The sequence below is a fragment of the Micromys minutus genome (assembly GCF_963924665.1).
Source record: "Micromys minutus genome assembly, chromosome: 17".
Classification (NCBI taxonomy): domain Eukaryota; kingdom Metazoa; phylum Chordata; class Mammalia; order Rodentia; family Muridae; genus Micromys; species Micromys minutus.
This window is the reverse complement of record NC_137952.1, coordinates 3,432,783-3,575,918: the sequence shown is the minus strand read 5'-3', so window position 1 is coordinate 3,575,918 and position 143,136 is coordinate 3,432,783. Positions and strand designations below refer to the sequence as shown.

At 50.4% G+C, this 143,136-nt stretch overlaps 1 protein-coding gene across 1 annotated transcript; it reads left to right on the top strand.

The window, feature by feature from the left end:
* Positions 1–80,310: 80,310 nt before the first annotated feature.
* On the top strand, positions 80,311–122,484 carry CD82 (CD82 molecule). Its single transcript, XM_080931717.1, has 10 exons — positions 80,311–80,415; positions 99,411–99,486; positions 105,069–105,151; positions 108,628–108,700; positions 112,368–112,492; positions 112,589–112,663; positions 119,961–120,062; positions 121,063–121,263; positions 121,448–121,531; positions 121,822–122,484. Exons 3-10 carry the CDS (start codon positions 105,086–105,088, stop codon positions 121,897–121,899), a joined length of 804 nt encoding a protein of 267 aa, XP_080787843.1. The 5' UTR covers positions 80,311–80,415; positions 99,411–99,486; positions 105,069–105,085; the 3' UTR covers positions 121,900–122,484.
* Positions 122,485–143,136: the final 20,652 nt, after the last annotated feature.

The following is a 143,136-nucleotide window of genomic DNA, read 5'->3' as shown; positions in this document are numbered from 1 at the left end:
ATGCACCTTTAATCTGAGCACTTGAGAGGCAGAGGCAGGCAGGTGTCTTTGAGTTCAAGGCCAGCCTGTTGGTCTACATGGTGAGTTCCAGGACGGCCAAGATTACATAGTTAGACCTTGTCTTAGAAAACAAACAAACAAATGGATTACATGAATCATTGCTTTACTGAATCAGAACAGGACTGTAAAAAGAGTGCTTACTAATCCCACTTTATAGATGAAGAAACTGAAGCTAGAGCCGAAGATGCACAGATTGCAGGTCAGGGATGCTGACCTCCATGGCACATGTGCTTTGAGATATAAGAAATCTGTGGACTTACATTACGTATGAGATGACTCATGCTTGTTTTATGCAGCTAATCAGAAGTGCCAAGAGTCACAGAGGGTTCTCACGGGCCTGTCACCGGAAGTGCAAGGCATGTTCTCATGTGGGGGACACTGAGCCTGTGGACCAATACAGGGAGACCAGCGAGCGTGATTCATCCTGGGGCTGTTCCCAAGCCAAAGACTTGTAGAATGCCACCGGAGCCTGAGTGGGTTCACAGGAGGCTCTTCCCAGGGTTGCCTAACAGGTGCCCATGGCTGGAGAAGGAACACTTCCTGAGAGATGGTTTCCTTAGTTACTCTCCTGTTGGGTCTGTAGGGTCCTCCTGGCCAGTATCTGGACTTAAGGGTTGTGCCTGTTCACTGTCCACTCAGAATGGTGTTTGACAGAGTCCAGGCCCATATATGAGGATGCCAAGGCAGCTCAGACCAAGCCATAGATTGGCTGGCACTACACCACCCACCCTAGCATCACCAGGGCTCTCTATTCATCAGAACAGGGCTGGAGAAGTCATGGCCCAGGGTTTCCTAGCAGTCCAGAACAGTGGCCTGAGGTTACAGGATGCCATGAGCTGCTGGGAAGATGGACGGAACTGGCCTTGGATTCAAGCTCTGCTATTTGTCCACAGTTCACCTTTGGTGAGGTCATTTACCTTCAGTGATCAAAAAAGGGGGACTTGGGTTGGCAAAGTGGCTCAGTGGGTAAAGGTGCTTGCCTCCAAGCCCCATGAGTTGAGTTTGATCCCCAGGCCCACACAATGACTTCAACACAAGACTGGTGTTGGAAGGGATCCAAATGTGACGTGCTCCTAGAGACAAGGCTCAGCACGTGGGAGGCATTCAACACTTGGCCTTTGAAGTTCTTCATGCTGTTACCATTCCAAGTTCTAGAACCTTCTGTCTGCTCAGATCCATGCAGTAGGATGGGGTGCCCTAGCATGTGACTCCATATTGGGCTAGCTTACAACCAGTGTCACCTTAAGCTCTGATGGGAGACCTGAGGTCTTTGGTCTTTCCGGTGAAGATGTTTAAGCTTGGCCAAGATTAGTTCTCCAGGTCTACTTGTGACATTTCTTTGGGGTGGTCAAGGATTTCCATTAGATGCAGCAGGGATGACTGTGCTGGCCAGTGAGACCCATGTCATCTTTGCCTTGTCAGAGCCTTGCAGAATCTGGGGTGTCTGGAGTCTTCTGAGCCAAAATCCATGGGTGATACCTTGGGGCCTGTGTTTCAAGTTTTCCAAATCTGTGGCCCTCTCCTAGTAAAAGCTACTCAGAGGTCATGGTCATCACTGATGGGATGGAGTGGTGACCCTCCCAGAACTGACTTCCAATGAGCCTGGGCTCCAGGAGGTACTGCAGGCCTCAGGCTTCCTCTTCAGAGACATGGGTAGATCTCCAGAGAAGCCATGGGGAATCCTGACTCTTAGGGCGGATTGAGAGTCACATGAAGCCCAGGACTCCCCACACTGCTTGCCTTATCCAGGGAACAGCAATTCCTACGTGGAGGCCTCATTGCCTTGGCCCAGCTGTCACAAGCCCCTACACCCCGGGAACAGAGAGACACTTAATTAGAGTTGTCAGGCCTAAGCAAAAATCACCAGTGCCAATTTCCTCTCTCTGGCTCTTGTTGTCAGAAGAAATTGGCCGGTCATTGACTAATACTCAGCCCATTTTCCTAATATTTTATAGATTCTGAAGGGTGAATTGAAAATATGGGGTCCTTCGGAGCCAGGGAGAGAGGGGCTATTTATGGCTGTGGTTGTCTGGGCAGGACAGCTGTGTTCCTGACCCCTGCTTGGTGCTGCATCTTAGGGAGGGGGACCCAGAGAATAGCCTCCAGGGACAGGGTCATTCAGGTTACCATCCTTGACCAGAGGAAATAGCTAGAGCTTGCTGAGCCAGGTGGGAAAAGCCAGCTGCTATTTCTGGGGACCTGCTGGAGCCACAGCAGCTGGTACCCTCAGGCCCTTAGTGTCTCTAACTGAGGAGTGGCAGTGGATGAACTTACTACTCAAAACTGAATCTGTATTCAAATTTTTCTGGCAATGATCGATAAGAAGGGAGAAGAGAACATTCTGGGGTACACTAACCGTGGGGTTTCCTCATCAGAAATGCGCCTCTATCAACAAAAACACCCTGAGAGGTGCCACACATAGGACATTCCTCCATATCTGTGTTATCTCAGCAGCGGAGTGATGTGGCCACCCATTCTTTACTCCTCTGAGCCTCAGTATACTGGCCGGTAAGTTGGATGCTGTGGTTTTGGTGCCTGTCTCCACAAAGTAAGCTCCACCACAGAGAAGTCTTCAAGGGCTTCGGGTAACTAACTCCCATCTATCCTCTAGGGCTAGAACACAAGGGACGAGCAAGGGTTTTGATTTTTGTTTTTAAGATTTATTTTATGTGTATGAATGTCTCCTTTGCATGTGTGTAAGTGCACTGCATGCCTGCCTTGTGCCCTCTGAGGTCAGAAGAGGGCACTGGATCCCCTGGAACTGGAGCTACTAACTTTGGAAAGCTATGAACCCTTAGGCCAGTGCTGGGAACCAAACCAGGTTCCTCTGCAAGAGCAACAAATGTTCTTAACCACAGAGTCATCTCTCCACCCTCCTCCCTCCCCCCAAGCTTTCAACTTACTTGTAGGATCCAATGAGTCCTGGAACCATTAGACATTGCTAGTGCTGGTCTTCTAGAACCTGAGCTACACCTTAAAATGTGATATTTGGAGCTCCTTCAACATGGACATGGGGGACATCTGCATGCTGTATACAACCTGTCCAAGGCAGGAGGAACAGCACAGCCAAAAGTTAATGGTAAGGAAGGAAAACCTACTAGGACAATATATATATATATATATATATATATATATATATATATTATATATATATTTATATGTGTGTGTGTGTGTGTTTTATATATAATATATTATAAATAAAACATGTATATATTACATTGCTTTACTTACATGTTATATATTCATTTTTATTTTAAATAACAATATATTTAAAATAAATATTCATATATTTTAAATACTGTGGTTTTGAGCAGTCCTGCTGTCACCTGGTCCTCAGAGTTGCATGACACCATCCAGGGAGCCTTGCCTTAGTGTGGATGCAGACACACCCCATGGCTACATCTGGGAGGCCCACTTGGCCATTCTCACTGAAGGTTCCAGTGTTCCCAGGCCTTCACAATATTGCTTAATCCCCCCCTGAATACAAGCAGCCTTTAATTTATGGGGACAGAGTGGTGGCCCCAGGGTCTGAACTAGGAATCAAAGCAAGTAGGCATCATTTACCATAAGCAAGCTGCTCCCCAGTGGATTTTGAGACTTGGGCATGAGGAAGCCCCAAGATCCCTGGGCACTCACAATAGAAGCCACTGGCAGGCACATGGGCGGCCCTTCAAGGCTCTGACCTCAATGTCCCTCCCAGCAGCTCTGTCTTGGAGGAGCCTCTGAGGAACTGAGGGGGTGGGTGGACAATGGAGGGAGGAGCTTGCCCCAGGCTGTAAGGGGAACATTGGGTCACCCTCCTTTCAGGAGTCTTCTTCTTCCCTATTCTAGAACAGGTCCTAAGTATCTGGGAGTCACATAAATCACAGGAGGGTGGAACAACCTAGAACCCCTCTGGCAGGGTGGGCTCTGGCACTATCCCCTCTCCCCACTGAGTGTCAAGCAGTTTCAGCATTGGCTGCCTCCCATGATCCAGAGCCAAATGTCAAGGTCTGGGGATGAGAACTCAGACTCAGGGGTTGAGAGACATGGGCTTGCTCAGAGCGAGGCTGTCATGTCCAGCCTTAGTAGCAAAGAAACTGGCCTAGAGGGAAAAACAACGAAGGAAATTATAAACTCCGACGGCTGTCTTCATTTTCAATATATTTTACTTAATTGTATGTGCATATAATTTACATTTCAGTGGTGGCTGTGCTTGACATTGGGCTTTTGAACCTTAGACACAGCAGCTAGGTATTAGGAGGACGGATGACCTGTCTTCCAGGGCTGAGGATAGTGCCTGGTCCAGTAACATCACAATTTCTTCCTTTTGCAGCACTGGGCTTTCTGGGAACCCCATCAGTTGGTGGTATCCGGAGTCAATAGACCTCCTGAGTTGTCTCTGAATGACTTCTGGAAATGGGAGGTGGGGTTCAGAAGCAAGAGAGGCTCCAGTTATGAAGTTCCTTCAACTAGATACCTGCTAGCTAGCTTAATTCCAAGCCTGACCTTCCCTGAATCCAGGCCCTTCCTCAAGGCCTGGCTTTTCCTCCCCTGCCAGGTTTCTCCTCTGCCCCCCACTTTTCTCTCTTCTCTCCCACCTCCCTATTCTCCCCTCTTTTATTTTCTTCTTTCTTACTTTGCTCTACTGGGGATAGAACCGGTGGCCTCATGGCTGCTAAACAAATTCACTATCACTAAACTATGCCCCAGCCTCTCCCATCCATTCCTTTTTGAGGACAGGTCTCACTAAGTCACCTAGACTGGCCTTGAACTTGTCATGTATTCCAGGTTGGACTCAAAAGTGTGATCCTTCTGCCTCAGCTTTGGAGTAGACAGAATCCCATGCTGGCCTCACAATGCTGGGCCAAAGATACTCTTGAAGGTGATTATTTTTTTGTATGGTGCCAAAAACTAATGTATTTTCCCCCTTTTATTTGCATATAATTGATCTTGCCCAGTGCTGTTCAAAGATGACATCCCGGATTTCAACACCAATGTTAAGAAAAGGATGAAGAGAGTGAGGGAGATATGGCCCATGGAGGTGTGGCAAGGCCTTGGGGGCAAGGGAGATGCCTCTGGGGGGCCCATGTTGGGAATCTCTTTCTTCTGAGGGACCAGCCACACAATGGTATAGTACAGAATAGAGTTTATTCAGGTCATGGGAGAGTTAAGAGGGTAGTAGAGGCAGAGAGAGAGAGAGAGAGAAAGAGAGAGAGAGAGAGAGAGAGAGAGAGAGAGAGAGAGAGAGAGAAGAGAGGAATAGAGGAGTAGAAGCTGGCCATGAGCACGTGGAGAGAGAGGGGGAAGGGAAGGGGAAGAGGAGGGATGGGGGAGAGCAAGGATGCAAGAGAGCAAGAGAGAGAGAGGAGGAGAAAGCAGCCCCTTTTATAGTGTTAGGTCACTGGGGTGGAGCTTACCTGGCTACTGCCAGGTAATTGAGGGGTGGGGTTTACAGAATCCCAACACCCAGGTAGGATCCATGAGAATCTGGGGTAAAGAGTGACACAGAGAAGCTGTGGATAGATGAGGGTCACACATTCTGACCTATGGGGGGGGTGGGAAACAAACAAATGAAAAACACAAAAGAGGGGTTGGCCTCTCACTGTCTTCCTGGTCTCAAATGGGGAAATGGGGGGGAGGGTCTCCTAAAAATTCTCCACACTACCATTGGGTCTTGTCCTAGTCCTTTTTCTCTAGCTATTCAATTTTGAGCTGGTCAGCTTGCTTAAGCCCCAGCTTCTTCCTCCATAAAAAGGGGTGCATGAAAACTCCCATGGTTTGGAACTGGGAATTAGAGTCAAGAATTCAGCACAGTGTAGGTTATTAGGATTGTGGACGACTGGATAGTTCTTGTTCATTCTGGGAGCACCTCCATCCAGAGACTCAATCCCTGTTGCCACTGTCTCTTGGGTACCACAAGGCAGACTGTTTTTCTGATCTTTTGTCAGCTCAATTCACCAACTTACTTACCAAGTGCCTGGGGAAGTGGTCCATCCTCCCCCTCCCCCAGTGCAGGATTTACGGATGGTAAGAACGCCCAGGCAAGCTTCACATTTTCCAGACTCTCCAGGGCTCCAGGGCTGTGTTTGATCACTTCACAAGGACCTGACACAGACAATCCAGGTTTGGAGGCCGACAGGGCAAAGAGCCCTGAAGATCAAGTATCACACGGGACATTCTTGGAGCCCCCAGTCTGGTGCAAGGAGCAAAGCCAGCTGCCTGTGCAGGCCAGGACCCTCTCGGCAGACACAAACCAGAACTGGAGTGGGTGAGGGTATCCATGAGCCCATCCTGGCTAGGTGCCAGATAGGCCTCAGAATCTTGGGACACATCAGGATCTCTGTCTTTCCTTGCTGCCTGGAGGCCACATTCTTGAGCCTAGAGCCCAGCCAGGGGTGGGGATAGTGGGCAGAGAGGCACCTCCTTTCCCAGACTATCAGAAGAGTTTTTTTCTCTTTGTGAGCAGAGACCCCTATCTTTGAGAGATCCTGCTCATTGGCAGTTTTGCAATGTAGGTCAAGCTTGGGTTACCCACCCAACCTCATACAGGAGGCAAGGGGACAGCCCAGGCCAGAACACGGCAGCTCCAGGAGATGCTATGCGGCTCCAGGAGATGCTATGCTCCAGCCCATTGGTCTGCTCACTTGATCCAGGCCTTCAGATTGACAGCCTATTGTTCTTCCAACCACACTGTGATGGCTCCCACGGAACCGATGGCTGTGTGCTGTGGGGCGGAAGGAAAATTCTTTTTTGTCCTTTTTCCAGAGGGTCTGTGGCCACCCCAAGTCTGGCAGCTTTACAAGAATGAGCTTGTAAACTCAGCAACACCCCATAAGCCTTTTTATGGAGCCTGCTGTGGTAATGGACACTAATCCATCCTCCGAGGCTAAGCCTGGTGGGTGCTGGGGATAGGCTGTGTGTGGACCCGGGCACCCCATCGACCCCACCCCAGGTGAATGGTCCCAAGGAAGTCAAGCTGGTCTGAGCAATGCCAAAACTCTCGGCCAGGAGGCACTGTGCAGCCAGCATGGGAGAGAATGCTACAGCTGGAAGCCATGGGCTAAAGTCCCCTCCATGGACAGATGCAAAGACATCAGTTCGGGGGCACCAAGACTATGCCTGGTACCGGTAAGAGGGGAGGAGTTTGTTTAAAATCAGAGTCCCAAGCCCTCAAAGCAGCCCATGGAATGGGTATCTATGTGCCCTATGGCCCATATTTCATAGTCGCCACTTTAGGAAAAGGCATCCACTGTGACAGGAGACTGAGAGTCACACAGCACACAAGGACCACCCATTTACTTGCCAATCATGTGTGAACCTGCCCTGGGGGACACAGGTGGCACAACCCTCTGCCCCCAACTGGCTAGGAGCTGCCTCTGTACTCATTTGAACAGTGAGTGACATTGAACCCTTCCCGTTCCTCTGGCCACAGACTGTCCCTCTGTCCCTAGCAGCCTAACACTTCAGAATTCAATCTGTTAAGGTAATTAACAGGAAGTTCACTAATTAATTAACATCAGAGTGCTATCAGAACAGAGGCAATCCTGAGCAGGTACAGAGCCTGGAGTCCCGGCCACCATCCTTTGCCTGCCCACTGGTCTAAGCAGGCATGGCTGCCCCACGTCTGTCTAAACAGACTAAGAGGTGAATCAGTGAACGTTTGTACACCCTGACTTCCCCTGACACAGCTGTGAAGACCCAAAATGGCAGTGTGGCCTTGAGGACTCCAGTTTAGAGGCTTTGGCTTTAGTCAGATATAGATGTTTTTGCATGTGTGTGTGTGTGTGGCCTGAGTCATATGTGTACACATTTTTTTTAAATTAAAACTTTTGATATTTATTTACTCTGTGTCTACACAGTGCTTGCCTTCAAGGGCACTCATTCGAGCACTGACCTTGGAGACCAGAATAGGGCATTTAATGTTCAACTTCACCGCTAACTGAACTTTCAGATGGTTGTCGGCCCAGGTGGGTGCTGGGAATCAAACCCGGCACCTTTGGAAGAACAGCCAGAACCCTTAAGCACTGAGCCATCTTTTCAACCTTAAACTCTCTCTCTCTCTCTCTCTCTCTCTCTCTCTCTCTCTCTCTCTCTCTCTCTCACACACACACACACACACACACACACACACACACACACACATTTGCATGTGTCTGGGTTCACATGTACATGCCAGTACATGTGGAGACCTGAGGCCATGTTGCGTGTGTTCCTTCAACAACTCCCACCTTGTATATCAAGGTGGAGTTTCTACTGTCATAGAGCTCCATGCTTTGGTTAGTCTGTATCACTAGCTTGCTCCAAGGTTCCCTGACTCAGCCTCCCTAGCTCACAGGAGAGCTGCCACACCCCTTGACTTTTACGTGGGATCTGGGGCTCTAACTCTATATTCTGCTTCTTTCCTAAAGAGCCATCTCCTCGGCCACGTATGGATTCCTCACAGCTAATTCAATGATATGCTCAGTATAGTCAGCCCTTGTGTTTACAAACTAGGGACAGGGGTGTGCGCAGGGAAAAGGTCCATGGATGCTCCCAAACTCTACCTACGTCCCACATCCCTAGAAGCGCAGTGAAGATAACAGCAGGGTCGCCTCAGAGGCTTGATGGGAGGATTAAGTCGGTTTCTGCTGCCCAGCGCTATGTGTGTGGGACTGACAAAGGCTCTGCTGACTCTGAGGGTCGAGGGTCATCTGCATTGTCACGCACAGCACAGTTGCCCAGACCCACTCACTGTGCTTCCTTTTTGTCAGGACCTAAAAGGGAGCTGTCACTTTGTCGCAGGTAGAAAGGTAGATTTAACCAGTGTGAGTAGACAGCAGTGAGAGTTAACATGAGGGAAATAAAAAGGTGTCGCTAAAATCTGACTTAAAAAGATGTGACTAAAACCTAGAGCAGGTTGTGATCATTGTGGTGGTGATAGGGCTCTGTGTCTGAAAACATGAGATACAATCACACACACACACACACACACACACACACACACACACACACACATACACACACACACACACATTGCACCTGTATCAGCTTCCTGACTTTGACACAATTCTCTAGTCACATAAGAAGTCCTAGGTGAAGGACACATGCAGGTTTATTCCAGCTGTCTTTGAAACTTCTGGTGAAGCTGCAATCTTTCCTTTTTTTTTTTTTTTTTTTTTTCTTTTAAAGAAAAAAGCAAATTTAAAGTGTCTTAGTCAGGGTTTCTATTCCTGCACAAACCAAGAAGCAAGTTGGGGAGGAAAGGCTTTATTCAGCTTACACTTCCATATCGATGTTCATCACCAAAGGAAGTCAGGACTGGAACTCAAGCAGGTCAGGAAGCAGGAGCTGATGCAGAGGCCGTGGAGGGATGTCACTTATTGGCTTGCTTCCTCTGGTTTGCTCAGCCTGCTTTCTTATAGAACCCAGGTCTACCAGCCCAGGGATGGCACCACCCACAGTGGAATGGGTCCTCCTGCCTTGATCACTAGTTGAGAAAATGCCTTACAGCTGGATCTCATGGAAGCATTTCCTCAACTGAGGCTCCTTTCTCTGTGATAACTCCAGCTTGTGTCAAGTTGACACAAAACCAGCCAGTACACAAGGATTGATTTTTTTTTCCTGAGTCTAAGATAGATTGTCCTCTGTTAAAATGAGACTCCTGTGAGCACGGCTGTCAACCATGCTAACTCCACACCAAGACTTCCTGACTAATAGGAGAGTCTGAAGAGAGTTGCTGAAAGATCATGTTTTCCCCATGGGAATGAGAGGCGCACAGCTTGGAACCACTGCGTGTCCATGAGGGGTCTGTGACTCTCTGTGGCATTACTGTTTTCTCTGCTGCTTCAGTGGGGCAGCTCATGGTCCTGTGTACCAAGGAGAACACCTACTTATCTCAACCCTTCCAGGTCTTACTTGAGAACCCAGGTGTGCACCTCTTTGGGTGCCCCCAGGAACTGGAACTGAGCGTCCTGAAGCAGGCTGCCTGAGTTCTGCCCACAGCCCTCATTGTTCAGTTCCCATTTGGTCTTGGAAAGTCTTTGCCAAGTCAGCCTTTCCCCCTTTGTCAAAGAGAAGCCTTTGAGAGTGGATTAAGGGTTCCTGAGCTAGGAGCCCAAAAGGCACCAAATCCTCCCCTAAGCCCACAGCTGTAGGCACTTTCCTGGGGAGACAACTAGATTTGTCCCCAACCCTCTCCCTGATGTTTCCTGGGACTGGGGAAAGATAGGTTCCTAGGCCAGTTTGGGATAAATCAAGGAAGATAGTCACTTTAACCATAGCAGCCAGCAAACATTTGTGTCTGAAGAGGACTTGAAATGTTGCTAGTCCAGCTGAGCTCAGCTGAAACCATGAAACCTACAACAGATGCCAAGAAAGCTAAATATGAAAAAGCGAAAGTAGAAGGTAATAATCTCCATAGTGTGTTTGTAAGTGTGTGTGTGGTTGTGTGTGAACTTTTGTGAGTATGTGTGTGTGAGTGTGTGAGTTTTTGTGAGTGTGTGAGTGTGTGAGGCTTTGTGAAGTGTGTGTGTGAGTTTTTGGGAGAGTGTTTGTGTGAGTTTGTGTGTGTGAGTTTTTGTGAGTGTGTGTGTGTGCACGCATGCAAATGTATATGCAGTCCAGATGTTTTCCTCAATTGCTCTCCACCTTACTTTTTGAGACAGGGTCTCTAACTTATTTTTTTGAGATAGAGTCTCTCTGTATTTTTTCATGAGACAGGGTCTCTCTCAGATCCTAAAGTTCCTTGATGTGCTCAGCGGCCTGGCCTTACACTGGACGGATCTGCTTGTTTCTGCCCCGCTCTTCCAGTGACAGCCATTGCATCTGGCTTTTTATGTGCTCTCTTGGGATTTGAACTCAGACCTTCATGCTTGTGAAGGAGCTATTGACTAAGCCATCTTCTTGGCTCTAATCATTTCTGTATTGATTGTATGCTAACTGACACTCAACATACCTTGGATAAAGAAAATGTTATTAGAATTAAAGCAATTATTTAAAAACTCATTTTAAAAGATTTTAATGGTCTCTATGTCAAAAAAACTTTAAGTAATATTTTATTTGAGGCTTGGGGGTCTGGTGAGGACCCCCAAAGACTGCAATCTTTCCTGAGAGCTGATCTTCAAATCCCTTCCAAGCTAATGATGACATCTGGGCGCATGCCTGTGGTGCTCCGAGTCGGGCGAAGGCCTGAGGATTTAAAAGAAATACATGACTCGATTATTCGTGGTAGCAGAAATGCTTTACTCTAAACTCCAACTGGCTCTCTCTGAAATCCAGTTCTTAAGATATTCAGCTACAAAGGCAGGATGCAAATTCCCTAGCTGTTGGGTGGAAGCTCCTTCCCCTGGTGAGCCTGTAAACCCCCCCAACAGTAAAAACAATAGGAACACAGGTGTGGATCAGCTTGTGACTGGGCCCATCTAAACTTGAAAGGATGGCCTGTCCTATTCCCAGTGTCTAGGAATACAAGCGGGCAGTTCAGCTAACCCTTAGCTGATGGGGGTTGGGCGTAGCTCCCAACACATGCCAGGTGGGAACCTAGCCATTTCTTCATGGAAGGGGCTGGCATATACCCACCTCCATGTGTGGGGACATCCAAATTGCCCCCATGAATTCTCTTTTTAAAGACATTTTAGTTTTTGGCAACAGAATCCCATCCAGCCAAGACTGGCATCAAACTTGCTGTGCTGCTGAGAATGATTTTGAAATTCTGGTCATCCTGCTTGGACTTAGTGCTGGGAATGCCCACAGGCACTGCCAAGGCTGCTGTAGGGCTAGAGATCCAACCCAAGGCTTAGCACATGCTAGACAAGCGCTCTACCAACTGAGCCACACATCCCATCCCTACCAGCCACCCCGTCCCATCCCATTCTCTTGTGGAAAGGTGCTCCCAAAAGCCTAGGGCTGCCTTCCTTTAGGGCCTTGTGATTTTCAGCTGTCAGATGAATTCGAATCTGATAAAGGCAGGAACTGCTGAGATGCTAAAGAATGCAGGTCATGCCCTGATGCTAAGAAGAGTCTTTGTCTCCCACCCCCAGTTTGTGGCCAGCTGGAGACCAGGTCATCAAGGGGAGTGGTCAAGTGGAGCCAACATCAAGGAGGAGGCTTTTCTGGGACACCACTGCTCAAAAGAAACCAAACTGAGATGTGAGAAAGCTCTGTAAGCCATGGGAACAAACAGCCCTAAGAGCTGGGAGAGATGACAGCTTGGTGGCTAAGTGTGTAAGGATGGGGACCCACGTAAAAAGCCAGGTGAGACCTCAGGGCTGCTGGGGCTTAATCTACTCTGTCCCAAAGGAACGAGGCAGAGAGGGAGAGACCAGGAGACTCCATGTCCTCAAACAGGTGTATGCACCCACACTGACCTGCACATACGACACGAACACAAGTTTGCTCTATGCAGAAACAACAGATTAAAGTCCCTCTCCACTGCTCCACTGCCTTGTGCCTTCCTCCACTAGCCAGTGGAAAAGGGCAGGGCAGTGTTTATTTATCCACAATGAAGACTGAGTTCCACCAGACAAGGAAAGGAGGGGACAATATGGCTGACACCTGGATTTCCCAGGACTTTAGGAGCCATCCCAAATCTTCAGGAGACACAGCTCCTTTGACTACATAGGGTACCGTGACTCTCACTTACCCAGCATGCTTAGGGACCTGAGGGGAGCTGGACACGTTTGTTGGTTCAAACGTCTTCACTGACCATGATGCTCTAGGATATGAAGGCCCAGAGAAAAATGAGTGGGGGTTGTGAATGGGAAGAGACGTGAGAAAACTCCAGAAAGGACTAAGGGAGCTTCCCATGGAGAGCTATGGCTAGCATTGTTGGGAGTGACTCCTCCAAACCAGGAAAAGTAACTTAGTTCCTTTGCATATTCTGGTCTGTTCTAGGACAAGGAAGGCCATTGGCTTCACTGGGGTCTCAAACAAGTGGATGTATTGTGTGTGCCCTGTGTGGGGGTGGCGTAGGCCACAGGCTGGAGTCCTGAGAACCATCCCTCTGAGGGCAGAAGCCAGATCAGGGCCCAGATGGCTCCTGGCCCGGCACCACTGTTCTTTGACACTTCCTGGCTTTGTCCAGCATCTTCCCAAGTAAAGCAGAACCCCAGTTCCAATGTGGCTGCTCAAGGCCCATGAGTGAGTGTGGATTCAAGTTGCCTTTCATAGTCTTGTTGTCACTCCTGGCAGACATCTTGTGGACTCCACCTCTGGGGGCCTTTCAGACATTTATTCTAGGAAACAACTGAGGGGTTTATTTCTTGACTTATTCTTTCAGCAGACCCATCTGTAAGTGACTGTGGAGGTTCTTGTGGTGTCCCCATTGTGTATGTGGATCTGAGGATCACTTCCAGATGGGTGATCTCCCATCATGACCTCCTCCCTGCCTCCAGACTCAGTGCCACCTAAAACAAGGATTTAAAAAAAAGAGATTTCCTTTATGTCATTATGTATGTGTCTGTATCTTGTGTCAAATGCGTACTTGTACACAGTACCTACGCAGGCTAGAGAGGGTGTCAGATTCCCGGGAGCCAGAGCTACAGGCAGCTATAGCCTCCCAATGTGAGTAAAAGGAACCAAAATCCAGTCCCGTGCAAAGAAGAATTCTCAATAGCTGAGCCACCTCTCCAGTTCCATGTGTTTATTATTTATCATCTATCACCTCTACCCTACACTAGCACCCGCCCCTTCATGCTTATACTACTCAAGGCCTTCTGATACCATGTTTCACTGTTGGCCACTGTATGGTTAACTGCTAGAACAGGAAGACTCCCAGCAAGTGGCAAATCATATGTTTGAATGTATGGCTTCCAACAGTCTGAAACAATGAACTGTAGACTCAGCCCACCCATGGGAAACAGAATACACTCACATGCGCACTTGCATGTGTGCACACATGAATACACACATCTACATGGAGGTGATTGATAGTGACCAGAGGAGAGTTAAGAAGGGTCATTGTCAAGGGATATGGAAAAGGAACGAAGAAGCCTAGGTGTAGGCAGAGGGTGGCTCCTGCCTGGGCCTGCTGGGACCTGCTGCCCTTGGTTGAGGAGCTCTCCTGAGAAAAAGTGGCTGGCAAAGAAGACACTGGGGGAAGGAGGGGAAGGGGATCTGTCTCACTCTCCCTATCCTTTGCCCCTGCTTTCCACATAGTGTCTCCTAGTGGGTCAGCGCAGCCAGAATGGAGAGTGAAGAGAAGCCTGGGGTTGATACAGTCACAAGAAGCATCAGAACCTGAGGGGTCAGCCTAGCAAACTTCAGAGCACAGTCCTGAGCACGGTACAGACAAATCCCCTCACAGAACTGTCACCCACACTGCCGTGGTATCACCATGTAGGAAAGTTTCCCAACACCAGCACTGGCTTTGTATGTTTTGGTTCTCCTGGCTCAGAAATCAAGGAAGGGCTTTGTCGGTCACTTTGGTGCAGGAACTCCATGAAGGTAGCTGATGGCCAACTCAACAGTCCTGATGGTGGGCAGGAGCTAGTCAGAGATCTCTGCTCCTTCTTGAACAAGCCTAGCATCTTCACAAGGCCTCCATATGGCTTTCTTACAACATGGCAGCCTTGCTGTGGTAGAACACCACAGAGGGCTTGGGGCTTTAGTACAAATGCGGAGGGACCTGAAGGAAATCGCTTTGTCTCCTATCACACAAAGCCACCATTTCCATGATCTAACGCTCAGCCAACCACCAAGGCTGGCTCAGATTTAAGCAGCAGGGCCACAGCTTTGAAGACAAATTTTCAAAGGCTGGAGGGTTTCTTATCCTTGGGTGTATGGGGAAGTAGTCACAAATGTCTGAGACAGGGGGTATGAGGAGACAGGACCAGAGAGAAGTTTCCACCAGTGTGGGAAGGGGTTGCTTGTCAGTGTCCCCATCACAGCAGCAAGAGGACAGAGGACTGGAAGGCGAAAGTGCCCAGTCACTCACACAGCCAGAGCCAGAGAGCAGAGCCCGTCACTTTGTGTCCAGTGGTGAAGGACACAGGATAGTGGGGACAGAGTTGAGCTCTCCCACGCCAGAGCCAAGAGTTCACAGCTGGCTTTCCTCCCACACTTGCTTCTTAACTTCATCCTAGAAGGAAACAAGGAGGAAGCATGATTCGAGAGCATCCGCATGTCCAGCTTTCACTTTCAGGAAACTGGCTGGGAGATTGCTTCCAGGTGGCCTCTCCCAAGTGCCTCCCAGCCTGGTCGGCAAGGGTAGGGCCAAGGCTGGGCAGCAGGGAAGGCAGCAGACAGGCTAACTCCTCCAGAGTCTAGGGTGCCATCTTTTCAGAGACCCCCCTGGGCCTTCCCCTGGGGCCCTCTTAAGCCTGAACCAAAGTACACTGACCTGTCACCCCTTTGTTCCCAGAAAACCATGGACCAAAGTGATTTGCTGGCTAGAGGAGACATCCTGTGTCCGCAGGCCGAGGGCTCCAGAGTCCCCACCCAAGGCCTCTGGACCTACCTTGAGAAATCTGAGGGTTTTAGCATGGCACAGGGGTGGCTACGGGTTATCGGTGGGAGATGCAGTAGGACCAATTGACAGAGCTTTGGTGAGGCTCCTGGAGTCAGGGCATGCATGGAGACTACCCTTGTCCTTTTCTCCTGACTCTCGGCCCATTTTCCTTCATGCCTTCTTCTGACTGCTTTTCACAAAGTGAGCCCCCCACTTCTAGTCACACCTCTGCCTTCCCTCATTGTCCAGTAGAAATACGCACTGAGGGGGTGCTGGGACCTCGGGTTACATATTTGTTTCTAGACTAGGGTCCCCTTTATTCCCCTGGTACAAAGTAAGGGAGGCAGGGTGTAAGAGCCAGCTTGAAGAGTCTGAAGTTTAAATCACCCACGTTACAGATATGCAAACTGAGGTTCAGACCTTTTCCTAGGGGACTTTAAGGGGGTATTGGGAGTCAGGGCATGTCCAGGGTAAGCAGTTGTGTTCATTCTCTTTCCCTTTGCAGTGATCAAATTCTGGAGAAGCAACTTAGTGGGGAAGGGCTTTCTTTGGGTCACTGTTTAAAGGGATAAAGTCCATTATGACAAAGGAACATGGTGGCAGGAGCAGGAAGTGGCTGGTCATGTTACGTCTGTAGTCAGGAAGCACAAGAATGATAAGGACATATAGGGTCTGGTCATCCAATGTCAAGGGTCGTCCCCAATGCTTCTTTCCACAAGGCTCCACCTCCTAAAGATTCCACAACCTTCCCAAATAGCACTGCCAGTGGTCAAACACAGGAGCCTGCGTGGGACATTTCAGATGCAAACCACAACAAGGGCACATCCTGCAGCTGTGATTCTTCTGCATGGGGCCTTTGGCTGACTGGTCCTGCTTTGGCCCTCACAGGTGGTGAGCAGTTCCCAAATTAGGTTAGTTTTCAGAGTCGTGGAAATTATGTTAAAAAACCAGAGGCCAAGGGCCAGGCCAACTTTCTGGGCACTGCTGTTTGAAGTGGCCCTGAGGTGTCATCATTCCTAGCGTTCCCAGATTTCCCAGCATGCCCAGCATTCTCAGCATGCCCTGAGTTCCCAGAACACCCTGTGTTCCCAGTATTCTCAGCATGTTCAGTGTTTCCAGCATGCCCAGCATGCCCAGAATTCCCAGCATGCTCAGAGTTCCCAGCATGCCCAGAGTTCCCAGAATGCCCAGAGTTCCCAGCATGCCCAGAGTTCCCAGCATGCCCAGAGTTCCCAGCATGCTCAGAGTTCCCAGCATGCCCAGAGTTCCCAGCATGCCCAGAGTTCCCAGCATGCCCAGAGTTCCCAGAATGCCCAGAGTTCCCAGCATGTCCAGTGTTCCCAGCATTCTCAGCATGTGCCATTGCAAGGCTGCGATGCTAAGGTCTGAGAGGAAGGAATGCCATGGCAACCTGGGTTCCACACTAGACTTTATTATTATCAGATTTCATCCCTGAGCCCAACCTAAATGTCTTCCACTATAATGCCCTTAGCTGAAGACAACTGTTCCCCCTCACCTACCAGTGAAGCCAGTAAGCTGTGTGCCTTTGTTCAGCCTGTGGCTCAAAGCCACCCTGAAGCTCTCACGAGGGCAGTGACCAGACAGATAATGAGACATGACTCTCCTGCCATCTGGGCACCTTTCACTCCATGAAGCCCCATGCCTGTCCCCTTTGCCCTGGGTACTACTCCCATGCTAAGAGGACAGAGGTGAGAGACAAGGGAGAAGCCCACCCTATCCTCTTCTATTGAAATACTTCAGGGAGCCCTGCATGAGGACAGGAAGGGGAGATGACTGGGGGACAAGAGACCTTGGCTCTAGCCCTAGCTCTGCAAGAAACAAGTCACTTAGGTTTCTGTTGTGTGAGACTAGAAATGACATATGTCCTTCCTCTCCAGGGACAAAAAGACATCATAAGAAAACAGCTGTGCTCAGGAGCTCACAAAAGTAACAAACGCGTGCGCGCGCGCGCGTGTGTATGTGTGTGTGTGTGTGTGTGTGTGTGTGTGTGTGTGTGTGTTGTACACACATGCTAACAGCTGACCAAGCCAAAATGTTTACCCCAGAAAAGCCAGGGAGGAGGCAGGCCCCTTCAAGTTCCTGCCAGTAAACTGGAGAACCCATTCATCACCAAAAGTTGGTTCCATTTAAGCCCTAGTACCCCACACGGCAAGGCAGAAACAATCGTGTCTGTGAATGAGAGGCCTGCACTGACTTTGGGACCCTCAGCACTGTGTGGCTATGGCCACATCTTTCTGTGTCCAAGGCTATAACCGGTCTGTGTCTGACTCTGCTGCAACCCTGTTAATGCTCTTCTTGACTCAGTAAAGCCAAGCGTACATCCCACACTCTGTTCCTTGGCATAGGCTAGCCCCCCCCCATAAAAAAGCAGAAAATAAAACCCTGGTTTTCTGGGGTGGGGCCAGCCAGGGGCTTACCAAGATCAGCAGTGTTTCCAGGAGATGGTACTAATTCAGGCCTGGATTCCTGCCGCTGCTGAAGCTGCTGTTGCTTAGCATAATATATCTAAGGTTCCTTCATATATGTGAAGAATCTTAGAATTTATTTCCTCTTCAGGGCCAAATAATATTCCATCTGCTGAAATACCCTTGTAATGTGTGTTCTTGGTGACTCTGAGTCTAGTCAAGCTGATGTTGAAGACCATCCGAGGATGAGCATTTGGCTTGTTTGTGCCTTTGGACTAATGTAAGTAACAGTATGCTAGGCAACACAGCAAGCCATGTGTGCGTCCTGAGCCACACGCTGGACACACCTTTGTAAAAAGCATTCTGTCCATCTCTATAATGGTGGAAACGGGATCCAAAAGGTTCAGTCACAACCCAAGCTTACATCCAATGGGACACAGAGCCTGGCTTTGAATTTGTATCCGCACCCACCCCTCTTCTCTGATATTTTTTTCCTTTTGTATTCTGCTGAAACACCCACTGTACAAGCTGCTCGTACCTCTGAGACAGGGCTGGAGTCGGTGTGGGGTAGAGCTGCCTAGGTGTCTATGACCAAGGACTCTGACTCTAGACTGTCCAAGTTCAAAAGTTGGTGCCTCTCACTGACTAGCTGTATGACCTTTGCCAAGTAACTTAACTTCTTGGTTCTGCGATTGATTGGTGATGTCTGCTATGGGCTTAGGACAAGGTACACGTGTCTCTAGACAAGGTGAAACATTTTCTTGAAGCCATACCCTACCTCCAGGCTCCTTCCAGATTCTTGATCTTGGAATGTTGGAAGCAATGTTTCTTCCAGAGCCTCGGGAGGAGAGAGGCCCAGTAGAGGACGGTCCATAGCATGGGTCACCAGGGCTGTGGTTTCCATCAGAGTGGGAGTGCCCATTGTGGCTTACAGTCTGTTTTCCCAGTGCTGTCAGTGTGGGCCCTGAGGAGGAGATAAAGTAGCAGGGCCCCTCCCACCCTGAACTCTGCAGGAGCTGTGCTGTGAACTCACTAACCCTTAAGTACCGCTTCATGCTTGGGGCCTGTCCACAGTCCCCAGAGGCTCTTCCCCAGAGTGTTTTGGCTGTAGGCTCTTTCTCTGCCTGACTTCTTGTCCTCTAGATGGGTCTGTTACAGCAAATCTTTATCTGAGATCCCGAGAGAGGTTCCCTTAGATTCTACCTAGCAGGATGTCTATGAACCCCAAGTGCAGAAGAACTGTGCATGCTGGACACAGAGTAGGATCGGACACGGAGCACCCGTCCGTCGGTGTGGTTCAGGGATACCAGAGGAGCAGTTCAATGGCATCTGTGCCTGAGTGTCACCTGTGGCTATGGTGCCCAGCAGGGACCCATGAGTGGATAATGACATAGAGACAAACCTGGAGTGGTAATGGAGAGTTGGGGGAACAACTCTATAAGGTCACCTTGAGTCACTGACAGAGTAGGCTCTGGGAATCCAGAGGTGGCAGTACCAGCAGCTGAAGACAGACACTGGCTCATAGGGTCAGAAGACGGAGACCTGTGCAGAGGCTCAGAATGACCAGATCCACGGGGCCTGCTGGCCTTGTGCCCAGAGACACTGCACATGCCGGAATCGGTCCAGGGTGAGTGGGTTTTCTCCACCAGTGGACAGTGATTTGGAGCGAAGGCCTGTCCCTCTGCCAGCACGCCCGGCTCCTCTGTGTCCCAGGGTGATCTTTCACAGATGCCGAAAAGCTAGGAAGTGTAATTATGGGGAAATTGCACTCCGGCAAACGAGTACAAGCCCAGGGCTGCCAGGCCCCATTCCTCACCTGAGTCCTGATTGCGGCCGACAGTCTCACATCTGCATGTGCTTTGCAGAGGGGAGGGGGGTGCGGAGACCCCAGCCACTCTGCCCGAGGCTCCCCTCAGTCAGGAGAGGCTGAGGCCTGGGGCGCATTCCTGGATTCTGGGGCCAAGGGAGGAAAGGAGGTGGACTCTGGGAAGAGATGGAACCTGAGTTCCCTCAGCTCTCACCTCCCTCTTTATTGGCAGAGAAACTGAGGCAAGTGACAGCCCAGGGACACCTGTGAGCTCACACACAGGCAGGGTCACTCCTTCAGCAGTCAGCCCTGCACCACTGGGCACGCACAACTGGGACCTCTGGCCCCCACCCTTCCATGCCATGCCTCTAAACTAGAGGAGAGCAAATGGCCACCTTGGTGCTCATGTTCCTCAGACCAGGCCTTCCGACCTCTCCAGTGCTGCCCTTCACACCACCTCCTGGAGAAGCTCAAAAGCTCTCAGGAGAGGAGCCTCCTGCCCTTCCCAAGGGCCCTCCTCCTGGCTCTCCTTCCTCTTCCAGGTTAGCTCCAGAGCAAAGCCAGCTCCTTCTCATCTAAACCCTCACGGACTTACTGAGGGGGGACATTATTACATTGTCTCCTGCTGCATGCCCTGTATAGACACATTTCTTCCTATTGAACACAGGGCTGCTCCCTGCTCTTCTGGCTAGGAGCCGCCCATGTCAGGGTTTCTCAGGTAATTCAGGCAACCTGTACTGGTGTCCAAAGAAGACAATCATCCTGTCTCTGACCAGTCAAGAGTCCCTCTCTGCTGGGAGGTGCTGGGAGCAGGAATCTGGCCTTCATTCCCTCTGAGGTGACAGAAAAGAAGCCGTAAGCCTGGGAATGCTAGACAAGCCTGAGACAGAAGGGGCAGATAGGATTAAGGCTTCAGGTAGAAGCTAGAATAAATTACCATTAGCATTTTGGAACGTTTCATGTCACTCTGCCATTATTTCTGAATCTCTACTGTGTCATCCAGTGGCTTTCTTCTGTTCTAATCCAGCCTGCCCCCATTCCGTTCCACTCTCTCACCTGCAGCTAGAGTTCTCCCTCCTGAGATCAGGAGACCGGTGAATGGTGCTGCCACAATGCCAAAGCCCGTTCTTGGAACAGGTGGATGTGGAGGGAGTCAGCAACAGCACCGAGGTAGGACTGGACTGATACAGAGGCTACCCTCCCGCCAAGGACCCTGCGGCATGGCTAAGAGCATGTAGGCATCAAACAGATAGATGGGGTTTGCAAATCTAACAAGCAAACTGGACACAGCCAGGACGGCCTGAGTCTGCAAAGAGAAGCCGAGTCCTCCTGTAGGCCATCCTAGGATAGTACAGAAACTTCCAGGGGATCCTCAGCGTAAGGCCTGGAGAGATGGGAAAGAGGTGGGGAAGCAGAAGCTCCTCGGTGCCAGTCACCATTGGGAAGCAGCAGTGTGCAGCCGGCTGAAGGAGCGTGGGTAGATGCAGGTCACTTTACTCTGGGTGCAAAGCCTGGCTTTACAAACATGAGATCTGTCTCTGGTGCTGGTTGTGGATGGGAGGGGCTCCACTGCTCTCTCAATACCAAGGAGGGATGAGATGGGGATGGGTCTCTCCTCAGTGGTTCTGATAACTCAAGCACTCTGATCCGGCAAGAGCTGAGGAGGAGGAAGAGGAGGAGGAAGAGAAAGGAGAAAAAAGAGGAGGAAGAGGAGGAGGAGGAGGAGGAAGGGGAAAAGTAGGAGGAAGGGGAAGAGGAGGAGGAAGGGGAAGATAAGGAGGAAGGGGAAGATAAGGAGGAAGGGGAAGAGGAGAAAGAGGATATCCTAGATGCTCATGGTGTCAGAACACATGGTAACTTCCATAACACCTGTGATCTACTTTTCTCTGACAGCCACCACCCAGGTGACATACTGTTATTCCCACTGCTCAGATCAGAACACTGAGGCAAACACTGTTCCTCGGAGTTCAGTCTATGGAACATTGTCCCTGGTCACATCCCCTGTTAGTACTGTGTCCGTCCTTCATCAGTTTTTTTTTTTTTTTTTTTAGGGCAGGAAGCCATGGGGCTAAGTTGTGTCTTCCCCAGACCTCTTTGGAGGGTTCTTGCTGATTCCCTTTCTTGTACAGAATCATGAGGCTCTGTCCAACAGAGGTGGGTCTTATCCCTCCCGGCTCACCTATGCAAATCTCACACTTCTCCAAGGCTTAGGGTAGACCCCATATCCACCGAGCTTTTCTTTGGCTCTTAACATATTGGCTCTTTTTATTGTCTGCTCCCAGAGTCCCTGGAAGGCTGGTTTTCACACCAGCACCCCTGAGAAACATCATTCCCAAGGACTTGCCCCTCCACCTGCAGGCCCGCTTCTAGTATGCCACTAGGAAGAGGCTAAAGTCTGATTCCCTATACAGCTCAGTACCAAGAATCCCAGGCCTGGGCACTTCTGTGCACTCTGTATTTATCTGAGAGATCACCCCTAGCATCTCTCCATGGGAGCCTTGCCTAAGACAGGATAAAGCTCGAGACTCCTCACAGTTCCTCTGCACCAGGTCCTAGGGCCATCCATGTCCCCTCAAGCCTGTCACCACTAAAAGCCTTATACCAACAAGCAGGCTCACCTCGGGTGAGGCGTCTCTCCTCCCTGTGTCTTGGTCTTCTCAACAGTCAGCCTGAAGCTTGACCAATCCTTTGTAAGACCTCTTAGGAGAACCTCTCTCTGCAGAGGCTCTCCAGGTGGATCCAGAGATGTATCCGAGAAAGGTGGGCCCAGGGGGGACACTTTCTCATGACAGGCAGCCATCAGCCAAGCTGGTGGTGATAATATTTATCATCATCATCTGTTACCACATTATCACATTACACCCATTTCCTGAATTTTTCATTTCTCCCCATCAATCTTGGCCATTAAAATTCATTTAAGTTTAGTTTTTATGAAATAGGCTCTTACTATACATCCCCAACTGGTCTGGTGTTCACTATGTAGCCTAGGCTGACCTCAAACATGTAGCAAACGTTTTACTTCAGGGCACTGGGTACTAAGATTATAGACATGCGCCCCCATACCTAGTTAAAACCCATTTGCTAGCTGAGAATGCTGAGGCACAAGGAGGTTATGTGAGTCTCACTGTCCCACCAGCAACTGGTCAAGACTGATCTTGAGGTAGAGGAGCCCTGGGGCTCCTGCTGCTTCTGCTTGGCCACTTCTCAGGCAAGCCCAAGTGGCCGAAGCAGGCCGTTCTGGCTCCTTTGGCCTTCTGTGACTGCTGGATTCCCGAGGTGTCAAACCTCATTAAAGAGAGTGAGGCGGGCTAGTGTGGAGAGGCAGATGACAGGTATACAGTCTGACCGCGGCTCCCTTCAAATCATCAGCCTGTCTGGGGCGGGAACATGCCTGGAAGCCGGGCAGAGGCCCCTGGCTTGGCTGCACAGTCTCATGCATATTAAAACCATCTTTGGCACGCCTCTCCTTACTGCTCCGACTGCCTGAAATTTTGTCCTCTACCCTACAAAGGCAGACAGAGTTAGACGGCTGTGCAGCTCCCCAGCTTCAGAAAGGCCCCCAAGAAATTCTCCCACCATGGAGAACTGTGTTTGGCTGGGATCTGTGGAGACTACTGAGGCAGAGAACTTCTCTGGTGGGCTGACTAGGCAGATGTTCCTGCACTTGCCTGGGAGGTGCGTCCAATAGTCATCATCCAAGGGTAATAACTCAGAAAAGCTGAGTGATCGGACAAATTAAGTCAGTGGTGAGGATTCAACCAGGATTTGAACTGCTCCAGCCATCTGTACTCAGACTTTCTGTTTAAACGCTGCCCTGGGAAGCCATGTGACTTGGAGACTGAGCTGACTTCTGGCATTCTGCTACTGTCCTAGCTGTGTGACTGTGGGCAAGTTACTCAGCCTCTCTGAACTCAATGCTCTCTTCTACAAAACAAAGAGGAAAAATGGCAACCACTTCACGAGGAAAGATGTCTTTTAAATGACCAAGAATGTGATAGTCATGGCAACCAGAGGGCTAAATGTGCTTGCTGACTGATAGAACTGTGCTCGGGAAAAGAGATCTATCAGTTTCATCAACAATAAAACAGATGTAGACAGAAAATCTGGTGTCGCTGGTCAGAGACCAGCAGTCTGGAAGCCCAGGCTGAGAGAAAGAATGGGGCAGAAAAGCTGGCCCTATTCTAAGCCCAACAAGCCCTACCTCTCTGAGCAGATAGAAATGTCCATGGGGGGCTCTCTTGTGCTGCCACAGGCCTATGAGGGAGGCAGCCAGCCAGGCCTTGGCACCCATTCATCCTTCGGCGGCTAGAGCCTGCTGCTCAATCAAAAGCATGCTCTGGTCCCCACCCCAACAGGAAGCTTTTGTTTAGCAGGGGAGGGGGAGCCAGAGAGGAGCACCCAGTGCCACATGCTCCTGTTCCCCACAACATGCCTGCCACAACCCAGGTGGGTGGGAGGCTGCAGAAGACCTAGCCACCCACCAAGCCAGGCTCCAGAGGCCTGGCACGAGAGCCTGGTACCACCAGGAGAGGTGGCGGCTGTCAGCACCAGAGGAGCAACATTCCAAGACTCAAGAATAGCCCAACCACAAGACAAGGAGGCCCTCCCTGTCGGGAGCTTCAGGGACACATGTTGGGAGGCCTGCTGTTTCCTGGAACTGCTAGGAGCAGGGCCAGTTCCAGGTAGACACCATTTCCCCCATGACTATTGGTCCTCAAAGCCTTGGCATAGCTGGGTGGGGAAGAGCTGATTCCTTGTTTTGGGGACAGCCAACCAACTGATGTCAGTAACAAGAAAGGACTGGCCATGTTACCACCCATCAGAAGAGAATCCAAGCTTTTATTATTTGTATGAGACCCTGGGCCTTATAAAAGTGTTTACTGAGCCTGAATCCCGTTATGAACACCAAGAAACGCACAAAGACTTACCCTGGTCACACAGTGTAGGGTTGTTCGACTATTAAATAACAGAGGTTGGGCTGTGCCATGACAAAGCGAGACCACTGTTCTCACTTCTCACCTTCCTAAATGAGGGCAAGCCAAGGGAAGAGCAATAATGGATATCAGAGGACAGCAGGCATCTGTAGACAGAAGACAGTATGGGCAGCAGCTGACTTCGTCAGCCATCGAGGAAGGATACGGACACCGGAGAGAACATTGGGAGGCAGTGCTGAGTCATGAAGACACAGTCTAAGTGGACAGAGGCCACCAGAGCATGGTAAGTAAAGGCAGAATGTCTTGGTGTCTCCTTCTGACCGCTATGGGTAGTGAAGCATGGAGGGTAGGGCCGGCCCTGCCAGAGAAGATGCTAGATCCCAGGGTTCCTGGGGAATGGTGGGCAGGATTCTGGGAGGTGAGGTCACAGAGACGCTAAGGGGATAGATAGATAAAGAGGAGCTCTAAGAATTAGATGTAAGCCAGAATGACAAACAGGAATACCGTCACTCATGTGGCTGTCCAAAGAGTGGGTGCAGGACTGGCTCCCAGAGCCTGAGGACAGCCTCAGGGGAGGGAGAGCCGGGAGAATGGGCAGCTAGACGGGAAGACCACAGTCTGGTGCCTCAGCACGGTTGGGTACATTCTGTGACATGAAGATCTAGAGGAGAGGCAGTTAAAAATTTCAGAACAACAAAATGAGAGAGCGGAAGGAGACTGAGATGTAGGCAGCCCTGTGACATCACCATGTACTCTCAGCACTCCATGCGTGCAAACAAGAGCTGTGGGCACGGAGCGGGGGAGACAGCTCAGCAGGGAAGAGCGCCTGCCAGTGACCCTGGGATCAACCCCAGGACACAAATGGTGGAAAGGAAAAACCATCTTCCAGAAGGGTTTCATTGTTGCTGTTCTTTTGTTTTGTTTTGTTTTTCCTGACCTCCACATGCACACCATGGCACACACTAAATAAATATATTTAATTTTTTTAAAGTTTCCATAATGGGCTGTGAGGATGCTGGGTCAAAACACTTGTGTGAGTTTGAAGACCTCAGTTCATTCTCCAGAGTTCACATAGAAAGCCAGATGAAGCAGGGGATATCTGTAATCCTGTTTCTTCTACAGGGAGGTGCCAGGCAGCAACAGGAGAATCTGCTAGACTCTCAGAAGCCAGCTAGCCAGGGAAACACCGCATGGCAGAAATCAGTCCTGCCTCAATAAGAGGAGATAATTGGCTCCCAAAGATTGTCCTCTGATGTTTGCATAAGGACTATGTCTTCTGCATATCACTCACACACACACACACACACACACACACACACACACACGCATACATGCACACATGCACGCATGCACACACACACATCTACCTCATGTGAGTACAACTTAAAACATAAGATATTTTAGGTCTATGATTTTTATCCTCTCCACCCATCCTTGTGTTCTGTTCTTCTCCCTCCCTCCTTTTCTTCCCGTTCCTCCTCTCCTCTTTCTTTGGAACTGGGAATGAGCCCTGGACCTCGTGCTTGTTAGGCAAGCGCCCTACCATGGATCTATATTTACTTTTTATTTTGAGATAACGTCTCACCAAATTGCCCACAATGACTTTAAACTTAGTTTGTAGCCCAGGAAGACATAGAACCTGTGACCTGTCTGCATCAGCATCACTGGTGTCTGGGATTTTAGGCCAGGCTACATGCACTTATTCCTTGGTGATTATGAGTACCATTGTTGAGTAATGTTGAAAAAGTGTGAGCATCGGCCCTTACAATACACAATCTCTGCTCCTTCATGCACTTTATACCTACAACAATTAATCTCCACAGTTGACCCGATGAGACAAAAAAAAAAAAAAAAAAAAAAAAAAAACTACCTGGATTACAGGCCTCCGAGTAGCGTGTAGGAGATCATCTGATTAGGTTAATTAAAGTGGGAAGACTTGCCCACTGTGGGGGAAAACATTCCTTATGCTGGGATAATGAGCTATATAAAAAAGGAAGAGAGCTGCACCTCGCCTCTCTCTGCTTTCTGACTGTGGATACAATGTGACCAATTGCCCTAAGGTTCTGCTGCCTCAGTTTCCCTGCAATGCAGGTTCTAACCTGAGTGGTAAGTCAAAATAAATTGTAAGTTGGTTTCACCAGGGTATCTCATTACAGTGACAGAAGAGTAACCAAGAAGACAACACTCAAATCAAATGATGGGTTTGGTGGGTCCGACTTGGAAACTATACACTGCTTCTTGTCACCCGAAGAATTCTCTCTGCCTTAGTGTCATATTTGAGTTGCTTTCATGGACAGATGCAATGGAAGAATGCTAGAGGCAGACAGTCGTGATTTGGGAGGCACTGATTTTCTAGCATCACATGGAAAACCTCACAATTCTTAACTTTCTAGAGAGGGAGCCCAAGAATGAAGCGTGAGTGTCCTGGGACTCACCACAGCCTTTGCAGAAGTTCCCAACCTGGTACCTCAGCATGAGGGAGGCCCTACACCCTCATTTCCTCAAAGCTCTTCCTCTTTTGTCTGTCTTGGGGTTTGAGATTCTGGGTTAGGTTCCCGTGTAATGATAGATCCTGTCAGTCAAAAACAGTTTCAGACTCCCAGTGGCGCCATGGCTCCTCCATTGTCTCTGAAGATGCTGGACTGTGGCAATCAGTTGCCTAAGATTCTTTCAGTTCTGTGGGGTTCCCATCCCCGCCCGCAACCCTACCTCCCTGGACTTGTTGAAAAATGTTGTTTTCATGAACTCCAGGCAATATACAAGAAACTCCAGACATGAAAGTTTGAGTCTGATGTGCCTGGTGTCTTAAGTAAACGAAACATGGAACTCCAATACATTTTACATGGAACTGAACAGCAACCCGGTGGGTACAGTTCAGGACTCACTGATGCGGTTTGTGATAATGTCACCAGGTTGATGTGCGTTATTTCATGAACTCCAGAGAGTAAAATTACATTAAAATCATAGCAGTTGAAAGAAATTGAACGGAGTTTGAGCAGGCGGAAAGTTGCTGACCTCTACTACAAGATAGAGCTGTCTGTGGAATGAGGTGGGGGTGGGGTGAACATAGAGCCAGCCCCGTTCATCAGAAAGCTGTGTGTGTGTGTGTGTGTGTGTGTGTGCCAGCCCCCTTCATCAGAAAGCTGTGTGTGTGTGCATGTGTGTGTGTGTGTGTGTGTGTGTGTGTGTGCCAGCCCCCTTCATCAGAAAGCTGTGTGTGTGTCTGTGTGTGTGTGTGTCTGTGTGTATGCATGTGTGTGGTGTAGTGAGCTGCTGAATGTGGGATATAGTATGGGGAATTTGAACCCACAAATATGCAACAGCTATGCATTTTGAATGTCCCCAAAAGGCATGTATTGAAGGCTGGTCACAAACCTGGTCTGCATACATAGTAAACTCCAGACCATACAGGACTTTATAGTGAGACCATGTCTCAAAATGATAATAATACTAGATAATAATAATGTATAATAATAATAATAATAATAAGTCCTTTAATGCTCATTTGTTTAAACTGAATCCACTTGGCTACTATGTCTCTCAAGTCTTTAATCCTTAAGCTATTCTCACCTAACTTTAAAAAATTATTTGTGTGTGTGCACATGTGTGTGAGTGTGTGTGTGTGTATGTGTGTGTGTGTGTGTGTGTGTGTCTGTATCTGTGTATGCACATGTCATAGCATTCATGTTAAGGTCAGAGTGCAAGTTATGGGAGTCAGTTTTTTTTCCTGCACCATGTGGGACCCAGGGATAAAACTTGGGTGGTCAGACTTGGCTGCAAGGCCTTTAGGCAATTAGACATCTTGCCAGCCCTGTTTCACTCCCTCATTTGCGCTGTAGTCTGAACATTTGTGTCCACCCCACCAGGTGATGGTATCAGACATGGTTACTCGGAAGATCTGGTCACAGAGTCTAAGCCCTCAGAGAGACATCACACTCCTACCCGAGTCCTGGAACAGTGAGGGACATCTGGGAACCTGGATGTGGCCCTTACCCCAAGCCAAGTCCTCCTGGGCCTGTGTCTTGATTGTTAGACTTCAGAAATCTGAGCAGCGAGTTCCTGTCAGTCCTAAGCCATGCAGGCTGCCTCAGTTCAGTCAGCAGAACAGATGGCCACAGGCCGGTCCAAGGCAGCACCTAACTTCTGCAAAAAGCTGCATCTGCCTGGAGTCACCTAGTGTTTCCCCCCAAACTTGTATTTTCAGTGAACTTGAAGTTAACTTTAAAGACCTGATTTGACATTAACTGTTTTTTGGGGGTTTTTTTTGTTTTGGTTTTTTTTTTTTTTTTTTTTTTTTTTTTTTGGTGATTTGGTGAGAACTATAGTTGCCCTGGGTTCTTTCTATCCGTCATATCAGGAGGGATTTGATTTTAAGAAGTCAGGGTAATAGAATGAGTAAAGGAAGAAAAACTCGTTCCACTCAGGGAAGAAGAATCTGGACATCTTCCAGCCAGGCTGGAAATTATTATTTCATTGTTAAGCCTCCAGGAATCCCACGGTCATGGTCCCATTTGGGTAAATAAGTCCTCGCTTTTAAAAGGCCAGCATTTCTTAGACTGCTATGACTCCAGCAACATGTTACACCTCAGCGCGAATGCCTGTCACCCTGGAATGAGTATGTTTAAAGAAGGTGCCTTCGGCAAGCCAGCAGCTCAATACAGGAAATAAAAGCCTGTGACCGGCAAGGTGTCAGTAGGACAGACCAGATCATTTTGGGGTCAGGAAGCAAGAGTGACTACAAAAACACAGGTGTGATGGCAGGAGCCTGGCAGCCACAAGTGGAAATTTGGCCTCAGGGATAGACTGTAAGAACTCTGCCTCAGGACCAGACCAGAATGGCCTGGAGCCACTCCCTCCTTTCTCACACAGATACTACACTTCCCACCATCTTGGTCACCTGTGGGCTTTCCATCTTCAAAAGTGACCATCCAGTTTATCATTCTCCATGACCCTCTCTGATGTTGCAGAGAAAGGACCTCTTCCCCCATAATGCTTTCCTTTACTGGAGCTGCTCAGTGGCCTCTGGAACAAATGCCAGGAAGCCAGCTTATAGAGCAGGGTGCAGAAACTCAAGCCTAAAATGCTACGTTTGGGATGCACCTCCCTGTCTCCTTAGAGACGTCTCTCCTTCAAGAGTCCTGTGGCTGCATGGAACTCACTAGCAATTTTTTTACTGCTGGCATGTGTTATCCAGCCCTAGTGGCAGCAGATAGCCTGGCACTTAGGAGACTGAGGAAGAAGGATGAGAATTTGAGCAGCTTTGATGGTATAGTAAGATCCTCTCTAGACATAGCACGCGCACGCACATTCACTTATGCACATCTGCACATATTAAGTGTACTTGGATGTCCTCAGCAGAGACCACCTTGGATAGCATTCAGTGATGCCTCAGATGATTGTAACATAAAGCCTTTAGTGAGTTAAGTGCCGATTAGCCTACTAAAGACGCAGCGGTCCCTTGAACCCTTGCTATGTCTTCCTATGATTGAGTAGGGGTTTAAAGGCTGAGGCTTGGAGGCTAGGGAAAGGGCGGAGGCTGTGGTCTCCAGGTCTGTAGAAGGCTGTCATCACAAAAGGCAGTTGCTTTGTACAATGGGCCCTAAGGTAAGGCCTGCTGTCAACACATGAGGTGGACTAAGGCTTTCCTTCATGTCTCATAGCAACAAGAGCTTAAAATCCTACAAGGGCCTTCACCTCATCTTCTTTGCCGTGGAATTACAGTTTCTGAAACTTCATCTAAGGAAATAAAGAACACTGAGGCACAGAGCAAACATCAAGGACATGGGGGAACCCTGCATGCCCAAAGCCATCTTTAGTAGGTGTCACGATTAAATACCCCACACTGTGTTGAGCAGCTACAGAATACCATCCGAGGTAGCCGGGGAGACATGAGACGCAGACTGGACTGGACACAGGTTCAGGGACAGAGCACAGAAGTCAGAAAACAGACACGTCCACACTTGTCCAAGAAGTCAGACTGAAGAACTCCTCTGCAACTTCCAATCTACTCAAGTCGGTATTTTGCAACACATAATAAAACATTCATGATCGGCTGGCTGGTACTGGCCAGATGGCCTAGATGGTGAAGGTACCTGCCACCATACCTGACAACCAGAGCTCCGTCCTCAGGATGGAGAAGAAAGAACTCCTGAAAATTGTCCTCTGGCCTCCATTTGTGCACCACGGTAACCCCCCCACCCCCGCCCACATTACTAGTGATGCTGAGGATGAGGATGACTGTGATGATGTTTAAAAGCATGTGGCTGCAATGTCAAGTTGAGGCACTAATTTCTAGCTGCCTTACTTCAATGCCCCCCCCCATTCTCTCTTCCTGCAGGAGAATAGCCCCAGCTTGTATCACTTTGGTTTATTTCTTATTCTAATGTCTAGGATGAAAGCAAAGTGACATCTCTCTCTCGGCTTTGAGAAAGATGGCCAGTGTTTTCTACTTTTACCTGTATTTGTCACTCTAGACTTCTTTTTCTGGAGTCCCAGGGAGAGTGGCGAGGTCGAGGGATGGGATTGGAACTCCCCTCCTAAAGAGCTGGTTCAGGGGTTCCGATGCTCGGTGAGAAGCTGGGCAGATAGCCAAGACACTGTCCAATTCCCTGACCAGACTCTTGACCATCTTTGTCAGACCAGGCATGGACCAGATGCTTCCTGAAGGAAGAGCTGGGATAGATGGAGGCTTTGAGGCGTTTCTAAGTCTGACACACTATTCTCTGTTCCAGCCTATGTTCCCTCATTTCCTCTTCACCTCTGGGTACTCAACCCTCTAACACCCTTCCCTGGACCAGGCCAGCCTTGAGCTGGAGACATATGCACCTCACTTGGAAAGAGCAGCTCACCAGGCTAGTGCCAAACCACCAGACGTCGCTACAGCACATCCCACCCTAAGCAGAGGCCCCAGAGGAACATCCTGTAACTCAGTCCCCGCCAAGGCCTGGGGCACTGTCTGCTGGCTCCAGGCTGGGCTCCAGGGAATGTTCCCTGGGCCCTCCACCCTACGTGACCACCAGCTGGAGGGGGAGAATAAAAGGGGGAGCTTGTGGTTGGTACAGAAAGGAGATGGAGCTTCCTTGTCTTTCCTGTGACTGTCCCCCTCCCCCGCTTTCCACAGAGGGGCTCAGCTTTGGCCTTGCTTCCTTGCTTCCTAAGAAGAAGAAAGGGCAGCAGGGATGAGTTTCCAGGCGCCAAGGATAGAGAAGAATGCATACTCCTGCTGGGATGGAGATGCCTCTGAGTCTGCGGTGGTGCCTGGATGCCTCTGTCCAACTGCTGCTAGCTCTGGTCCTAAGAGGGGGAAACTTCAGGTGACTCTGTTCTCTCTGGGCCTCTCTAGCATCCAGCAGATCAAAGGCTGAAATTTAGTTGAGCCGATTTTGCATCAGGGCAGTGAACAGGTGTGTTATTCCTGGTTAACAAATGGGGAAAGTTAGGGTGAGATCATAAAGGGACCAGTGAGACCCATCACTGAGCTGGGAGTGGTAGAGCCTGAGACTCCAGCCAGGCAGACTGCCCAGGAAGTCAAGTGACACCTCCTAAGTAATGAAATGAAGGGAGCAGATTCTGACACGCAAATACTTCTCAGAGAGCCTTGCCCTCTCCAGGATCCTGACATCATGCAGGTGCCCTGGGCTCCATCTTGCCTTCCTCTACCACAAGAAGGTGCAAGAAGCCAGAAGTTGTCAAAGTGTTTATTGAAATTATGCAGGACTCTTTCATCCCAGAATGCTTAGCATCTTATAAGGGGATTCTGGGAAACCAAAAATTCTCAAAAGTGGGTTGACAAGATAGCTCAAAAGGCAAAGGCACCTGCGGCCAAGCCTGGCAGTCTGAGTTTGATCCCTCAGACCTACACAGTGGAAGGAGAGAACCAACTACTACATCTTGTCCTTTGAGCTCTACTCAGGCACTGTGGCAAGTGTGTGTGTACTAAATCCACACCCAGATGAATAAATATATAAAAGAACAAAGCCTTCTAAGCTCCAAAGAATAAATGACTACTGGAGCTCCCTGCAAAGTACTTGAAGTTGTCCTCTGTCCTGTGTCATGGCTGTGTCATGGGTGACTGTCTTGAGCTAGACTGTCACTGAGTCATTATTCCCCATTAACTGTGTGACCATGGAAAGTGACCTGCTCCTCTCTGAACCCCAGGAACCAAGGAAGTGAACTAGAAGGAGTCTGGGGCCTGGCCAATGGAGTCATCTATCAGACCACGTGACAGCCCTGATGAAGAGACCAGTGAGTCTGAATAGATTGTGTGACTCTAATAGGTGCCAGGGTGAGGAGCCCTGGGCATCTCTGAGTGTGACAGCGCCATCTGTCTCTGCTTCCCATTCGCTCCCTGCCCATGTTGGCTCTGCCAGAGGAGAGCAGTGATGGAGAGCTGGCCTGTGTGGAGTGAGGGCCATAGACACTGCAACAAGACTGCAGTGGTGAAGAACCCAGCAGAGTTGCTATCACAGGCTGGTACTTTTATTCCAGGCAGCATCAGACCCGAAAGCCTTGTGGACCAGAGCTTATGGCTATAGGCTGCATGCTGACCTGTTCTCTTTCAGACCCCCGCAGTAAGCCATGGCTCTGGCCAAGGACCCGAGGCACAGGTTCAGGAACATTTGCCCCAGGCCTGAGTCTCCCTTACATAGACTGGTAAACTACCTATTTTTCAGTGGTGCTTCTGAGTGTTGTCAGAGACTGGGGACTAGGTGAGGGAGGTACTTAGGTGAGCCCAGCAGACTGTCTAGGAGTACAAGCAGTAGAGCCTAAGCCTGTGGCTGTGTTATTGGTATCACTGAGAGTGTAGGTCAGGCTCTTGGAAAGATATGAACACTGATAATCAAGTAGGAAGAAATTTGCTCTTGTGATTTATGTTGTGTCTTGTTACCTTTCTATTGCTGTGAAGAGACATCATGACCAAGGCAATTTTTAAAATGAAGCATTTAATTGGGGCCCCCTTCCAGAGGATGAGCCCATGACTCACATGGAAAATGTGGCAGTCGTAGCAGAAGCTGGGAGCTTTTATCTGATTCATAAGTTGGGGTGGGGGAGGGAGGGAGGAAGGGAGGAAAAGAAGGGGAGAGAGAGAGAGACAGAGACAGAGACAGAGAGACTGGGGTTTAATGTGCACTTTTGAAATCTCAAAGCCCACACAAAATGATAAGCCTCCTCCAAACATGGCCATTCCTCCTAATCCTTCCAAAGCAGTTCCACAAACTAGAGACAAAGCATTCATATTTATGAGCCTATGAGGGCCATTTTCACTCAAACCACCATATTTTGTATTACTAGGGATTTAATCCAGGGACTAGGAAGTACTCTACTATTGAGCCATATTTCCACGCCCCCCCCCCTTTTATGAAACAGGGTCTCTCTAAGTTGCCCAAACAGTCCATAAACTCACCCTATAGTTCTGGCATGCCATGCAGATTTGGGAGAAGGGACTGGGCACACAGGAAGATAGCTAACTCTGTGGTGGAAGTGCTTGAAGCCTTTTGACCAGACTGTAGATCCTTAGGACCCATGTAAAAACTGGATGAGTCCCAGTGCTGTAACCCAGGGTTCTGAGCAACCCTGTCTCAGAAAACAAGGTGGAGCATGATAAAGGAAGAAACCCAACATCAGCGTCTGGCCTCCACATGTGCCCCTCTGAACAAAAATAATTTTAAAAAAATTAAAAATCTGGCTTGTGGTTCAATCCCGCTGTCATAAATCCACACATTTAATGTTTTTCCCATATGTACTAAGTTGGGCCAACTTTTACAGGTCAAGGGTATATAGTCTCCACCCAAGACTATCCTCATTCCAGACCCCAGATACAAGCACGGGCACCCAGACCCACCTTCGTTTACAAAAACTGGCTGCAAAATCCAGCTCTTTGGAGATCCTCGTCAACTTCAATAATCATTGGAAAGACTCACAGAGCTTTGAGCGCAGTTTTATTACAAGCAAGGGCCTTGGGGCATCTCTCTAGTGACATCTCCTTCCTTCTTAGAATGAGACTCTTCCTGCTGCAAGCTTATGACGACACTGTTTCACACTGGGGCCCTCAGCAAATGTTTCTTCTATGTGAGCTACCTGCCAGCATAGGCCATGGAGCATGGTCTGGGAGCTGAATAACAGGGAAGCCCCTATCCGAGAGCTAGAAATTACTTCCTGGCCACAGATCAGATCCTTAAACAGAAAGGCCTCTCTTCCCAGTAATGGTGGTGAATGCAGACGCTCGTGGCTGCACAAGGTCCTGAGAACAGGTGACCGTGAAGTGTGTGACCTGCCACAAGCCATCTGTGCCATCATCTCTAGGCTGAGGGGACATTGTAGAAGAGGACTCGGAAAGTGAGACCCAGGAAAAATTAAAGAAAAGATACAAAATAGTATGGTGCCTCCCAACCACACCTCCTGACTCAGTTTCCCTTACTGTGCTCTGTATTCCTAGCATCCTTAGTGACTTCACTTACCTCTTCATTCACATGTTGGTTGCCTGGGGCATAAGCCCCGGGCAAAGGCTCAGCTGTCGTTTGTTTGGAGACAGGGTGACTGTTCAGCTCAGGCTGGTTTGGAACCTATGTGCTCCAATATCTACCGTGGTAGACTTCGTACTTGCCATCAGGGTGAGTCTGGGTTTCATACCTTGCTTCTCACTGCTCTCCACCACATACAAAGGACCAGACTGTCAAATACACGAGCCAACACAATTCTGATCACAACAAATCAACTTGGAAATGTCCCCCAACAGCACTCTGATTACCCAGGGTATCACTGGGCTATCATCTTGAGCAAGCCATCCCGAGGCCACGAGAAAGAGCCTATGGGCAGAGTGTCTGGGAAGCTCCACTCTGAAATGGGCTAGCACACTCTATACCACACGCCATGCAGTGGACAAGTCTGAGAACACAAGTCTGGGCTCAAACTGAGAGACAGTTTCAGAAGAAGGAGGAAGTTCTAGCTCGGACCACAGGATAGTGTGTGATGCGTGCTGCCTGACCAAGATCCACAGTTCCACGCCCAAGATCCTCCATCCCACGTCCGTGTGCCCACTGGACATTTGGATGCCTTGTATCTCACCTCTGTGTCTCTACCTGGCAGCTATACGATGACTCTACTTCACAAAGCCGATGTCCTGGAACCTCCTGGGAAGCTAGCTGTCCCTGACTAATGGGTGACCAAGTCAAAGGAAGTGTTACGGGAAAAGCACCCCCTGGTGTTAACTTGGACTCAGAATCAACACTATTCCAGAGCTTTAAGCAAGAAGTAGATTGTGACAACCCATATTACTATAGATTGTGATCACAAACTCCAGAGCCAAGAGGTCCCTGAGCAAAGTACTTGTCACATCAGTATAAAGACCTGAGTTCAATCAATACCTCAGGCACAAAGATCAATAATTAATAGGTGGAAACTCATGAAACTGAAAAGCTTTTGCAAGGCTAGGGACACCATCAATGGGACAAAAGAGCAGCCTACAGAATGGGAAAAGGCCTTTACCAACAACCCTACATCTGACAGAAAGCTAATGTCCAAAATATATAAAGAATTCAAGGAATCAGACATCAATAAACCAAATAATCCAATTTAAAATGGGGTACGGAGCTAAGAAGAGAATTCTCAACAAAGGAATCTCAAATGGCAGGGAAGCACTTAACTCTTCAACATCCTTGGTCTTCAGGGAAATACAAATCAAAATGACTCTGAGACTCCATCTTATACCTGTCAGAATAACCAAGACCTAAAACTCAAGTGCTGGCGAGGATGTGGAGCAAGGGGAACACTCCTCCATTACTGGTGGGAGTGAAAACTTGTACAACCACTTCAGAAATCAATTTGTCAGTTTCTCAGATAACTGGGAATAGTTCTACTCCAGGGTCCAGCTATATCACTTCTGGGCATTTGTCCAAAAGATGCCCCACTATACCACAGGGACATTTGCTCCACTGTACTCACCGCTACTTTATTCAGAAACTGGGAACAAACTAGGTGCACCTTAAGTAAAGAACGGATAAAGAAAATCTGGCATATCTACAAAATGGAACACTATTTAGCTATTAAAAACAAAGACATGGTGGAACTTAGAAACAAATGTATGGGACTAGAGAACATCATCCTGGGTGAGTTAACCTGGACCCAGAAAGACGTGCATGGTAGGTATTCACTCTTAAGTGGATGTTAACCATAAAGTGCAAGACAGCAGTCCACAGACACAAAGAAACTGGGCAATAAGGAGGGCCCAAGGGAGGATGCTTGAATCTCACTCAGAAGGGAAAATAAAATAGTCACCAGAGGTAGATGAAGCAAGAGAACCGGGTGGGAGAGGAGATGAGGAAGAGGCCAGGGTTGGGGGTCTCATGTGGGGAGAGGGGAAGCAGGAGAGGGCTGGAAATGAGAACAAACAGTAAAGGGGGGGTACATCTCTGAAACTGGCTGGAAAGTTGGGATGGGGGGAGGCTGCAGGGAGCCTATGGGGTGACCCTATTTGGGGATATAGAAACTGAAGTGGCCACCTCCCTTAGCCAGGCCAGACTTCCAGTGAAGAGAGGGAGGGCCACATCAGCCCACCCACAGAGTGCTCTGTTCAGAATTTGTCCTTCCTTCAAGGTGAGCAGGCATAAAGATGCAGCAGAGACCGAGGGGATAGCCATCCAATGAGTGCCCAACTTGAGACCCAGTCCCTATAAGAGAGCCGCCCACTGACACTGTTAACAACACTCAGCTAGGCCCGCAGACAGGAAGCTAGCATAACTATCCTGAGAGCCTTCATCCAGCAGCGAATGGAAACAGATGCAGAGACCACAGCCACACAGTGGGTGGCGCTTGGGGAGTCCTGAGGAAGAGTGGAGGATAGGAGTGAGCTGGAGGGGTCAGGGCCACTGCAGGAGGATACCATGGGAGGTCAGGGTCTGGACCTAGGCTCTCTTCGCATTTGTAGCAGATGCCTTCCTGTGGGTCCCCTACAATTGGAGCAGGGCCTGCCTCTGTTACCTGCCACTGTTTTCTTCATTCTACCTGGTTGGACCTCGGTGGGAAAGGATGTTCTTGCTCCTGCTGGGACTAGATGCCCCAGGGTGGGGTGGTACCAAGAGGAGCTTCCTCTTCTCTGAGGAGGGGAGGAAGGAGCAATGAGGGAGAGGTTTGTAAGGGTGGGGCTGGGAGAGGAGAAGGGGCATTAGAAGCTGTAAAGTGAATAAATAAATTATTGAAGAAGAAAAGACCCGTGTTTAATTTTAAGAACCCACACGTGAAGCTGGGTCTGGTAGCACATACTTTCAGCATCCACGCTGAGGATGTGGAGACAAACTAGCCTTTGGGGCTTACTGACCATGCAGTAGTAGACAAATAGGTGTGCTTCAGGGTAGGAAAAGGCCTGCTGTCAAACAAACAACAAAAACCAAACTAAAACTAAACAAACAAATAAAAACAAAATTGAGGAGGTAGGCCCCTGAAGTTGACCTTTGGGATCCATTGAGAGATCGGTCTCCTGGTGGGTCTGTAAGGATATTTGCTGGAAGGACTAACGGAGGTGGAGAGATTCACTGTAAAGGTGAGTAACCACGTAGGCTGGGGTGCTAGAGAGCATGGAAGGAGAAAGCAAAGTGAGGGCTAGCATCCAGTGCTGTCCTCTTCCTGATCATGGATGTGATGTCATCTCATTCTTCCTCATCATGATGGGATGGACCCTGAATCTCTCAGCCAAATCAAACCCCTTCTTCGTGCTGCTGTGGCCGGGCGGGTCTTTTCCATAAAAGACAAGTGATTGATGCAGACAATTACTGTTGAGAACTGGGGCTGTTGCTAAGATAAATCAGGCCATGTGACTCCTAGGCCTTTGGATCTGGTTGATGGGAGGGATGTGGAAAGTTTTAGAAAGTCAGAATAGAGAAGTCCTTGCAAACAGAACTCAACTGGCTCTTCTGGTGGAAGTCTGGAAGACCCAAAGTTCAAGAGAAAGCTGAGACTTCGGAGGGGAGTGAAGGCCACACTGCTCACGCTGTGCGGTTGGCTCTACTCTGTCCTGAGAACCCCAGTGAGGCCGAACTCGAAAGCAATGGACCGATGTGTTTGGTGGAGAGACTGTCAAGGCAGCAAAGCAGTGAGTCTGGGGCATGGTTACTGCTCATCACTCCTAGAGAAGGTCTACAGCAAAGAGAGCAGGAGACGAAGAACATCGTTTAATGTACTGTCTAGTGAGAAAAAGAGTGCAGCCAAGGCAGGAGCTGATAAAGAGAACGTAATTGATAAGGAGAAGTAGCCTGCCCTGCATGCCAAAATGTGTAACTATTGTAAATGGCAATGTGCAAATTTACTAAAAAGAAGAGAGCTTAACCTTAAACTGTGGCCAAAGGGGCTCTCTGTTCAAACGAAACTGCTGAGGGAGGGTTTCCCCATGGTCAGCACAAAAAAGCAGACACCACTCTGATTGGAGGGGCCAGACACTATACTGAGTAGGTAGCTGAACTCGGGAGTATCACATAGGACATACTAGTTTTTCAGATTTGAAAGATGCAGGGCTGAGGGAGTCATGCAGTCTTGAATCGGGTTCCAGAAAGCTTCTGAGCCCAGGTAGTCTGGGCCAGGGCTGGAGCTCCTGCAAGCAGACTCCAACAAGCCTCTGGGTGAAGCTGTGTCTGAGTTGCAGTGGAAATCCAGGGAAGCAGAGAGGCAAGAAACAGGATGTCTGCCAGAGGAAGGTATGTAGAATGAAGTCCGCTTAGATTGCACGGTCCACTGCAGGCAGAGGAGCTGCCCTAGGAAGCCCAGACACATCCATCACAAGCCTCAGATGCTACATGAAGTTGCAGGGTTTGGTGTTTTGCTGGATTTTAGCCTTGTTTTTTTTTTTTTGTTTTTTTTTTTTTTTTTTTTTTTTTTTCCCTAGCCATTCCTCGTGGAATGGCAATGTTCACCCTGCATCACTGTGTGCTGAAGGATGTAACAGGAGCTTGTGCTGAGGCACCATCTTAAGCCCCAGATGAGATTTGGTCTCTGAAGGCAGAATGAAAGCATCTGACCTTATGAGAAGGCTATGAGCTATGGGAACAAGTGATTGAAGAGTGTGGCTTGAAAGTTATGTCTGGGGAGGACTAGAGGGATGATGTTGAGAGCAATGCTTGCTTCTGCAGAGGGTGAGGGTTTGGCTCCCAGCACCTGCATGGTGTCTTACAACCATCTCTAACTCCACTTCCAGGACATCTGATGCCCTGTTCTGGCCTCTAGTAGCACTGCATACACACAGTCCACACACACACACACACACACACACACACACACACACACACACACACTCACACTTTTTATTTTTTAATTTCAAGTGATATATTTGGGTGTAAAGCTGAAAATGGTTAGATCTGTGTTAGCTGACTCAGAATCAACTAAGAGACATGCCTCTGAGTGCTTCTGTTTTGTTTGTGACTTTAGTCAAATACCTGATGAAAGCAACTTGAGGATGGAAGGAAGGGAGGAAGAAAAGAAGGGAGAGAAAGATGGAGGGAAGAAGGAAGGAGGTTTTTGTCCCCCCAGTGGTGTATGAAATACAGACCACTGTGGTGAGGAGGGGGCAGATGTTCACATCACATATTACCCACAGTCAGAAAGTCACAGGATGAATGCTGTTGCTCCTCTTGCTTCCTTATTTTTGTTCCATCTAGGGAATGGTGATGCCCACACTCAGGCGAGGTCTTCCCAGTGCAGTTAAAGCTCTATGGAAACACTCACAGGCATGCTTAGAGTCCTGTGTCCTCCGTGAGTCTAATCAAATGGCAATGGACTGCACAACAGGCAGGAAGTCCTGATGCAGAGGATTGCTCGCTGTGCACATTGCAGTGGTCACACTCGTGTGTGGTAAGAACTGAGAGACAGAGACTGGGGACATACACTTGACTCGGGGTCTGTGAGTCCTGCTGACCTGGTTGGGCTGCTTTAGACTGGGAGTGCCCTTGAGGGTTTCTCTCAGACATCTGCACTCTGCCAACCTCAGCTGGGCCGTACTGTGGGGGCAGGCTGAGTGTCACAGCGAGAGAAAGTGGAAACAGGCTTGGGATGTTCTCAAAGGTGTACCCAAGTCCCAGCTCGGGACAGCTGGTCAAAGCAAGTCTCCTGTGTGTGCCACAGTTAGCAGGAAAGGTCACTACACAGCTTCCTAGCAGAGGGCAAGGAAATGCTAGAGTGTGGGGGCGGGGCGGGGCGGGGCAGGGCAGGGCGGGGCGGGGCGGGGCGGGGCAGGGCAGGGCGGGGCGGGGCGGGGCGGGGCAGGGCTGGCGCCTCTGTACTACACCTAACATTTACTGTGTCTGCTGTGAGCCAGAAACCAGGCTGGGTCTTTAGTCACAGCATAGCTCTCTTATCTGTGAGAGATGAAGCTCTAAGCCTCCCTCTCGGATACCTTACACTGTAAACACTACCAGACCCTACTACATTTGGTGTCTGGTCCTAAATGTGCCATTAGATTAGGCTGTAAAACATTTGCCGTAGGCCTGTATTTGGGAATACTTGGTCTCAAGCTGCTGCTGCTGCTGCTGCTATCCTGGGAGTTTGTGGAACTTTTGTGACCGTGGCCAAACTAGCAGACATCACTTCTCTGAAAATGTCATCAACCTCCGATTCCAAAATGAGCTCTCTGCCTTCTGCTCCTCCAAGATGTAGCTATGCCACAGGCTCCCACCACCATGGACAGAGCCCGGATAACTAACTACCAAGCCTTCTTTGCCAGGATGGGCTGTACCTTCTAACCTGTGAATCTATAAATAAACCTCTCTTCCATTAAAAAAAAAAAAAAAAAAAGTACTTCTATCCGGTGCTCTGTCGCTGTGACAAGGAGAGGAAGTGTTACACACGCTGATGCCAATGTTTCACTTATGACTGAAGGGATGTGACACAGGCCCTTCGCTGCTCTTCCATTCGGGGTCATTGTTAGTTACGACCCGCACATTCTGACAGCCAGGAGGGTGACCACGGCAGTAGGGAGTGATCGCATCTGTGGCGAGGAATGGTGGGCAAAGGGGCAGCCCGATTGCTATCGAGAGCAAATCCAGGAACGCCATGTGATAAGTGTTTGATAAGCACTACTATCATTGTTGATATTGGGATGATCAGTTATATCAGAATTTATATTTAAAACATTCCTGCTTACAAACCAGCGAAGGCTCAGAGCTTGCCCACTGCTATTCCGCCTCCGTCAGATATGTAATCTATTTTCAGAGGGTGTCTGGTCACAGCTAACAGAGACCACAGACAATGAAACCGTGAGTTAGGGGGAACAAAGATACTGTCTTCATTACTTATGGGCATTTTCTACCTTGTCTTTAATTTAGCGCCTCAGAAAGGCTAAGAGGCACACACCAAGAAGATAGTGAGATTCGAATTATATGTCTGCTGACTGCAGGAACGACCTTCCTTCCCTCGCCTGAGGATATCTCAGAGGAATAATCTTATCACCTGTATCTTAGGGCAACAATAACACAGCTGCTTACATTTTTTTTTTTTTTTGAGACAGGGTCTTACGTAGCCCAGGCTGGCCTCCTGTTTGCTTCAACTCCCGATTCTCTTGCTGCTACCACACCAACGTGCTAGGATTACGGGCACCAATTACGTCCAGCTCATAGAGTACCAGGAGTCAAAACAAGGGCTGTGTACATGCTAGGAAACCCTGTGCCAACCGAGTCAACTTCCCCGGATTTCTGCCTACACCTCTAACTCACACAGAAGATCAGTGGTGACAATCTGCCTGGGCTTCTGTTGGTTTTTGTGTGTGACTGTTTCAAATATAAAATTTTACTATAGTTAATTTTTAAAAATGAATATCAAGTTCCAGTAATAGTAACAGCACCTTAACAAGAATGTATACCAGAATACACACAGTATTGTTGAGAACAGGGTCACAGTCACCATCTCAGAGAGGAGCCGTGTCCCCTTGGGTTATATATGAGCAGGTAAGAGGCTGTCATAGGTCCCAGCATCTTGCCATCTCGCTGTAATAAATGGCTGCCCTCCGTTGCTGTTAAATAGAATGGGGTATGTTCAGGGGCTCACAGGGATTGCTGGATATGGCCTCGGGAGCCTCTCTCTTCCCTTTTCATCTCCTCAGCTCAGGTGTCTGACCTCCTTTCTGGGGACCAGAGCAGGCCTGGGGCAGGTGGGGACCCAAAAGAAGGGAAGTTTCCAGAGCTGAAGCCAGGAAGTCATACTCAGAAGGGGGTGAGGGGCTCCTCACTGAGTTTGTAGACCCTGGCCACAGGGACTCGGCTCCTTGGCAGTATAGCTCCAAGATGGATGGCCACGGCCTTCGGGGCTGGACAGGCCCTTCGCAGGCCTTTGATGCTGAAAAGCAGAACAAATGGAGCGGGCCGCCCGGCCGCAGCTGCCTTCCATTAGGGCCTGCTTCCTCCGCCCAGGACAAGGTGGGCCTTGGAGGTAAGCAGGGGCAAACACCATATGTGTCAGCCACAGCTGGCTGCAAGACCTCGCTCTTGACTTCTCCCCTTGAGCCCAGCCCCCACCCAGAATCCCCTTGTTTCTTCAGGCTGAATCTGCAAAGAGTGGGCCTCTCTCTACCCTCCTCCCCCATATCCAATCCATCAGCAAGTCCCTTCGGCTCTACTTTCAAGACATGTCTTTAGTCTGTCTGCTCTCTGCACCCTCACCGAGAACCCCACCTGAGTTCAAGCCATTTGCTGTCTCCCTGGGACTATAGAGAAGCTCTTTGTTAAGGGCGAGCTGTGTCTCTCCCCTGAATTCTTATACTGGTGTCCTAGCCCTAAACAACACAGAATGGAATCTTCCTTAGCACTAGGACCCTTGTAGACACACTTAAATGCCCCTAACCCCGAGGCAGGTCTTAGGCAGCCTAGGTTGTTCAGCCAAGGATGACCTTGGATTTCTAATCTTCCTTTCTCCACCTCCTGAGTACTGAGGAAATAGGTGTACCCCACTCTGGCCAGTCTATTCTCTGTTGTGCACACACTGGGCAGGTGCTCTGCAGCTGAGCTGCATCCCCAGTGATGATATGCTTAGCTAGGATGAGGTCACAGTGGAGTAGAGGGACTCCAAAGTCAGGATGACTGGTGTCCCTGTGAAAAGGGGACATTTGCACACATCTCTGCACCCAAGGAGAAGTCATGCAAAGATGGAGGCAGAGAGTCACCTACAGGGTGATTCTTCTAGGAGCCAGTGACACCAAAGATCATCAGCAAACCACTAGAGGCTGGGAAGGGGTTTGAATGGAAGTCATCCAAAGTCTGTGAAGAAGCCATCCAGCCCCCAAGACTGTGACTTGGATTCCTGGCCTCCAGAGTTGAGAGAGTTCTAAAGTCACCCTCCAGGAGCACTCTGCCATGCGTACCAGCTGCACCCTCTTTGGCTGGGCCTCTGTCACCACCAACCATGCTCCATAAAAAACCATATTCTAGGGCCTTCAAGATTTCTCAGCAGGTAAAGACATTTGCTGCCAAGCCTGATGTTTGAAGTTTGATCTCTGAACCCTACATGATAAAAAACACAAACTCAGACTATGTCTTAAGGATTTGCAAAAGCCCGCTCGCTTGCTTTAACTTGCTTTAATTTAGTCGCCAGGGTGCTAACATGCTGACTGAAGCAAACTAGGGAAAGAGCCTTTTCTAGCCCACTGTTCCAGGGCCCCATCCATCATGGTAGAGGGGCCATCAGAAGGTCACGTTGTGTCCACACTCAAGAGCAAGTGAACATTGAGCACTCCCTATGCGTTTTCTGTGTCATGCAGCCCAGGATCCCCTCTCAAGGGTACGGTCCCAGCCACTGTCCACATGGGTCGTCCCACATCAGTTTAAACAATTAAGACAGTCTTCCTGGGCATGCCTCAAAGCTCTCCTCCCAGTGGGTCTGGACTCTGACAAGTTAATGAGCATCAGTAACCATCACACTAGCCTGCCTGGGAGACACAGTCCTCCTGGTCATCTTTGAGCCCAGCCCTCTACCTGCCCTGAGTATGTCAGGGGCCCTAGCACATGTGGCAGGTCCTTCCAAGTCTTTGCTCAGGTGCTCTGTTGCATGAGATGGGAAGACATGGGCTTCATGTGGGCTCCCACAAGGTGCAGACAAGGACAAAGACCGCTGCAGGAGGGCCGTGCAGTCTGGTTCAGCTCCCAGCATCTGTAAGTAGAAAGGAAGGGCCAGACACAGACCTCTGTCCTCCTCCAGGGTCTCATGTGACTTGCATGAGTGAGTCTGGTACAATGACCTGGGATCTGTTTGCATATCTATAAAGTGGGTCAGTGGGTTTGAGTGTGGAATGTTCCCCCACAGGTTAATGTATTTTTACATTTGTTCCTATTGGCTGGCACTGTTTTGGAAGATGTAGGCCCTCCTGACTGTAGAAATTATCTGGGTAGCTGCCTTATTCTCCTAAGACTATGCCATCCCTACCATAGGGAATGTGTCCTGTCAAACTGTGAGCCACGATAAGCCCTCCTTCCCTTAAGTTACTTCCTGTCAGATGTTTGGTCACAGCAGTGAGAATGCTGGGAATGCAATGGCTATCAAACTTTGAGGAGATTCTGTGAGTGTCTTCTTTTGCTACAAGAGAAAATCAACTGGATAAGTAGGGCCAAGCACCCCAGGCACTGGAAATGGCTGAGCTGAGAAAGCCCCAGTCCCTCAGCCCCGAGGGTCACATCTGTAGCCACTACGCTAAAGTGAAGTTGGGGAGTTTCCCCGGTTCCTGTCCTAACCTGGAAAATGAACTAGTCTAGGGAGGCAAAGTCTCATGGGACATGGAGTCTTTCTAAAGGGGACACACATCAATAGGCACACTGCATGTCCTGGACACGCCGTGGTTCCACAGTTGTGGCTGTTCCTGAAGATGTGGTCACCGCTCTTGGAGAAGAGAACTGCAGCTGAGGAAACCCCAAGGACGCCACAGTCCGTGTGGAGGTGATCCTGTTGGAACACGGCCTGAGTGTGCAACTTTAGCTCAACTATGAGGTTCAAATAAAATTAAATATTCATGACTATCAACAATCCACTTTTAAAACTTTCCTTACACAGGTTGTATATGATTAATGAGAAATCCCAAAGCCGATTTCCCTGCCGCCTTGGAATGGCTACTTAGCACAACCTGACTCTGAGGCCGACCTTCCCGCATCTGCTTCTGTTTAGCCTGCAGTCCAGCCGTGCGGGAAGGTGGAGAGGGGAACTCTCCCTTCTCTGACTTACAGAGGAGGAAACTGAGCCTCGGCCGGGGTGTGGCTAAGCTGAAGGACTGGCTTGGGCTCCGATGGTGGCCATATTGTCTGCTGCTTTAGTCTACCATGTCCTACCTGCTGGACCCTAGTCTGAGGTCTGGTGACGAACAGCCCTCATGTTCTAGTTCCCAGAGCCAGTTAACAAAAAAAAAAAAAAAAAAAAAAAAAAAAAAAAAAGTCAGAGAGGGCTATAAAGCCATGTTGGGCCAGGAGCCTCAGCCTCATGGCTCAGTTAGATGCAGGCTTCATGGGTCGGGGTGGAGGAGGGTCCAGTGGGGCAGCCTTGCAAACCCCTCAAGCTGGGACCGTGAGAACGGCGAGTTACTGTCCCGAGATCTTTCTCTCCACCCAATAAAACAGTGGAAGCTGGAGTTCCTTTCTTGGCTCTAGAGGTGCCCTCTCATCCCTGGGAGCCTCCCTTGTCCTGACCTCTCTCTCCAAAAATGCCACTTTGACGATGTGAAGCCACACAAAAGAGGTGGTATCAAGGATGTCTCTATGGCCTTTCAGGGCCGATTGCAGGGCTGCAGAAGCCTGGTGGCTGCTCAGAGGCACTGTGTAGTGTAGGAAGAAGCTTTTGCCCCGAGGGTAGTGACAGCTCACTTGGCTCTGCCAGGATGCAGTTACCACGGTGGGAGCTATGGGGAGAGGACCCCGAACTGGTGCTGGGATCCTAAACGTGCGCAGGGCTGCCTGTGGCCCTGACGGTGACCGTGAGTCCGTTGATTTCTCAGGCCTCGGTATGGTAGTCTTTGGAAACATGGCAGTCTTGCGGTAGGCTCCCTGACCAAGCTGTCCGTCCTGGGGATTCCGGATAGACACAGCCAGGGGCTCTAAGAGGCTGACGAATTCAGACCCTCCCTAACTGTGGTCTGTACCTCAGCCGTGCGGGGGCTGGGGGAAGGTTGGGTTGAAGGCCCTGGGAGTGCTGTGTTAGGAGGGCGAGCCGTTCTCTGAAGTTGGCATTTCCACTGAATCAAACAGGAAGACTTCCACGCTGGAGGAACGTCGAGCGGATGCTCTGTGCTGAGATAGGAGTGGCTTACCCTTCTCCTTGTCTCTGGCCTTCACAGTGACAGACAGCCCTGATGTCTACATGGATTTGATCTGTGACTGGCTTCCCTTATTGTTGGGGAGTATTAGAGAAGGGGATTTCTACTGAACAGTCTCTATGTGCCTCTCTCCCTTCTCCACATTCTCCATCTCCACAATCTCCACCATCTCCACCATCTCCATCTCTAATATCTCCACCATCTCCATCATCTCTATCTCTACCATCTCCATCTCCACCATCTCCACCATCTCCATCTCCCTTCCTCTTGCTGACTCTCTCGCTCGCCTTCTCATCAAGTTCCCCCAGCCCTTTCCTAGCACACACCTTTGAACATGTTCCTCTCATCCTCTCCCGTCATCTGATGGCTTCCCACTCCCTAAGGATTCCCTGTGTTGCCATCTCTCCCTTCAAGTACAAGGAGGGTACTTGTTCCCGTACTGCATTGTTTAGCGGCAACCCTGACATCCCACCAGCCCCAGAGCAGGGCATCTCCTGACTTCAGTTGTGGGCCCTGGCCTTCTAAGGGAGGACTAGCTCTTGAACACATAACCTGCCTGTTCTCAACAGCCAGTTCATTTTGTCAAGGGAGCCCACACATCTGGGGGTGAGAATTGGTGTGAATTACCGGAGTGCGTGTTCACCCCTAGGGGACAGAGCCTCACTGGAGCTTTGGAGATGAGGTGGAGCCGCGCTGGAGACTTTTGCTGTGTGTGATCCCATAAAGAAAGGAATCCCATAAAGGGTCAGGGACTGTGGGCTGGGAGGGAGGGAAGGAGGGGTCATGCGTGGTTCCAAATAAACTGGGAAATTGCTGTAAGTCATTCAGAAGCAGGTGGTCATCAGGAGGCCATACATGGCCCTAGACAAGATGTCCTTTAGGTCCTATTAGAAGACATGCTTTAGGATACGTATCGTGAAGACGAATATCTAGTGTCCGGAGAGTGTGACGGGCCGTGACTCGGGGCGACCGTCTCATGGAAGCGCCCCTGTTCCTGTTGCTCTGTGCAGCTTCAGGCAATGTGCTTCACTCCCTGGGCCTGCCTCAGTTTCCCTCTTTGTGTAAGGCTGGCAGTTGAGCTAGATGATGGATCGCTGAGGCTCATGGTGCTACAGCAATCTCTGTGTAAGAGGAGACCGGTTTAGAGGGGAACCCAGTTACCAGGCAGGGGGGTTGACAATTCTGACATGGCTTAACCCAGCCATGGTGGAAGTCCCTTGTATAGGAAGCCTGGACAGGTGGAGACAGACAACGGGAGCTCAGTGACCACATCTTCTGCTGCGTGGAAGAGACAGCAGGCCATGACAGAGGACTGCAGAGCTGGGGGAGGGGCCTTGAAATATTTGGTGGCTTCCAATGATCTCTAACCGTCTGATTTTATATTGATTGTCAAGTACGATCTAGAATCACGTAAGAAAGGAGCCTCCAAGCATACCCGTGGATCATCTACATCAGCTTCATCAAGACAGGACGACCCTCCCTAAACAGGTGGCGCCATCACATGGGTTTGAGTCCCGGACTTAATAAAATGGGACGTCAGCTGAGCCCAGGCACTCATCACCCTCCGTGTCCTTGGTTTTCAGTGTGACCAGCTTCCTCAGGCTCCTGGCACCTCAAAAGACAGTGACCTGTGAGCTAAAATAATTCCTTTCTTCTTTCCTTAGGTTGCATTTGCCAGAGTATTTTGTCTCAGCAACAGAAATACCTAAGACCCCGATGTTGTGAGCTCCACACACACTCTTCAGAACCCAGCCTCAGGGACAAGCCTGCAGCCGGTCTCCGTCCCTGACCCTCCCAGCTCATGACTCTCCCCCATACCCTGCCCTTCCACTGAGCACCCAGCTCTCCAGAAACATCTGAACTTCCTGTCCTAGTGGGACGCGGACCTGACCAGACAATGCTGGGGAGCCCTCCAATGACTGAAGGGACATCTGTTCTCCTTCTGTCGTGAGGACAGCCAAGTGAGTAAAGCGGTTGGTGACACTTCAACCAACGGAAAAACACTGGGAATACCTAACTCGACACGTCTGTCACCCATTCTCAGTGGCAATCCAGTCCCTTCTCAGGCAGGTACTCAGCACGCACCTCATGCCAGACACAGATGAGACCCAGGAGTGGACATTTTCTTAGATGTGGAGAAAACAGTTTGGGACACACAAAGAGTGATGTAAGGATCTTGTCCTCGGGCAGTTCCAACTCAGTGCTGAAACTGTTAAGAAAGTCACTATAACAACACTAAGGATGCTAAGGACCACAGTGACAGCTGCCATTATGCGAGTGTGTCCATGTGCCGGCACAGGGATGTGGGCCAGGAACCTTGTAGATGGCGTCAACCCTTGAGTCTTAGGGGAGTCTCACTGAAGTCAGATGTCCTGCCCCCAGGACTGGCAGTCCTCTGTGTCCCAGCCCATAGGGGTTGTCAGGGGCTGCCGGGGGCTATACCCAGTGGGGTCTACTCAGGGTAGCTGATCCACATCCTCTGAGAAGCTCTGCAGGCTGGCCACTCTTCCTACACGGCCTCCAAGCTTCCTGCCCTGGCCTTTGTCTGCTGAAAGCAGCTTTCTGTTCCAAGTCACAAGGAGCTCTGGGCCACTGCTAATGGCACAGAAGAGTTGGGAAATATGGAAGATACCCGTGATCTCTTACAGGTGACTTCTCTTCTGCCCCCGCTGCCTCTGCCTGGGTTTTTCACACCAACTGCTGGTTCTATGGAAGCCCCGCTGTAGGGTGTCCCTGTGGCCACAGCTGCACCTATAACCATGGTCTCCACTGCTGCTGGATGGCATGGGGATCTAAACCTACCCAAGCCATCTACAGCTCTTGGTGGTCCCCCAGATGAAGGTCCTCTTCTGGTCCAGGCCTGCCAGGCCCTTCACACCTCCCCCTGTCTCAGTCCAGCCCACAGGCCTGGCTGCCATCTTGTCTCTACCCTAAGATGCACTGACCCTCTGATCTCTGAGCCTCTAATCACAGGGTTCTGTCTCAGTGACTCTTACTGGGTGTCCTACCTGTATCCCTGGGGCCTAGCACAGTGTCCTCCACTGACGATTGCAGTATAGGCAGTTGAACACTCTGAGTAAAAATAATCTGAGGTCCCAAATGGGCTGGGCTTAGCCAGCCTCATTTAAATACTTTTATTTGCTGGAGCTGCCAGTATATTTCAAATGGAAGAGTCTATTCTATGAACCTATGTTGGAGTCTCAGCTTAGCAGAACACTGCCAGTCCCTGACCCCTGTCTCCTGACCCCTGACCCCCACCCTTTCCCCAGGCCCAGGTTATTTTGTTTTCAGAAAGCATCTCCTGTAGCCCAGGCCAGCCTCTTACTAACTATATAACTTGAATGTGTCAATCTTCCGCCTCCACCTTTTCAGTAATGGGATGACAGCCATGTGCCGTCACTCCATGTTTGTGTGTTTGTGGGAATGGAACCCAGGGCTTGAGCAAGCTTGGTCAACACTCTACCCACTGAGTCACATGCCCTCCCCAACACTGATGTGCACACACATATACATACGCACCCACACATACACACCTACAAACACACACAAGCACATGTACACACATGCACACACAGGTACACAAGCATACATACACATACACATCTACAAACACATATACACATGCACACACACAAACATACATATAAGCACATATACACACATGTACACACACAAACATACATATAAGCACATACACACACACACACACACACACATACACACACACACACACACACACACACACACACACACAGGCCTGCATTCTGCCCTGATGACAGTCATTTTACAGTTTGGAGCTTGTTAGCGACTGGGATAATGGTCAGCTTTTTTTCTTCCTCTCCTCTCTTTTCTTATTTTAACAATTTTCATCATATTTTTGGTCCCTGACCAATTCACACCTTATTTTACAAGCAGACATGGATGTTCTCAGGCAGAGTTTGCCCAAGGTCACATTTGGTAGCCATGATGGGGCTTAGGATGTTTCTCCCCCATCTGCCTCTGGTTCCCTGTACCCTTCCCTTGCCTCTGGAAACTGTGCTCCCCCCACACCCCCCACATGCTTGGAATCACCACTGTAGATTCATCTTCAGCTCCTTTTGCTCCAAGGTCAGGATGCTTAGAGGCTCCCACATCTCTGTCCGCTCATCCCATCAGCACCTCAGGATCACTGCAGTACCCCCTGGCTCAGCATCCAGGGCCACATCTGTCACAGACACCAGGCTGTCAGCGCAGCCATGTGCCCTTCTCAAAGGCAGCATCCAGAACAGATCTACCCCAGGGGGGAGCCTTGTTATGCTTTCATGTCTTCGATTCATTAGGTTCTCTGTCAGCAGCATAAATCAGTGCTGGGCCTCGGCTTGCACACCCGGGAGTGGAAGAACATGCAGGGAACAGATACGAAATTTGGGGCCGGTCCGTAGTGGCAGGCACAGCTTACTGCCCCATTTTACCCACCCCTTTTGTGACCTGTCTCAGCTGAAGAGATGTGAGGATGTGTGAAGAGATGCAAGGAGAACGGAGAGGATCCAGAAAGCAAGACTGGAGCTTTGGTTTTCCCATAATCCTATGTGATCGCTCCATTTGCCCACAGTTCTACAGGTAGAAAACCCTTCCCAGTCTTGGCTCTTGTACACTAAGGGCTGAAACCAAAGATGAATGCTGATCAGCACTCTGCTGGCTCCCCGTGGCAGTAAGTGCCAAACCCAGGCTCCCGTCAGGGTCTCCCAGAGCCCCAGGCTCTGCCTTCCCAATTACTTCACTTCCTACAGGCGACTGTCTCATCACTACATGTGTTGCCAGATCAATTTTCAGTCATTCAATACAGATTTCAGGAGAACCCACAGCTTCCAGGTCTTTTACAGCCCCCTGGGCACATCGAGAAGACAGAGCAGCAGGTACAAAGGGGTAAGAGATACCCATTGCACAAAAGCTCGTGTGAAGAGCAAAGGGTGAGGTAGGAACAGAGTCAGAAGAGGTGCCCAAAGGGCCACGAAAGAAACTTGGGTGTGTTCTGAAGGCATATCCATGACAGTATAACTTTGGTCCCCACAAAAGCAAAAACACACCTAAAAGATTTTAAGCTTACTTTTGGTGATTTCTTCCCATTTTCTGCAAGGCTCTCAAAACATGAACTTGGCACATGACGGCATATGTGGTCATCCCACAAAGGTTGGCACGCCTGAAACTGCAGTTCAGTTTTCTGCTCTTCCATCAGGTGCCCCAACACTGCAGTCAGGGAAGGACGAAGTGAAGTTTGGGACCAAGGGGTCAGCAGGACCCCCGATCCAGCAGTGAATGTCAGGGGTAGCAGGCCTTCCCCAAGACTTTTAGTGTTACAGTTCTCTTAGATGTTATTCAATGAAGCAGCTCTTTTTGACAAGGACACACACACACACACACACACACACACAGAGAGAGAGAGACACACAAACCTTGGAGAGTGGGAAAAGACTCTTCTTAGGGTGAAGTTTCACTGGCCGAGGCTTAAGTTTTTGGGGACACAGAATTTGCATGGTCAGGTATTCCAGGACCTTGAGCCTGTAATTTTACTAAGAATTATATGACATTTCTCAGGTAGAATATTTGGGGTCGGGCTCTCCAGATTAGGTAGAGAAGAGGAAGCCCTGCTAAGAACAGGGAGGGGGTCCTCCATGTTGTGCTGAGCTCAGGAAAGCTGTTCAGACATGGTAGACTGCAACCTTAGTAGCAAGATGCAACATGGAACTAACACCAGAAAAGATCCAAGAAGATGTTGGGGACAATCCAGGGACTCAGGGTGGGGCAAGAGGAAGCCAGAAGGTCAGCAGAAGTCTCAGTAGGTTAGAGTGCTTATTGCCAAGCCTCTGTTTTCATATACAAGCATCAATTTTATCCAGGGGCATCTCCCACTAGGCCCTGTTGCTGCCTTCAGGAGTGTTTTACATGTCTGAAAGTGCCTCAGGTTCAAGCCAGCATAAACTTAAACTAGAAGGAAAAAAAATTCTAACCTTCCAAGTCCAGCACATCCCTCGTCCCTTAGAAGCAGCTGAAGATTCCCACTGGCTTCCTGTGTGTGGCTCTCCTAACCTAGCCCATCTATCACGAGAATGTGGCTGTCTCCTGTAAAACAGGACGGGCAGGTGCAACTCCCAAACTGCTCTACTGAAACCCACTCCACATGACTGTATTAGTAGACAGGACGTGTAGAGTCGTAAGGTAAATGAGGCTGCCAGCAAAGGCAAGAGCCTATCATGTCTGTCCCCTTGAAATATGGGTGACCCCCATCTTTGTTTCTCTCTCATACTGGAAAGTTCTGTGCGGACAGTGAGGAGGTGGCCTTCTGCAAACCAGGAAATGTGCTGGGAACCTAGCCAGGCAGAACTTTGAATTTGGTCTCCCAGCTCCCAGGTTCCAAGTAATAAAACATGTTGAGGCACCAGATCCTGTGGCATCTCAAACACCAAGATGTCGGACATGCCAAGGGTCCCCCAAGCTTTCTGATTACACTCTCCTAGCAGTAAAATACAGTGTGACCTGACCCCATACATGGCCCGAGTTCCTGCCTCTCAGCCTACTGTGTTAGCACTCTGTATGGGAGGCAGTAGAAGGCGCCCACACCTTGCATGGGGAAATAGAAACGAACAGAAGTGTGTTGTTTTGTCTGTGTGCCTCCAGGGTTCTCTACACCATTTGAGGGCTGTTATTCTGAAACAGCCTTTATTCTTCAGGAAAGCCCTTTCTGGGCTGCAGACCACAGCACGCCCATCCACTGAGCCAGCCAATCACTGGGCTTCATGGCTGACCTTCTGAAGGCTCAGTCTCTGCTGATGGGTCTTATAAACTCAACCCTGCTCTGGCTGGGCCTTCCTGCCTTGCATTTTCTCTGGAATGGGCTGTAATGATCAAATGATCTTTTTGTGGGGCACCTGTGTGCCCACCACGTCTGTGAGGATGGAGGCAGAGACTCGTCCCTGTCCCACCAGGCTTGTCAGAATAAACATGGAGACTCTGCCCCGTCCCACCAGCTCTGTCAGGATGGATGTGGAGAGTCAATGGGCTCCACATTCCTGCCTCTCCGGTGCGTGGGGCATAGGTACCTCACGTAGAGTAAATGCGTGAGTGAATTAATGAATGAGTGAATGAATGAATGAGTAAGTGAGCGCAAAGTGAATGGCTGACACCACTCCTGTCCCTCCGGTCAGTGGTAGTATGAGAAAGCATTGAAGTAGCCTGGGACCAGGAGACAGGCCCGGAATGAGGTGGTCAGAGCCAGTGAGCAGGAGCCAGGTTAGCAGTGGCTTTATTAGAGGCCATTAAGCATATGGTCGTGATTATAATAAGCACATGAATTATGGCCAGTGACATGTGGGGGAGGGGAAGGAGGAGGAAGAAAGGAATACAGGGAGCCCCCAGAAGCTGCACTGAGCTGGGATGTTTGTGCTTGTTAACTCCTTCACGTCCTGGGTGTGGCAGTTAGGGAGAGGTGGCTGAGGAGCTGCCTCAGAAGGAACAGCTAAGTCTGTGGGCTTCCACTGCGGCCTTTGCCACACTTACCCTGCGTGACTGTGAGTGAAGAACTTTTCCTCTCTGTGGTCCATTTGTGGACGGTGGTTGCTCAGATCTCAGCTGTGGGTGAGAAGAGATGTAGGCAAGTCTGTCTCCTGACCAGGAAGGGGCATGGACACCTGGGAGTATCCTTGGTCAGGAAGGTCCTAAAACTCTGCGACTGTTCTCCCTCCCATCCACATTAGAGAAAGCTTCAGCCCATACTCAAAGTGTGTTTAGTGTTCTTGGGTCCCTGGAGCAGGGAGCACTGATAGTTAAGGCAGTAAGACTGCCGACCTTGGCCAGCAGACCAAGGAGGGTTAGCAAGCCCAGATGCCACCACTGAAGGGAACAGAAGAGCCTAGAGCCTAGCTCTTAACCTAAGCCTGGTGGCCTCCACCCTGGTGACTGGATTCATTAAGAACATCCCAGAGGGACCAGACAACAGGCGGCAGAGCCAGGTAGGGACCCACGTGGAAACCCAGGTGGACATAACTCAGCAGTTAGTGCCCACGGTCTCTCAACCCTCTGATGAGTGCCTTTGAGGGAAATGAGTCCTGCTCTGGGGATGACATAGGGTCCTGGATAGGTCCTTGGGCCTTGGGTAGAGAGGCTGGGGTGGGCTCAGATTCACCACCACTGCTGGTCTCCTCCTCCTCCTCCTCCTCCTCCTCCTTTTATAATCCAGTGTTTATGGAGTTCTAAGCTTTGTTCAAAAGCAATTATTCATTCCCCATCTGGCCCCTGGGGAACTCTGCTATCTCCACACTAGACCATAGAAACTTTAGCCACCCCCATGATAGAATTCTTCCCTATCCAGAGTTCCCTCAACATGGCAGTATGTGTCTAGTCTGAAGGGACTCCTGAAAGCTCTTGCTTGGCCTTCCAAAGACCCAACACTTGAGAGAGCCACACCAATTGTGAATGCCCTCCTCAAAGCCCTGCTTACACCGCGTGTCTCCAGGATTGAGCGTGTTCCTTCCTGGTCTCTCCATGACCTCAGCACCATGACCTGGAGACCTGAGGAAGTTTTTCCTTTTCTGTGCCTCAGTTCCTCTCCTCCTGTTTGGAAGAGCTGCCTCCAGGCTGCAGGGCCACAGCTCCAGATGAGGAGTGGCCAGAGATTCTGCTGACTAAGATAGATCTAAAGCTGCAGGCGTTGGCTGGGTCCTGCCAGGTGGGGGCAGAAAGGAAAGTGGAGGAGGTTTGCATTCTGGGGGCCGGAGCTGAGAACCAGGCCGCCCTGCAGAGTGATGGCCGCAAAGGGACACAGTAAAAGATAAATAAGGCCAGTCCGCGTGAGCGAGGCTCATCTTAACACTAAGCAGAGAGGCCTCAGCTGGACTTGAAAGTCTTCTGCCAAGATGGATGGGCTGCTGCCCAGGAGGGGGCGGCGGGGTGCAAGAAATGAGTGATGGGGTGTCCGGACGCCGTCCCCACAAGCCAGCCAGCCTGGGATGCAGTCCTCCATCCAGCCACTGGGACATGTGCAGGGCCTGGGATTTATGGTTTCGTTAAAGGACTGGTGTGGGGCAGGGGAGGTTGTCAGGCAACAGGAGAGGGTCTCACAGCAACCTGGATGCCCCTGTCCCATTTCTGCCCTGAGTTTCTGCAGTGATTGCCACAGAGGGACTGACCCTTTAGAAGGTGACTTAGAGCAGGTTACGGGGCGGTGATGACTAGAGTCATCCCACTGAGGAGCAAAGCCAACTCTCCTAACCTAGGGCTGGGCTCGGAGAACATCTGTGCTGAAGATACAGGCCTCTGCTGGCCATGCCTGTATTGTGTCTTCCCCTTGCCTGAGCCCACATCGAACCCTGAGTCGGAAGTACAGGGCATCCTGGGGAAGTTTCACCCATGATGTGGCCTAGGCACTGCTGAAGTTTCCTGTGTAGAACAAGGGCTCTCTTCTCCCTCCTTGTCCTTACCAACCTCTTCCTAAGTGACCTAAGAGGTCTTCTCAGGGAGTAGATACCATTTTCTGTTTGACACCCAGACTTTGTGGTGTTAATGGAGTCCTTCAGAATCATTCCAGAGTCTGCGCTGCGTGGCCCCGTGTCTTATTTTTTATACAGCAGAGAATCATTAGCCAGGATTTGAGCATACATCTGTCTAAATCCAAAACACAAAGTGAATGGATGGATATTGCTAATCACAAGCCTTGGGGGAGAAAGTCAGGAAGCCTGGGAGGTCTGCTCTCCCTGGCGGATGTTTTCCTGGGGTTTACCACCCACTGCCCATCCTTTGTGTGGACTGGACTGTGGTCCTATAAGGGTTTCCTTCATGGTCCCCACAGCCATTCTGTGATGCTCTGCGGATGTCTGTCACCCTAATTTTATAGACAGAAGCCACCGGGGTCATGCCCTTCCGGAGTCCACAAGGAGCAGGTGGCTGTGCTCAGGTGGCCTGTCCTCTTTCCTCGGCTCTTCGGCTGTGCCCTTTTATTCGCCTTTGCAGGGTAGACTCAGCTGAAGAGGGCGGTTGTGGGTGAATGCTAGAGCATTGCATTTGGATGCCTGGCCTTTGCCATCAGAACTGGAAGGACTCTCAGACAGAGCCCCCAAGGGCTTCACCTCAACCTTTCACCAGTTGCCCCTTTACCTAATGTGTAAGGGGGACGCTTGTCAAGTACCTACAGCAGACACTGTTCTAAGTACAGGAATAGTCCTCTTAGTCTGTGAGCAAGGGCAGGTGACATAGCTCAGCTGTAGAGTGCTTGCTTGTCTATCATGGACAAGGCCCTGGGTTCAAACCCATCGGTGGGGTTATAAGCAGCTCACACATGTAACATGGAGGTGGAGGCAGGAGAAGCAGAGGTTCAAAACTGCCCCTATTTAGCTAAGAGGTTTGAAGCCAGCCTTGGATACTGGAGACCTGGTGTTCCAAACTAAAACAAAACAAAGAAAAGCAAATCAAACAAACGAACAGGAAAAGAAGCCAGCCAGATAGCTCAGGGCTTGCTGCCTAAGCCTGATGACCTGAGTTCAATCCCCAGAACCCTTAGCAGAGGAACTGAGTCCTCCACCCCCAAGAAATGATGATGGTGATGATGGTGGTGGTGGTGGTGATGACAGTGATGGGAAGGTCATGCTGGTGATGATGATGCTTATGGTGACAATGAGCGCAGTGGGATTGCTTTGAGGACACAGGAAGACCAGCAAGACCTGAGGGAAAGGTAAATATGGCTGTTGGGGTGGGGGCTGCCTGTGCTCCTTCACGATAAGGCTTGGGGATGCTGATCTGGTTTGGGTGGGTACAAAATCAAAAGGCACTCGCTCAAACGAATCATGCTCCTGTCTCAGCCCTTGGTGTCCCCATGTGCTTAGGAAGACACCAACAGGTCTGCCTCCCACCACCCATTCCCAAGCTGGGTCCCAGATCACTGAGCTCTGTTATACCCCTCCCCCTTTCCCAGAAGCCTCTGGGCTGTCCCCATGCAGGCCTTCTCTTTCTGCATGGGTATTTTGCACCTTCCTCCAGCCCAGATGTGCTGGAGTCATGCCTCCCTTCTCTCTGGACCTGGTTTCTGTCCCTGCCTGGGTGGCACTGTGCCAGAAGCCCACTGGCTTTTTCCCAGGGTTCCAGATTCTTACTGAAGGGATGGCTCTACCCTGGAAAGATTCCTGAATTCCAAGAACTCCCAAATTCCCACCTACCTGTGCCCTCTGAAGCAGAAGGTTGCACCCACACCGTGGTGATAGTTTTAGGGATAGGCTTTTGGGGGGGTGGAGGTTAGAGCTATGATTTGTCCTTAGCCTTATACCATCAAGAGGCCCACCCCAAATGATTACAGACACATGCATGACACCACACCCAGCCCAGAAGGGTTGAGAAAGCCTCCCCCGAGGAACAGCAATTTCAGGAACCAGGGCCAGGGAAGGGGTCGCTGAGGGGCTGGTTCTGGCAATGGGCCCAGCTCTGTGGTTTCTGAAGCTGCCTCAGCCCTAAATTGGAGGGAGGCTGGGAGGGGACGAATGTGCAGCTGAGCTGTAATGGGGAAGATTCCTCAGGGCAGAGGCTGCCCTGGGATCCAGGACGAGGTGACCTTGTGTTCCCTGGTCCAGTGGCCCTAGGACATTCTGTCCTTGTCTAGGCTGATTGCCTCTTCTGAAAAATGTCGAGCTTCAGAAAGTAGGTGTTAGAAGGACAGACGTCAGGTTGGCTGTGAAGTGGGGCTGGAAGATGGCTCAGAGGTTAAGCGCTTGCTGCTCTTGCACAGGACTGGGGTTTTGTTCCCAGCACCCACACCAGATGGCTCATCTCAACCTCTTGTACTCCGGTTTCAGGAGACCTGACCCTACTTCTGGCCTTGTGTGCTCCATGAAAGCACATGATACACACAGTAGGCTCCATGAAAGCACATGATGCACATAGTAGGCTCCATGCACGCACACTGATGTATGTAGCAGGCCAATATTTAAGCACATAAGTAAAAATACGTCACAAATCTTCACAATTTCACCAACAGTGAGATAAGCCAGTCGCAGAGAAAGACTTGATACCCTCCCACTAGGGTGACAAGCAGCAGGCAGGTAGCACTTGAGAAAACCCCGCATCGCCCCTAGGAAGGGGACTGGGGCACTATGTGAGTGGCCCGTAAAGGACCAGGACTCCAGCCTTGGACTTGGCTGGCTCTCTTGTCCGCATACATTTACAGAAGTGCCTTTCTTAACTAACATCTACGAGTCTGGCATTTTCCTTTGTCGCTCCTGCCCTTCTTTGTTCCAGGACTCTAGAACCTGGCAATCACAAAGGGCACACTATGTGACTTTAAGAGAACTCGGAGAAAGGGGGCAGACAGGGGTGACAAAGGGATCCAACTTGGCTCTTAGGAATCTTGTGGCCTGAGGTGACAGGTGCCCCTTGCCAAACTTTCCTTCCATACAACATTAGAAAGGTAACTCTAAGCCCATAAAAACTACTCACAGGTATGCTCATAGATGTGCTCATAGGTGTGCTCACAGGTGTGCTCACAGGTGTCCTTTCATACAGGTCTCCCACAGGTGTCCTCACAGTTGTCCTTTTATACAGGTGTCCTTCCATACAGGTGTGCTCACAGAGGTCCTCACACAGGTGTGCTCACAGGTGTCCTTTCATACAGGTCTCCCACAGGTGTGCTCACAGTTGTCCTTTTATACAGGTGTCCTTCCATACAGGTGTGCTCACAGAGGTCCTCACACAGGTGTGCTCACAGTTGTCCTTCTACACAGATGTCCTTCCACACAGGTGTGCTCACAGATGTCCTCACACAGGTGTGCTCACAGTTGTTCTTCTACACAGGTGTCCTTCCACACAGGTATGCTCACAGAGGTCCTCACACTGGTGTGCTCACAGGTATCCTCCCAGACAGGTGTGCTCACAGGTGTCCTTCTACACAGGTGTGCTCACAGAGTTCCTCACAGGAATTCGAACAGGACCCACTGCCATCAGTGCTCCTCTGGGTGTACATGCTATGACTTGATGACTTAGAACCCAGAGCTATGAGTTCAGGAAAGGAGGTGACAAGGAATAGGCCTTTAGAAAGGAAGAGGGTGACACCTGTAGGGGTCATGGTCAAGCCTTAAGAGAGAAGAGCAGTTAGTAGAGATGGCACATCCTGTCAGAGGCAGCAAGAGCAAGCCCTAAGAGCAGGAAGTTTTCCCTTTAAAACTCAGAGAGATGCAGAAGAGCTTGAAACAAGAGAGCAAGGGAGAGGGCACCATGGGAAGCATGTGGGGGAGAGAGGGGGAGAAAACAAGGCAGTTAGGGGTCTCTGGTCTGACTACTGTCCTTCTTGGAGGCAGGGGTCAGAGCCTGGCCCAGAGTTGCGGTCTTAGATGTTGGGACACAATGAAGAAAGCAGCGACCACATCAGGGGTCTCCACGGAGTCTGACGAGGGACCTCATGTAAGATAGCAGAGGCGGTCTGTTTGGGATGGTGGGACAGCTGGAGACCAGCTGCAGCGTTGACCAGTAACTTCCTGGCACTGGAGGGGCAAAGAAACCCAGGAGTCAGACAGATGGGAAGGTGGAGTTCCTGTCAGGCACGGGCTGCTATGGGGAGCTGGACAGTGAAGGGATCCCCTCCATGCTACAGGGATAGGTAAGGACCCTGGGTCTTCCTTTCTTCCTGCCTATTAATTTCAAACCAGTTCTTCCCATTGGCCAAGACTGATGGGAAGCTGGTGGGCAGGGAGCCTGGGAAGTGTAGTATAGTAGGGTGCAGGGCCAGAGAAAAGCTGAACTTGTCAAAAGGCAGGTCCTGGGCTCACCTAGGCACTGATTCAAGAAGAGCATGGGGTAGTTAACGGGGAAGCGCCTCTGCTGTGTGCTTCTTGCGAAGATTAGCTCATTTCTCAGACATATTTGTAGAACAGACGGGAGAACAATACAAACTGCCTGCTCTTTGCGGGGATGGTGCTGAGGGCTTGGCCTTCAGAAGGGCCCCAAGGGACCGAGACCCACTGTGACTCCAAGATCTTCTGCTTCTGATTCTAAGAGCCTCACCCCACTTTGCCCTCCCTCAGCAGGGTAAGTTAAAACCCAGGCCCCCTCCATGAGCCAGAGCTGGAGACCAGGAAGGCAGGGATGCAGCCACAAGCACAGCCCCGACAGAGCCCCTCCATCTCTGCCCCGCGGCTCCTTTCCTGCCTGTCAGTCAAACCCAGCAGCTTAGAAGTTCAAGCGTGGCCAAGAGGAAACAGATTTCAAAACACACCTCTGCAGTACCCGATCCCCCCCACCCCGCCCCTTCCTCAAGCTGACCCAGGCTCCCTGGGGGCTCCCTTACCCTGGCCTGTCCCTGCTGAGCTGGCACCAGGAGGATGGAGGCCAGGAGCCAAGGCTGGGGGCAGGAGCAGCAGGGAAAGAAGATGGGAGAGGCCCACAGGTCTCACCTGCAGGCCCCAGCCCTGTGCATGGTGGGTGAAAATAAATTTGAGGCTGAACAGGGCTAAAGCTGGCCTTTCTCTAGTGGGGCAGAACCCTGGGGTGACAGAGAAAGTGGTGGACCCCCAAAAGTCACTGGTGTGGGGACATGCATGTCACCTCCATCACCCCATTTTACTAGTGCAAGCCTTAGAGAAGTGTCTAACTTACATTGTTGGGGGAAGGGGAACATGTGTGTGCTGGCCTGCATGCCTGTGCACATACATGCTCATGTTCATCACTGTGTGTATGGGGAGGAGACAGCTTGCAGGTCTTCTACCATGAAGATCTCAGGGACTGAACTTGGTATCAGGTTTGGTGGCCATGGGGCCATCTCACCAACCCTAGAGAATGTTCTAGAAGATTCTTCATAAGCATCTGCTGGAAACAGAGAGGAACGAGAAAGTGAATTATGGGTGATGGGGGGTGGGTTTGGTGGAGGCCTCTGGAGTCTGGTCCCTTCCATTGGCTTCCACTTCCTTCTTCTCTGCAAAGAGGTTTGGATCAGAGCCCTCAGGACCTCACCCTTCTAGCTGAGTGACATTGTCCAAGACGGCCACCTCTCTAGACTAACCTGTACCTATAATGTGGGGTCCTTTCTCCAATGGTGTTATGAAGCCTGAACTGGGTGGAGATTTCTCGGCCCTACCTGGAAGCCCTAGCCTGGCCTCCTCTTGTAGATTAAAGTCTTTCCTGCACCTCTGGGACTTGTAGAGCATCCTGGTCTGTCCTTCCATGGGATTGGTGTCAGTTAAAAGTCAACGTTCCCAGTTCTGTGACCCTTTAATACAGTCCCTCATGTTTTGGTGACCCCCAACCATAAAATTACTTTTGTTACTAATTCACAACTGATATTTTGCCACTGTTTTGAATCATGATATAAATATCTGAGATTCAGGGTGCCTGATATGCGAGCCCTGTGAATGGGTTGTTTGACCCCCACCCCCAAAGGGTCCCAAAGCTAAGAACTGCTGCTCAGTGAAGCATGCTGCCTCCGCTGGAGAGAGAGCACCACCCAGTAGCCGAAGCTGACCACCGGTATGGGAGCTTCTCGAGTGTCTCCCCATTCTTTGTAATAACACCTGGAGCCAAAGCCCTCCCAGAAGGCACTTAAAATCCCAAAGAGGTGATGTGCAGATGATGTAAAAAATCCGGAAGACGTGATAGGCAGATGATGGCTTTATTGTACTTCCCGAATCAGAAACAGAAGGCTCAGGTGCACTGGAGAACTGGCCAGGCTGAGAGGATGGACAACCAGGAGGAATCCTCAGGCAGAGGCCTCAAGATGTCCTCCTGTAGACTGCCACCAGGAAACTGCACCCAGCCTTAGTAAGCATGACCAGTAACCATTCTCCATGTGTCCAGGACATGCCCTGGTACATGATTTTGCCTACATGAGTTCTGCCTCTGGATTCCAATTCCATCTCTTTTCACCTGGTAGGTCTTTAAAACACCCAACACCTATGTATCTGGCCCCTTCACCCCTGAATTCTGTGCCCACTTGGCCCCTTCCAGACATGTGTGAGGGGTTTCTCACAGGCACCCCGTCTGCACTGTGCTCTGGGTACAAGAGGTGGGGCTCCTGGAGAAGAGTAGGGCTGGACATGTCAGGGGCAGTTAAGACGGTAAGGCTGGGGTGGGGAGGGGACAGCCCAGGACTGCATGCTAGCCAGGGTAGGGGAACTTAGAGTTCACTACCACCTTCTCTCTGACGTCTGAAACAGTCGGATGCAGGGCTTGATGTCTGCAAGCCCAGACCAGCAGCTCCCACAAACGGTTGCCCCTTCCTGGGTATGGAACAGACCCTAATGTCACCCCAGCTCCATCCAGATCTTCTTTCTCTAAAAGAGCAGTAAGTCTCTCTGGTGGGCTCAGGCTTGCTATGCAGAGATTCCCGTTGACCTAAGAACCATCACACCCGTGTGCTCAAAGGTCCACTCCTCCTGAGAGAGGCCTCCCCATTTTGCAGAAGCTGAGAGACCAGAGGTGCTGGCCAGCCCTAAGGATGAGCCATGGTGCTACCCACTTTGACCTTTCTGTACCTAGCTCTGTTGATGACAGAGACAGGGCTGTCCCTGTGTTCAGGAGGCTTGCAGTGTGACTTGTGCACCCAGCGCATGGTCCCAGGCCACCACGCTTTTAAAAATATTTATATGTGAGTGTTTTGTCTGCATAGATATATACGTGTCACATGTGTGCCTGGTGCCTACAGAGGCCAGAACAGGCCAATGGCCCCTTGAAGTGGAGTTGCAGACCTTCATGTGGGTGCAGAGAATAAACTTGGGTCCTCTACAAAAGCAACACGTGCTCTTAACTGTTGGGCCCTCTCTCCGGCTGCTGTTGACCACAGTGCTATGCTTGATCGTCCATGTAAACAAAGGCAGTGTCTTTCCCCTGATGGCCACCTCCCCTGTCATCCCACAGGTGCTGGTGGCCATTTCCTGAGAAGAAGCATTCAGCTGTCCCAGAGCTCTGAGACCCTGTGGAGGGCAGATGAAGTGGAAAGACCCCAAAACACAGCTTCTCCCCAGCACCCACCATCGCAGGTCTGCAGCCTCATACGTGCAGCCCCACCCACGCAAGCCTCCAGTGGTCCCTTCCACTACCAAGCTGTGTTCCTGATACCTCCAGATTTTTAAGCAAAAGCTGCACATTTGGCAATTGGCCATTCTGGGACCAGAATAAATCCTCCTGCAGCAAGCCCTGAAAAAGAGTGGCCCATGTTTCCACAGAAAGTCGAGGTTATAGCCCCATCTCCCAAGTGTCCAGGTGGACAAGAACAGCATCCTTGTTCTTGGGTGTACCCAGGAAGAGGTTGTATGTGACAGCTGAGAGATCAGTGACCTAAAACGGACCTTTGCTTTGCAGAGCCCAGTCCCCTCTGCAAAGAGGAAAACAGAGGCCCGGCTCCAGCCCACAGCCCTTCACTGTCAACCCAGCCACAAACCAGGGTGAGGCTGAAGGCCCAGCCCCCACACATGAATCTCTAGTTCTCAAAGTCAGGGAGCAGAGGAGCTCCAGGTCCAGTGTGGGATGCAAGACTTGCATATACAACTCTGTTCTCCTACAGGGTGTGGTCATGGCAACAGGGTGTAGTCATGGCAACAGGGTGTGGTCATGGCAACAGGGTCAGTCTCTCTTAGTCTGAGCTCTTCCACCAACCCAAAAGAGCAAGACCTTTATAACGACACCAAATATTTTACTAGTCACCCTCCTTTCCACTCCCTCCCTCCTTTTCCCTCCCTTCCATCCCCCTCCCTCATTCCCTTCCATCACCCTCTCCCCATCCTTCCTTCCCTTTGCTACAACTTTATTCCTTTCCTTCATCTCTTTCTTCTTTCCACCATATTTCTCTATCCATCTAATCAATTAACGGATGTTGCTGGGTGGTTACTGAGGGTGGGGCCATGCCAGTTTCCACACCAGCAGAAGGAGGCAATGACGGCCACGCACTGTGGGGTTGCCATTGTGGCGGGGAGTGAGGGCAGTAGGTAGGTCAGTACGGAGAGTCACTGGGGTGCCTGTGAAACGGCAGAGCCTAATGACCCCAGCTCCATCCACAGATCCACATGGTGGAGGAGAGAACTGTGGTCCTCTGACCGCTGTCCGTGAACTGTTGCCTGCGCAGGTGAACACACTCACACACACACACACACACACACACACACACACACTCACACACACACGCACACACTCACACACACACATACACAATACACATACACACAAAAACACACACACAAAATACACACACAATACATGTGCAAAATACACACAAATAATACACACACACAAAATACACACACAAAAACACACACAATACACATTCAAAATACACACACACAATGCACACACACAAAGTACAGACACACACAAAACACACACACAAAAAATACACACAACACACACACACAAAACACACACACAAAATACACACAAAGTACAGACACACACACAAAACACACACAATACACACATACAAAACACACACACAATAAACACACACAAAATACACACACACACAAAACGCACACACACACACGAAGGAATATTGGAAAATACACCTGATGTATGTCCTTTTGGAGGAGAGACTACAGGTAGTGCAAGGACCCTGGGGTTGGTACCAACCTGGTTCATGTGAGCCACAGGGATAAGTTCAGAGCTGCTGGGCTGTGGTCTGTGAGAATAAAGGAGGAATTGTCAACAGGGCGAAAGGAGCAGTCCCAGTCCAGGGCACCAGGTCAACCTATAGGTAGCACAGAACTGTGTCCACCCTCAGCAGATGGTTCCAGACACTGGCTGAGAAGGGTTTACTCAAGGCTGGGAGGCAGCCACAGGTATCCAAGGGAACTGGGCAGGTGTCCGGGATGGAGGGGTGCAGAGGGTGGGGTGATGGGATGGGAGTTTGAGCACCTGCTTTCTGTGAATGGTCTATCAGGGAGTCTCAGTGGTGGGACTAAATCATAATTTCCTGAGATCAGGACCAGGCTGAAGTGGTGCAGTTCCCAATGTGACCACGAGGTGGCAAACCCCAGCAGCTGTCTAGCACCAGGCGGCCTTGGCAGAAAGTAACACAGACAACCAGGAAGTGATCTGTGCTTAAAATCTGGAGCTTTTGTTATCTCTGGACTTTAAAATTTTATCATCTGCTTCTCTGTCGGTGTGTTGCTCAGGATCTTGCTGTGTAGAGCAGACAGGCCTCAAATCTAAGTTTCCCAAGTGTGGCTTACAAGAGTGTATACCACCCAATACCTTCAGTTTCTGAGACAGTCTCACACTACAGCAGAAGATGGCCTGGAATGACTTATGTAGCCAGGCTGGACTCAAACTAATAGCAATCCTCTTGCCTCTTGGCTCCCACATTCTGGGATTATGGTCTTTTGAAATATCTCCCTCAAAACTCAGAATCTGAAGCTAGTTTACCTGCACTGAAGCTTTGGCTTCACCACATGACCTTAAACCTACTTAAGTTTCCGTATGCCTCAGTTTCCCCATCCACATGCAACCTTACAGGGTTGGTGGACAGACTTTTAAAAGCTGACCCCTGAATGTGTAGATTAGGATCTCGGTTACCAGAAGGTCTCTTGCCTCTTGACAGAAAAGGGAACCGAGTCAGGGAAACACAGTTGGGAAGGAGCAGGGGCACAGCTGGAGCAGGCAGAGGACTGGGAGGTCACTCCGTGCCTGGCCCTGATCTGGACACAGCAGCACAGACAGGAGAGATCCTGGCTGAAGACCAGTCACCTCCTGGAGTTGGAAAGATGGCTGAAGAGGGAGGGACAAACAGAGGTCGGGACTGCGGTGTCACATCCAGAAAAGCAGACGGGACCTGATCTGGGGGAGTTGGAATCAGATTGAGAAGCCTTGGGTTCCAGAAGAAGAAATGTCCATTTCTTCCTTTGGGAACACTTGAAAGAATAACAGAATCTATCAATGCCACGTAATGCACGGGGTGCTCATGAATGCTACCTCACTAAAGAGTCAGGGGGTCTCAGGGAAAAGGGGTCTGAAGGTCAGGGAGGAAGCAGTTTTCTCTAGACTTTACAAGCCGACAATAGCAGATTTAGACCTTCTGAAGCCTCCAGCTCCTTCTCCGAGGGATGAAGACCTGGGAAGAGAGTGTGTGGGAACAGCGTTGACCAGCACAGGCAGCGATGACCTCAGGAGCTTGGCTTCCCTCCTCTTCTGGAATCTGGAATCAGGGGGTGATGGGTGAGGGCTCAGCTTGCATGTCCTGGGAGCTACAGAGGCCTGGCCAGAGCTAATTACCCATGGGGGATAGTATGAGGTGACTGTGGGGTTCAGGCAAGTGCCCCCGGCAGCCATTTGACCCACTGGTGGAGGTGAGTTATAGATGGGTAGACAGCCTAAGGACCTGGGACCAGCTCACTGTCTCCTGTCAATCATGTTGCCCATCTGTGATGGGGTGGTCAGAGGGATGAGACTGTGTGTGTGTGTGTGTGTGTGTGTGTGTGTGTGTGTGTGTGTGTGTGAGTGTGAGTGAGTGAGTGTAGTGTAAGGAGGACAGGGGTGTATAAGGACAGTAGGGATTTGGGGAGGAGGACTTGAGTCACCAAGACTTGCATCTGATCAGGACCCAGAGCAGCAGCTCAGTTTACCAGCTGTTGGACATGCTGCGGGTCACAGCCAGGAGGGCCTCGCTGAGACTGAGGTCATAGTCTCCCTCCCCAGGCCAGGCTTATCTGCTTCCATTTCCAGCTTCTATGTCAAATGTGGGTGGGAGTAGAGGATATGGCCAAAGGTCATCCTGGAGAGGCCTGGTCTTGGCCGTTTCTCACTCCACACCATGGGGGACTTACTTTGGACGTAGCAGTCTCATAGAGGGAGGGGGCGGGGGCGGCCTTCCCTGCGTTGTACAGCAGAGAAGGGGGAATAGAGGTGTGAGAGGATCAGGGGCTACATGCCCTTTATCCCTTTAGGTCTGGGTGCCTCTTCAGGGAATGGTAAGTCTTGGAGCCATCCCAGCACCACAGAAACCTGGGAGTAATCTTATCACTTGGGAGATGGAAGCAGAAAGGTCAACAGGTCAAGGTGCAGGGCTAGGGCTCCGAGGGAGGGGACGGAGGGGATGTGGGGGCAGGAGAAGCAGAGACATCCTTCAGGCATCTTACCCAAGAATAGGCACTGCCCAGCAGTCCTGGTCTCCACTTCCTAGATGAAGTTTGAAGAGTTCTTTCATCTCCTTTCCTTTCCACTCAGAGAGACAGAATTTGTGGCAGGGATCTTTGTCAAAGCCCCAGGCTTTCCCTAGCAATTGGTGTCAACTCAAAACAGACTAGGAACTGAGAAGCCAAACCAAACTCTGTGGACTCTCAGGCCAAGCCAGGTCCCTCACCTACTTCCGGTCCCAGTGATGGAGGCTGAGACACTGGAGTTCGCCTCTGAGTGGAGCCACACCTCTCTAACAAAGTTCTGGTACAGAGCAGCCCTCTGCCAACAACCTTCTGCAGCCTGGATCCCGTGTGTGCATAGCTTTGTAAGGGCTTGGGTGTCACCTGGTGGTGGCTTATGAACATTACATATTTCTGTGGGCTGCCAGGAAGTTGCTAGGCCCTCTGTGTCCGTCCCTCCCTCTGTTCCTAAGGAATAATTAGACTATTATAGTAAAGGCTCAAGGGCTGAAAAAAAATTGGTTCAAGGACAAAATGGAGTTTATATTTGGCCTTGAAGACTGGAAATCACCACATTGTGCAAAATCCAGATTCAGAAAAACAAGCACTCCTGATTTTCTCTCATATGAAAATATAAGCTCTTAAAACCACGGAAGCCGGCTTGTGTGGGGACACATGCACCCGGGAGGCAGAGGCAGGCTGATCTCTGTGAGTTTGAGGCCAGCCTGGTCTATACAGCCAGTTCCAGGACAGGCTGGGCTACCCAGTGAGATTCCCACCTTAATAAAAACAACAAACATTTTGAAAGAGAAAAGGAAGAGGGTGGGGGGTGGGGAGAGAAGGTATAGGGTGAGGGCGGCAAATGGCCCAAGTATGTCATAGGCACCTTCTGCTTGACTGGAACCGTGAATCTGGACCGGTCTGTGAGGATGTTTCCAGAACAACCGAGGAAGGAAGTCCCTCCATGGCCGTGGGCGTCACCAATGCCACAGACTATACCTGTGATGCCGAGGTTGTCCTTCCTACTTGTGATGGTTTGTATATGCTTGGCCCAGAGAATGGCACCATTAGGAGGTGTGGCCCTGTTGGAGTGGGTGTGGCCCTGTTGGAGTGGGTGTGGCCCTGTTGGAGTGGGTGTGGCCCTGTTGGAGTGGGTGTGTCTCTGTGGGCTTGGGCTTTGAGACTCTAATCCTAGCTGCCCAGAAGCCAGTCTTCTCCTGGCTGCCTTTAAATCAAGTTGTAGAATTCTCAGCTTCTCCAGAACATGCCTCCGGCCATAATGATAATGAACTGAACCTCTGAATTTGATTGAGCAAACTCAATAAAATGTTTTCCTTCATAAGAGTTGCCTTGGTCATGGTGTCTCTTCACAGCAGTAAAAGCCAAAATGTGACACTGCTTTACAAGAAGACTGGAGCTCAAAGAGGGAGGCACCTTGGGGGGAAATAGATCATTGCATGTGGCGGGCGCGACACAGGTTTTGATTCCGACCTTTTGAGGGCTGGAGTCAGGCTGCTGCTAGTCTGCCTTTTGTCTCTCTAACAAAACATCTGAGATGAATTTCTTCCTAAGGAGAAAAATATTAATTGGTTCGGCCGTTTTGGGATTTCATGGCTAACTGGCCCTGCACACATCTCCTCCCTGGGGACTCAGAAGCTGTCAGACACCAGTCACGGCGGGTGCTGACCCGTTGACCAGCCATAGCTGACAGCTCCTGGAGTTGAGACAACTGTGCTTGAATACCACCTCCGTCAGAGCCAAGTGTCAGGGGCATGGACCACTTTCTCCTTCTGTTTTCTCCTCTGCAAAGCAAGGTCCTTAGATACGGATCTAGCTAGCCATGGAGGCTTAACTCTGTCATCTTAGCATGTGAAAGACTGAGGCAGAAAAGTAACACATTCGAGGCTCCCCAGAGCAGTAGCCTCGGCTTCTGTCAGCCCCACGGCCCCGCTGCCCAGGCTGGGATCCAGAAGGGACTGTCGGGAAGTAACTGGCTCTTCCAGGGGCTTCCCAGGCCCTGCTGGCTGGGCCAGGCCATGGTCTCTGCAGTTCATGCTTCCCTCCAGGGGCTTCAGACAGAGGGCGGGAACAGCAACAGTTGTCACATCTGCTCTGCACTGTCGTCTTGTGGTTGAGAAGTTCTTCCTGGACCCTGAACTTGAACCTAGCTTTCCGACCCAGGCCACTCCTCCCCTCAATGACTCAAATGTGTCTGCAATTATTCTGTAACTGCATTTTCCTTGCCACGGATTCCTCCAAGCACAGGTCACTGTCCTGTGCACAGAGCAGCACTGACCTGTGTGAGCGAGGTTTGAGACGGGGAGGATGTCTGCAGTTGGAGCCTTAGCTAGGTCCCAGCCACAGAGAGTTAACACGAGACCCTGACTGGTTAAAGGAGATGACAACGCACATAGAAAAGCGAGCTCATGCTTTCTATCTTTGTGTCTCTCTGTCTCTCTCCCTCTTCCTCTCCCTCTTTCTCTGATTTCTCTCCAGGCCATAAGATTGGCTGCACTGACAACTGTTGACACTAGGGGACGATAGATGACCTCGTTTTGGAGCAAGGAGTAAGAGTTTTTTTTTTTCTTTCTCCTCCCTCACACTTCCTGTAAAATGCAAGAGTTCAAAGGTGAGGAAACCAGTGCAGAGAGGTTCTCAGAGCGGCCAATGCCAAGGTAACATGGTAAGAAAACAGCCTGAGTTAGAGGCATCTCACACCAGAACACTGTACGACACAGTATGAAGGGTAACCAGTATCTATGCATTCCTATAGGAACTCTTGTCCCATAGGAACCGGTAAGTGACAGAAATGAGAGACACGGGTGGAGTGTCCAAGCATCAGAAGCTATGGCCATCTGGACGCTGGATGCTGCAACTGCAGCCCTTCTGTCTGTCTAGCAGTAGCCAAGGTCTGTCCGTCAACTTGCAGCCTGGGTTTGCCAAGCCACGGCAGCTGTTACCCACTTCCAACTCACACCAAGTCTTTTCTTTTTTCCCACAACAGAAAACATACAGTTGAACGACAATTTGAAATGTCCCAGATTTTAAATGCTTGTAATAGACTCAAAACTTTCCCAACTCAAGCGTCAGGGAGAAAATGTCTATGTGGCCCCACCTTAGACGTTTACAGTTTGTTTTGATTGGCCGGAAAGTCCCAATGTAGACCAGGCTGGCCTGTCTCCTCTGGAGGTGCCAGCTGGAGGCTGAGGGTGTTTTGTTTCACCCTAGGTTTGATTGGGGGGGAGTTTCTCCTGTTGCATGCACTCCACCCCCAGCTCAGGTGCGGGGGGAGGGGGCTGTCCTTCCTGCTTCTCCCTCTTCAGTACCTTCTCATCCACCTTCCGGGAGGTGGGAACTGGACATGAATTGTTTAGGGGAGTTTTCGCAGCTGTTTCCTCTGAACTGTAACATTCCCTCCCGAGGGGAGGAAGGGGCTGGGAAGATTCAGAAAGCTAAGGAAGTGTTCAAGGCTCCGGGTACCCAGCCCCAGCTGTGTACAGGATTCAAGAGGCCCCTTCCTCTTCTCTGTTAGAAAGCAGCTTTGTCAAGGAGAGGAGAGTGCAGGAGAGTGCAGGAGAGTCCCCTAGGAGCTCAAGGATACAGCCTTCAGGTGACTTCACCCCTGCTGGGAGGGGCTTTTACTGCAGCTACAGCTGCCTGAGAGTCCCTTGTGCTCCCTGGAGTAACTCCAGGAGACCCACAGGTGGGATTCCCCGGACTATCCCACCCTGCCACCGTGTGTGCCTGAACTGTGGTGAACAGATGCTTACTCATGTGTGCCCACAAAAAGCCACATAGCACGGGTCTAGCACGGGTCTAACATGGGTCTAGCACGGGTCTAACACAGGTCTAGCACGGGTCTAACACGGGTCTCCTCGATGTCAGTTTTGACACCCCACACAAAAAAGCCCTCACAAGAGGAGCATGAGAGTGTGGTCAATGGCCTCTGGCATGCTCTGTTGCAGACAAAACTTCTTTGTAGTTGTTGAATGAATCTGGATTTTTGAAGTCATTATTTTGCAAATACTTTAAAAATTCACCTTGGTGCCTGATTCACAAACAACTAGTAAAGTATCACAGGAATGTCAGTTACAAACTAAATGAACAAGGGGCTGCAGAGGTGGTCATAGGTTCAAACCTTGTTCTGCTCATGCAGAAGACCCAGTTCAGTTCCCAGCACCCACTTTAATAGCTCACAATTGTCTAAAACTACAGTTCAAGGTGTCAGACACCCTCTTCTGGCTTCCTTGGGAGCCCACACACAGCATTCACACACCACACACACACACACACACACACACACACACTGGGGGGGGGCGGGTTGGTGACACACCCCTTGAATCCCAGCAGTCTGCCGATGTAGTTCGGTCTGTCTCAAAATAAAATAGAAGGTAGATGAATAAATTTTAAAAGAAAAAGAATAGCATTTAGAAGCAAATTGTAGATAGATTTCAGTGAGATCAACCTGATCTACACAAAGAGTTCCAGGACAGCCAGAGCTACACAATAGAAAGACTCTGTCTGAAGACAAAGAGTAAACTCACAGCTCCTAAGGTGTAGGTTTATGAACATTCAGAGTACCCAGCCCCCATCTTGGAGTCCAGCCAATGCCTGCAAAGGAAAAACAGCAGTTGAGACAGGAAATTGTGAAGGAAGACACTGGTGGACTAGTGACCCTGGTGCCTCATGAGGTGTGGAGTGCAGCCTCCAATTATTAAATTAGTTGACTCACTTACATTCCTTGGTTTTTTAAGCGTGAGAGCCCCTGCTGAGAAAGACCAATACAGTATGTACTCATTTACAAGTGGATTTTATCTGTAAAGGACAGCCGTGCTACAACCCACAGACAGAGAGACTGAAAACCAGCAGGGCTTACGGGGGAGGGGTGCTAGGATCTTCCTATGAAGAAGTAATAGAATAGATTTCAGGGTGTACTGGGGGTGGGTGGGGATTGGAATGGGGTGGGGGATCATGTTGGAGAGGTAGAGAGTGACCAGTTACAGAACCTAACAGCCCTGTTCTCTGTGCAGGGGTGGAAGCCAGAGGTCTAAAGCTACCAGAATTCCAATTTGACTGGAATTGGGGGGCATTTCTGGGGTGAGTTGGAAACTTAGTGCAATGGAAAACCCACAAAATTTGCAAGGGTGACACTAGTGATCCCAGTAATGGGGGACACAGAGCCCGGACCAGCTATCCTCTTCAATCAACCAAGGCGTCAAGTGGAAGGCCTGGGACACAAAACCCCTGACCTACAGTTTGTCATGTCCTGCAGGATGTGCTGGGACCAGAGCTTAACATAATCGTCATCAGAGAGACTTCATCCAGCAACCCATGGGAACAGATGCAGAGACCCTCAGCCACACATTAGGCAGTGCTTGTGGAGTTCTGTAGAGGAAGGGGACGCAGGGCTGGAGGAGCCACAGGGGTCAGGGACACCACAAGAGCACAGCCCACAGAGTCAACTGACCAGGGCTCTTGAGGGCTGGCAGAGATCTGGAGCCTGCACAGGTCTGACCAAGTCCTCTCCCTGTATGGTTGTAAAGCTCAGGCTCCAGGGAGACCCCTAACAGTGGGAACAGGGGCTCTCTCTGACTCTTCTGCCTGCCTTTGGGACCCGTTTCCTCCTACTGGTGGCCTTTTCCAGCCTTGGTGTGAGCATCTGCCCTGATCTTTTTGTGACTTGTTTGGTTGATGTTCCTGTGTGCTGTGCTCTTTTCTGAGCAGAGAGGTGCAAGGAGTGTAACCACAGAAAGGGGAAGAGGCTGGGGGTGGGGAGGGAGGGGAAGCTGTGGTCAGGTAAATGTGAGAGAAGAATAAGTTAAAAGGAAAACACAGTAAAATGAAAAACCAAAGAATGGCAGGAGCTGGGAGTCAAGCGCTCATCTGGTTAGCTCAGGCCTCTGGCTTCCACCCTGCAGACAGAAAGCAGGGCTGCTAGGTTCTGTCACTGGTCACCTGTAAAACCATGGTTACCACAGTCACTTCCCTGGAACTGCTAATAGCCACAGACCTCAGGCCAAGGTGGGGGTGGTTTCCCTGGACCTGCAAGGGACAGTGAGTAAAAGCAGGTCTGGGTAATTTTTGGTCAAATCACTGCTACTCCAATGCACCCCAGCTCTTCAGGGGAAACAAGGCTGCTGCCCTGGCTGTGACCCAGCTGGGACTGGTATCGAGGTCAGAACGCTGTGGTTCCACAGATCAAGAAAATAAAGGTCAGTGTCTCGGCTGAGCAGGTCCAAATGCCACAGACTAGAGGAGGTGCTCTTGGGAACTTACGGACTCAGACATGGGGCAGACATAGAGGTATGCCGTGAGCTCTAGGACCAGGATCCTTTATGACAGTTAGAGGCTGCTAGCATCTCCTGGAGAAGTGCTATAGTTCAGAGTGGACCACTGTGGAATAGTGTTTATTCTGTGCTGGGTGCTCAGAATCTGGGTCTCTGGATATGGCTCAATTCAAAGCTCTTCTTGGGGTACTGTTTCTGCAGGCAAGACAGGTAGTTGTCTGTGAGCTGCTACAGGGTTGGCCTTTCCCCTTTCTTCATTATCTTGATATTGGGCAAATGCTTTTCTCTACCTCTGTTCCCACACACGGGAAGCAGGCATCCTAAGAATGAACATTATCAGGGAGATTGAAAAAATTTTATTCAAGTTCACAATGTTAAGGAAACAGGGCTAGCCAAGAAGCAGGAGCAGCTTCCCGTGTCTAGAAAATTCTGAAAGACTGTTCTTGCTTTACATCAATTTCATGTAGAGTCCCAATTCTCCTCAGAGGAAATTCCACTCCATCTACCGAGGACCCACTTTAAGCCTACAGCAGCTTCTCACCACAACGACCCTAGAATTCTGCCTTCTCGCAGGAAGCTGGCCATTTTCTCCCTTTGAACACAGCGGTCCTTCCTGTCCGCTCTCCACAGTGGGATGCGAAGGAAGACACAACCTGACTTCCAAGGCTGGATCTTAAGACTTCACAGGCCTCAACCGGGCCCTCCAAGTGCTCAGAAACCAGCCGCCTTGCCATGAGAAAGCCAAACTGCCTGGAGGCCTCGGAGAGGAAGGCCTGTGCTCAGCACTGTGACTGCCCCATCCCTCCCTCTCTCCCCTTCCCACCTTTCTTGAAGCTGACTTTGACCTCCTGATGCCCCAGCTTCCACCTGCCCAGTACTGTGACTACAGATGCAAGTACTAGTGTTCTTTGAATAAACATGGCTCTCAGGGGGCTGGAGAGATGGCTCAGCGGTTAAGAGCACTGGCTGCTCTTCTAGAGGTCCTGAGTTCAATTCCCAGCATCCACATGGTGACTCACAACCATCTGTAATGGGATCCGATGTCCTCTGCTGGTGTGTCTGAAGACAGCATCAGTGTATCATGATATATAAAAATAAATAAAATCTTAAAAAATTTTAAAAAAATATTTAAATGTTCAGTTATCAGGAATAAGTGTATCACTGTAGTAGACTTTGATGTTTTAAAAATTCAAGCCAGTCCAAGTGTCTCTCTCTCTCTCTCCTGTCTATGGTGCCTCCATGCTCCGTGCCATTTTGACAATGGACTAAACTCCTGAAACTGAAAGCAAGCCTTAATTAAATGCTTTCTGAGAGATGCTGTGGTTGTGGTGTCTCTTCACAGCAGTAGAACGGTGTCCAAGACAACACACAGTACATCTTCTGCCCTGCACTGGGATGCCCTGTGTTAGTGGGAACCCCATCAACGTCACCAAAAGTAAACATGGCCAGATGTGGACCATGTCCTGAAAACCATGCTTCAGAACAGAGTTTTTTAATAAGTCATCAGGTATTGTGTTTAGGAATACGAAATGGTGAGTATAGTAACAAGAGACCATCTTTTCCTCTCATTTGTGCTGTGCAGAAGTTTGGGGGTCTTTGCTGAATCTAGGCACAGAAAAGAACCTGGTATTCAGTCTTATCCATGACTTCAGCTGTCTGCTACTCTGTTCCTCTGCCACATTGGGGACAATTAATATTCTAAGGGCCGGAAACTTCACAGCCAAACTTTTAAAAAAAGTTTGGTCACCACCCCATACCCTCTAATTGGCCATTTGAGATCTTCTGCTAAGCTTTCTAGTACTTCTTCAGCTCCCTTGGCTTTGCCTCTGGGATGACCTAAGGATTTCACACCAGATGTGAGTCTCTCACTAGAAGTTTGTTTCTCTTCCTGGCAAAACGCCTCCAGGTAAGGCTGGAAGAAAGAGATTTGACATCACTGGGACATCCATCATTTTAGCTACTGAGTAGCTGGGTCTGTATCTACCCAGGCACAGCCCTTATGGTCTCAGACACTGTCCATAAGTTCTAAGGGACAAGGACCTAGACTCAGAGAGGCACCCATGTCTATGGGGGCATCTTGACCGTGCCTCCGTGTGGAAACACTGGGGGGCGGGTTCTGTCCAGCTGGCCCAAATACAGCCTCAAGGGCAACTTAAGCTTTCTGACTCCTCTGTCCCTAGATAATTGGCTCTGTCACAGGTGTCCAACTCCTGGAGGCAGTGATTGTGTGGATCAAGTTTGGACAGATAGGTTGGGGTGTCCTCATGACTGAGGCCTGTACTGTTTTGACACCAGATAGCGATTTAGACAGGAAGAGAAGCAGGTGGGTGGGCCCAGCTATGGACCCAACCTGACCTCCTCCCATGCTCTTACTCCTGCTTGAAAGTACAGAAGCCAGGAAGTCCAAACTTGAGCATGGTCTTGCGGATGGTTACAGAGATGGTGGTCAGGCAGGAGGTTGGATCTTTTGTTCTCTGGTCTGTCAACTGCTCAGGATAAGAGAATGCACATCAAAACTACACTCTAAACTTGGGTTTCTTTTGCTAAATGAGACGTGTACAATAAATAGGACCAGAACCCCAGGCTGTAAGTGCCTTTGGGGAAAACCTCAGCAGGAGTACAAAAGATAGTGTGCCTTCTGGGACAGGAATTCCAGAAGCGGCATGCCTACTTCCCGTTTGCCCACAGCTGCGCCCATCTTCATTCTGGAGTGACCTAAACAGGAAAGGGGTTCCAACAGGACATAACTAGGAGGGGCAATTTAGTGGAGGAGGAACTGTCTGGGCTAGGGAGGGGCTGGCTGATGGGACCCAGGGCTCTGGCCTGTTGTATACCATTTTCCTCTGAGGTTGAAACATCCCATCTGTCAGGAAACCTCAAGAAGCAAGAAGGTAAACAACTCAAAATAGCTTCAGGAAGTCCCTGAAACTGACCAGATTCACTAAGTCCCTTCCTCCCAGAGTAAGCAATAAACCTGTAAAGAGTTTCACAGAGGTTAACTACAGAAACACTCAGACCAAGAAATAGGTTGAGATGCTGGAAAAGATTTAGACCAATTAAACCACTTGGAAAGGCCAACCTGCTGAACTCTCTGAAGCTGTGTTTTGTGCTTCAGGTTTCCAGCGTCTGTGAGATGTCACCTGTGTCTGCTGTGTGCTTTGGAGATTCACTAGTCCACCAAGTTGGACTTAGGTAGTGTCTAAGCTTTGGGTTCCCTGTCTGGGGAGAGCTGACGTGTACACTGAATCTCCTCAGGAAAAGTCTTGTCACACAAGAGCCATCTGTGAGTCACTATCACAAACATCCTAGCTTGGGGGTCAAGGAGGACTGGGAGAAGGGTGGGGAGGAAGGTGTTTTATGGCTACTTGAAAAAAGTTGGACAAGGTAAAGATCTAGCACCCCACCCAGGACACTGCAGCACCCCTGTTCCCTGTTTGTTCACTGTGGCTCTGTCACAAGCACCCATAGTGTCTGGGAACAAGGTAAGATCTTGGTATCTGGTGGAATAAATGGCTGTCATCTGAGACCATCTTGTGTTCCCTGAACTTAGCTGGAGTTGCAGGCTGTCATGAGCCTCCCAACTTAGGTCCTGGGGACAAACTCAGGACATCTGGAAGAGCAGCAAGCACTCTCATCCCATGAGCCATCTCTCTGGCCTGTTTCCTAAGCTTAGTATAAACATTGTTTGATTAATTCATCACCTATTTTTGGAGCGGCCTGGGACCATCCTATCGATAAATGTCTGGTTGGCGCCCCTGCTCACCCTGGCCCATCTGTTCTCTTTTATCAACCTCACCTGCTTGGAGAAATCTCCGGCCTAATTCATTACCCCTCAACTCTGCATTTCTGGCAACCCACCCAAAAGTGCCCCACCCAGGGTCTCAGCTTTTGACCATATATGGGCATGATCCTAGCTCCTAGCTGACTCGTCATCATCCCTCACCTAAGACCTATGAGTCCTGCTTCGTAATTTCCCTGACCCGGCCTAGGAGAAGCCTTCATCTATTTTAATCTGGTCTAATCTGGCCTATGTTTCGTTGGTGGAAAACCATTTTCAAGGATACCTTGAATTCTTGATCTTCCTACCTTTACCTCCCAATGCGGGGCTTGAGTTTATACCATCATCCCAAGCTTAGTTCCCTCAGTAGGCTGAGCTCTTGGCAAATGCCATCTCTTCTCACCTCCACACTCAGGCAGTTGGAAGAACAGCAGCAGAAAACAGAGGCCAGCCTGGGCTACATGAAACCCTGCCTCAAAAACCAGAAGTAAATAAGATGTTATTTCGAATGGCCACTCTCAAAGTATTTTGTTATTAATCTTTTTGGGTTGTTTGTTTGTTTTTGCTTTCATGTGGCCCAAGTTGCTTAGCCAAGGCTGGCCTCAAACTCCTGATCCTCCCGACTCTACCTCCTGAGTGCTGGGATTACAGGTGTGAGCCACCATGCCCGGCTGTTAGTCTCTCTCCCTCCTTTTTTAATAAGCCAATAATATGATTTTATTAGGTTAGGTTTGTGTTTGTTTTAGCTTTGGTTTTATTAGTCCCTTCTTAAAGACTCCAACTACCTTTGCCCTGAGTTACACAGTTGCCATGTCTACCTAGGTCCTAGGATCGAGTCTCAGTTTACCCAAATGTCTTCACCTATGCCCAACAGTGGGTCTCAACCTCAAAGCTGACTCAGAATCACCTGGGACCCTTGTGAAAACAAGCCACTGCAGTTTCTCACTAAGGCGGTCCAGGGTGCCTCAAACCCCAGACATGACCCTAACAAGCTCCCCAGGGAGTGGTGGGGACAGCTTTGAGGCCCACTGGGTCACATTGCATGCAACACCACACCTGCAAAGCAAGCTCATTCACACCCTCTCATCGGTGCCTTGCTTTTATGCCAGAGAGAAAATGTGTTGCTAAAGAACTTTGGCAGCTCACAGGTTGGTAACCTGGCAACCTGCCTGAGGTTGGTCTAGTCTGGAAGTGCAAGGAGTTGTGTGCAGACATCTGGAGATCATTGGCATCCCATCTTCTCAAAGAAGAAGCCAGCCATGGAGGGCTTAGGCCTCAGTCCTCTCCTGTCCCACCCTGCTGTACCACACAGCTGCCTAGCCTGGGCCAATTCTTCAAGGTCCAAAATCCAGACAAGCTAGGACAAGCATGAGCATGATTCGAGATGCTGGAATGGTTCACAAACAAGTCTGCTATTCGACTCCAGCCCACGACTTCCCCTTTCTAAAGCTTAGGCTGTGCATCTGTAAAATGGGCGCAAAGAAAGCCCAGGAGTGGTAGAAACTCAAAGATCAGGGCTTTTCCAGATCTCGGCTTTCAGTCCGTCTTCTAGCAAAAGTTCAACCACTGGTAGCTGCTAGCATTTTCAGAAAGTGCTTGGCTCTAGCCGCCTCCACATGGAGACCTGGTCTTGGAACTCGAACTCTCCCACGCCATTCCACCAGGATAAGGCCGGTCCTAGAATGCCAGCGTCAGCCTACAGCCCTGAGCCAGGTTGCTAAGGGGAACAAGATCAGGACAGAGCAGAGAATCCCCGGGGAGGGGCGGAGCCAGGGAGTTGAGTCCCAGTTGGCAGCCTGGGGTGAGCCCCTGGAAAAAGTGATGGAGGCAAAGGGGTGAACCAGAGGGCTTCGGAGGACCGCCAGCAGCCTAGTTGGGAAGTGGAAAGGAAGAGGGAGACCGCAGGGGGTGAGAGGGGTCAGACTGTTAAGCAAGGCTGGAAGAGACTGGAGGGGCAGAGACTCGGGGTCCCGGGCTGGCCTCTTCTTTGGAGGCCCAAAGCAGGCGAAACAAGGCGCATACGTGGACTCGCCTCCAGGCTATAGTGGGTCGGAATGGGTCCTGCTTGGAGCCAGGCGGCAGAGCAGGAGGCTTGGCAAAGGGCAGCCCAGTGTTGTGCTAAGGGGTGTGGCCGTTTGATTAAAACGGGAGGCTGTGATGGGCGGAGCCTGGTGCTACCCCCCGCAGGGCCCAGAGCGGAGCCCTGTAGGGGGCGTGCCGAGGGCGTGGTCTTGGGCGGCGTGGCGTGGCCAGACAAGGCCGTTGAGCTTCTGGACTGACTCCGGGAGGGGGTGGCGGGGGAAAGCGCAGGGACACAGCCAAGCTGCGCAGTCAGATACGGGTTTGGGCGCCAGCTGAAGACGCCGGACTTAAAGCGCGTAGCCAGAACGCAGGCAGCAGGTAAGAGAAGCCTCGGGGAGGGGGCAGGATAATCGGAAGCAAACAGCTTTGCCCGGACTTTTACTTAGGACTCATTCTGCCTAGCCCTTGTGGCCCGCTGGCGACAGGTAACAGACTAGAGCGGTTAGTAGCTGAGAAGGATCGTTCACCGAGTCCTGAACTCCCTAGATCTGGCTGCGCCACACGCCAGCCCTGTGGCCCCGGGTCTGTCCCTGCCCCCAGTCGAGAGCTTCTCGGGTTCCAGGAGGAAGTTGATTGAGATGAGCTTCGATCCCCGCAGTACCCTTTCTCAATAAAATCCCGGAATGTGAGGGCTAATAGGTGACAGGCGCTGTGGTGCATGAGGACACTCGCTTTCAGACGTCAGCGACTTCTACAGAATGCCAGTGAGAGAAACCTTTTAAGTTGCCCTGGGTTGTTGGGAGGGACTCCAAAGCAAGGCGGTTTCCATTCTTTTCCTCCTTCCAAGTTCTGAGCGCACCACTGAACTGGATGGACTTGGAGTGGAAACCTAGCCAATTTTTCCAGGTGAGCTGGTGGAAGAGGCGCCTGGAGGGATAGTAGAGGAAGCAACTCTCTTTTGGGGTGCATGGGTAGAAGAAACCTGCTCAGAATCTAGCTAAGCCCTACAGCTCCTTGCTGTGTCAGGGACTAGGTTTTCATGCAGAAGGGGCTCCACTTCTGATGGTGGTGGTGGTGGGATGTCCTGGGTCCTGGCTGTGTCAATGATCTAGGCTTTTAGACTCACTCAGCCTGATTGGATTCCACTCCCCTTCAAACCTTAATTTCCTCATCCATGACTTGGGGAGCAATGGCCCAACAGAAATAGCAAGAATTAAGTGAAACTGTGTGTACCATGCGTGACAGGACACTGGGTGCCCAGAAGCCTCACTTAAAAGCTCCTGTGATGTCAATGGACAGGTGGTGTGCTGTCTTCTTTCTGGGAAATGAACCCATCTTTGGGATTTGGCTTGGTTCGGGGGGCTGGTGGGTTGCTGCAGCTGTCCGATCCCTGACCTCATCAGAGTCTGAAACTGACACCACCAGCGTCTCTTGTTCTTTTGTGAGTCAGAAAGTGTTACCTGGACAAAAGAAGCCTAAGTCTGTATAACACCGCTTTGGGGTAATGAGTATTGAGTTTAAATGACCCCCCAACCCTGCTTAATGAGTCCATCCTTACATGAGCCTAGCATTACTTATCCTTAGCTGTGAGGCTCCCCAATCACATCTCCCTCCTGGGGAGGCTGTCCCACAGCCTGTGCTAGCTCAGGGGAAGTCGCAGTAGTCTGTGAGGCTGATATGGGCTATTGCACTGTGATCTCAGTTTAGGGTAGGAAGGATACATGGTCTGTGAGAGCAGGGCTGGCCACAGAAGACATGGAAGGTGCTAAATGTGAACTCTGGGGGGGGGGTGAGTCCCTGCTGTAGAGTCAGCTGAAAAGAATTCTAGAAAGCCTGACTGAAGGCTGGACTAGGGGAATAAAGACCCTGGAGGGACACAGAATCTGTGAGACTCTGGAGAGCCAGAGTGGGTAGCAGGGATGGGGTTTAGACTTGAGCAGGACTTCCTGCCTGGACTCCCGAGTCCTGATTAATCTTTGACCCACATACTGCCTTCTCCATGGATGTCAGCTTCTCAGTGGCATTCGATGAGAATTTGCTACAGTGAGGAGGGAGCACCCTCAGGAGAAGGAGACATTCAGTACCCACTATGCCTGGTACTGTATGGGACCTTCTACCAACTCTCACCCTGTGATAAGAAATGCCAAGCAATGGCACAGCGATGGCCCACAGCCTTCAGTCACTTGGGAGGAAGCATCAGTCAGAGAATGTGGCACAAGGTACTTGAAGAAAGCATGAGAGAGGCCTTCGAGTCTTAAGGATCAGAAAGGTGACCATACGGTGTTTTGGACAGAGGGAGATGCTCAAAGGCAAGGTCAGCTTGTTGATGGAGCTCTTGAGAAATGACTGGGTGGCTGGCCTAGCTCAGTGGTTTCCAACCTTCCTAATGGCTGCAAAATTTTAATAAATTCCTCATGTTGTGGTGACCCTCGACCATCAAATGATCTTTGTTGCTACCTCATAACTGCAATTCTGCTGTTGTTAATTGTCATGTAACTATCTGTGTTTTCCAACGGCCATGGGCAACCGCTGTGAAAAGGTCGTTTGATGCCCCACCCACAGGTTGAGAACCACTGGTCTAGCTAAGGATGGGCTCTCAGAGTATTAAAGTAGAAATGGTAGGATGAACTTTAAAAGGGCTCTGGATGCCAATGGGAAGCAAGGAGCCTTGAAGGTTTTAGGGCTGGGGGGTGGTATAAAGCTTGGCACTGTGTGTGCTGGATATGCAGGGGCAGAGGACCTAGGAAGTCCAGGGGACTTTTGTGAGAGGAGACCACAGGTAAGCAGTGACAGATGGCCAAGAGTGATGGAATCCAGCTGTGCTCTGCCTGTGGGACACACTCATGGTTCAGAAAGTGAGCTCACTAAGTGGGAGGTAGTCACAAGGAGGGCAAATAAATGCTGTTGAGTGACAGGATGGTGGCCTCCAAGAACGCCCTAAGTCACCCATGAAGAGGTGGAGTCTGGGCCGAGTCAGGGAATGTTTGATCAGGATGGGCAGAAAAAGTACCAAGGCTTCCCTGTTCAACACAGATCAGTCATTTAGGTACAAGATTCCCACAAGGGGTGGATTTTGGTTCTTGGAGGCTATTCTGAAGTTTGGCATGCAGGAGAGCCCTTTATTTTAGAAGCGGAAGTTCCCATTAGCTGGCAACTTCCTCCACCTTGGAGGCTCACCCACTTTCCCTTAAGGTCAGATCTTCATACATTGGGGGTGGGGGTGGGGTGTAATCCCAAGACAGTGGCAGCTAACACAGCAGCCTAAACCCTGAACATTGTTTTGGATTTAAAGGGTCTGAGGCCTGCTGTTCTTCTGCATCAAGAGTTTAGCCTAGGCCTCTGTTCTAAACTGTTATGCCCACTTCCTCTGTGGGAAGCTGGGTTGTAGCCATGATATAACCAGCGGCATCAAACAGCCAGGACTTGGCTCTGCAAGAGGCTGCTGGCGGGAAGGGTGGGTAGAACCCAGGCTGCTCAGCCAGGACCCCTCTGTGGGACAGGATGGGGTTGTGACCTGTTTAATCTTAGCAGGAAAGAGCTAGCCTGGGTCTGAGAAGCCAGTAGGGGAAGCCCAGGGGTAAACAGGGCCCAGTGGTCTGGATATGTTCCTCCTCTCCCCTCAGCCACTGATGCTGTCCTGCTGAGAGGAGTGAACCGAAGCCAGTGCCCCGCAGGGTCCAGCTGGGGTCTGTCCAGTTGACTTACTCTTGACTCACTCCTGGGATTCCCCTGCACCACAGTGTTTCCTGTTAGCCGAGGACAGACACACAGGACAGACACGTAGAAGCACCCGAGAGGATCAGAGGCCTGTGTTCTGGTCTTGTCACAAAATCTCGCTCTGGTGTTTGTCCACTGTGTGGACAGAGATAAATTCCCTCTTCTCTCTGGAGTCCCTTCCTGGCTCTGCTGCTAACCAGTTTTTCCTTGGTGTTCAGGTGACACACAAACACACCCGGCTGAGCCATGCCCTTAGTGTGAGTAACTGTGCTCTTTCCTTGAGCACATAGTATAACACATGGTCCAGCACATAGTATGGCATGTAGCGCAACATTGCACTCTAGAGTTTCACTTTCTAGTCCCGTAACCCGTTTCTGAAACTCAGTTTGTGAATTGGGAAAATGGTGCTAATGATGGTTTTGTGGGATGGTGTAAGGCACCACAAACACACGGGAAACAGCATTTCATACCCGGCACAGGGCAGATGCTCAATGGCTGAGCACTGTGGCTAGGGTCTGCATCTGGCTGGTTTGTTCCAGCTCCACCAGGGACATTTCCTCAGTGTGCCCTCTGCCTCGCCTTCTGTGCCCCTCTAACACGCATACATGAGCTGTCCGTGTCCTTTCTAAGTGTAGGGTGCTTCTGGGCTTTTCTAGCTGGGTCCCCTCATGACTTACTTCCCTTTGGTCCTGTTGGTTTGTGGTGAGAGACCTCCTGGGCAGGGACTACCTTCTTCATTTGTGTGTCTTGGCCTACAGTGCACACTCAGGAAATGGCAGATGATTGAATAGGGGTTGGAAGGGGCGGGCTTCAGTTCCATTCAGCTCCACGTGAGATCTGTGGTGACTTCTTTGAGAGACCACACGTTGAGAAGGCAGAATCTAGAACGTTCACCAGGAGGGAAGTAAGCTGCCTGGACTTTTGTGGTTTCACCCCGGGCTCCTGCTTCCTCACGAAGCCTGGCTTTTGCTCTATAGAGAGAAAAACAATGACTTCCTACAGTCCCAGCCTAGAGAGGGACCTCTGTTTCCCTCAGTGAACCCTTATTCAGCCAAAGGCACTTTCCTGAAAACAACTGGACAGCTACCGTGTGGTGGGTCTTGGGCTTAGGTGAAGATGCCCTCCAGGATGATTAGACCAGGCATTATCCACAGACCACAGGGGCAATTTGGAAAGTGCTATCCCCCCAACTCCTCGGCCTGTCCTGCAGCTTCTGTGTCTCTTGTACCCTAGCCCATCTCTCCATGTTAAGCTAGGAGTCCCACCATGGAGCAGTAGTCTCTGGACAGGGTGCTGGAGGTTGGACATTTGGACCTGGGTTTAGATCCTAGCTCTGGTATGAAGCTCTTGAGGAAGCTGGGGCAAGGTGAGTAATTTCTTTACTTCAGGCTGCATACGCTCTAGAAGCTTCCCAGAACCCAGGGGGATTGGAGGGATCTTAGGCAAGGTCAGAGACTCTGGAATCAAACTTCCTCAGGATGCTCGCCACTGCTGCTGCTTGGCAGCTGACTGCAACATTGGGCAAGCATCTACCCCCTAGTGCCAGCGTCCGTTCCCGTGAAGGGGACAGCCACAGGGTTGGCTCTCCTTGTCCACAGTGTGTTCAAGATAGAATACTTGATAAGCAGCGGTGCGGGAGGTGGGGGGGTGCGGGGGATGGCTCACAGTTTGAAGGGACACAGTCTGCTGTGAGGGCAGAAGCTTAAGGTGGCTGGTCACATTATATCTATGGTTGAGAAACAGAGAGAGAAGATTGCTTGTGCTTAGCGAGCTTTCTCTGACACCCCAGGCCATTGATTGGTGCTGCCTACTCAGGGTGCATTTTCTCTCCTCTATTAACCTAGTCTAGATAATGCCTCACAGGTATACTCAGAGGCTGGTCTCCTAGGTGACCTAGATTCTGTTCCATTGGTGGCTAGGATTAACCATCCCACTGGTAGGAGTTCTACATCTGCAATCAGTGAGCTGTAGACTCAGTGTGTTTGTGGGGAAACTGTCATGTGGGAAGGCTTTGAGGATCTGTCATTAATGACACAGAGTGACAACTAGGGATGACTCAGAGCATACCGGAAGCACTTAGTCCAAACATTACACTACTGTTCATAAGGGACTCTGGGCATCCCTAGGGTGACTTCCTTTCCACGCACCGAGGAACTACAGTGCTGTTTGACAATGACATGGGAGCTAATGTTTGTAAAGATTTCTGACAGTCCTGGGCACCTACATATGCGCTGTCTGCATACTCGCTGCTTCTGGCCCTTGTTGTTGACAAGAAACAGCCTTTAAGTCACCAGGAGTCTAAAGCCTTGAGGCTGCTTTGAACCTCAAGTCCAGGCATCTGGGTTCATACTTCAGCCATTCAGACCTGTTTGTGAAACCTCAGACACGTTGCAGCCCTTTCCAGAGTGCAGAGCTGTAACTGTCATCCTGCAGCTGCTGTGTGTGGCTTTTGTCATCCAGGCACATGTGAGGCCACCATGGGCAGATCGGGGCTTTTCCCAGGGAAAGGACATCTGGATGCTGGCCTTGCCTCATACCGAGTCAGTCCAGGAAGAAGGTGGGATTGTCAGTTCCCAGCTGCTGCCAGGAGGCTCTGACGGCACAGAATGGTACGGCTGCTCTCTGTGACTCATCACCAAGGCCCCAGTGTGGATAAACGCTGTTTAAATACGGGCAGTAGGATCCAGAGGTGGCTCAGAATGTATGTAAGCTTGACGACATGGGTTCAAGCCCAAGGAACTACATGGTGGAAGTAGGTAACCAATTGTCAAAAGTTGTCCTTTGACCTCCACATGTATGTCATAGCATGTGTACACACACACACACACACACACACACACACACACACACACACACACACACACATACACATACACCACGATGGAAAGATAGATGGCCAGACAGACAAATAGACAGATGTATTAATAACAAGAATAAAACCACCAGTCAGGGACTAGAGAGCTGGCTCTGCAGTTAAGAGCACCTACTCCTCTCACAGAGGACCCAGGTTTGGTTCCCAGCACCCACATGGTAGGTTGCACCTGTCAGTGATTCCAGTTCCAAGGGGTTCTGACATCCTCTTCTGGCTTCTGTTAGCATCACAGACACACAGTACAAGCAAAGTCCCCAATAAGTATGTTTGTACATTACTATATTCAAATGTACAAATTAGAGACTTTTTTTGTCTTTTAAAGTTTCCTTATTTTTCTGAACTTTATGCCACAAGCCCAAGTTATTTTGATATTTAATTTGAAAAGGGAACACACTCACACAACGAAGTTATAAAAGAAATGTATTTGAAGAAAAATGGATCGTGTGAACTTGAGGTCACGTTGAGCTTCTAGTTGTTTACCAATCCTGTGCTTTCAGAGGGTGGAGTATTCGTCTGAAGTACATATCAGCTTGTCAAGGCCCAGGAGACTTCTTGGGAGTGCCCAGGTTACAGCCTGCTTGGGCAACCAACAACAGGTATGGGAGAGCATCTTAGGTAGCATAGGTGTGACCTCTCAGGAGCTAGGTGATGTTCCTGAGCTTGTCACTAGCATCTAACAAGGACAGCTTAGTTGCCTCTCTAAGCCTCAACATGCTCACCTGTGGAATGGGGATGGGGCTAATGAAGCTTACACCAGGGCAGCAAGTGAGGGTCCTACGAGCTTAACTGGTGTTAACAGGTGAAGGACTGGCTTCAGATCGGGTGAGGACCTTACACACCGTCTGTTATGGAACTGCAGTAGTTACTTGTTTGAACACAGATGGCATTTGGCCAGATCCTGCCTGGCTGCTGGACCAGGCGGTAAGGGCAGACAACAGCAGCGTGGCAACTTTGTGCAGGCAAGCTGGCTCTGCACCAGGACGCCTTTAAAGTTACAGAATGAGTGAGTGGGTGTCTAGGCCTTGAGTCATTCTCTGTCATGTAGACAGTCTACCTCTCTGAACCCTAGCCTCTAGGTGTGTGTGTGTGTGTGTGCGCACACACACACACACACACACACACACACACACACACACTAGCCAGGGCAAGGAGGATATGTGTTCTGCTCTAGTCTGTACAACAGATCCCCAGGCCCAATTTTTCTGCTGTACCATCATTTGCAGAGTAGAGCAACAGACCCACTTTTTGCTAGGAGACAGTGACTATCCCATAGTGCCTTGTTCTTACTTTGTGTACATTGTACAAAGTAAGTAGAGAAGTATTAGGAGCTCCCTACACTGTGTTGGAATTCTTACAGACCCTGGGACTGACTCTAAGTATTAGCCAGATTGATTGATTAATTGATTGATTGATTGACAGAGACAGAGTTTCTCTACATAACCTTGGCTCTCCTGGGACTCACTATGTAGACAAGGCTGGTCTCAAACTCACGGAGAGACGTCCGCCTTAGCCTATCACACCCAGCCTGCCTGTAGTACTTTCTCAGCCTTGGCTTCTAGGTGGGTCAAGTGAGGACATGCTTAGTGGCAGGAAGACCCCCACCCTCATGAAGCCAGAGGCTGGTAAGTGTGGTGACTGTGGCAGATGAGAGCCAGGCAGCCCTGAGCTGGGGCATGGGGGGTGCCTGCTAGGGCTGCGGGAGGTGGTAAGGGTCAGTTGGGGATTTGAACCTCTGTGGACTCAGTTAGTGTTCAGATTGAGTAAGCCCAGCCTGGACTCGGGTGTGGAGAGGTAATTATTCTCACATTAAAAGGGGGTGGGGGTGATTGTGTAGACTTAAAAACCAAAAACAACGATGTCGTGGGCTGAGTGGGATGGCTCAGTGGGAAAAGCCTGGACCCTGTAAGTGTGAGCATTTCCAAGACCCAGATAAAAGCCAGCAGGAATGGCAGCTGCCTGTAACCACAGCACTTGAGGCAGAGATTGAGAACCCTGGGGTGAGCCGTCTCGGAGACTAGCTGGAATGGGGAGCTCCAGGCTCAGTGAGAAACCCACTCAGTACATGAGAGTGATCCCGGGGAGACACCAGACTTCAATGTCAGGCCTCCACACGTGTGTCCATAAATATGCGAACACACATACACACAGGCACAACATATACACCTATATGTCCCCAAAACAACAGTGGCGAACAAAACAACAACAACAGAAACTTTTGTGTCTATCTGAACCAAATGGAAAATAAAAATGGAAAACTTTTCTAATAATTGAGAGGTTTTTGTGGGAAAAGATTGCAGTGCACAGAACCATATGCTTAAAGGAAAGAACTACTCAGCGATAACCACTGTGAACAATTTGGTGTTTTGGCTTTTAAAAACAAACCATGAAAGAAATGCTTACACCCTCAGATTGGGGTTGTGCCATCAGACTGGCTTCCTGTAAGCCTGGGCCGGCTTCCTGAGGCAAAGAAGGGAGCTTGCCGTAGCTGGACTTCCAGCTCTGGGAAGTGAGCAAAGTGCTTTCCTCCCCCGCCTGCCCCAGTTGAATATTTCATAATGACCTGAGACTGAAGTAGTCACCTTGCCCTTACCTGCCTTCTGTTCTCAGCCCTTCTGACCACCACAGAGAGAGTAGTAAAATTCTTCAGGTGGCTTTTGGGTCTGGTGGTCTCTGGATTCAAGGTCACAGGAGGGGCAGTGTGTGATGCTGAGCTTGCTGTGTTTGGAAAAGATAGGAGACTGCAAGAGGCAGGCAGATCTCTTCAGTGTGACTTTGGACCCTCCTCCCATGGAGCCTGTGGTATCATTAACTAATCATGGGATCACTTTACTATTTAATGCCCTGTCCCTGCAGTGACTTTCCCTTTCTGTCTCCTTCTGGAAACAAGGGCTCCAGGAAGGGAGCCCCTGGCAGGACATCTTGGGAGAGGGAGGTGGGTCTGGACAGGTGCTGTGGTTCTCACAGCATGAGAGTGTGCCTGCCAGTCATGAGAAAGTTCGGGAGAGCTTTGCTTCAGGGTTTTTGGTGGGACCGGGGCTGGACACGGTCTGTGCATCCTGTGTTTTATTACATTTTTATAATTTGTTAGTATGTGTGTGAAGGCTGGGAAGATGAATGTGGAGGTCAGAGGATAGGTGTAGGAATCTATTCTCCACCACGTGGGGCCTGGCCGTGGGCACCTTCACTTGCTGAACCCTCTCTCTGGACTGTAATGTGCATTTCTGGCTTTTCTTTTCTTTTCTTTTCTTTTCTTTTCTTTTCTTTTCTTTTCTTTTCTTTTCTTTTCTTTCTTTTCGCACTGGAGATTGAACTCAGGCACTTGCACATGTCCAACAAGTTCTCTGCCCCCTGACAGACACATTTCTAACACACCATCTATCCAGGAGATCCTGCCTTTGGGGAAGCCAGCTTGGTCCTGTTTATCAAAGGCTCACCCACTGACGCCTAATGACTGCCCGTCCCATCCTTTCTCCCATATGGACAGTGTGGGTGGGGAATTTTATACACAGGGAAACCCTCATTTTACAGAAAGGGGACTGAGGCTCTGGCACATACCCTCTCCCTCAGCCCCAGAGAGCCCAGTGCTCTGCACTGAGCTGGCAGGGCCTCTGCGTGAGGACACAAGCGTGCTGAAGACTAGCTCAGCACACTCTAACCCCTGGCATGGCCCTCACCCTTATCTGCCTTGATCCTCTCCTGGGTAGGGAAGCTTCCCCAGCACTCCCCAGCACTGCTTCCCCATTGACTCCTCAGTAATCTTAGTCCACGTCTCCTGTTTCCCAGCCCGTTTGTGCTCCCGGAAGCCAAAGACTTTCTCTCAGCCCGAGCTGTGCCAGTCACATGCAGCAGGAGGAGGGATGCTTTGAGCTTCTGTAAGCATATGGTGTGAGCCAGGCCTGCCTGGGACTGTTCTCAGAAAATCCTTGTACCAGGTCAGCCTCCGGTCAGAGGTCATCAGTACCCATTTCTCAAAAAGGAAACTGAGAGGCAAGCCTGGAAGAGCCTGCTCAGGTGAGCAGCTGAAGGGGGCAGGGCTCCAATCTCACACGTCCCCTGGGGCATCCACTCCCCTTTCTTATAATGATACTCTGTGCTTTATAGCTGCTGACCACGGCTGGTTTCTCACAGACTCCCTCAGGCTCCCTGGGAATGGCAGAGAGGTGAGGAGTTTCATAGTCTGTTCTCACAGACAACCCCAGTTGGTACCTGCCTTTCCCCCACCACACTGCCTCCTGTAGAAGGAAGGACTCTGGGGCACTCTCTCCTCAGGCCCAGAGAGTGAGTTGGTTGGACCTAGATGTGAGGGAAGTCAAGACCCCATGAAGAAGCAGGTTAGGATCTTCACTTGGTGTGGAGCTGTGTAGAGGATGGTTCAGGCCGCCTTCAACCCTCCCTGACATGTGAAAAGCCCAGGTGGGAGCAGGATTCTGGGTACTCTCTACCCCTGACTTTTTCTAGAACCTGTGTGTCCTGTGAACAGGATTTTGCAGACTTTTACACATCAGATTGGGGCCCAACTCCTCTGCCTGAATGTCTGCCATCTCTTTTCCTTCTCCTTCTAGGCCACTGACCTCCCCGGAGGGAAACTTGTCCCTCTGACCAAGCAGCTGGTCCAACTGGTTTCTGTTCCTCCTCCCTAGGGCCATGAAAGCTGAGTGGAGGAGAGTCCATAGCTTAGGACCTGGTGTTGTTATGTTGTCCCTGCTGTAGGCTCTGAATTTCTTCTCCCTGCCAGGCATGGTGGTCTAATCCCGAGTGTGTCTACCTGGTGACAAGACTACTGGATACTTGGTTAGTCTAAATGGTCTCCCCAGCCACCCTGAGCACAGCATTAGAGCAGATGTTGGGCCAGGGCCTGAGGCTCAGAGTGTTTTGTTGGGTCTTTGTGCTCCAGGGACTGTCAGCTTCAGACCTGTGACTCTCAAGTCTTAACCTTGAGTGGCCACTTATCTTTCAAGGAAGAGGATGCTTTCCCATGGTGACTTGCAGGTCCTGGGGGTTGGTGAATACTAGCCACCCCTGAGTTGTCCAGGCTCTCTGGAAACATCGGTGGCTCCCCACTCCGCATCTACCCTAGGACAGGATGTTCTTCCCTGGTACTGGGACCAGGACAGGGACAGAAGGACAGGGTGAATGTTCGCACTACAGTTCTGTGCCGGCATTGCCGGTTCTAACCTGGGATTAGGTAGGTGGAGTCCCGATCTCCCAGGCCTCAGTTTCCAGACCTGAGTGGGGGATTCCCAGGCTGACAGGAAGCATTCTTGTTCATGCTAGTCATCAGCATCCGAGTCCCTTCCCCGCCCAGACCTTGTTACAGCAGGAGGGAGTACAGCCACCCTGACAGCAAAGGGGCTTGCCCTGGGTCCACAGCCAGGACCTACCAGCTTCACCCTCACATTACCTCAAGCCTTGGCCAAGATCAGCATCCCAGAGGCCTGCCCTGCCCTCCAGCAGGGGCAGGAGGGAAGTGGTGGTCTCCTGAGGACAGAAGAGGACCAAGCATGGATGTAAGGGTAGAGGGCCTGAATTCCCACTGGCTTTAGGATCTTGGTAGGGGATGTCACAAAAATTGGCAAATTGAGGTTTGGGACCACAGTGATGTAGGGAAGAGCTGATCCAGATGGTTTCTGGTCTTTTCTTCCTCCGGGAGTCCTGACGGCTGAGTGCAGAGTCCACAGGCTCTTTGGGACTTGGTATTGCTGTGACTTTCCTACTGCTGGCTGACACTGGGCTTCTTCTCCCAGACAGGCACATGGCACATGCTTGTAACGCCAACACCTGAAGGCTGAGGCATGAGGATTGCCACAAGTCTGAGGCTAGCATAGGCTACCTAACAAGAGTCCATCTTAACTTCCTGACCCTGAAAAAAACCGTTCATTCTCAACGCCTGTTTCTCTCTACGTTGGGTGTGGTAGGTGGCTAGGCTCCAAGCTCCCCTCTACCCTGTCTGGTGATAAAGATGAGCCCAGAGGACTATGCAGGAGTCTGGAGGGGTATGGCCTGGATAGAGGAGAGCAAGCAGGGGGGCAGGTAGCCAGCTGCTCATGGAGGAGAGGCAGAGCCAGGGGCACAAGGCCCTTAGGAACCCAAAAGGACACAGGGCCTTGTTTGAAGACATGGTACAAGTGGGAACTCAAGGCCTGGGGTCTGACTCCTGGTAGACCAACAGGGCCTGAGATTTGCATACTTCCCCTCCGAGTGGCTCCTACAAGCATACCTGCAGGGACCAGAAAGTACCTGAAGTCTGAAAGATGAGGCTCTTTTCACCTTGATGCCTGTCTTCTCCCCCTCCATCTTCCTCCCCACTCTCCCCTCCGAATGCCTCTCCCTTGATACTCCCCACGGTTCTGTTGTTCCCTAGTGGTGACTCCTTTGTGAGGAGAGCGTGTGTCCGTGTCTAGCTCTCCTGGCTAACCCTACAGCCACCCTTGATAAGTCTCCTGGCCTGGGTGCTCACCCATCCCACAGAACCCGACTCTGAGGGGTCCCAGTGGGGAAGTACAGAAAGGACCAGCTTCCTCAGTGGACGTGTTTCTGCCTTAACAGCTGAGCGCTTGTGCTATGTCAGTTGTCACTGCTTGCTGAGGGGGCCGGCTGCACAGTCCTCATCCAGGCCTCCCAAGGGGGCAGCCGATACCCATAGATGTCTTGGGCAACCACCTCTCTAGAACCTGGTGCTCACCCCGTAGAGGTCAGATGTGGCTGGTGTTGAGGTATCTGCTGGGTGAGGTGGCTTCTGAACCACATGTTCACAGGCTCTGTGGTTGCCAGAGAGGTGGACCAGAGGCAAGAGGTGGAGGAGGCTCAAAGGACCTGTAGGCCAGCATACAGGAGCTGTCAGGAGTAGGCTCCATCCTCTCCTCTCCTCCCAGCCTGGGCTAGTGCTTAGAGCTAGATGTCAGAAAGAGCCTCTCTAAATAGAGCATCTACCTTCACTCCAGCTCCCTGTGTGTGATGCTGTGACCCTTGTGTCCCCACCCAACAGGCCAAACACCTCTTAAAGGGAGGGAAAGCAAGAAGTTGGGGCCATTTGTAGGGATAGAAGCAGAGACTCAAAAAAAAAGTAAGTCACAGGGGCTGGTGATGTGGCCCAGTTGTCACATAGTGTGCGTGGACTCTCAGTACAGTCCTTAGCACCATATATGCCAGGTAGCACATGCCTGAAATTCCAGCACACAGAAAATGACAGATCAGAAGTTTAAGGTTATCCTTGCCTATCGAGTGAGTCTGAAGACAGCAGGGGTCAGACCAAGAGAACCTGTCACTTAGAAACAAAAGTGGCACGTGGGAAGTGAAGAAGGAGCAGGGTTGGAGCCTGTCTGAACCCCTGTGGAGATGGCAGGGCTGTGCAGGAGGACTCTGGGAGGGCTGCCTGCAAGAGGTAACCTTCCAGCTGTACCTTGCTCCCTCTTCTAAGCTCAGCCTGGGGAGGGGACGATGGAGATGCCTGAGCCTGCTGACTGTTGCCATGTGGGATTCCTGATTACAGTACCCTCCCTCCCTGTAATCACCCACTCAGGGCCCACACCCGGTTTCTGTCTTAGGAACCTGGCCCAGAGAGTGTGCCAGGCATATGCATGGGTGAGTGGTGAGCGAGTCTCCTCCCGAGGCCTCACGCTGTCTGTTGTATTATCTGCTGCTAGTCAGGGTCGGTGCCAGGGCTGTAGCCTTAGCTAGACTTGGCCTTGGTTGGGATATCTCAATTCCTTATTGTGGGGGAAAAACACCCCAAAACAGTTTCCGCTGGCCACGGAGCACAGCTGTTAGCCCAGGGTCTGGATCAGGGTATACCATCTGCCAGCTGTGTCGTGGGGGAGGAGGCAGCAAGTGTTGCCATCAAAGATAACCGCGGAAGTTCTACCTGTGGTCACTTAGACTGTAAACTGTGTTCCCACAGCCCAGCTGTCCCTCAGAGGGAACAGGACTGCTGGGACAAAGGCACAGCCTGTTAATGGTCTGTTGTCTTGTGAGCTCCTGTGAGCAAGGAGGGGGTTCCTGCCAACTGTGTCCTGTGTCCAGCTAGAGGCAGCCCATGGCGAGGTTTTGGTAGACTCCAATGGCTCAGGATGGAAGTCACTTGGGATTCCCCCCCGAGGGAACCTCAATGCCTTTGGGCCCCTGAGCCTTTCACCTCTAAGCCTTCTGCTGGGGTTTTAGCAAGTCCCATGTGTCAGGGGACAGGGCAGGCAGAAACTGTGAGGTGTTGTGCCATTGTCCCTGAAGATGCCGGGTACCACTCCCATATGCTCAGGTTTTAATGACTTACCTATCATTCCTGACTTCCTATAATAAAGTGTGCAGGACCTTGGGCTACAGAGACAAAGTGTCTTGAGGGCCTAGCAGAGCCAGGCCACTATCCCCATGTGAATGGGACAGGTGCTGCCCGCCTCCCTCCTGAGTCCTCATGGCCCTGCTTAGGTTTGGAGGTTGGATGAGAAGTACTGGGCAGTGAGCTCATCCCTTTTGTCCCTGTTTCTACCCTTTCTATTGCCAGACTCCATTCCAAGGACTTAGTGACCATGACCTTTCTGGACCAGACTACAGGAACCTCAGGCCTGCCCGTCCCACTTTTCAAGGGACCAAGGGACCTCCTAGAGTTCATGAGGCCTCAGTTGTCAGCAAGTTGGGACTGGTTTCTTCCTGGCCATCTGTGACAGCCCACTTTGCTGAGAGCACTAAGGCCCAGAGTGAGCAAGCTATGTGTCAAAAGTCACACAGCTCTGAGTAGTGAGGTTATAATTAAGGTCTCTCTCAATGCAGAATCCACACTGTGACCTGGTTGACTGGGGTGAGGAGAGGTAGCTGCTTCCTGAGACATCTCCAGGGAACTTAAGGCCTGACCTGAGGCCCCAGAATCTGGTCCTGGAGTCTCTTAAGTGTTGCTCAGACTTACAGTCCTATCTGATTTTCCACATTAGCTATAGTTAGGACAAGATGGGGCGGAGCCTTGGGCTGGACACTGCAGCCCATCCTAGCGGTTTGCACATCCCAATGTGATGGACAAATGTGAACACCCGCCCCATTTGTCAGGGTATGAAGCTGCCCAGAGCCCTGGCCACTTTAACCAGCCCCCAGCCCCAACACACATCTCAACAAGCGCATCTGGGCCTCAGTCTCTTCGCTGGAGACAGAGACTGAACTAGAGTGTCTGGGGTGTCCCTAGCACAGGGCATCTGAGTGGGGGAGCTGCAGGACACTGGGGAGCTCAGGGAGGTTGGCTCCAGCATATGTATTTTCCACTGTGGTACTTCTTACAAGGTGGCCTCTTCTTCAGTCGGTGGTCCTCTGGTCATGCCACTTGGGTTTCAGAGCAAATTGTAAGAAAAGAAACCTCTATAGGCCACATTGGCCAAGTGAAGAGACAGCCCGGCCAGGACCTGACAGGAAGCCAAGATCACACCTTGGGAGCTGGGTCAGGACAGAAAGGGTCTGGCAGTAGCCCACTGAGGAAGGTTGGGTGGGTGGCCTCCGCCAACGTACTACTTGGCATACGGTCAGAAAAGAATGTTGGTTATTAGATTGGTTTTAGGCAAGTCACTGAGCCTGAACCTCACTTTCGCTCTTTCTGCCCAGTGGGGGCGGTGCTTTACCTAGGAGCTTGTTATCGAGCTTCAGTGAGAAGCTATGGATGATGGCAGGTGACAGGCTAAAGCTTGTCACCTCCTAGCTACAGTGTTGATGTGCCAGAAAGTAGGAACCTGTTGATCCACTGATGGGGCCATGTGACTAGACCTTGAAACCCTGTGGCTACACATGTTAGAAAGGGATTGCAACTTGTGTTCAGACTCCAGCTGCTTCATCTTAGTCCCCCAGCAACTCCCCGGGACAGGCTCCCACCCCCAGCAACTCCCCGGGACAGGCTCCCACCCCCAGCAACTCCCCGGGACAGGCTCCCACCCCCAGCAACTCCCTGGGACAGGCTCCCACCCCCAGCAACTCCCCGGGACAGGCTCCCACCCCCAGCAACTCCCTGGGACAGGCTCCCACCCCCAGCAACTCCCTGGGACAGGCTCCCACCAGCACCAATAACAGGAGGGGAGGGGAGGCCCTTACTTCAGAGCCATTTGTAACTCTCTGCTCAAGGTCACACAGCAGCTAGGAAGCAGAGCAGGACTCCCAAGAGGTCTCCCAAGGAACCTTCAACTCCCAGGCTGCTTGATGGCCCCACACTTCTGTTGCCAGGGGAATGGGTGTTTGTTTGTTTGTTTTTCCCTTTCTTACTTTAACAACAGCAACAATAAACCGAAAGTACAAGCAGAGATTGAAAATAAGATAGTGTGAGGTCAAGAATCCAGCATCCCGAGTCAACTGTCACAGAAGGTTACAACACAGGAGAGTACTAGCAGCCACCATGGCCAGCCTCCTTTTATGGATGGTCAGGGCCAAGTCCAGAGGCTGGAGATCTGGGTCACATGCCAGCCCGCTGGACCAGGATTTTTCTCCACATCCTGCCCGGTGTCACTGGTCACTCTTACCTGCCATAGCTGCCAGACTTCCCAGCTTCCAGTTGCCTCCTGCCTCAAGGTGACACTCATGGCCTGGCCTCATTGACAGTCCATGGGCAGGAGAATCATGTGACACTGGTTTTGGTCACCTGCTCCTGCCCAGGTACCATGGCACTGGAAACTCAGGCCTGAACCACAAGAAGCAGAATGTCTGTGCTGAACCCTTGTGTGCAGCTCAACATGTTCATCATGAAAGCCTACAATTCTAGTTCCTGCTCCCTCTGAGCAGCAGCTCACAGTATCTCTGGCCATGGTAACCATGTGTCCAAAGCCTTTGTGCTCCAGTGTATAGCCAAGATAGGAGCACACAGAGCTCCAGGGGGGGTTGGGTGATGCAGAGAACAGGTACTCAGCTGGCCTGGGGGGAATTCCAGGGCTGGCAACCCTTGGAAGTGAGTGGAACTGTGCCTTCAAGCATTTTAGAAATTTAGTATTAATGGGTTTATTTTAAAGCTTGCCTTTACATCTGTTTATCTCGATTGGGTGTGCCTACACCACTGTATGCGCGTGGAAGTCAGAGGACAACTTCCAGGTCTTCGTTTTTTTCCTTCTTCCATGTGGGTTCTGGGGTAGAACTTAGGTTGTCAGGCTTGGCAGCACGTGTCTGTACACAGTGAGTCATCTCATCGACATTATTTTATTTACTGATCTGTAAAGATTGATTTAGTATTTCATTATTTGTCTCTGTGTGAATATATGCATGTGTGTGCCAGGGTCCAAAGAGAACAAAAGGTGCCAAAGCCCTTGGAGTTGGCGTTAATCTGTGAACCACCCTGCATTGGTGCTAGGAACCAAAGCGTCTCTCTGCAACAGCAGTGCACAGTCCTTACTAAGCATGGATCAGATGTGTTTTTTTCTGAGACAGGATCTCCCTGTATTCCTGGCTGGCCTGGAATTTACTGTGTAGAGCAGGCTTACCTCAGTCTTGTGGATCTTCTGCTTTTGCCTTGCCTCCAAGTGTTGGGTTTACAGGAGGAAGCTATCTGACTTCTGAGATTTTCAGACTCAAAGGAGCTTCAATGCTAAGTCTAGTGGGAGTCAACTGACTCCCATTGCAATAACCCAGCATTCACCTTTGCTCCGCCTCCATGTTTTTTAAAATATAGTATTTCATTTAGTTCCTGTTGGCCTCAATTTTGCTATGTAACCTGTGGCTGGTCTTGAATATCTGTTCCTCTGTCTCAGCCTCCCATGTATTGGGGTTACAAGCTTGTACCCCATGCTAGATTTAGTGATGTCATTTCTGGTATTCAGTGGCTTCCTCTGCAGAACTAAAGTGTCTGTAAGGGACCTTCCTGAGCTCGCCAGACACCCACCTCTTACCTTGTTCTCACGATCATGTGCCAAGAGCTCACTGCATCCTAGGCATTTTTAGAGTCATGGGCAGAAAGTGATGAGTTCAGGATAACCCTGAAGGACCCTGCATTTTAGGGAGGACATGAAGGGGAAGCTGCGACTGGGAAGGTGTGTGACATACTTGGGTGTAGAACATGGCTATTCCTGGGTGACCTGGGGACCCAAGCTTACCCTTAAAGCCTCTGACGGTGCAAACTGGACATGATGGGACTGGCCACTGGTAATGGCTGGCTATGCAGTGCACGAGAAGTGAGACCCACAGAGGGAGAGTCTCAGAAAATCACATTAGGCATTTCTGAAAAGAAGGATTCTAACAGAAACTGCATGTTGACAAACCTGAGAGTACAGGCGCATCAGGAAAGAGACCAGGGTGACAAGAGTGAGACAGAGGGACTGGACAGGGACCAGGGACATGGGTATCATCTGGAGTTTATAGCCAGAATGTCAGCAGGAGTATTGCCCGCAGAGAACAGTGTACTTGCTGCGTTTCTCCAAGGTCTCTCTGCAGTGAGGATAAGCCAATGCTGAGTAGGGTCCCAGCTGAGTTCTAGACTGGCCCAGGCAGGAGGGCTGGGGAAAGTGGGAAGCCGCAGGGTAGCAGAAGACTTGTGTGGCTCTTAGGTGTTCAGTGCGGGGCCAATTCCTCTTCTCTCCATCTGACAGCACTTAAAGCCAGAAGTGTCCTCCCAGAGGGACCTGGGAAAGGCAAGCTGGGACTACAGTTGGGTGCTTCCCGAGAGGCGGGAGATATGGCATTCAGAGCCATTAAATAAAAGGGGTTTCCTGAAAGCTGGGAGTGACGCCGTGGAGGTGTTTATCGCTTGGCATCTCGGGAACTGGAGTGGGTTGCGAGTGCACTGTGAGTCTTGGGAAGAGACTCTGAGCTCAGGCCCGGTAACAGCAGAGCTGTTTGTTCTTCACAGTGTGTCCATTGTCCAGAACGAATCTGAGAAACTGCCACAGGAATTGCTGCTCTGCGCCAGGCTGGTCACTGAACAGGTGAGAAGGAAGTGAGGACTGGGCAGCCTCCTATGCAGGCTATGGGTGGCCTGTCCTGTGGAACCCCGGAGTCCAGTCTCCCAACGCCAGAAAGCACAGTGGTTCCTATACCATTAGTCTCCCGAGAACTACTCAGGAACACAGATGTGGGCCCTTGGGTCAGACTGGAGGGCAACATTCCTGTGCCCCAGTGTGCGACAACCCCTCCCACACACAGTGCAAATGCACAGAAGAGGGAGACACTTAACTGTTACCCTGGAGACACTACCACACCAGGGGTTTCACATATGGAGGACTGGCAACATGGCGCATACCCTGCTGACTCGGACTGCCCATCAGGCATGGCAAAGACACAGGGTGTGTGAGAAAATAGGTGACTCTGGCACATTGGGTCTCAGACACCTTTCAGGTAGTTGAACACTTGAGGTTGTGTACTCTTTGTGATAGTCCTTCCTTCTTCATAGTCCATCTATCCATCCATCCATCCATCATCTATCCACCATCCATCCATCATCCATCCATCACCATCCATCATCCATCATCCATCCATCCATCCATCCATCCACCATCCATCCATCATCCGTCCACCATCAATTATTCATCCATCATCCATCCATCCATCCATCCACCATCCATCCATCCACCATCCGTCCATCCATCCATCCATCCACCATCCGTCATCCAACAGCCCTCCATCATTCATCCATAAATCTCGTCTCACCACACTTTAGGTACATGTAGGTTCCTACTCATAAAGACAACTGGATCCTCTCCTCAAGTCATCACACTTCACAGGGAGACAGGCCAATATGTCATAGCAACATTGTTTGAGAGCCCACACATTTTAGCTACATTAGCTTCTGGGAAACATTAAAAATAAACAAATACACAACCCCCCAAACAGGTTTTCTCTTCCTCACTTTACAAGAGTAGAGTGAAGCCCAGAGAGGTTAAATCACTTACCCAGGGTCACTGGGAGAACTGGATGGTCTGGTGCTACACCACCCTCTCCCCTTCCTGAGAGCTTCTCTGTTGTCCAGTTCAGCAGGAATGAAGTACCCAGCCAAGATGAGTCTCAGGGCTGAGGCCGGTGGTGGTGGGGGAATGTTAGGCGTGTCTTGGAGAGGCCTAAAAGGATATCACAAGATAGCAGGAGGGAGAGGTATTGGTGTAGTCATTTTGTTGTATGAACTGCCTTTGTAGAAAGCCATGCATTCAGTCAGTTTAAATTAACCTCCTTGGAAATGGGCAGTGGGCCTGCCACAGGCTCCCAGCATGGCTCCCCACGACCACTCTAGAGCTTTTCTGTAAAATGTGCTTGCAGCTCGGTGCCCTGTGCTGCCACCCCGTTTAACATCCCCTGGCAGGAAGGTGCTTATAGAAAGTATTCAGAAGAGCAGGGGCTGTTCCTTGACACACAGTCCATTGGGAAGCGACTTCCACCCTGACTTCCTCAGTGTTGTGTCACTTGGTGCCACAGGGTCCATCCCAGGTATGCAGAGTGCCAGTGCCAGGCTGCTGGCTCCGGACTGCCTCTTTCCCTGTCACCCCTTCCTCCCCATGACTGCTGGCAGAGCCAAGATCTGGACTTTCATCTCTCAGGAGCAGTCAAACTCTGTCACCTGTCCGATGCTCCCTTCCTATCCAAGATCTCAGCTAAGGCGGGCCATGCCCTGTCCTGCCTCCTACAGATCCTTGCATTTGATCTCCCGGCCAAGCTGGGCCAGAGATTTTGTACAGGGATGGTGGGTGTGAATTTGAATTTCATGCCATTTTTGTGCACAGCAAAATGTCTGTTTGGGTTTTGTGTTGTTTTGTTTCCCTTTTTGTTCTGTTGAGACATGGCCTCTTCAAGGTCAGGCTAACGTCAAACTTGCCGCTGGTGTTCTAAGCAAGTGTTCTACCAACTAAACTGTATCCCTTTTTTTCCTTTTAATTATATTAAAGTAGTCAGTCTAAACTTAGAACCCAGCTGTTAGAGTAATAGGCAGGGATTGCTCAGGCCTTGCCCACCACCAACCCTTATTTCTCTCTGTTGGGCAAGAACTGCAGTTTGCCCTTTGAGATGGCGAGGCATGTCCAGATAGAACCCTGTACCTCCATAATGAGACACTGGGGTCTTCTCCAGGTCTGATGCTGATTGTGGGTTCTCTGAAGCTGGTACCCACTTCCCCATCACAGGGCTACCTGCTCTTGTCCCCAGCTGGAGCTGTGCACAGGATGGAGAATGACCTTGTTCTGCTGCCTGTTGCACGGGCACAAAGATGTGTGGCCTGGACTATGACAGCTATGCTAGGGCTGCCCAACACCTTCTGCCCAAAGCTGCTTCTCAGTTTTTATGCTTCCTAACGGGGTTCCCAGATCCAGATTGGTTGAGCTGCCTGCCAATCAGGCATTGCCAGGCTCTTGTTTCAGGATAGGAACCTACTGCCTCCAAAGTAAATCCTGTCCTTGCCTGTCTGCTTTTGGAGACCTTGGCCATGGCCCTTTATTCCTTTGGGGCTCAGTTTACTTGCAGAGAGCTGAAGAACTTAGCCCAGTGTGTGATAGGATCTGGGTGAGTACTCAAGAGGACAGCCGCAGTTTCTAAGGCCTGGATACTAGGGGAAATGCTAGCCAGCCTCTTGCCTGGGGTGGTTCTGTGCTTCCAAGCCTGAGGTCTCCTCCTGGTCTCCCAGCAACCCTGGATCCTCACCACTTGTCACTACCCGGATGAACATTTGTCTCCGGTAGGGTAGCAGTCAGGCCTGGACCAGTCCTGAAAGCAGAGGTAGAGCCATTGAAAAAGAAGCCGAGCAAATATGCCCCAGGTAGTGGGTGGCAGAGGCAGGCACTTGAGGGTCAAGGCGATCTCCTCTGGGTGAACATTTGAAGAGAGAGGAGGCTCCCAGGGTCCCATAGCTTTCTACTCTGCATGGAGCTCAAAAGTGCCAATGTTTTTGTCCTAGCTCTGCATGGCAACGTGGTTCCATGATGGGCTGATGGGACACAGGACCGTTCTCAGTCACGTTTGCCACTATCATGGTGGTCACTGGTGTTAGCCCAGCTCCCCGTCTGCCCACACATTCCAGTCTTTGCTTGTGTGAAGTCTGTCACACATGGAACTGTGCATTTTGTGTGTCTTTTGTAGTGTCCTTGTTTTGATCTTGGTGGCTTTGAGGAAGAATGCAGTTCTGGTTAGCTTGGAAATTGCTATATAGACTTAGACCTTTAATGCCCAGAGCTAGAGGCAGGTGGATGCTTTGAGTGTGAGAACTAATTCTTTAGTGGGCTCCTCCCCCAGGGAGCACCTCTCAGTGGGAGGAACTCGGTTCTCATTCAGCTCTGGGCATTGGGCCAGTCTCAGCTTTCCTGACCCAGGCCCTGCAGGGCTTGTTGGGAGGATTAAAGAGCATGAGAACCAAGGGTGGCTGTTTGTAGCAGGTGCTATTTACTGGGGCCACTCCTTGTCCCTTAGCAAGCCCCATTGTTTGGATCTCACTCTTACTCCCTGGAAGCCTGTCCTGGAGACCCCACCTACCTACAGAATGTGGGGAGCCAAACAGTAGAGAAGACAATCTAGACTCTGTAATTGCACCACAGGCCTCCCTCGGGGGTGCCCCCAGGAGTGTCCTAACAGGCAGTGGGTACCAGGTCCTGACACTTGGCTTTCTGGGCACAATTACATTACATTTTTCCTGTGGAGGAAGGAACGTCTCTGGCCTGCCTGGGCCCAGCTGTTCCTGGAAAGGAAACATAGACAGGCTTGAGCAAAGCAGTTCCCGATCCATGAGAGCAGCTCCTTGCTCTGGGAGCGAGCTTTCCTCTTGGACTGTTTATCCTGCAGTTTATAGCATGCTTGTGGAGGTGGCAGGCTGTCCTGCGAGGCCTGGGGGTGGAGAAACAATAACTGCCCTTGTAGTATCTGGGCAGACTTTCCCTGGGCCAGGCCCGGGCTGTGGCATCTCAGACTCCAGCTCTCTGAAGCGTGCAAAGTTTGTTTTTCCTCTTGTGGAGACTGTGTGGGAGCTGCTGAAACCATCAGCACCTCACAATGGAAGATTCCTGCTCCTCTACAGTTCTCACACCCAGGCCTGACATTTCAGTTGATAGGAGGGCCCTTTTCTGTCATCTTCCCAATAGTCCCCAAGTCCCTGTGAGCATTAATTTCCACTGTTTGCATGCCACCTGAGATAGGAGGTCATCACCCTCAAGCAGCCTTAAGGTTTCCTGGATGGTGCTGCTCCAAGCTGTGCCCAAAGCTGCCTAGCAGAGCTAAGCAAAAGGGCAGCTTAGCAGAGCTGTCACAGGGCCGAAGGCATTCTTTTGGAAGACCACATGCCTCCCCTTAGACCAGGCCCCTCTCCAGTCCTGCAAGTGTGCTCCACTCAGCACAGGGGATAGAGTGTGAACATGTCCAGAAAAGAGCGTGGGACCCATGTGTGCAGGTGGAGATTCTGAGGACAAAGGGTGTGAACAGCCTCCACTGCCTCTTTCCCTCTACCCTGGGTCCCCTCCTCTCCCTCCCCAGGACTGCAGTAACACAGTCCGGCCTATACTGCCCCACGCCCTATCCTGGTCTACCCATGCAGCTGACCCAGTTCAGCGGCTTGGTGCTGGCTCCCTGCATCCCTTGGGTCCTGTCTGGCCTGTGGGAGGAGAGGGAGACCAGGTTCTTGCCTCTAACTGAGCCCTCTAACTCCCGGGGAGTTGTGAAGCTTTGCTGCACAGGAGCATGGTGCCTCACACTGGCTTCTGTCACTTCAGAAGTGTGGCTTGGTTCAGGGTGACCAGTGTGGACACTAGACAACAGTCTGGGCATCCCAGTGTAGGCTGCCAACCACGTGCTCATGGGCTGGGGTCACAGTGAGGCATCATGGAAACTCTGGAATGATTTTCCTGGATTCTCCCTGAACCAAATCCTAAAAATGCTACCTCCATGTGAATTCTTGGGAGGAATGTATATCCCGCAAATATGACTCAATAGCATAGACTCCTACCAGACATTTAAGGTTGTGGTTTTGTGTTCTGGACAAATGCTGTCTTGCAGAGATTATACTAAGCCCCCTCCCTGGTATGAACCCAGATTTGCCACAAAGCACACACAGGAAGTAGCTGTTTAAGATGGTGGCAGTTGCTACAGGAGTAAGATTCTGTGGCTGATGTCTGTGTTTCTGTACATTCATTGGATACTTTGTGATGTATATTTATTCCCTTTGTGAGAAGCCAAGACTTTCCCAGCTTCAGCATTCCCTAAAAGTCCCAACCTTGATCCTAGAGAGAGGTCTATTAGCCACTCCCTGTAACCTCTGCCAGTGTCTCCTGGTGTTGGTCCTCAAGCCTGGTGTTGTGGAAGTGAAGGTCTCCCTGCTTTGTGTAGTAACATCTCTTAGTAGTCTGTAGTAATCATGCCTCTTAGCTGTGTGACTTTGGGCTAGGCATCTAACCTCCCTGAGCCTCAGCACCATGTAAGGCAGGCACAGTGCTAGCTGCTCCTTGTGAGTGAACTGAGATAACTGGGGACGATGGCCCTGGCTCTTTGTCCTTTTGTGCCCTCCACCTAGCCTGTCTCCCTCATCTGCTACCCTTCCTTCTCTCCCCAGGGAGCTCCAGGACCTGCATGATGGGGGCAGGCTGCATCAAAGTCACCAAGTACTTTCTCTTCCTCTTCAACTTGCTGTTCTTTGTAAGTATTCCAACCCACAGGGCTCCGGCCTCTCTGGTCCACAGGCCCTAGTTATAGATGCCACAGTTCCGGGGCACTGTCCCTAAAAGGATCAGGAGAGTGGAATGGAGTCACCTCTCCCAGCAGGATCTTGAACAAGCAAAAGCTCCTCCCCAGAGCCCTCTGCCTGGGGAGAGAGGGAATCATTCCTCCCTCTAAGGCAGGATGGTGACAGAAGGCAGCCTCTGGGTGACTCAGCTTTGTTCTCCTCACCACACCCCCTGCCCATTGTCTATTGCAGTTCCAGATTGAGCAGGCCCCCAACACCCCACCTTGAACTCTCAGAGGCCACAGGGGACATTCTTTCCCCCAAACCCCCTACAGACTCACTAAGTCCCGCCAACCCCCCCACCTTCCCAGATGTGAGTTCCGTGGCACATCTGGAGCTGGTTTTCCTGGGGCCCCAGGCTTCCCCTCTGGCCTTGAACCAACAATCCTGCCTTGGTGTAGCCAAACCCCTGGTGTGCTCATGTATACATGAGTGTGTGCTTGAGTGTTTACACATGGGGGTGTTTGTGTGTGTGCATGATTGTATGTGGTGGGAGTGTGAGTAGTCTGACTGGGCTTCCATTGCCCCAGAATGCTATTAGCGTTGTGGCTTCTTTGTACTGGTTCACCCTAAATAGTTTTAAAACGTAAATTATATAGCAGGTACTGGCCACAACCGGGTTTCATGTTTTATACTGTCTAGACATGAGCATCTTTGAGAGGCAAGAGATGATCCTCTCACTGCTTGTGATAGGGTTTCTCTGAGGTATAAATGAGTTACTTAGAGGGGAAAGTTTTCCATTATAACTGCATAGGATTATAGGAACTTAGAATATTTGAAAAGAATCATTCTAAATTCCCTTTTAAAACTTTAGCCCAGAACTGCTTACAGAAGTGTTCATGATACACATTCAGATATGTATGCGCACATGTATGTACACACAGGTGGACTGTCCCGGCATGTCCTACCCTAGGTATCTGCAAAGACCTAGGGCCGACATGCTGGTTCTACCAGGCCTCAGGCCCTGCAGTGAGGGCATCAGTTCAGAACCTGTCCGTGCCGAGCACAAAAAAGCATGGTGCTGCCTCCCTGGCCTGGCAGGTGCGTCCCTCCCATCAGCTTCTAGGGACCAACTGCCAGATAGACAGAGCAGTTGGTCTTGTGGACCCCAAGCTCCTGGGCCAAGGATCAGCTGAGAAGGACTGCAGGTTAAGTCCAGCACGTTGTTGCCACATCCCAGGCCTTGGAGTCGGGGTTCATGCTTGGTGAGGTGGCAGAGCCTTCTGTGCGGTTCGGGAGATACAGTGGGAAAGGGTCAAGAGCTAATAGAAAATGAGAAAGGAGTAGATGGCTTGGCCTGGGCGGCTCCCTTGTGCTTCCCTAGGCTGAGTGGTAGAGCCAGAGGCCAGAGAGCTGGCATGGCAGGCACTCATCCAGCCAGGAAGGAGAATCAGAGGGACACAGCACTTCCTCGTCCCTTCCTCAGCGTAGGGCCATGGGGTTCTGTGTTTGCGACTTCTGTCCAGGACAGGTCAAAAATATCTCCAAAACGCTGTAACCTTACTGAGCATGTGCAGAGCGCCGTCGCTCACTATCCCCTAGATATCGCAATATGGCGTGACGTGTCCAGCTTTCCCGTGTCAAGTGCCGAGCATTACAGAGCATCCAGAGGTGACTGAAAATGTAGTAGGAGACTGTCGTTGGCCTTGGTTGGTAGAGTGCTAGGTCCTAACCATAAAGGACCAGTCCGATTGGAAACGGAGGGTCAGCCAGGCTGTGGTCACATGTAGCTGAGGACAGAGGGTCTCTGAGTCAAAGCTTAGTGTCTGCTCTGCTGCCTTGCTAGAGAGTTTTCGTGATCTTTCCATCACTGCCTCCAAGTGCTGGGGATGCATCACAGGTTTTATGTGTGTGATGGGGATTTGAACTCAGATCCTCACCTTACAGAACAAGCTCACCCACCCACTGATCCATCTTCCCAACCCCTGAGGAGGTTTTTTAAGGAAAAGAGCAAAGAAAATCATAAATATAAGCACATTTTTTTAAAAAAAATCCCAAGTATTTTTTATTTCTTCATTTAATGATATAAACATTCTGACCTGATTTAGAAGTTTTCTAGAATGTTCACAGCAAAAAAGTGTCAGGTCCAGATGGGCAGCTGTGGTCACCATGTGGAACACGCTCATAGGGACCCCAGCCACCCCTACATGTTAAAATCACCCTTAGATGTCCTGTCATGCTTGACGCTTGACAAGGGAAACGCTGCACACATGGTGGTCATACTGCAATTACGCATGGGCATATTAGGATGGGGTTCAAGTTTGCTAACAAACACTATAAGCAAACAAAAAGCAACTCAGGAGAGGAAAGGGTTCGTTAACCTTACACTTCCTCGTCACACTCCATCGCTGAAGGTATCCAGGGCACAAACTCAGGACAAGAACTGGAAACAGGAAGCAGAGAGGAATGCTGCTTGTGAGCTCACTCACAGAGCATGCTCATCTAGTGTTCTAATATTCTGCCTGGGGGAGGGGGCTGCCCACAGAGGGCAGAGCTCTCCTGCATCAGCTAACAACCAGGACAACCTCCCCACGTGACCACAGGCCAGTCTGATCTAGGTAACTTCTCCAATGGCGCTTTCCTTTCAGATGAGTCTAGGCTGTGTCAAGTTGACCGTGCTAACTAGGACACATGTCCAAACTTTATTCCAGTCCATTTCTTCCTTTACATTCTAAAACATCTTCTCCAAGGTGAAGGAAGGTCACAGTGCCCAAGGTCAGTCCAGGTTTGGTATTCAGAAGCTCCCATACATAGCACTTTTAGGGTACTGATTGGCAGCAAGGGATGGGGGTGAGGGGACTGAACCAGCAGACATGAGGCAAGCTCCAGAAATGTGCGAATGCATGGGTAGAAACGTCTGGTAGGCGGGTTACAGAAAACCCAGGGGTGGGGGATCTCTGTTGTAGGACTCAGGTGCTATCTGGTGACATTCTTAGTGTTTGGGTTGGTGGAAGCTAGTGTTTATATGTTCCAAAGAGATTTTCCTAAAGGTCACAGGAACATTTGGTCACACACAAGGTATGTACTAAAAGGCTATTTAGAGGCCTAAAGACAACACAGTAATTTAGTCTTAACCTGTAACATTCCAACTCTGCATAACCACAGTTCTCACGGCCTAATTAAACTTGGAGGCACTTCAGCTCAGTGTGGCTTTTTTCTACAAACTTTAGTTCACAGGAAGAAGGGTACCAGTGGGGCAGTAAGCATGTGTGCATGTGTGCGTGTGCGAATGTGCGTTTGTGTGTGTATGGCAGGGGTGTTCCCTGGACATTCCCAGGATGGAGGTAACACCTGTGTGTCCTCCCACCCTTCCCTCCCTTGCCTGGGCCTCAGGCAGCTTTCTAACCCACCTGTTCTAGGCTCCCACTGACTGCCTCTTTCCTTGCAGATCCTGGGTGCTGTGATCCTGGGCTTTGGGGTGTGGATTCTTGCAGACAAGAGCAGCTTCATTTCCGTCCTACGTAAGGCACCCCCTGCCCCACAGATAGCCTGCTCCTAAGGGGAGGGACATGGCCTGCTCCTATTGCCGACTGTTGCATGGAGGTGGGGGTGGGGGTTTTTTGCCAGGGTTCTAGGACAAATTCCTACTCAGAGACAAAGCCACCATTGTCTGCAGATCCTTGGGTAACTGGGATGGGGGTGGAGGGACTCACTCTCTTTATCCTCAGAAAAGTGTCTCACACCCTCTGTTCCCACATTTGACTGCTCAGTGAAACGTAGGCTGCTGTGGCTTCCCACTTCAGAGAGCCATAGGAGGGAGCCAGGAATGTTAGACAGTCATGTGCACTAACCCCAGGAGCTATTTCTTCCTGCTCTATTCCTATTGCACCAGTGAAGGAATGGAGCCATTAAAACCCTGGTCGAAGTTCACACAGTTCCTGAACAGTGATTTGTAAGACCCAACCCCAGGAGCTCTGATCCTGAATACAACACAGGGTGGGGTGAGCTTCCATGCCAGACCCCCTTCTGTTCTTCAGAAGTAGAGGTGACTAGCATGGCCTGACTGAGGGCATAGGGCCCAACCTCCTTGCCTCCTCCCTTAGAAGTCCCTCCCTCATGATTGGCCTCCCGTCCCAGTTGTGGGCGGGAGGAGTGCAGTTATGTGTCAGGAGCACTCTGTGCCAGCCATTCCCCAGTGAGTGGCAGGCCCCAGCCCTCTTCATCCCCAGCAGCTGTCCCAAGCAGCTGGATTGGACTCTGGCCATTCTGACAGCTGCTTGATTTAAATAAGACAGAACCTGGCTGGGGCATAGAGAGAAGGGTCTACAGCTGTTGCCCAGGCCCCGCCCAGTCCAGGCTCCAGGGGGTGTAAAGCAGGAACGGCCCTTCCATGAGCTCTCAGTGTCTGGGGCAGGGTCGGGTGGGTTTTCTGTGCCCACCCTGACACTCCAGTGCACGCCAACAGGGACAGTCTCTCCTTAGAACTGGCTCTGGTTTGAAAAGTCCAGCCAACAGCCAGCAGGCACCGAGCCAGGGTGCAGAGTCCACCAGCCACCTCATTCCTACCTGTACCCTGCCCTGGGGGTCAAGCCTTAAAGCTCTGACTCTCAGCAGCTCTGTAAATTCCAGGGCCAGGTCGCACCCATCACACACCCACTTAGAGCGGTTGTTCTGTGTTTGCAGCAGCCTCTAGGGGCTCCCAGGCAGCCAGGGCCCAGAAACATGGATCTGTAAGGCTGGAATAGGTAAACTGCTAGGATATCTAGACCAGTGTGGGCTACAGGGTAAAACTTGATTTCATACAAGCAAAACACAAATCTAGCTCATAATACAAAGAAAAGAAGCCTCCCCAGGCGCTCGGAAAGCTGGGGCCTATTGAGGCCTATTGCAAGGGAGGGTCAGAATTGAACTCCTGATGCTGTGTGCCATAACTGCCCCTTACCTAGGCACCTAGTGAGTCCCTGGTACTGCTCCACTCTTTCTCCATCCTCTTCCTCCTTTCTGGAGGAGAAAACCCCTAAGCATAAGGAGGTGGGGTAACCTGCCTGAGGGCACACAGAAGGTAAGGGAGGAGAGATAGGAGCCCAAGTTCTGGCCCTAGCACCACGTGACTCCTGTGTCCCGCATGGTAGGATCCTAGAAAGAGAAAGCAGACAGGCTTGGTTAGAGGGAGCTCTGGATCTGGGAGTTTGGGGGGAAGTCAGTCATCACAGACCTGCTGCCTTCCAGCTGTGTGGTCCTCAGCAGGTTTTTTTACTGAGGTAAAGTTTCATCTATAAAACAGGGATGACCACACTGGACCTTGTGAGACCGAGACCACCGTCTCACTTTTGTGTCGGGCACGGAGGTTATACACCTGTCATCTTAGCATTTGGGAGTTAGAGACAGGAGGATCAGAAGTTCAAGACTGTCCTCTGCTACATAGAACGTTTGAGGCCAGCCTGAGCTCTGAGAGACCGTGTCACAAACAACTACACCAGAAAGAATCATTTCTGTGTGAAGCTTTTAGGACTGCAATGGGTGAGGTGTGTAGTACCTTTGACCGGGAGACACTGCACAAAGTCCCATCTTCCAGAGGAGGAAGGAGGAAGTGGCTTGCCACTTGTCATGGCAGACTGACAGAACTTGGTCACCTGACTGGGGTCCCTTCAGTTTCTATGGCCTGCTTTCTACCTCCTGGTTTCCCTGCTGGCTGAGTCAAATACACCCTGCTGCTGTGGACAGTGCAGGGGACACCGTAAGACAGGCACCAGTCACTGACAGATTCAGACATCTGAGGCTGAGTGGGTCTTGAGGTCTCACAGGATAGGCTCTTTGCACCGCAGCCAGACCTGGCTATGCATTCAGAGGGTGCCGGAGTGTGCACAAGGCTTTGGTCCAAGGGCCTCGCTCAGGGCTGGTACATGGACTTTGCCCCATCTCTCTTTACCCCAGAATTTAAAGCCAGTGTGAGGAGCTCAGTTCCAGGGGTCCCACTCACCCCACTCTGAGCAGAGCTGGAAAAGTGCCTGAGAGCCCGAGCAAAGAAGGTGGGCTGGGTCTCCCTAAGTTCTGGAACAGGGCTTCCTGCTGGCCACCTTCCATCTGTGCCTATCCAAGGATACAGCCCACCCCACCCCAGAGCCACCATCTTGGTGAGCTAGCAGTTAGAATGCCCAAGCAGACCTGTGTCACCCCTGCTGGAGGGCACAAGTTGGCCCTGGCTTGCCTCATCCCTGGGGAAAACATATTATGAAGGATTCATTTTTTTCTCCAGCAGAGCTTGGCCCCAAAGGTCATTTAAGAACTGGATCTCTGAGACGTTCTAGAACATACCAGCACTAGAATGATCCATTTAACCTAGCCTGGGTTCTGTCAAGACCTTCTCTCAAACAGAAAACAAAGCAAACCAAACAAACAAAAAGAGTCCCCCTGTTTTGGTGAGCATTTGGCATACCTTTAACCCCAGCAGAGGCAGGCTGAGCTCTAGGAGTTGGAGGCCAGTCTGGTCTACATGGTGAGTTCCAGGACAGCCAGGGCTACATAAGAGAGACTCACTCCATCTTCAAAACACACACACACACACACACACACACACACACACACACAAACAAACTCAAGATACAAAAAGTCCTCTATTACCGTTGCCCTCTACCTTTTGACCACACCTTCAGACCCCACCCTCCCTTATGAGGTCTGAACAGCTCCCCAGTGCCATTCCCTAATGGGTCCAGACTTCTAGACTTTCCTCCCTCTCGCCTTTGCACCTGCTGTAGCTTCTGCTACCAAAAGCACACCAGACACTGTACCAGCTGACATTTTCCCACCCTACAGCCTCTCTCCGTCCCCAGTCCCGGCCAGCAGGGACACCTGTAGGTCTTCAGGGCCCTCCACAGAACCTCTGTGGTGTCTGTCTCCTGACCCACACCCTTCTCCTGATGTCAGGCGTGGCTTACAAGGCACCTTAGGAAATACAACCCCACCCTCACCCTCCCGCATTCAGTCTCAGGGAACATCAGATTCGATGCGTAGAGAACAAGAGGAGGAAGAAGAGCCCTAGGCTGGATAGGAGTGGAACACCCAGAATGGGGCGAGGGTCGGAACATGGCTGCCCCAACCCCAGCTCTGGGGAGTCGGGCAGTAGACCTGGACCCAGACTGCCTTAGTCTTGCAGTACGTGGCTCACTGGGCACGTTCCCTCTCCTTTAGAAGCCTCGTCCAGCTCACTGCAGGTGGGGGCGTACGTCTTCATCGGTGTGGGCGCCATCACCATACTGATGGGCTTCCTGGGCTGTATCGGTGCTGTCAATGAGGTCCGCTGCCTGCTGGGGCTGGTGAGTCGGGGCCTTGAACCTGGGCAGGGAGTTCCTCCAAGGATGGGTGCAGACACCAGAGGGCTCACAGCTTACTCGGCATCTCTTTGTCCCCAGTACTTCGTCTTCCTTCTGCTGATCCTCATTGCGCAGGTGACTGTAGGGGTCCTCTTCTACTTCAACGCTGACAAGGTAAGCGCTTTTCTTCCGGTTTCCAGCACGTGGAGTCCAGTAAGACAGGTTCCTTAGGGCAAGCAGGAAGTCACTTGATTGTCACAGACAGCCCAGGAGGTCATGGACCCTCTCAGCCCCCCGCACAAGGACACCAAGGTGTTCAAGGTGGTGAGAGTGTCTAGCCAGACTTCTCTTCCCTAGTGAGGGTGGGGCAGGATTGGTCCTCTGTCCCTGGTGGTGGTGGGGGACTTGGTGGCACTTGTAATTGAAAGTGCGATCAGCAGAGGGAGGGTTAGAACTTGGAATGGAAATCAGATTGCTGTGTGGCTTTAGACTGGCCATTCCCCTCTCTGAACCTACCTTACCTCAGTAAACAAGGACTTGGAACCATATGGCTGGTGAGCAGCTGGTCAATGTGAGGTGTCATTAAACCTTGTGAGTGTTTGTCAGATGTGCCACAGATGAGCCCAGGGAGGAATCTGATGATGCAGACTTTAGTCCTTTGTAAGCAAAGAAATGTTCAGCGTTCAGGATGTAGCTTTAGATCAAAGGATGTCTGCTGCTGATTTCCCCCAGGAGTCTCCCGTAGAAGCTTGGAGACTGGTGAGCCCTTGCACTGGGATAGAGTTTGCGTAGTATGACACCTCATGGTCACAGGATGGCTACCACAGTACCAGGCACAGCATCTGCACTTCTGTGGCCAGAAGTAAGGGCCGTGCCTTTCCTCAGATGGCCTTCTTGCCCTGGATCATGAAGGCACTTGAGAAAGTTTAGTGTGGTGCCTTCAGACTGTCTGTTGGGAGTTATGACTGCCCACTGCTCAGGTCTGAGCACCTGCCGTGTGTACTGGCCCCATCTAGAAGCCTTACATACATGAACTCTGGACGGCAGGCAGAGTTCCATGCAGGGGAAAGACAAATGCTTTTGATTGAGATGGGCTCACCATGTAGCCTAGGCTGGCTGAGAACTCAGGGACCCACACTCCTCTGCTTTCTGAATGCTGGGAGTAAAGGCATGTGCCAGCATGTCTGAAGAAGTGGACAGTCACCCGGACCCCCGTGTCTCTGTTGCGAGGTCCACACAGGCCACAGACCAAGCTCAGTGCTCACCCAGCTACAGCCATGGCACCAACAGTCACCAGCCTGCTTATGTGAGAGGCAGGATTATACCCAGGCCTTCATTTTGCTGGTGGAGGAATCAGGGAGGCCCAGGCTCCCCTGCTGCCTTCAGAGGCCCCACTGGGGCCCAGCTGAGCCCTGGGGCCTCTCTTCCATCCTGCCATACAGCACAGGGCAAGGGCTTGCTGTGCAGCCAAAGGTTCCTCTTGCAACTGAGAACTTCAGTCCAGCATCAGCCAGGCCTTGGAAGAACTGAGGAGCCTGGTGCTGTGTTATTCACACACCGAGTTTGGTCATTTCTTGAAACCATGGAGATCAGGAGGGGAGGAATCTCGCTCAGATGTGGACGATGAAGCACAGAGAGGTTAAAGGATTTACTTATGCTCACACAGTGAGCGGCAGAAGCAGGATGGGAACCCAGGCATCCTGGGTTAGTGGCCATGCTGGTGACGCATTCACCCTGGTAGCTCCTTATCTCAGTCTGCTTTGGTGTGTCATGCACACCAACCTGTTCTCCAGGTGAGCTGGGCTGGCTCCCAGCATAAGCACAGGGTGGCTGCAATCAAAATGAGTGGGAAGAGAGCCTGCGTCAGGAGCAGAGCTGCCATGACAGCTGAAGGCTGGCCTGGGCCCTGAGCCTTCAGGTGGCCAAGTCAAAAGAGAAAATGGTAGAGTCACTAGAGGAAAGGAAGTTATCTGGATAGGAAGCCAGTGGTTAGGGAGGGAAACTCCTCACCCAGCAGGGTATGGGGTCAGGTGCTCATTTCTCCCTTGTGGCTTTTCTGGGGGACCAGTCAGCATACATTGCAATGTCATTAGGTAGGAAGCTGGTAGTCTTTGCAGGGGGTCTGCGTCACCTCCGTCCCACCCCTAGAAGAGCCACCATCCATTGGTGAGGACAACAGCACCCTTTGGGTTGGCATCAACCCCATATCCGGAGCCAAGCTTGAACGTAACATGTTTTAGGTTTACATTTTTCATTCAAGAAACAGAAAATTTCAAGAACCAAATGACTTTGGCCATAGTCACACACTCAGCAGCCTCAGAGTGACTGCCCCAGGTCGTTGCTGCTCATCTGTGGTAGAAACTCGGGAGTCCGGTTTCTGGGTGTCTCCAGTCCCTGATCAGGGCTGGCTGAAGAGTTAGGCCTTTCCTCTTTGCAGTGCTGTGTGCCCCACAGCACTTCCTCTGCCTCCACACCCCACTCCTTCCTGCACAGAATGGGGGATCCCCAGTGCTCGATGAGGTCCTGCTCCTTCACCCCTGAATTGGAAGGGACATAACTAACCACTCTCAGGCAATTTGTAAACCACAGCAAGAGACTAAATATTCTTTGGGGATGTTTATTCCTGCAGACAGGCGCAGCTGGGAGGGTGCGGGGCAGGCGGGTTTCTCAGGGTAGAGGAGAGACCTTCTAGAAGATGACTGGCATCTCCTCAAAGGCCCTCTCAGAACTCGTTCTGAGACTCTGCAGACAGCCTCTTTCTGCCTCAGCCTCCTCTTCTGTAAAGTGATGCTTCAGGCCACCCTCCCTGTGTCTCCAGCAGAAATGTCCTGTGAGACAGCAGCTGTGGCCACTCAGTGACAGTGTATTCCACGAGCAGGACCTCAGGCACCCTGTGCCCCTAAACAGTGTCCCTGGGAGAGCCAATGCATATAATCACACCCCAGATCCTTCTGGGCTGTGATGTCACCAACCTTGTCTGGTTGTTCTGAGACTAGGGTTCATGTACACCAGCTGCCCTTGAAGTTACTATTTCACCAAAGATGATCTTGAACTTAGAGTATTTCTTACTGCCCTCTCCCAAGTGCTAGGAGTACAGTCATTACCACCCTTCACCTCCAACACCCCCACCCCCACCCCCACCCCCAAGTTTTGTTCAGTCTTGGGATGAGAATTAGGGCTTTTTGTGTGCCAGGAAAGCAGTGAGTCACCAAGCCACATCCTCAGCCTTCCCAGTCCCTCTATTGTTCTGAATGCTGTGGGCATCAGAACCCCAAAGACCCCCTGCCAGTGCCATGTGGACAGTGGTAAGGTCAAGGGTGCAAGGCCCAGGGCTTCTGGCTGCTCAGCAGACATCACTGCTGTGGAGACTTTGCTGCCTTGGGTGAACAGGTAAGCATGGTGGGTAGCTACACCCACGGTGGTCAGTGTTAGGATAGGCCAGGCTGAGTAGCAGGACTCACGGTGGAATCACATGGACTCCGGGTGCAGTCATGCATGGGCTCCTGGCTGCTGTGCCTTCACCCAGCCATGTTGGGAAGAGAGACCAGGTCTGGCTTTCGGGGGTCCTGCTCTTTGGCAAGCTCTGAGGCAGGTTGCTATGTGGCTCAAGTAGAGTTATACTCACCCTCTGAGCTGTGTAGATATCTAGGGAGGATTCTGCTGATCCTGTAGCAGCAGAGAGTGAGGGGGGGTGGGAAAGAAACGAGCTAGCTTCCTGTTAGCACGTACTGAGGTATTAAGACCTGGATTGTGTTGGAGCACAGGGCCTGGAGCTATAACCTGCTGTGGAAGGCTTTGTGTGGGGCTAGAGTGAGGGCAGAAAGCTCCGGAGGAGTGTTAAGGGAGCCGGACCCTCCCAGCTCCACGGTCACCAGTGTGCTCAGGCTGGTGTGGCAGAGGTGGTGGGCCAGGTTCCCAGAGACAGATCCTTCCCTGTGATGGTTTGCTCTTTTGGGAGGGAGTGTCTCAGTTACAGGACAGATGGCCCTTTCTTCCCAGCTGTGAAGGGAAAAGGCAGCTGGCTGCTGGTTGCCCAGGGTCATAGAGATGTGGGTGGAGTCTCTCCAGGGAACCAAGAGCCCCACAGCCCCTGTGCTCTCTGCACAGGGACACAAACTTAATGTCAGCCTATGGTGGCTGGGTGCATGACACAGTCTTACAAACTGTGGTGTAGCTTCTAGAATCACTTGGGGTGGTGATTAAAGATGACAGGCCCTTCCCATGGCTCCAAGCAGGGAGCCTCATTCCTAGAAAGCCCTTAGAGGAGCACCAGGCAGCAACTTTGGGACCCTGGGGAGCAGTACTTAGCTGTTCTGACACATTAGAGAAGACTGCGCACTGTACCGCAGAACTTGTATAGGGACTGCGGAAAGGAGGGCAGAGGGCACTTGTAGTCTTTGGTCCAGGAAAGATGTAATTGGTCCTGTGTAGTCCAAGCTAGGACTTAAGGGGACCAGTACCATCAAGGCAGTGTATGCTAAGAAGCTGTGGAGAGCTGCTTGCATTGAGAGATCCCACCCTGTGGCTTGCTTTTGTGGGTTTCTGCACTTCCCATGACAAGACACCTTTAACAGAGGACAGGTAGGCAGGAGTCTTAAGTTGTGCTGCCCTCGAAGGTCCTGGGCCGTCACACTCTGAAACAGCACTCAACCTGGGAAAATAATAGTGCAGGCTTGGGGGGAGGACAGTCTCCAGTGGAGGCCCCCAGGATCCCAGGAGCTGCTCGGATCTGGGTTATGGGATCTGCTGCTGGTTGGCTGTGTGAGCAAGCCTTAGCCTACTTCCTAAGGCTTGCTCTCTCAGGAAGTAGGGGAGCTGTGGAGTCCATGGGCTCTGACTCTTAGATGGCCCGTGGTTGGTCTGATGCCCCGGGAAGATGTGAGCCAGAGATATTGCCCTTTGAGGTCTCATTAGGAGGGATAATTTGACAAGTTGGGGAGGGTGATAGGATTGACACCATCCCAGGGACTGATCAAGGGAACAAAAGACCCCTAATCAACCATAAATCTCTTTCCAAAGCTCTGACAGAACCAGCCCTTCCTCACTACCAGCTCCACTTCTCTGTTGGTCTTCCCTCTCAGGTGGCTTGTCCCTCAGAAAGCCTGTCAACCTACTGCACTAACACAGAGGTCCACATACATGGCCACACAGCACCCATGGCAGCCTGGGCCTCTGACTCCAGCTGTGTCAGCCCCATCTTGGACTACAGGATGCTGAGTGATTTCCATGGAAACCACCCACCCTGGTGGAAATCACCCAGGGCCTCTATCACCCGTTGGTATCTGTGACAGGGTTGTGGAGAAGGAAGTAGGGAAGTCCAACTGCCATGACAACCACACTGCAAAAATACAGAGCCCGTGGGGGACAAAAGGGAGACATACTACCAGGGGCGGATGTGAAAATGATGGGGAAATGCGTCTTCAAGGCCTGGGGATTGCATGCTTACTAGAGACGAGAAACCAGGTCCAGATGGTCAGAGCAGCTAGACCCAAGACCCGCAGGCAAACAGCCCAGTTGTGGGTGTGAAAACCACAGGAGCTTCTCTGGCCCCAGTTAAGATTCTTCTGATGGGCGTGTGGTTGAGCACTGAGGGAGCTTTACAGGTGGAAGGAAATCTGGGTTCTGGGAGCAGACAAGCTCAAGTCCAAACTGCAGTTCCTGAACATGGCCGTATGGCTTGGCTAAGTTCTAGGCCTGTGGTAAGGGAACAGGGCCAGTCCCTGGGCCACAGGTCAGGTGGGAGGGTCAGTTGAAATATTTTAGTAAGGGCATTCTGTGAAAGTCGACCACTGCTCAGCTGTGTGGATTAGAAAGATCTGGAAGCTGTAGAATTCTATGATGCTTTTTCTTGTCTTTGCCTTTGCCTGTGTTTTGTTTGCTTGGGTATTTTGGGTTTGTTTTTTAGTCTGGGTCTTACGTAGTCTAGGCTGGTCTCAGGATGCCCATATAGCCAGAGATGACATTTGACATTGAACTTTTCACCCCTCCCATCTGTTGAGTAGTGAGGTGCCGGATTACAGGTGTGTGCCTCCAAGCTGTGTGTGCAGTGCTGGAGATTGACCCCAAATTGACCTAGGCAGGCTCTGTACTAACTGAGCCACACCCAAGCCCATGAGGATTCTTGACGACAATGGTGGGATCTTAGCCTGGGAGACCTGGGCTGGTTCCCCAGGAGGAGGCGGGAAGTAGCTAGGAGCCCAGATTGTTGGCCCAGCTGGAGGAGGCGGGCATCCTGCGTATGGCACCGCAAGGCTTCCTTGGGAAGTGGGGAAGAGCATCCTAAATCTGGAGAGCATGGTCATGTCAGAAAGAGGGGCAAGTGTGCGGCCCTCCTGCACACAGTGGTCTTTCTGGTTCTCTCCTGGGTACGCAGGCGATGGCTGTGTGTTAGAGGAAGGCCAGCAGGAACTGCCTGAGAAGCCATGTTTCCACCTCTGTGTCTCTCCTCACTTTGGGGCTAGCTGCATTCCCCTCCTCACAGTTGGCTGTTGGTGAGAGCTGTTAGGTCATGGCCTCTGTTCTCGGAAGCCCTCCCCTGCCTCACACCTCTGGGCTTTCTCAGATCATAGGATTCCCCAGCTGGTGAGAGCAACTAGTCAGGATCCAGACCGTGACTTCCCAGGGAGGGCAGCCATGGAGGCCACAGATCTTCACGCTGCCTCTCTAACAGTCATGAGGGCCTCAGCTTTATGTGGTGCCACTGGCTGTAGGGAAGCCTGGTCACATGGCTGAGGCTGAGGCTGTCTTCTGGTTGGGTTCCTGGTCGGCTTTGCCTGCAGTCTCAGAGCTGTCCTGAGAGATTACAGCCCATTCCATAAAAGCAAGAAATAGGACACATTCTGTCTCTCATTTTCACTGTCCCTAGGAGGTGGGTCTCATGCCCAACCTCTGTGACCACTGACCGTGGGGAAATGTGTTTATTATCTGTACCCACACGCAGGTGCCCCCTAGCCAACACCCGCACCCCAGGTGAGAAGAGACCCTAAGCCCAAATAGTGAATGAGCTACGGCTTTATCATTTAGTCCTGGCCAAGGATGGCAACAGAGGGGTAGGAGACACACTGTTGTGTGGAGCGGCCGCAAGGCCTTTCTGAGGAGATGAAGTTTGACAAGGGAGCCATGTTCAAATCCATGGGGAGACCATTCTGAGCAGCAGGAGCAGGACAGAGGAGCAAGAGACCTTGTGTAATGGAGCACAACAGAAAAGAACAGGATCCAGGGCTAGGAAGACCTGGGCAAACAGCATAGGGACTTTGTAAGTCACTGGGAGGACATTGACATGTCTCTTGAAAGTCGTGGGAGGCCACGGAGGCTTCTGAGCATTGAAGGGAAAAGTGCCTGGTGAGGAGGTAGGCCATGGCTGACAGGGTTGGTACCGAGCAGTGCTGTGGTGGAGGAGGCAGGGTGTGAGCATGAGCAGCCGGGAGGCCCAGGTTCAAGTCCAGCCCCAACCCTCGCTCTCTTCCTACAGCTGAAGCAGGAGATGGGGGACACGGTGATGGGCATCATCCGGCACTACAGCGCCAACGCCAGCAGCAGCCGCGAGGAGGCCTGGGACTATGTGCAGGCACAGGTGAGGACGGCTGGTGGTGACGAGACGGTTCATCTGCAGTCCTGGGTCTGGACAACAGTGAGACGGTGTGGCTGTGTTACTCTTGGAGACAGGACACAAGTGCTCCTGGTCCCCAAGCACAGTCTTGGTGACAGCTCCTGGGTTCACAGAACTGTCTTTTTTTTTTTTTTTTTTTTTTTTTTTTTTTTTTGCTGGCCCTGGACAGGTTGTCCCTTCCCGGTGTCATAAAACAAGTGAGGCCTACCTGTCTGCTCACTGGGGCAGAGCCTTTCTGTCAGTGCTCTTGACAGCTTCCCCACACATGCTTGGTGCGCCCCCTTCTGGCTATTGCAGATGAGACCTTGGGCACAGAAGATGGTTTGTGTCTTCCTCCCCCAACCCATCCCACACCTATGACTTGATTTTCCACAGGGAGCAGTTAGCGTCCATCCCGGAAAGCCTTTGTGTCCTCTGGAAACAATGGGATTGATCTTGTCTCTTTTCTCAGGTGCTGGTGCCTGGCCTTGACTGGTCTGTCACTGGGCTTTCTGGACCTGTGTGGCACATTGTCTGCCTCACCCTATTAGGGACGTTAGTTCCTATTCATCATTTGTGGAAAGCTCAGCTTAGCTTGAAGTGGCAGAAATGGGGTTTGAACCCAGCACCTGACGCCACAGCCCTGTGCTCAGCCTTTCACCTGACAGCAAGCCAGCCCCGCATACCTTGCACACACCTGTGCTGACTGGGCTGTCACTCGAACTTGCCTCCTCCCCTGCCATCTGCTCATGGCTCTGAGTCTGGCTCTCCACTGTGTTGGTAGTCTACAGTGTTTCTTAGAGGCCTCTTGAGGTCTCTTCTGATTGTTTCACAGGTCTCACAGCCCTGAGGTTCAGACCACGAGGGGATGAGCTTCTGCAGCCCCCCAGGGGGGTACAGCAGTGGCCATCTGAGTCTCCACCTAGAGCTGGGCTGCTTAGGTTGGACCAAGTGACCATCACGCAACCTTGTCCCCACTGCACAGGTGAAGTGCTGTGGCTGGGTCAGCAGCTACAACTGGACAGAGAACTCGGAGCTTATGAACCTCACGAGCACCACTTACCCCTGCTCCTGTGAGAAGATGAAGGAAGAGGACAACCAGCTCATTGTGAAGAAAGGGTTCTGCGAATCCAACAACGGCACCCTGGGTAGAAACAACTTTGAGGATTGGCCTGTGTACCCGGAGGTATGTGTGGGGAGGGGCTCCTGGATGTGTCCAGGCTGTCACTCAGGCCTCCTTCCCTCGTTGGTCCCCTACTTCTGATTGGCTCACACCATCATCTGCAGGTACATGTGGGGTCTGCTCACGACACGGTGCTGGGCAGGCCCACTGCCGCTGTGCGTAGTGGCTGATGGGAGTCTTCCCACAGGGGTGCATGGAGAAGGTACAGGCATGGCTGCAGGAGAACTTCGGCATCCTTCTGGGCGTGTGTGCTGGCGTTGCTGTCATTGAGGTCTGTCCCTCTCTCCCATCCAGCCTTCCCCTGGGTTCTCACATACCCCTCCCCCACTGCCCTTGCACTGCTGCTATCCTGTGAGCTAAATGGTCCACATGCTTCTAGAGCTGCCCTGACATCGGCCCATCTGGCTGTGTGACCTCAGACTGGGACCTGTCCCTCTCTGGGCCTCCTTCAGCAGTCTGCCTGTCTTGTCAGGATGGTTGTGACGGGGGCCCAGTGTGCAGCTGGATGGCAGGGCTCTGCAACCTGGACCGGCCATCCTAATTTTGATCTGTCCTTCACAGCTGCTGGGGTTGTTCCTGTCTATATGCCTGTGCCGGTACATTCATTCTGAAGACTACAGCAAGGTCCCCAAGTACTGAGGCTGCTGACGTCCCCACTGTCCTGTTTCTCCACCCCCAGCCTCCCACAGGGCCTCGCTAGCTCTTCCCCACGTGGGTCATGTTCCATCCACAACTAAGGCCTCGGGCCTGCCCATCCTGGGAAGGTTGTATTGGGAACTTTCTGGCCCTGGCTGTCCTGTGGCTCTTTCTTCTACTGCCTGGGATATTTTAACAGTTTGAAATGGCTCCCAATATTGCTGTATACAAGATAGCTGGGCCCTCACCCTGAAGTCATATTATATTGAAAACCAGAGAGGGTGGACGTAGTACCCATGGCTGCCCAGGGAAAGGCCACAGGGAAGGTCAGTGGGGTTTCCCCACTGTGACACTTTCTTCATGGGTTTTCCATGCTTCTGTGGGAGACAGGGTAGACAGTTCTTCCACACCCTTGCAACACTCCCCATAAACTCAGTTCAGCAGGGAACTGAACTGAGGGGCTGCCTGGGGGACCAACCCAGCTTAGGGGCATGGCTCCCTCAGGTCTGGCACAAGACCCTGGGTTGTCTGGACAAGAGGAGGATCTGGACTGGTGTATCTTGGCAGCTGTCCCTGTCCCCTGGGCTAAGGGTGGGTGAGGCTGTGCCTTGCAGGGTGGGGGAGGGGTTCCATATACCCACACTTAAATCAATGATTAAAAGAAAGTTTGTAATGATCCAGCCTGAAGAGGTAGTGTCCTGAACTATGGGATGGAGGGAAGTGGAGCTGATGGGAGGGAGTCATGTGATAAACCTAAAAGTGTGACATGGGGCTCCTGTTACAGCTGACATCAGTTCTTGCTGCCCTTCCTTCCTCCTCAGAGACCTGGGTACCAGTTCTTGGAAGGGGCTGTAGAGAGCCAGGAAGCTACAGTGCTGTGTGGCCTCTCCTCTGGAACACCAGGCTTCTGTTAAGACTCGCAGAAGGAAACTTTTTCATAGGCCAGGCAGGTAGAATGTGCAGACTTAGGGCTTTTTGAAATGGACCGTCCCTCACAGCCTCTGCACATTCAGCTGGGACAAATTCAGAACCAAATGACAGGATGAGGACGCACCCACTATGAGCAGACAGAGGGTGGGAGGGATGGCCGGTGGGTGCTCCTCCCACTCACTCGTGGGGCCCTGGAGGACTGGGAAGACCTCCCCTCCTAGTGAGTGGCTCTCTAGGCTATGTGTGTGTGTGGGGGGGGGATGCTTCAGTAGTACCCACAAGGGGGCACTGTTGCCCCATTTTAGGAGAACAGGGAACCAATGGCTCTTGTTTACTGCAGGCACCCGGTCTGCCCCAAGTCTCTGGGTCAGTGGGAACACTTAAGAAGATGCAAACTCCAGAGTTCAAAAACTTAGGAGGGGGCTGCAACTGGGTTGGGACTGGGGCCGAGGCTGCAGAGCTGGAAGGGACAAGGAATCTTCATTCTTGCAAACCAGGGCATTCATGAGTTGAGTTGACTTAGATGAACAGGATCTGGTGAGACTGAGCCGCTGATCTGGTGTGAGCCAGAGAGAGAAGAATGAATAGGGCTCAGCCAGAGAGCCTGGTCCTGGAACAGAAGGCCCAGAGACTGTCTGCAGTCGGAGGCCATCTGTGTAAGCTCACTGCTTAGCCTGCATGGCAACCCGCACCAGGCTAAGGCCCCAGGAAGCCTGGGCTCCCTGAGAATGTCAACCACTAGAACTCACTTCCTCTCTTCCTCCTCTCCCTCTTCTTCCACCTCCTTCTCTTCCAAGCCAAAGGTTTAGTCGGGCATTGTGGGGCCTGTCTGAGACCTGAAATGAGCACTTACCATGTTCCAGAGTTGGTATCTCGGAGTCACACTGGCTTAGAACGTGTCATATTAAAATATAAAGCTGGACATCGTAACACATCTTTAATTCCAGCACTCAAAAGGCAGAGGCAAGAGAATCTCTGAGTTTGATATCAGACTGGTCTACGTGGCAAATTCTAAGACAGCTAGGGCTACACAGTGAGATTCTGTCTCAAAGAAACCAAAACAAACAGAAACCATAAAACATTACAAGAAAAACATGTCTTTGAGGAAGTGTGTGCTAGGGTGAAATGAACAGCCCAAGCGGCCCATTAGGTAGCAAATGCATATGCAGACCTAAGCAGGCCTAGAATACGCAGTCATGTCCTCAGCAGGCATCACCAATCAATCACCAATCCCAGTTTCTTGGCCTAGGTGCTCTCTGGACATACTTAATGGTCTTCATCACTCATTGTGGCCTTAGATTCCTCAACTCAGCACAATCAGTTTGTGCAACTCAGTGAAAACTGTTGGCATCTTTTAAACTCTCAGGGTTATGACAAACCATGAAGTTCGACCTCTTTGCTTCCCAGTGGGGAGCGAAAGCAGAGGCTTTGTCAGTGTCAGGGAGAACTTGTGCCTCCCTTTCCTCAGTGACAGGAAAGATGCTACATGGACCCTAGAACTCAAAGCTATTCTGTGTGCCACCCACTAGCAGCAAGCTGTGCTGTTTGCCAAGGGTAACCTGGGAAGGCCAGCAGTGGATGCAATGAGGTCTGATGAAATTGCATGTGCCTGGAGCCCCGTTTCACAGATACTGAGGATCTTAAAGTGAATAGTTCAAAGCAGGAGCTTTTGATGGTGTTGCTCCATGGTAGAGTTAGGCAAGAACATCTAGCCTGTGTCTGTCTTGTAACAGGTGAAAGAAGGCTAGTCGGGAGGTGGCTGGGTCTTCTATAAGAAAGCATACAGGACAGGATGGGAGTTCCAGCTATACAAGTTTCATCCTGAGCAGCATGCATCAGGGACCTGCATCAGATACGGAGAACTGGGTGTTAAGCTGGTCTCAGGTCTGTGTGGAGCCTGGAAGGGGTCTTATCCACTTAGAGGCCTCTGGGAGATTTGGGGTAGCGCATCCCACTCGGAGGAAGAGCTCCTGCTGCCAAGACAAATGGCTGACTCAACTCGGGGGAGACTACAGGATCCTGGGCACGGTTCTTAGGGGTTTTCCTTTTTGACCCCTGAAGCTTTGGATTTAGCAGGGTGATGTGAGGCCCTCAGTGGGGTGCTTGTCACTTGGCAACCCCAGTCAGAGGATGTACCTATCCACAAGTCCCTAGTGAACATAGCAGTTGCTAGGGACTGTGGGGGTTACTGGAGGGCGGCTTCCAGGTGAGCAGAGTGTTCCCACCCTGCAGTTCTGCCTGTGGGAAGGAAGGGGTTCCATGTTGGATTCTTCGCCAAGGGTCCCTTGGTCCTCTGAGGATGGAGTCAGTACATAGGGTGGGCCTCTTGTTCCCTGCTGCAGTCTCTCCTTAGCCTGAGAGTAGGGAAACTGTAGGTACCGGATGAGGGAACTAAGGCAACCCCCACAGCCATACTCACCCACACAAGCACACACGAGTGGCAGCTGTCAGCAGGGAGCTGAGAACCGCTGTAGACTGTTGTAGGCTCCACACTAAAGCCAACACCACAGGATAGCGGTTCAGTCTGAGTGGGTAGCTCTTACCTGCCTACTCTACCTACAGTCTAGTGACTAGAAGGCACCAGAATAAGGACTAAAGCCCATACTTCTGGCTTCAAAAGCCACTTGGGCCTCTGCCATCAGGGAACAAAGTGATAGTCCAAAAGACTCCCTGGTAGTTGGATGACCCAGGGCCATGTGTTTTCTGTACACTCAGCTGTACTCTGGAGAAATGACTCCATAGTGGAACTAGAAAACTTGGGGACTAGTGGCTTGTGCTGGCACCAGACAGATACTGGGTCTGTTCTATCCACCTCAGCTCCATAGCTCTGCCTCCCAGGAGGAAATCCTGGGTTCTGCTAAGTCCGGGAAACCCCAGGCTGCCATATTGTCAAGTTCTTAGCCTCTTCCGTGTGAGAGGTTGCTGTGACCTCTCTCTGCGACCCTTTCAGGCTTGTGAATCCCTGTCAGAAAGAACCTGGCCTTGGACCCCTAAATCCTGAGGTGCCTCTTTGCAGGGCACTGGGCTGCTGAGCTCTCTGTGCTCCTGTAAGGTTGTCACTGGGCACCAGTGCCACCTCCAGGCTGTTGTCCCTCCTGCCGTGGTGCAGACTAGGAACCGACTGGGCAGAAGATTGTCGCATGAGTATGTTGGCCTGAAGAAACTAAGGTGAATCCGTCCATCCCACGAGTGCTTTTTCAAAACTAATAGAATTTCAAGTCTCTTAAGAATATAGCCATGAAGCTAGCAAAATGTCTCGGCACATAAATGTTGCTGCTGAATGAACAAAGAGGCAACCCTATGTTTGATCCCTGGGAACTCACACAAAAGTTAAAAGCATATATTCCATAAAATTGAATTCTGTCTTTATATATGCCACCCCGTGTGCATGAATGCTCCTACACACTGATAATAAATCTGTATTAAAAACCAGCAGGAGCTGGAGAGATGGCTCAGTGACTGAGAGAGCTGGCCAGTGATCCAGGTGTCCACAGTCTGTGCTGCTGCCGGAAGCCATATTGATGTCACAGGAATCCTGTGCCTCTGCTCCGTGCAGCTGACGGCCATGTTGGTGTCCACGGGCCGGGCTGCAGCCCAGGACCATGTGGAAGTCCGTGATCCCTGCCCCTGCTGACTGTAAAAGGCAATGTGGCTACTTTTGCAATGGTGTTGGTGACTGTCACAGTTGAGAAAGAGAGACATAGACGGCTTCTGTGACAACCTCTACCTCCACCCCCAAAAAGTAACAGCCTAGACAGAAAACCATAGAATAAAATTCTTAAAAATTGTGCTAAGGATGCTGGAGTGTAGCTCTTCACATCTGATGGGGTGTAGATGGGGAAGGGCTCAGTTTTCTTTAAGCGGCTGGCCACTGGGAGCATGATGTGAAATTCCCAAATAATCAATTAAAAAGTGATGGGGAAAAGCACTCACTGGCTGCTCTTCTTCATCCACAGAGTGGCTGCAGCTCTAGTATCAAGGGATCTAGTGCCACCTTCTGGCCTCTGAGGGCACTGCACATACAAGAAGCAGAGACATAAATGCAGGCAACACACACACAAAAATAATAATATAATTTTAAAACTCAGTGCTTTGAGATGAGACAGGGCTGTAAAGTGACAGCATTTGCCTGGCTGGAGGCTCTGGGCCCATTCCTAGCATGCCACCAAATAACAAACCACAGAAGCAAAAAGCCCTACCCCAGCCCACAGAAGGATCCTGATGGGCACACCTAGGCAAGCACATGCACATATGTCACAAACCTGACATATCCACCATAGGCACATCCACCCACATGAACCTCAACACACAATTGCCAACTGCTGTGAGCACAGGCTAAGCCAAGTGCACAGTGGGACACCCCAGGCCATTCTGGGCAGGAAGTGGAAGAGTGGAGAATCAGGAAGCATGAGTTATGCTGGCCCCACACTGAAAATAAGTCAGGTCAGAAGAGCCCCCGTTCCCAGAGCTCACAGGAAAAGCAGACTCATTTTGCTTAGGTCGTGTGAGGAAAACAGCTGTATCCCAGTGTGACCGGGGAGCACTTGAGGACCCGCAAAGGCTTCCCAAGAACCCCACAGTGAACCTCAGCACCAGCGGCTCATCATCTCTGGAAGTGGCCCTCCCATGACTGAACGAGGTCTACAAGGAGAAGATGGAGCTGTGGACCTTCTGGAGACAAAGTCCTGGTCCCAGAGGCAAAGGATTCTGATGGAACACAGCCCTCCCCACGCCATCTCAAATGACTCGCGGCAACAGGATAGACCTTTCTGCAAGATACTGGGGAGAAAGAACAGCTTAAGTCTGAGGCCCAGGGGTGGGATGGGTGGAAGGTGGAGACTGGAGAATCTGGTATGTGATAGCACCGTGCCCACCGTCCCAGAGCCCTGGGGACTGTGACTCAGGGCCAGTGCCCCTTCCAGATCTCCAGCATGGACTTGGGCAGTAACTGTTGCTAGGAGCCTGTATCCAGCCTGAAGGGAACCCTGGCTCATCCTGAAGAGCAGAGTACATGAAGCTGTTGGACTTACAGTCTGCTGGAGCCAGGGGCATGAGGAGGACAAACACAAACTGGGAAACACCCTTGTGTTGAGGACAAACAAGGCAGTATTGGGGTAAAAACCCCATTTTTATCTGACTATAAGTGCACGTGATACATGAAGGAGCCACTGTCTGGACTGGCTGCTGTCCCCCCACTGCTCCATGGACTAGCACATTTCAGGCTACTCTATCAAGATGGGGAAGGGAGAGCACGCACCAATCAAAACGTGGATGCAAATGAGACTTCCTCCTGCCTCCCCCAGCTCCCTGCTCCTTTCCAGCTGGCTTCTGACTTGGGTGTCCCCCTCCGTGCACCTGGCAGGAAGACCTTCCGCAAGAGGCCAGGGGAACTGTCTGCAGCTTAGATGGTCGGAACTACTTAGTTCAGGATGGGTTAATGCTTTACTTATCCAGCAGCCAGGGACAAGGGTCGTCCAGGTGCGCCGTATAGACAGCCTGCTTCTGAGGATTTGAGCTTGGGTTGACCGATGAGGGTTGGGGCCACCGGGTCCTCATGCCTGCACTCGGGGAAGCTCATGCCTGTCCTGTGACAATATCTGCTTTCTGTCTCCTGTGGAGGAAGGCACTAGACAGGGGTCTACGGGGGTGGAGAGAAGGGGCAGAGAGGGTAGACTAGAGGGTAGAGAGGGTAGTCTCAGGGTAGACTATGGGGCGTCTACCCTGGGGGTACCTAGTTTTACCCGTGTCTGGGTACTGTACTCAGCTGTTGGCAAAAGTTAACAGTTCTGTATTTCCGGTCAGCACAATGACTCTGGCCAGCTCTTCTGGGACTTGGCTGAGCTTGTGACTTGATTTGGGTGGCAGGATATGTATGCCAAACCTAAGCCAGAGTCTCAAGTGGTTGTGAACACACACATGCATGCACACACACATACAGAGACAGGCAGAGTCAGAGACGTCACACATACATACACATACTCATACACATATACACACACAAACAGACATAGAAAGACACCACATATACACTGGGCACTGCTATATGAAGCCCAGGTCATCATGATGGGAGACTGGAGGCAGAGTACCCATCACCTGGTCCAGGCAGCATCCTACCCCCCCACAGAGCTAACCACAGGGCTACCCATTCACTCATAGCCACAGGTGCAAATGAAAGCCAGCAGAACCCGTAGCTGATCTGCAAACTGGTTCTTTTGTGCCTAGAACTGGAATGTCCATTTCTCCACCTCGGTCACTAAGCAACTTGATGGTGACCTCATACAGCATATAACAGTGCTGACAGTTGCTTCTGAACCCTGACAGATGGACGTCACCTCAGCCTTGCAGGCACATCCTCTCCGTTAGTAGTCAGAAAGGCGGGATTGAGGCAGGGGACGGTGGTCCAGGACAAGACTAGGGGATAGAGACAGCGTGTGGGAGTGGATGCATTCTGGACACGGGAGCTGATGTCATCTGCAATGATCTCAGTCTGCACTCTTCAGCCCTCCTGTGCCGTGGGGGGGAAAGTGTGGGTGACAGGGCCATTAGCCTCCTTCCCTACCTCCTATTTGATCAGCAGATATTTATTCAGGGCTCATTGCTAGAATGGTCTTTATTTTATCTTGTCATTTTTCTTGGGGAGGTGGGAGGTGGAGGAGGAGAATCACGACAGGGCCTCACGATGTAGCCCTGGCTGGCATGAAACGTGCCATGTAATCTAGGTGAACCTCATGCTGGTGGCAGCCATCCTGCCTCCACCTCCACAGGTTACAGAATTGTCGAATGCACACCAGACCCAGTTGAGATCACCCTTTCTTTAGTGATGAATTTTCTGTGTTCCTACTATGTGCCAAGCCCCGTCTCTCTCATCCCCGAGGTCCTCCCAGCCAGACTGGATGGGTTAGGATCATTCTGCTTTACAATTATGAAAAGGGATGCTCCAGAACCCTCCTAAAGAAAGTGGCTATCCCAGGCTTTGCCTCCAGCTTGGTTGAGTTCAGGCAGGTGTCTTTCCTCCTTACCGTCATAGTTGTGGCTTTTGAACTGTACGTCAGATGTAGCTCATGTGGTAAATGGCTTGCCTAGCCCCTGTGTGTGATTTCCCAGCACTGTATAAACTGAGCATGATGGCATATACCTGTGGGAAACAGAGGCAGGAGGATCGGACATTTAAAGTTAAGCTTGTCTTTATAGCAAGTTCAAGGCTAGCCTGGGCTACATGAAACCCTGTGTCAGATAGATGATAGATAGATAGATAGATAGATAGATAGATAGATAGATAGATAGATAGATAGATAGATAGATAGATAGATAGTCAGACAGATAGACAGACAGATAGACAGATAGACAGACAGACAGACAGACAGACAGATAGACAGACTTCCCCAGACTCTGTGTTGCAGACAGGGGGGCTGGAATGCTGAGAGGAGAAGACATTGCTGAACAGGGTCTCCTGACCTCAACTGCCAGCTGGCTATCTGTCACATTGCTGACTTGAAAGGTGGCACAGAAAGTCCCATGGCTGAGGAAGAGTGAGAAATAGCCTGCTAGCTGAAAGGTGCAGACAGAGCTCTCCTCACTCCTGCCCGTGCCACCTGTCTGCTCTGCTGCCCTCACGGCCAGCCACCTTCCACCACAGGCTCTAGGCACCAGCCCTTCCTGCCTGCCGGAACAATTAACCAGTGGGAGAAGCAGGGAGTGTCCCAGCTGCCTTCTTTTCCAGGTGATCACATCCCAAGAGGGTGTGTGTGTGTGTGTGTGTGTGTGTGTGTGTGTGTGTGTGTCTCCAGGGAGTGGTACTTAACCCCTAACCTCTAAGGATCCAGAGTCCCTATGCCAAGTGCTAGCCAATCAAAGCCCCTGTCCAAGGTGCCTTGCCAATAAGAATCTGGTCTCTGTGTCCCTGGGGTATTGTCCCAGGGTAGGAAAGAGGTAAAAAGAGGAGGCTGGGAGCTTGAGGAGATTTTAAGCACCAGGGGAAATTCCAGTCACATATCCTGGGATCCTGGGGCGTTTGGGTAGTGCAGAGCCTTCAGCTAAGCCTCTGTACTCCTGACCTGACCTTCAGTTCCTGTTTCGTTTCATTTTTGAGACAGCCTCTGATTACGTAGCCCAGGCTATCCTAGTACTTTGTCACACATCTAGGCTGCCCTCAGATCCTCTGCATCAGTCTTCTGCCTTCGGGTGCTGGGATGAGAGGTGTGAACCACCTCACCCAGCTAGCTCATCCTGAGTGTGGTACGCAGCAGGCACCACCAGTGTGTGCGCTGTACACACTACCATAGTTACTCCCCCATAGCAGCTTCATCTACTGCACCATTCCAGGCAACCTTCACTTCTTACAGATGAGAGAGAGCAAGCTTACACAGCTCAGTAAGTACCCAGACTGTGCACTCAGCCATTGTGACCCCCTTTCAGTGTCTAAGCCTTGTGCCTGCCAGTCTCCCTTCCCCAACAGGCAGTGTCAAGGCCATCTCGCTTCCTGCTGCCCTGGGCTAAATGTCAAACACGGGCTCCATAGGATCTTCCTTGGTTTCCTTCTTACAGACTAGCCTGGAGGAGCTCAGGAACGTACATGCAGACTCTGGCCTGGCCTCCCTGCGGTCAGGGCCTTCAGTCTGTCTGCCCAGTGGGCTACTCGGAAAGTTGTTTCCCCTTTCAAAACTGGGCCTAGTCCTGGCCCTGCCCTTCAGAGTTACCACAGGGCACAGTTGAGTGCCCAAGCTTGCTGGCCAAGAAGGGCCCAGAGGAGTGGCTCAGGACAGAGCCGGTCAACCATGCTCTCCCCTGCCTTTCCCTGGAGACGTCCTGGAGGCTAAAAGCGCTTGTGGTCTGCAATGTGCCCGGTCCTGAGCTTGTAGCACAGGGACTGGCGCGTGGCGAGCATTTAATGCACACGGTAGAATTAAGGAAAGAGGGAGCACATTGTAGACTTAAGAGGGAGGGAAGGAGGTATGGAGGGAGGAAATGTGTCCCAGAGTTAAATAAGATACTTCAAAAAAGGCAGAGGCAGCGGGAATTCCTGTGGAACAGTCCTTTACTTGGCCTTGCCAACCTTCAGGCTCTTAGAGACCTGGGTCCTTGGTTGAGGGGTTCAGGGAATCCAGCCTTTAATAAGCACCTGTCAGTATAGGCACACAGGTGACAGAAGACATGGCACCATATGGATCTGGTGGCTCAGGCCTGTAAATTCAGCACAGCATCTAGGAAAAGTTCTCTAAAGTGTGTGTGAGTGTGTGTGTGTGAGAGAGAGAGTGTGTGTGTATGTGTGTGTGTGTGAGAGAGAGAGAGAGTGTGTGTGTGTGTGTGAGTGTGTGTGTGTGTGTGTGTGAGTGTGTGTGTGTGAGAAAGAGAGAGAGTATGTATGTGTGTGTGTGAGAGAGAGAGAGTGTGTGTGTGTGTGTGTGAGTGTGTGTGTGTGAGTGTGTGTGTGAGTGTGTGTGAGTGTGTGTGTGTGAGAAAGAGAATATGTATGTGTGTGTGTGAGAGAGAGAGAGTGTGTGTGTGTGTGTGTGTGAGTGTGTGTGTGTGAGTGTGTGTGTGTGAGTGTGTGTGTGAGTGTGTGTGTGTGTGTGTTACTCATGAGCCTGAGCCTTTATGTGTGTCACATGACTCTTGAATCTGCAGAAATGCTGATACTTCTGTGTGATGAGTACAGCTCTAAGCTACAGTAGATGCTCAGCAAATGAGACCATCTAGTGTGCTGCACATAACCCTCCGAGCTCCTGGGCCTGGAGGACTCACTGAGAGCCTCAGGGCTCTGCCCTGGACCACTCTCAGTCCCAGCTAATGAATGGAGAGTAAGAGACCACAGCTGCTCGGCACTAGCAAGTTTCGAGGAAAAGGCCCAATAACTATCAGGAGACCCTGGAGGTGAAGAGAATTCTGGGATCCACTCCTGCAAAGCAGGAGGAATAGAAGCCAGTTGCTGGGGAAGAGAGTATGGGTGGATGTGGGAGAGGGGACAATTAGCATCTTTTTTGTACTGTGCTTGCTGGAGGGGCTTGAGTCAGGGCAGGGAGTTTAGTTTCAAGGCCAGCACACGGGGCACAGTTGCTGCTGAGGAGACAGAGCAGGACAGCAAGTTATACCTCTGTCTGAAATAGGGATTTCCTCACCCGCGTCACCACTAAAACCTGATCCATGCGATGGGAAGGTGATCCTGAATAAAGGACTCCATCAAGGAAGGTGGGTCATCAGTGAGAGGAGGGGTCTGAGAATGCTCCCAAGTTCCAGTTGGAGCAATGCTGGGACTCCCTTAGGGCTTGGTGACCTAAAGGAAGAACATGGCTGCCTTCCAGCAGGAGAGCGCATGACACAGGAGCCCAGAGAAGTCCGGGCTGAGAGGCTGGGTAGTGAGCTCTAGGGGGAGATGTACGGGGCCAGCGGCTAGTGAAGAGGAATGGAAGGATGTCTATGTGGGGGGAACTGGGGTACCCCAGGAAGTAACTAGTGTCCAGCCCCACGAAGAGGCAGTCACATGAGTGCCTGCCTGCTGTTGGGTTTGGTCAAGGTTCCCCATGGACCAGAGGAGACAGCAACATGTGTCATCGCAGGTTGAGGACATGTGGGATGGGCAGATCTGGTACCTTTTTGCAACATTGAACAGACCCAGGACCAGAAAGTGGCTCCAAAGGGAGGGTGGACTAGGACCGGGGGCATGTTAGAGTACAGGACATGGGTTTCCTGTGGCCCAAGATGAGCATGCTCTACCAAGTTGTTTCCCTAAACACAGCGCCGCCTCCCCCATTCTCCTCTCCCTTTTCCTTTCTCCCTACTTCCCCTCTTCCTCATCCTCTTCCTCCTCCTTCTCCTGATCCTCTGTCCCCCCCTTCTCCTATACCCCTAGGGTTACATCATCAAGCATATCTGAGGGTACGGTTACAGACTATGTGCAGGGTGGCTGTGGGAAGCTCAAGGGTAGGGGAGCAGCTCCTGGGAGGTCACACATTGTCCTCAGAGTGACAAACAGAGCTCAATCTTTCTAGGCCCTGAGGAACTGAGGCAGTGCCCCACCCCACCCCCCGCACTCCTCCTGCAACTAGTGTCCTCAGGAAGAAGAGCTAAGACACGGATAGGGTCCCACTTTCAGTTGGATGCCTGAAGGGGACAGCAGAGGCAGCAACTCTACCCATTCCCTGGGACCCTTCAGACCAATTCCATCATCAGCCACTGATGTTTGCTCATCTCACAGTGGTCAGGGATGTCTGACCCAAGCAAGGGTGACAACATCCTGAGGTAGATGCCCAAAGGTGACACTGGACAGCAGCATGACTTTTCCCAGCTGCTTTCAGGTCCAGCCTCCCCAGCACAAACCACTCAGTGATGGCATCTGAGTGTCTTTCCAGCCAGTGTGTACTCTGAGACCAGATACACGAACTTCCCGCCTTCCCCCTGACCCTGGATTTTCTGCGGAGGTGGCTTAAGGGTCAGGGATAGCCCAAGACCTCAGACAGAACAAGAATAAGCTTTCATTACCTTCCTGGCATCTCCAAGTGTCAATCATGTAAATCAGTTAGACAGTCTTTGAGGCCATGAGGGAATGAACCAACAGACTGTCGGACGGTCAGACAGTCGGGCATCGATTAGGAGATGGCTGGCCACTAGCCTTGCCAGTCAGCCGGTCTGACTATCATTCTCTGCACAGTACCATCTGTTCACCTTTCCTCAGAGTCCCCTCCCAAGACACCAGGGGGATGTCCTCGCTGGATACCCCCTCACCCGCCACTTAGGAGGCCCCTGGGGTCTGAGGTAGTCCTGGCTGGATGCCCAGCCATGTCTGAGGACTCGGACTTGGCAGCCTCCTGGCTGAAGCTTACACACTGCCCCTCCTCCTCCCTCCCCTTCCCAAGGTGGGAACCCAGGCTCTGCCAAAGAATTACTAAGCTGTGGTGACGTCATGTTTCTCTGTTCCCACCACCCTTATAGCTTACTTACCCTTCACTCTTGGCTGACCCTGTGAGGATGACACATCCCATGTGGGGGAGGGGCCATTTCTCCCCTAGGGCATTCACAGAAGGTCCCCTCTCTCGGCTCAGCATATGCAGACCAAGAACTGCTTGTTTCCAGCGGAGTTGCTAGGCTCCAGCCATCATATCCAGTTTGGAGGCCTTCGAGTACCAGCTGGGTAGATGGGATGGGCGATCACCTCCTGAGCTCACAGAACAGGGAGTAGTAATAGGTCCTTATTGGGTGGGTACCAGGCTGCTGGGAGGAGTCCAGCTTCTGCTCCCACTGAACATGGATCCTCTGTTTACTTTGATTGCCTGTGAGATGCTCACTCCTGCCTTCTCACTGCTGTCCTGCTTGTTTGAGGGAAGAGACCATTCAATGAGGTTACCATGCAAGGTCAGCATTGGCTCCCAGGATCATCAAGGCCATCCCCTATTGTGGGTACAGCTTGGTGTCCCAGAATTCCACATGAAAACACCAAGCATCATCCCATGACCTCAGTATGGTCAACAGCTCCCACCCCAACTCCCAACAGGGGCTCTTCCTCTCAGCCCAAGACATTTCTGGATAGAGGTTTACTGAGGATCAGCCTCAGAATTTAACCAGGCTACTCACCTCACGCCCTGTCACCTGGAGCCTGAGAGAACAGAGTTCAGAACATAGAGAAGTCGGCCTCCACTTGAGCAGGAGGCCAGAACAGGAGTGGCCCCTGCTGGAGCGCTCTGTTCACATCCCTGTGGGATGGTCACTGGGCTGCCCCGCAGCTGCTGTTTCTCTCAGGTGTGCTGGCCAGAATTCTGCTACAGCGAGGCATGTCACAGAGCAAACACTGTTCTCACTGACAGAACCAAAAGTGGAATGTGAGGGTACTCAGCTCCCCAAGATGGCGGGTCTGTTAAGGAACATACCCACAAAGCAGTTTTGTGTGAGGAGGCCTCAGGAGATTCTACCCTTCATGTAAGGGCAGTGGACAAACGGCCCAGCACACAAAGGGAAATGAAGAGGTGTGCCCGCCGGAAGCACAGGATCATGGGAAGAGCCCGGGGAAGCACAGGTCGACCTGAGGTAAGTAGACTCTGCATGCATGAAACCACGGAACACGTGCTCTGGGAGAGATGCCAGTAGCATGCAATCCATCATTGATAATGCTCAAATGAGACTTTCAGCATAAAAAGTTTTTTAAAAATTAGGAAAACAAAACAAAGAGAGTTAGGGATAAACCTCAGGGGGTGGGAGGTCCTTGTCTGGCAGGCATGAGGCCCTGGGTTCAATCCCCAGATCTGGAAAAAAAATACAGACAACACAATAACAAAACCAGACACAGTTCTTCTGGAAGAATATGACATTAAAGATTCTCAGAGAGCATGCCAAGAAATATGATATCCTGCTAAAAAATAAATCATAAAGCACACAGAGAAAATAGTCAAACAAACCCAGAAGATGCAATGTGATTAGATTCAGAGGCAGAATCTGTGGAGTTGTGTTGTTTTGAGACACTCTCTCACACAGCCCAGGCTGACCATGAACTCTTGATCCTCTAGCTTCGACCTCCATTGTGCTGTGATTACAAGTGTACACCCCTGTGTCCCAGCTCAGGGTGTTCTTGAAAAAGATAAGAGGGACTTGAAAAATGAGCATGTAACAAGGGCTCAGAAAAGCAAAATGGCTTGGGAAATGGAGCTTCTGAAAATAACATCTTTACATTGTCAGGATTCTGAGTGTAGGCCCGAGGAACAGGTAAGGCTGAAAACAAAGCTGTCAGGCTGTCCTGACCTTGCGTCCAGGAGAAAGGAGGGGTACAGTAAGGCGGGGCTGAGAAGACATCGAGGAGGACCCAGAGGAGGCGATACCTGAAGAGATGACAACTGGCAGCTTTTAAAAATATGAGAAAAGCATCAGACTGTAGACCCAGAAAACCCACCACTGAGAACAAGTCGCCCAGCCAGCACTCAGGAGGCAGAAGCAGGAGGCTCCCTGTGAGCTTGGGGCTAGCCTGATCTACATGGTAAGTTCCAGACCAGCGAGGGCTAAGCAGTGAGACCGTCTTAAAACAAACAAAAGCCAACCAGCCAACAATTTAAAAACAAAACAACAAGCAAAGAACAAAAACTGGGGCTGGAGAGAGAGCTCAGCACTTAGAACACTAAGTTGTTCCAAAGGATCCAGGTTCAATTCCCAGCACCCACATAACAGCTCACAATTAACTCGAGTTCCAGGGTCCCAACGCCCTCACACAGACACACATGGCAAACACCTGTGGTGGTTGGAATAAGAATGACCCCCACTGGCGAGTGGATTTGAGTGCTTGGTCACCGGCGATGGTGGTATTTGAAAGGATTAGGAGGTGTAGCCTTGGAGGAACTGTGTCACTTGGGGAGTGAACTTTGAGGTTGCCAGAAGACTGGTCCAGGCCCAGTATCCCTTCCTGCTGTCTGCAGAGCCAGACATAGAACTTTTAGCTATCTTTCCTGCGCCATGTCTGCTTATGTGGTGCAATGCTGACAATGAACTTAGCCTCTGAAACTGCAACGCCAACTAAATATTTTTTTTTTTTTAAATATGAGTTGCTGTGGTCACGGTGTCTCTTCACAGCAATAGACAACATCAATGCACATAAAATAAAATTAATTCTTGAAAGAGAGAAAAGAAAAAAAGAAAAGGACAGGAAGTCTTAAATAAGAAAATAAACATCAACAAAACCACATCTACACATGTACAACACAGGAGACAGCTGGTGGGAGTGGCCAGAGCGGCTTCCTAACAGCTCAGTTCAATCCATAAAACAGGTGTTTGAACATATCTGAAACTGGTGTGGCTAAAAGAATTAATAGTTATTAATCTAGAAGCTTCTATCTAATGAACCCAGGTTTACGGTGTCAAGGTGTAGTGAGGAGACCGACAGGCACCCTGAGGATGTAGCAACCCCCCATAAGGCCACGGGCGAGACCAGGATGCCCTTAGTCCTGGTCTACTTATCAGTGCATTGAGCTTACTAGCCAAGGCAATCACAAAAGAAGAAATGCAAGACTCTACACGGAAGAAGAGGAAGATGGCTGCATGTGTAGATGTCCCGTTGACAGTGGCAGGAAATCCTAAGGATTAGCTCAGAACTCATAGACTGGGCTTCAGGCACTCAGGCAGCTCAGCAGCTCCGTAGCTAAGAGTGCTGATTACACCTGCTGAGGGCCTGGGTTCAATGCCCAGTACCCACACGGTGGCTCACCTGTAACTCCAGCTTCAGAGTATCTGATGCCATCTTCTGGCCTGCACTGTTAACTGCATGCAAGCAGTGTGTGTGTGTGTGTGTGTGTGTGTGTGTGTGTGTGTGTGTGTGTGAGTGAGTACAAATAATATATTAAAAAGTAATAATAGGTCAGGTGGTTTTGGTGTACTCTGTTAATCCCAGCATGCAGGAGGCAGAGGCAGGTACATTTCTGTGAGTTTAAGGCCAGCCTTGTCTACAAAGCAAGTTCTGGGACAATCAGTGCCACACACAAAGAGAACCCCTGTCACAAATAAAATAATTAATAAAAGTTACTTTTGTATCTTTTGCATAAATCATGTCTGTTATCTCTACCTTTGTTTTTTTATTATTATCCTCTGATACTTGGATTTTCTTGCTCTCCTTTTTACATGCTTTGCTGTACTTACATGCACATTTATTTACACATCTACATGTATGATTGGCTGGATTCTGCATATGAGGGAAAGTATGTAGTTTGCTTGTTTTTTCTGTTTTCCCTTTTTATTGGATATTTTATGTATATACATTTCAAATGTTATCCTCTTTCCCGCTTTTCCCCTCCCATTATCCCTCCCCCTGCTACTATGAGGATGTTCTTCCCACCCACCCATTCCCACCTCACCACCCTGTCATTCCCCTACACTGTGGCAATGAACCTTCACATGACCAAGGGCTTCTCTTCCATCAATGCCAGACAATGCCATCCTATGCCACATATGCAGCTGGAGCCATGGGTCCCTTCAAGTGTACTCCTTGGTTAGTGGTTTAGTCCCTGGGAGCTCTGTGGGGGTTGGTTGGTTGGTATTGTTGTTCTTCCTATGGGGTTGCAAACCCCTTCAGCTCCTTCAGTCCTTTCTATAACTTCTCCATTGGAGTCTCTGTGCTAAGTCCAATGGTTGGCTGCAAGCATCCTCACCTGTATCAGTAAGACTCTGGCACAGCCTCTCAGGAGACATCCATATCAGGCTCCTGTCAGCAAGCACTTCTTGGCATCAGCAATAGTGACTGGGTTTGGTGGTTGCATATGGGATGGATCCCCAGGTGGGGCAGTCTCTGGCTGGCCTTTCCTTCAGTCTCTGCTCTACTCTTTGTCCCTGTATTTCTTTTAGACAGAAGAAATTCTGGGTAAAATTTTTAAGAAGGGTGGATGGCATCATCCCCCAAACAGGGGCCTTGCTTAAATAACTGGATATGGTGTGCACAGGTTCTCCCTCGGTTTCAGCTAATGTTATCCCTATTGGGTCCTGAGAGCCTATTGCTTTCCTGGCATCTGAAACTTGCTGGTAGCTACCGCCAGTTCTCCATCCCCATTTCTACACACCTGTTCAAATTCCTGACACTCTATATATCATCCCCTTCTTTTCTCATATTCCCATTTTCCCCTCCCTCTCCTCTCTTTCTCCCAAATCCCTCCCACTCTCTACCTCCCATAAGTATTTGGTTCCCTCTTCTATGAAGAACTGAAGCATCCATAGTTTGGTCTTCCTTCTTCCTGAGTTTCATATGGTCTGTGAATCATGGGTAGCCGAGCTTGTGGGCTAATGTCTACTTATCAGTGAATGCATACCATGTGTGATCTTTTGTGACAGGGTTACTTCACTCAGGATGATATTTGCTAGTTCTATCCATTTGCCTAAGAATTTCATGAACTTGTTGTTTTTCATAGGTGAGTAGTACTCCATTGTGTAATTTTACCTCATGGTCTGTATCCATTCCGCTGTTGAAGGACATCTGGGTTCTTCTCAGCTTCTGGCTATTATAAATGAGGCTGCTATGAACATAGTGGAGCATGTGTCCTTGTTATATGTTGGAGCATCTTTTGAGTATATGCCCAGGAGTGGTAGAGCTGGGTTCTCAGGTAGCACTATGTTAAATTTTTTGAAGAACCACCAGAGTGATTTCCAGAGTGGTTGTATAAGCTTGCAACCCCACCAGCAATGGAGAAGTGTTCCTTTCTCCACATCCTCACCAAAATCTGCTATCACCTGAGTTTTTGATCTTAGCCCTTCTGACTGATGCGAGGTGGAATCTCGGGGTTGTTTTGATTTGCATTTTCCTGATTTCCCTGATGACTAAGAATGTTGAGCATTTCTTTAGGTGCTTCTCAGACATTCGATATTCCTCAATTGAAAATTCTTTGCTTAGCTATGTACCCCAATTTAATAGGGTTATTTGATTCTCTGGAGTTTTACTTCTTGAGTTCATTGTATATCTTGGATATTGGAACTCTATGGGATACAGGATTGGTAAAGATCTTTTCCCAAGCTGTTGTTTGCCATTTTGTCCTATTGAGAGTGTCCTTTGCCTTACAAGAAGTTTTGTGATTTTATGAGGTCCCATTTGTTGATTGTTGATCTTAGAGCTTAAGCATAAGGCATTGGTGTTCTGTTCAGGAAAATTTCCCCTGTTCCTACGTGTTCGAGGCTCTTCCCCACTTTTTCTTCTATTATTTTGAGTGTATCTAGTTTTATTTGAAGGTCCTTGATCCACTTGGACCTGCGCTTTATACAAGGAGATAAGAATGGATAAATTTGCATTCTTCTGCATGCTGACTGATAGTTGAACCGGCACCACTTGTTAAAAATGCTTCCTTCCCCCCACTGGATGGTTTTAGCTCCTTTGTCAAAGATCAAGTGACCATAGGTATATGGGTTCATTTATGGGTCTTTAATTCTATTCCATTAACCTACCTGTTTGTCTCTGTACCAGAACCATGAACTTTTTAAAATCATAAAATAAAATTTAAAAATTTTAAAATTTCTCTGTAATGCAGCTTAAGGTCAGGGATGGTGATTCCCCCAGAAGTTCTTTTATTATTAAGAATAGTTTTCGGTATCCTGGGTTTTATATTATTCCAAATGAATTTGCAAAATGCTCTTTCTAACTCCATGAAGAACCGAGTGGGAATTTGAATGGGCATCACATTGAATCTGTGGATTGCTTTCAACAATGGCCATTTTTACTATATTAATCCTGACAATCCATGAGCATAGGAAATCATTCCATCTTCCGAGATTTTCTTTGATATCTTTCTTCAGAGATTTGAAGTTTTTGTAATACAGATCTTTCACTTGCTTGGATAGAGTCACCCAACATATTTCATATATTAGTGTTAAGGGTATTGTGTTCCTAATTTCTTTCTCAGCCTCTTTATCCTAGGTAGAGGAAGGCTATTGATTTGTTTGGGTTAATTTTATTTCCAGCCACTTTGCTGAAGTTGTTTATCTGGTTTAGGAGTTCCCTGGTGGAATTTTTGGGGTAACCTAAGTATTCTATCATATCATCTGCAAATAGTGATATTTTGACTTCCTTTCCAATTTGTATCCCCTTGACTTCCTTTTGTTGTCTAATTGCTCTGGCTAGGACTTCCAGGACTATATTGAATAGGTAGGGGAGAGAGTGGGCAGCCTTGACTAGTCTCTGATTTTAGTGGGATTGCTTCAAGTTTCTCTCCATTTAGTTTGGTGTTGGCCACTGGTTTTCTGTATATCACCTTTACTCTATTTAGGTATGAGTCTTGAATTTCTGCTTTTTTCAAGATTTTTATAATGAAGGGGTGTTGAATTTTGTCAAGTGCTTTCTCATCATCTTAATGAGATGATCATGTGTTTTTTTCCCCTTTGAGGTTGTCTATTTAGTGGATTACATTGGTGGATTTCCATATATTGAACCATCCCTGCATCCCTGGGATGAAGCCTACTTGATCATGGTGAAGGATTGTTTTGATGTGTTCTCGATTTGGTTTTCAAGAACTTTATTGAGTATTTTTGCATCAATATTTATAAGGGAATTTTGAGTGAAATTTCTCTTTTCATGGAGTCTTTGTGTGGTTTAGGTATAAGTGTAATTGTGGCTTCAGAGAACAAATTGGGTAGTATTCCTTCTGTTTCTATTTTGTGGAATAGTTTGAAGAGTATTGGTATTAGTTCTTCTTTGAGGACCTGATAGAATTCTGCACTAAACCAGTCTATCTGGTCCTGGGTTCTCTGTTTTTGTTTTGGTTTTGGTTGGGAGACTTTTAATAACTGCTTCTTTGTCTTTAGATGTTATGGGACTGTTTAGATGGTTTATCTGACCCTGATTTAAGTTTCATGCCTGGTATCTGTCTAGAAAATTGTTTATTTTATCCAGATTTTCTAATTTAGTTGAATATAGGCTGTTGTAGTAAGATCTGATGATTTTTTTGAATTTCTCAGTTTCTGTTGCTATGTCTCACTTTTCATCAATGATTTTGTTAATTTGGATACTGTCTCTGTGCCCTCTAGTTAGTCTAGCTAAGGGTTTATCTATCTTGTTGATTTTCTCAAAGAACCAGTTTCTGGTTTTGCTGATTTTTTGTATAGTTCTTTTTGTTTCTAGTTGGTTGATTTTGGCCCTGAGTTTGATTATTTCCTGCCTTCTACTCCTCTCGAGTGTATTTGATTCTTTTTGTTCTAGAGATTTCAGAAATGCTGTCAAATGCTCTCTCCTTCTTTTTGGAGGCACTCAGAGCTACAAGTTAGCACTGCTTTCATTGTGTCCCATAAGTTAGGATATGTTGTACCTTTCTTTTCATTAAATTCTAAAAAGCCTTTAATTTCTTTCTTTATTTCTTCCTTGACCAAGTTATCATTGAATAGGGCATTGTTCAGCTTCCTTGTCTATGTGGGGTTTCTGTTGTTTTTGTTGTTATTGAAGACCAGCCATAGTCCATGATCATTTGGTAAGATGCATTGGATTATTTCAATCATCTTGTATCTGTTGAGGACTGTTTGACTGATTATATGGTCAATTTTGGAAAAGGTAACATGAGGTTCTGAAAAGAAGATATATTCTTTTGTCTTAGAATGAAATGTTCTATAGATATTGGTTAAATCCATTTGGTTCATAACTTCTGTTAGTTTCACTGTATCTCTGTTTAGTTTCTCTTTCTATAATCTCTTTTGATGAGAGTGGGGTGTTGAAGTCTCCCATTATTATTGTGTGTTGTGCAATGTGTACTTTGAAATTTTGTAAGGTTTCTTTTTATATATCTGAGTGCCCTTGCATTTGGAGCATAGATGTTCAGAATTGAGAGTTTATTTTGGTTGGTTTTTCCTTTGATGAGTGTGTAGTTTCCTTCCTACCTTTTTTGATAA

Excerpts from the sequence above, each read along its gene's own strand:
- CD82 (XM_080931717.1), top strand. The coding sequence starts at position 105,086 with ATGATGGGGGCAGGCTGCATCAAAGTCACCAAGTACTTTCTCTTCCTC. Across the intron at positions 112,664-119,960 it reads TCTACTTCAACGCTGACAAG|CTGAAGCAGGAGATGGGGGA; the intron begins GTAAGCGCTTTT and ends CTCTTCCTACAG. Across the intron at positions 121,532-121,821 it reads CTGGCGTTGCTGTCATTGAG|CTGCTGGGGTTGTTCCTGTC; the intron begins GTCTGTCCCTCT and ends TGTCCTTCACAG.